The sequence below is a fragment of the Durio zibethinus genome, chromosome 15, assembly GCF_047325235.1.
Source record: "Durio zibethinus cultivar Kanyao isolate XHJ-2024 chromosome 15, ASM4732523v1, whole genome shotgun sequence".
NCBI lineage: Eukaryota > Viridiplantae > Streptophyta > Magnoliopsida > Malvales > Malvaceae > Durio > Durio zibethinus.
This window is the reverse complement of record NC_143176.1, coordinates 3,965,303-4,108,486: the sequence shown is the minus strand read 5'-3', so window position 1 is coordinate 4,108,486 and position 143,184 is coordinate 3,965,303. Positions and strand designations below refer to the sequence as shown.

The 143,184-nt window shown below is 31.4% G+C and overlaps 13 protein-coding genes and 4 pseudogenes across 27 annotated transcripts; 12 read left to right on the top strand and 5 right to left on the bottom strand.

Annotated features, from left to right (window-relative positions):
• Window positions 1–5,753: 5,753 nt before the first annotated feature.
• On the top strand, window positions 5,754–19,849 carry LOC111301632 (uncharacterized). 8 transcript variants are annotated; one of them, XM_089744423.1, is made up of 20 exons: window positions 5,754–6,037; window positions 6,114–6,202; window positions 6,734–6,829; window positions 6,951–7,005; window positions 11,742–11,830; window positions 12,662–12,728; window positions 12,815–12,877; window positions 13,081–13,251; window positions 13,408–13,501; window positions 13,600–13,679; window positions 13,783–13,858; window positions 14,257–14,300; window positions 14,847–14,914; window positions 15,466–15,551; window positions 15,672–15,829; window positions 15,919–17,239; window positions 17,380–17,663; window positions 18,253–18,459; window positions 18,545–18,701; window positions 19,330–19,849. In XM_089744423.1, the coding sequence occupies exons 4-20, from the start codon at window positions 6,952–6,954 to the stop codon at window positions 19,611–19,613; spliced, it is 3,303 nt and encodes a 1,100-aa protein (XP_089600549.1). In that variant the 5' UTR covers window positions 5,754–6,037; window positions 6,114–6,202; window positions 6,734–6,829; window position 6,951; the 3' UTR covers window positions 19,614–19,849. The 8 variants fall into 8 exon arrangements, with proteins under 8 accessions (XP_089600549.1, XP_089600548.1, XP_089600547.1 ...); XM_089744422.1 differs by having other exon boundaries at window positions 15,919–17,257; XM_089744421.1 differs by having other exon boundaries at window positions 6,951–7,021; window positions 15,919–17,257.
• An 878-nt stretch (window positions 19,850–20,727) lies between these two features.
• LOC111302281 (protein ACCELERATED CELL DEATH 6-like) lies at window positions 20,728–23,358 on the top strand. 3 transcript variants are annotated; one of them, XM_089744418.1, is made up of 4 exons: window positions 20,728–21,805; window positions 21,901–22,433; window positions 22,556–22,781; window positions 22,869–23,358. In XM_089744418.1, the coding sequence occupies exons 1-4, from the start codon at window positions 21,247–21,249 to the stop codon at window positions 23,207–23,209; spliced, it is 1,659 nt and encodes a 552-aa protein (XP_089600544.1). In that variant the 5' UTR covers window positions 20,728–21,246; the 3' UTR covers window positions 23,210–23,358. The 3 variants fall into 3 exon arrangements, with proteins under 3 accessions (XP_089600544.1, XP_089600543.1, XP_022753946.2); XM_089744417.1 differs by having other exon boundaries at window positions 20,747–21,805; window positions 21,910–22,433; window positions 22,556–23,358; XM_022898211.2 differs by having other exon boundaries at window positions 20,749–21,805; window positions 22,556–23,358.
• A 1,813-nt stretch (window positions 23,359–25,171) lies between these two features.
• Window positions 25,172–26,333, top strand: LOC111301918 (putative multidrug resistance protein pseudogene; annotated as a pseudogene). The gene is made up of 3 exons (XR_016327934.1): window positions 25,172–25,241; window positions 25,393–25,903; window positions 26,062–26,333. The product of XR_016327934.1 is annotated as a putative multidrug resistance protein pseudogene (transcript).
• Window positions 26,334–26,469: 136 nt separating this feature from the next.
• LOC111302280 (protein NDR1 pseudogene) lies at window positions 26,470–27,366 on the bottom strand (annotated as a pseudogene).
• A 26,436-nt stretch (window positions 27,367–53,802) lies between these two features.
• On the bottom strand, window positions 53,803–56,880 carry LOC111302279 (gibberellin 2-beta-dioxygenase 8-like). Of its 2 annotated transcripts, XM_089744268.1 has the most exons (4): window positions 56,534–56,880; window positions 55,949–56,433; window positions 54,477–54,798; window positions 53,803–54,250 (listed from the first exon to the last, which is right to left on the bottom strand). In XM_089744268.1, exons 2-4 carry the CDS (start codon window positions 56,389–56,391, stop codon window positions 54,020–54,022), a joined length of 996 nt encoding a protein of 331 aa, XP_089600394.1. In that variant the 5' UTR covers window positions 56,392–56,433; window positions 56,534–56,880; the 3' UTR covers window positions 53,803–54,019. The 2 variants fall into 2 exon arrangements, with proteins under 2 accessions (XP_089600394.1, XP_022753944.1); XM_022898209.2 differs by having other exon boundaries at window positions 55,949–56,880.
• A 14,584-nt stretch (window positions 56,881–71,464) lies between these two features.
• LOC149514544 (polyubiquitin-like) lies at window positions 71,465–73,470 on the top strand. The gene is made up of 2 exons (XM_089744416.1): window positions 71,465–71,504; window positions 72,161–73,470. Exon 2 carries the CDS (start codon window positions 72,161–72,163, stop codon window positions 73,304–73,306), a length of 1,146 nt encoding a protein of 381 aa, XP_089600542.1. The 5' UTR covers window positions 71,465–71,504; the 3' UTR covers window positions 73,307–73,470.
• A 2,156-nt stretch (window positions 73,471–75,626) lies between these two features.
• On the top strand, window positions 75,627–77,980 carry LOC149514543 (polyubiquitin-like). The gene is made up of 2 exons (XM_089744415.1): window positions 75,627–75,705; window positions 76,391–77,980. Exon 2 carries the CDS (start codon window positions 76,391–76,393, stop codon window positions 77,762–77,764), a length of 1,374 nt encoding a protein of 457 aa, XP_089600541.1. The 5' UTR covers window positions 75,627–75,705; the 3' UTR covers window positions 77,765–77,980.
• A 1,009-nt stretch (window positions 77,981–78,989) lies between these two features.
• Window positions 78,990–83,331, top strand: LOC149514542 (polyubiquitin-like; annotated as a pseudogene). The gene is made up of 5 exons (XR_016328070.1): window positions 78,990–80,031; window positions 80,465–80,548; window positions 80,646–80,758; window positions 80,853–81,182; window positions 81,973–83,331. The product of XR_016328070.1 is annotated as a polyubiquitin-like (transcript).
• A 1,002-nt stretch (window positions 83,332–84,333) lies between these two features.
• Window positions 84,334–86,025, top strand: LOC111301630 (protein translation factor SUI1 homolog 2-like). The gene is made up of 5 exons (XM_022897436.2): window positions 84,334–84,491; window positions 85,092–85,173; window positions 85,266–85,471; window positions 85,563–85,616; window positions 85,772–86,025. The coding sequence occupies exons 2-5, from the start codon at window positions 85,137–85,139 to the stop codon at window positions 85,814–85,816; spliced, it is 342 nt and encodes a 113-aa protein (XP_022753171.1). The 5' UTR covers window positions 84,334–84,491; window positions 85,092–85,136; the 3' UTR covers window positions 85,817–86,025.
• A 1,518-nt stretch (window positions 86,026–87,543) lies between these two features.
• LOC111301629 (protein translation factor SUI1 homolog 2) lies at window positions 87,544–89,449 on the top strand. Its single transcript, XM_022897435.2, has 5 exons — window positions 87,544–87,726; window positions 88,531–88,611; window positions 88,720–88,925; window positions 89,018–89,071; window positions 89,195–89,449. Exons 2-5 carry the CDS (start codon window positions 88,575–88,577, stop codon window positions 89,237–89,239), a joined length of 342 nt encoding a protein of 113 aa, XP_022753170.1. The 5' UTR covers window positions 87,544–87,726; window positions 88,531–88,574; the 3' UTR covers window positions 89,240–89,449.
• Window positions 89,450–90,527: 1,078 nt separating this feature from the next.
• LOC111301627 (thiamine thiazole synthase, chloroplastic-like) lies at window positions 90,528–92,492 on the top strand. Its single transcript, XM_022897434.2, has 3 exons — window positions 90,528–91,153; window positions 91,343–91,831; window positions 91,953–92,492. Exons 1-3 carry the CDS (start codon window positions 90,731–90,733, stop codon window positions 92,112–92,114), a joined length of 1,074 nt encoding a protein of 357 aa, XP_022753169.1. The 5' UTR covers window positions 90,528–90,730; the 3' UTR covers window positions 92,115–92,492.
• A 568-nt stretch (window positions 92,493–93,060) lies between these two features.
• On the top strand, window positions 93,061–95,584 carry LOC111301626 (COBRA-like protein 10). The gene is made up of 2 exons (XM_089744413.1): window positions 93,061–93,798; window positions 93,962–95,584. Exons 1-2 carry the CDS (start codon window positions 93,228–93,230, stop codon window positions 95,377–95,379), a joined length of 1,989 nt encoding a protein of 662 aa, XP_089600539.1. The 5' UTR covers window positions 93,061–93,227; the 3' UTR covers window positions 95,380–95,584.
• Window positions 95,585–96,333: 749 nt separating this feature from the next.
• On the bottom strand, window positions 96,334–102,940 carry LOC111301625 (rab GTPase-activating protein 22-like). The gene is made up of 12 exons (XM_089744414.1): window positions 102,341–102,940; window positions 101,768–101,863; window positions 100,977–101,080; window positions 100,708–100,847; window positions 100,522–100,620; window positions 100,300–100,422; window positions 99,445–99,533; window positions 98,443–98,548; window positions 98,238–98,335; window positions 97,305–97,559; window positions 96,942–97,025; window positions 96,334–96,701 (listed from the first exon to the last, which is right to left on the bottom strand). Exons 1-12 carry the CDS (start codon window positions 102,428–102,430, stop codon window positions 96,687–96,689), a joined length of 1,299 nt encoding a protein of 432 aa, XP_089600540.1. The 5' UTR covers window positions 102,431–102,940; the 3' UTR covers window positions 96,334–96,686.
• A 3,127-nt stretch (window positions 102,941–106,067) lies between these two features.
• On the top strand, window positions 106,068–107,271 carry LOC111302278 (early nodulin-like protein 9). Its single transcript, XM_089744412.1, has 2 exons — window positions 106,068–106,581; window positions 106,746–107,271. The coding sequence occupies exons 1-2, from the start codon at window positions 106,383–106,385 to the stop codon at window positions 107,195–107,197; spliced, it is 651 nt and encodes a 216-aa protein (XP_089600538.1). The 5' UTR covers window positions 106,068–106,382; the 3' UTR covers window positions 107,198–107,271.
• Window positions 107,272–107,408: 137 nt separating this feature from the next.
• LOC111302276 (protein disulfide-isomerase 5-3-like) lies at window positions 107,409–114,787 on the bottom strand. Its single transcript, XM_022898208.2, has 15 exons — window positions 114,605–114,787; window positions 113,025–113,115; window positions 112,681–112,775; window positions 111,780–111,837; window positions 111,180–111,364; window positions 110,999–111,056; window positions 109,955–109,995; window positions 109,789–109,863; window positions 109,411–109,467; window positions 109,041–109,107; window positions 108,793–108,927; window positions 108,353–108,574; window positions 107,985–108,146; window positions 107,805–107,882; window positions 107,409–107,695 (listed from the first exon to the last, which is right to left on the bottom strand). The coding sequence occupies exons 1-15, from the start codon at window positions 114,643–114,645 to the stop codon at window positions 107,618–107,620; spliced, it is 1,443 nt and encodes a 480-aa protein (XP_022753943.2). The 5' UTR covers window positions 114,646–114,787; the 3' UTR covers window positions 107,409–107,617.
• LOC111302275 (germin-like protein 9-3) lies at window positions 114,644–120,001 on the top strand (annotated as a pseudogene).
• Window positions 120,002–121,391: 1,390 nt separating this feature from the next.
• Window positions 121,392–123,513, bottom strand: LOC111302274 (germin-like protein 9-3). Of its 3 annotated transcripts, XM_089744265.1 has the most exons (3): window positions 122,966–123,513; window position 122,114; window positions 121,392–121,694 (listed from the first exon to the last, which is right to left on the bottom strand). In XM_089744265.1, exons 1-3 carry the CDS (start codon window positions 123,461–123,463, stop codon window positions 121,564–121,566), a joined length of 630 nt encoding a protein of 209 aa, XP_089600391.1. In that variant the 5' UTR covers window positions 123,464–123,513; the 3' UTR covers window positions 121,392–121,563. The 3 variants fall into 3 exon arrangements, with proteins under 3 accessions (XP_089600391.1, XP_022753941.2, XP_089600392.1); XM_022898206.2 differs by lacking the exon at window position 122,114 and having other exon boundaries at window positions 121,392–121,700; window positions 122,971–123,513; XM_089744266.1 differs by lacking the exon at window position 122,114 and having other exon boundaries at window positions 122,971–123,513.
• Window positions 123,514–143,184: the final 19,671 nt, after the last annotated feature.

Here is a 143,184-nt window from a genome sequence, read left to right as displayed (position 1 = left end):
TTAAATTTAATTAAAAAAATTATAGTTTAAAGTATGTAGGAAAGATGGTAAAAAATAGAATTATGACAAATATATATCATGGTGTTTAGGTTATGTTTGATAAACTGGAAAATTAAGTGTTGAAAAATTAAGCATTGAATTGTAATACTAAATTTGATAAGTATTGAATCTGAATTATAAAATTGTTTGATATTTTGTTGAAAATTAAATGTCATTCAACACTTTTTATTAAAAAAAAATTTTAAGTGAATTTTAAAATATATTATCAAACACATTGAAAAAATTAAAGTGTTGAAAATTTCATTTTCAATGCTATAAAAAAATTTCAATGATTATCAAATAAGGCCAAGCGGCCAATTAATAATTGCAATTTTGCAAATACTAATTTTTGTTTTAAAAGTGATTATTCATATTTGAATTTAATCATGTTAGTTTAAGCATTTAATTATTATCATTAAATTATAAAAATTGGTCACTAAACATACATGTGGTGTTAATTATAATTAGTGAACACTCTTAATTAATTTGCTTAGTAAAAAAAATAAGGTAATTAACCTACTATTCCAAACTCCATAATTAAGTTTTTTCTTTATAAAAAAAAAAATGATTCTCATTCATCTTGAGGGCTTCACTGTTATTATTTAGAAGTTGAGCTGATTACAAAGAGATTTTTTTTAATGAAAAAAAAAAAAAAACCGCTTTGATTTTGATTTTCGTTGTTCTTTAAAATATTAAAATATTATTTATTTTATAAAAAATAATACAAAATTAAAATTTTCAAAAAACGATCTTGATTGGAATTAAACAAAAATTTAAAATATTACACATAAAAAAAAAAAAAAGAAAACAAGAGAGAAATAGGAAAGATTTTAGAGAGAGCAAGTGATTGGATAATGAAAAAAATAATAATTTTTTTTAGTTTTTCTATATGTATGTATATAGATATATATATATATATTTTTATTTTTTTATTTATTTTTTTTTCGTCTCTCTAAAAAATTCTTACGTGTGTTTGTCCCTTACTTCTCCCGATCTTTGTCAAGGCTTGAGTGAAAAAAACATTTTGCGGCTCCCCAAGCCCATAAATTGAACAACATTTGGGCAGGCTTGAAAACTCTATTTTTTGGATAAGGTTTAGAATTACATTTTTTTTGCTGATCCAGTCCATTACCAGCCTTCAAATAGGTGTCCCCATTCGGAGCAAGCCCTCGTGTGTCACCCTTAGATTTTAAAAGAAATTTTTATAGTATAATATTTAATTTTATCGAGTATTTATAAGTGATTTTTATAATGTATCATTTATAAAGATTCATATATTAATTTATAAGATATTATTAATTTTAATTTTAAAATTTTAAAATTTATTTCATAAAAAATATTATATAAATATGTTTTTAGTTTTTTTAAAAAAATATATGTATTTAAAGTTTTATTTATATAACAAATAATCAAAACGTCCCGACATGAAATCAATATATCACAATAACTCTCCTTTCACCTTAGAAAAGTTTGGGATTTAAAATTCGAGGTTCCGACACAAGTTACAAAGTACAAGGAATAAGGTACAAAGTTCAAATTATGACATATCTCTCATTGTCGACTTAGCTTGCCCTACGCGGTTGGACATCAAGGTTTAAGAGTAAGGACGATAAATCAATTCATGTCTACAGGTTTTGATATAATTCAATTTTTTTTAAAATTAATTGTTTTTAAATTAAGTTTTGAATCAAATTAAATCAAATAATTATAAAATAAAATTAGAGTAAGGTCGAAATGAGTTTTAGATAAATCCATCTCAACCTGATTTGATTTAGTATGGATAAAAATTTATTTTTTAGTTATTTATTTAATTATATATATTTATATTTATGTTAAAAATAATATTTTATTAATTTTTAATTAAATCAAATCAGATATATTTTATATAATATCAGATCGAATCGAAATTTAATGTAAAATTTTTTTTAAAAAAATAATCATATCTAATTAAATTTAAATATTATAAATATAAAATTCAATTCAATTCAAAACGAATAAAAATTCTTCGTATTGTCATTTCTATTTAAGAGTGCTTCATTTATGATAAATAATGCTTAAGCGAGAGTTAGAAGTTGAGAATCGGTTATCATCATAAGAAAACTCCTCAAAAAAGTTCATTACCATTTTCTTTCAATTGATTCATTTACCATATCGAAACGAGAAAGCAATTAATAGAACCTATGCCACATGTGTTGGATTTGAACAAAATCTCATCAAATCATTAACATATTTTATAAACAAAATTAAAATTAATTTAGATGCCGACGAGAGCTTAATTTTGTTTAATTAAGTTTCACGAAAGTATTGTAGCTTTCACGAGCTTCTTGATATTTCCTTAAAAAATTCGAACAAAAACTCGTATAACCAAAAAAAAATAATAATAATTATTTTCTATCTAAAACTAAAGTAATGAAACATAAAGATAAGAGCATAGAATTCTCTTAACGTGTTATTTAAAATTGATTTATCTTATTATAAGTTTAAATATATAATTATAACGATATCGCATTTAATTAAAATTATATTACGTGGTCGGATATGTCATAATATAATATTATTATAAGTACTCATAATTTAACCTTAATTGATTTAAATCGAAATTAATTGGTTGTGTTAATCCATCGAATGTGACAAATGCAACATCCATGAAAGGAAAGGAGAAGGTTGATGCCAATCAATTGACGGCAAAGCATGATCTAGTGTCACGGATCGAGATTTAAACTCTGAATTCGTGCGATTTTGAGATTCGGATATTCATCCTTTCGGTTTTTCGGATCAACCTGACCGTCACGATTCACACCCTTGTGAGGTATTGTCCGTTTTGATCCTCCTGACCTCACCATTTTATCTTACAAAAGGCGCCTCACAAGGAAGAGATGGTGTAAACCCTTTTATACTCCAGTGACCCTCCTATTATGTTTGATGTGAGATTCAGGACTCTCCCTTAGGTCCGTGACATTCTCCCGCATCCAACCTCGTGACGTCCTCGTCATGGAGGCTGGCCACCCTGCCTACCTTCCTCGAGGCGCTCGATGTGGATTGAACGGTTTAGGGCTGGCTCTGATACCATTTGTCACAGATCGAGACTTAAGCTCCGAACTCGCGCGGCTTCGGGACTCGGGCATTCACCTTTCCAGATCAGCCTAACCGCCACAGTTCACACTCTTATGAGGTATTATCCGCTCTGATCTCATTGACCTCACGATTTTATCCTACAAAAGGTGTCTCACAAGAAAAAGATGATGTGAACATTTTTATACCCCAGTGACCCTTCTATTATATTCGATGTGAGATTCAAGACTCCTCTTTAGATCCGTCACACTGAGACCTTGTCTATTCTTCTACTCCAACCTCCCTTGGAACCATTAATCAATATTTAAGTGTGGCCAGCCTTATGCTATAAGGCTGGCTGAGCATTACCAAAAAGCAAACAATAGAAATTTAATCCCCAGCAGATATGTCCAGAGGTCAGCATGGTCCTGTTTGAATTGATTTTAAGAAAAAATAAAATCAAACCAAAATATTTTAATTTAAAATTTTTTTAATTCAATTTAAATTTCAATAAAAACCAAATCAAAATAATTTTTCTTTAATTCCATAGGCAAATTTATATGATTGTCATGTATTTATTCATGTGATAAATTAAATAATTTATTATTTTTAAATATATTTAAATGAATATGATTCAATATTTTAAGTATGTTTACGCATAATATATATATATATATATATATGAATTAAATAATAATTTTTAATTAATTTTTTAATTTTTAGATTGTAATTAAAGTTTGAATTCAAAATATTCGATTTTAAAGCCAACTTTGATACCATTGACCTAACAACACATTAAATCCTTAATTAAATTTGGAATAATGTTAGGAGTTTGTTTTCAACCATAAATTCCAAATTGAATAGAATTCCCACATGACGAGAGTTTGAAATTCTGGGTTCATGCCAAAATGAACCTACATATAAAGGGGGTTGAAACTTGAAACCAGCTGTACTGGTTCAAAGTAATTTTACACTAACAAAAAGGTTTGTACATTTCTCATGTGCAAAATAGAAGTATAAGCGATCGGTTTAAATTGATATATTAATAAATTTAAATTTAAATTTGATTCAAAATTTAAAATTTAAAATTTGACTCAAATTTAATCAAATTTTAATTTTTTTAACTCGTGTTTAATTTAAAATAAAAATCAAATTATTCACGATCATTTTATTAATTAAAATATATTAAAATATAAAAATTTAATTAGTTCACGAGTTATTAGATTCAAATATAAAAATATTCAAATTTAGCTCAATCGATAAATTAAATTATTCAAACTCAAATTTAAATTTGACTAAATAATAATTGAATCAAATTTTAATTTCATTTGAGTCTAACGTTAATAATTTACTAATGTACAAAGGCATCCAAAGGTATATATGTTATAATTGAACCAAATACTTCTTTCTTAAATCAAAGGTCTATTTTTTATAAATAAATCAAGCAATTTAATGTACAAAATTTAGGCATAAAGTATTAAAAATTTACTAAGCTATTTTCAAATATATAGTTAAGCCATCTCACTTTGTTTGGTTTAATTTAATCAAATCATTAATATTTTAAATTCTAGAGATTAGTTTAATTAATTTATACTATCATCATTAAAAGATAACATTTAATAAATAAAAAATTTAAGTTTTAGTACTTATAGTTTTTTTTTATCCTTGTATTACAATATTTTTTTATATAAAAAAAATCTTTTATGTTTTTAAATGAACATAATATCTAAGGAACGTTGATCACATTAACTAGAAGTACCATAACTCAAATATATATTTGCACAAAATTTCGTGCATTTTTATAATGTCTACCGTAAAAAGGAAAATCTAATAAAATAGTGAGATTTAGATACCTAATAGAGTCGAATTTAATTGATATAGTTTGAAATTTATTATTAAAAATTTAACTAAAATTTGATTGAATTTTAATTTTTAAATTCGAAGTCAACTAAAAATAAAAAAAAATTATTCAAATTCACTTGATTAATCTTGTTTAATAAAAATAAATTTGATTTTTATACTTAATTTTAAACTCGATTATATATTCGACTCAAGTTTAAGCTCAAATTCATATATATATATATATATATATATATATATATAAGAGTAAGATAATAATTTTTAATTAAAATAATAAAATATATTAAAATTTAAAAATTTAATTAAATTTATGAATTACATAAATTAGATATTAAAATACATAAATTTGACTTGTTTAAAAAATTAAATTGTTTGACTTTGAGTTTGATTTAATAATAATCAAATTAAATTTAAATTTTATTTAAATAAAAAATGAATAACTTACAAATATTTGCAAAAAAAACTGAAAATCGAAACACAGAGTAAAAAATTGAAAAGTTTTAACAATCAAAAATAGAAAAAAATGACAATAAAATTTATTTTATAAAATATCCAAAAAAAATATTTTTGAATATATTTTCCTTTTTTCCACTTTATTTTATTCCTTCCTTGCTTAATATTTTTTTTAGCCAATTCTTTCCTTGCTTTATACAAACCGACAAATCCCCCACTGGTACTGACACTGACACATCCCCGAGATCCAACGTACATTTCAGGAACCCATCTTTCGCACGTGCCATCCCTGAACTCACACGTGCCACCTCTCTTCTTCCCCCTTCCTTTCTCTGTTCTAAGATTCCCCCAGCCGAAAATAAATTATTAAATTAAAAAAATAAATTCCCATCATCAATCTTAAAACTCCTTCAAAATTAGGGTTTTGTCCCCCACATTTTTCGAAATTTCTTCCATTTTTTTTATGAAATCCTCAGTCTAGAACAAAATTTCTTGAAAGTTTTTTGTTTGTTCAATCTGAAAATGGAGTCGATTTTAGCTCGAGCATTGGAGTACACTTTGAAGTACTGGCTTAAATCTTTCTCAAGAGATCAGTTCAAATTACAAGGCCGTACTGTACAACTTTCCAATTTAGGTAATTCTTTTGATTTTTGGATCTAAAATTAGGCTCCCATTATTAGTTTCTTAATTTTTTTTTTGTTATTTGATAGATATAAATGGAGAAGCTTTGCATGCGAGTATGGGATTGCCGCCGGCTTTGAATGTGACGACAGCGAAAGTTGGGAAATTGGAGATAATTGTGAGTTTCTACCTTTTTTTTTTTGGATTTTGAATTGAGAAATTGATGATTATTTAGGTTAATTTATAGTTTTAATTTGGAATTTATAAAGACTGTGAGATGTAAAGTTAGGGAATTGATTAGATTTCAGCTTTGGTTAAGCTAAAAATGTTTATTTGATGATTTATGGAAACAATTGAAGTTACGAGGTTTTTAATAGTAATTTATTTGTGCATAGCTACTATGAATTGGAGAATTCGTTTCATTTTTGCTTTTTTTTGTTAGGATGAATTTTGTGATTAAATGTTATTAGTTTTGGATTTGCTTTTTACGTTTAATTTTCTCTGATCTCTTAAATGGAAAATTCATCTTCACTTGCTCAACTCAAACTAAATGCGGAAAGATAATTTTGGGAACTGAAACAATAGAATTGTAAGGTTGAAATTGTTCTCGACTTTTGTTTTTTGCCTCTGAGCTGGTTTTGATCCTATTTTCTTGAACTGATAATTTTATCTAAATTAATTCTATTTTGTGATAGCTCCCCTATGTCAGTAATGTACAGATCGAGCCAATTGTTGTGCAAATTGATAGGCTTGATTTGGTTCTGGAGGAAAATCTGGATGTTGATTCTCCTAGGAGCTCAAGCAGGTAATCTAGATTCACCTTCGCTCAACATTATGTTTCACAACTGCTATCACATTCGTAAAATTTTTAGTTTGGAATGTTGTACTGTTCTTAAAAGCGACTTTATCTGCTTCTGTACTGACAGCATGCAATCATCCACCACCTCAGGGAAGGGTAGCGGTTATGGGTTTGCTGACAAGGTTAGTCCTATCCTTGGTAAGGTTGTAGATAACTATTTGCCTTGGAATATCAAACCATGTATGGATTTAAATGCTACAAGATTAGCACATTTGTAGTGCCTACTTTATCTCAAATTTGCTATTGCGTTATTATAATTTTGGACTTATGGGAAAACACTTATTTACAGCTGATTGTAATATTGTAATTTGTATATTTATATTTGTATCCCTAGAATTAAGTATTTGTATCCCTAGAATTAAGGACAAAAAATTTAAGATGGACAATCCTTCAATTATAGGATCAGTATTTTAGGAAGATTTAGTTTATTAGTTTACCCACTAGTTAGCTGTTTATAAACCTAAGATGCTTGTATAATTCTTTTATGAGCAGTTTTTCAATAAACATTCAGTTTTACACTTAGTTTTTCACATAGTTTTACCTCTTAGTTTTTCCACATGGTATCAGAGCTTTAGGCTCTTCTTGGGAAGCAAAATTTTCAGCCTTCATTGCTGACTTTTATTTTAGGCTTTCATTGCCAAACCCTGTTAAGGCATTCATAGCCATTTTATTTTTCCCTTCTTTAGCCTTAATTGCTAAGAGTCATTTCTGGTTATATCTTAAGACTTCTTTCAGTTCAAAGAAAGATATCACTATCACCCAATTTGAGGAAGTGTCAATTGAAAAAATCATCGGAGTACTACAGATGTCTTGGAAACAAGGAGAGTTGGATAGAGAAGAGATTGAGAAGCTGAGAAGTCTATTGAAAACCCTTGAAAGGCCTACTGGGGTATGTTCCTTGGGTAAGGGCTCTAGTTCAGATAAAACTTTTGGTTCTCATGGATTAAATATCTTGGTTAAGCCTATTACGGGTTATTGGGTCATTGACTCAGGAGTCACAGGTCATATGACACATTCTTTACAGAAGTTTAGTACATATACCCTATGTCCTAGTAATAAAAAAATTGTTGTTGCAGATGGTTCACTTACTACAGTGGCAGGATTAAGAGATGTTCAAATTGATCCCTCGTTTGTTCTTAAATATGTTCTTCATGTTCTTGGATTGTCTACTAATAGGATATCCATACAAAAACTTACCAGAGATATGAATTGCAAAGTGACTTTTTATCCCTCTTATTGTGAATTTAAAGACCAGAGTTCGGAGAGGAGGATTGAACTTGCTAAAGAGAAGGATGGACTATACTATCTTGATACATCAAACAACGTAAATAATATCAAGAATAGTTTACCTTTGTCATTTCTTTTTGAAAAATCTCTCAATAAAGACAAAAGCTGGCTTTATCATTTTTGCTTTGGATGTCTTGCTTTTGGAACTTTGAAAAACATATTTTCTTCTTTGTTCAAAGGATTAAATGCTGAAAATTTTCATTGTGATGTTTGTGAATCTGCAAAGCATAGACATGTGTTTTTATTAGTCAGTAATAAAAGAAGTTCTACTCTTTTTTACTTGATTCATAGTGACATATGGGGTTTCTTTACAATTCCTAATATTTTGGGTGCAAGGTGGTTTGTTTGTTTCATAGATGATTGTGCCAAGGTCTTTTGGGTATTTTTACTTAAATCCAAATCAGATGTGAATAGTATGTTTTTAAGCTTTCAAAACATGATCCAGAATCAATTTGGAGTGAAAATCAAGAGATTTAGGTATGATAATGCAAGAGACTATTTCAACCAGAGTTTATCTATTTATTTCCAAAATGAGGGGATTATCCATGAGTCATCTCGTGTTAATACTCCACAGCAAAATAGAGTGGCAGAGAGGAAAAGCAGTCATTTACTATACACAACCCAAGCTTTACTTTTTCAAGCAAATGTACCTAATTCCTACCGGGAGGAAGCTCTTCTCATTGCCACACATATTATAAAAAGGTTACCTTCAAGGGTTTTGGGATTTAAAACTCTTATGGAACTAATCTTACAATTCTATCTCAATTTTAATACCACAAACAATCTCACACCTAGGATGTTTGGTTGTACATCATTTATTCATGTTCACAGTCACAATAGGGGAAAGTTGGATCCTAAAGCAATTAAGTGCATTTTTGTGGGATATTCATCAACTCAGAAAAGGCTACAAGTGTTATCATCCTCCTATCAAACAATTCTATGTGTTTGGAGATGTCACTTTTGAAGAAAGTAAACCATTTTTTACTCAACTTTATCTTCAAAGGGAAACTTCATTCATGGAGAATAAGGATAAAGACTTTTTTTTGCTTAATTTGTCCTTTTCTTCAATATTTTCATCCATTGATCTTTTTGAGTCGAAACCTATTTCATCTGAGTTCAAGTCAAACACTGAATTTGAGTCTGAACCCATTCTAAACAAAGAAGATGTGACAAAGGATAATATTGTTATTGATTCTATGAAGGAATTATAGGTGTACTCAAGAAGAAAAGTTTCAGATCTTGAACCAATGTCAGTCAAAGAAACTGATCCTAATTCTGGAAATGAGGTAACTACAGTCTTTGACTCTGTTTCTCAAAATGAGCATGAATCTCCTAAAACTATAATTAGTGATTATGATCTGCCTATTGCCATTAGGAAAGGAACCAAAGAATGTACTAAGTATCCACTATACCAATCTCTAATTTTGTGTCAATTGAAAATTTCTTCCCGTCCCACAAAAATTTTCTTGTGAGCCTAAACTTTATTTCTGTTCCAACGGCATTATCCGAGGCATTATCCAGTGAGAAATGGAGGCAAGCTATGAAAATAGAAATGGAGGCCTTAGAGAAAAATAAGACATGAAAACTGGTAGAGTTGCCTAAAAAAAAAAATTCAGTTGGGTGTAAATGGGCTTTCATTATAAAATACAAGGCGGATGGTACTGTTGAAAGGCATAAAGCTAGGTTAGTGGCTAAGGGCTACATTCAAACTTATGGAGTGGATTATCATGAAACTTTTGCTCCAGTTGCCAAGATGAATACAGTTAGGATTTTGTTATCATTGGCTGCAAATTACAATTGATAGCTTCAATAATTTGATGTAAAGAATGCTTTTCTACATAGTAATTTGGAAGAAGAAATATATATATGAAGGTTCCACCACAATTTGGAGGTCATCTAGAAGTAAATAAAGTATGCAAGCTGAAAAAAGCTTTATATGGCCTTAAACAGTCTCCTAGGGCTTGGTTCGGGAGATTTGCCAAAGCGATGCTAGCAATGGGATATAAGCAGAGTCAAGGAGATCACACATTGTTTATTAAGCACTTTGATTTAGGGAGAGTCACAGTTCTATTAGTGTATATTGATGATATAATTGTAATTGGAGATGATGAAAAAGAGAGGGAATCTCTAAAACAGTGTTTGGCTAGAGAATTTGAGATAAAAGAGCTATGGAGATGATGAAAAAGAGAGGGAATCTCTAAAACAGTGTTTGGCTAGAGAATTTGAGATAAAAGAGCTAGGGAGATTGAAGTACTTCCTGGGAGATTGAAGTACTTCCTGGGAATTGAAGTAGCTCACTCATGGCACAGTATTTTCATCTCACAACAAAAATATGTGACGGATCTTTTAAAAGAAACTGGGAAGCTCGCATGTAAACCTACAAATACCCTATAGATCCTAATCATAAACTTGAAAAAGCTAATGAAGATGCTATTGTAGATAGAGAGATGTACCAAAGATTAGTTGGAAGACTCATTTATTTCTCACATACTAAACCTGATATAGTATATGCTGTGAGTGTGATAAGTCAATTTATGCATAGTCCTAAAGAAGTGCGCTTACAGGTTGTCTATCGTATATTGCACTATTTGAAGGTCAATCTTGGGAGAGGTATCTTATTCAAAAGAAATTCGGGGTTGGTTTTAGAGGCATATACAGATACAGATTATGCAGGTTCAGTAATTGATAGAAGATTCACCTTAGTCTACTGTACTTTCCTAGGTGGCAATCTTGTGACTTGGAGGAGTAAAAAACAGAATGTGGTGGCAAGATTAAGTGCTGAAGCAGAGTTTAGAGCAATGGCTAAAGGAATTTGTGAACTATTATGGTTAAAGATTATCCTAGAAGACTTGAAGATCAAGTGGGATGGACCAATGAGACTTTACTATGAAAACAAGTCTGCAATAAGCAATGCACACAATCTTGTGCAACATGACAAAATAAAATACATTGAAGTAGACCGGCATCTCATAAAGGAGAAACTAGACAGTGGGTTGATTTGTACATTGTATGTATCAACCAAGGGTCAACTTGCAGATGTGTTGATTAAAGGTCTCAGCAGTGCAATATTTCTAGAAATTATTTTCAAGCTGGGAATGAAAAATACCTATTCACTAGCTTGAGGGGAGTGTGGGAAAATACTTATTTACAACTGATTGTAATATTGTAATCTGTATATTTATATTTGTATCCCTAGAATTAAGGACAAAAAATTAGGATAGACAATCCCTCAATTATAGGATCAATTTTTTAGGAAGATTTAGTTTCCTAGTTTACCCACTAGTTAGTTGTATATAAACCTAAGGTGCTTGTATAATTCTTTATGAGTAGTTTTTCAATATACATTCAGTTTTACTCTTAGTTTTCCACACAGTTTTACCTCTTAGGTTTTCCACAGGACTCCAATTAAATCTTGCACTTGTGTTAAATAAGTGAAAATAAAATTCCATCACATAAATCTACAAAATTACTTAATTGATTGGATTTCTAGTTTATGCATATCATTAGCAACATGGACAAGGGTTTAAGCACAAAATATTTACTTTACATATTATCCTTTTATTATTTTCAGATTGCAGATGGAATGACTTTACAAGTTCAGACAGTCAATCTTCTACTTGAGACTCATGGTGGTGCTCGTTGCAAAGGGGGTGCAGCTTGGTAAGTTCCTTTGTTTTCAGTTTTTATGCTAACACTTGGTAACAAACTGTCTGTTTGCTTGCATGGCAGTAGACATATGCATATAGTCTATGTATCTTACTTGTTTTGCTTGGTTGCTGTGAGACCCTTCTTCTCAAAGATATACTTGTCTCCTTTTGTGTCTGTCTCTTGTATTGATGGTTAGAATTTAATTTAACATACAAAAAATTTGTAAAAATATGCTTACTAAAAGAGGAAATTATTGTATGATAAGACTACCCCTTTTTCTTCAAAGTTTACTTATATATTATGTTTATGCATTTCTTTTAATTGTATATGATATTTCTTCAAGCAAATGAATCCCTCACTATCATTAAAAATGTATTGTTTGATACTAAAAAATTCTGATCAAAGATGCATATAGCTCTGTGTTGTCTCTAGATTTTTGGAAATTGCTGTCTCTGACATTCGGTCAATGTCTAAATGTCTGATCCTTGCAAGGCTTCAGTGTATTATTTCATTAAAAGTAAGTTACATCATCATTGAAGAAGAGGAAAATTTATGAACATCGTACATCTTTGCATGAGATCATTGTTTATCATATATCCATTTTGGGGGAAACCAGATAATTCTCTGCATTTGGTTGTTTATGGGTTTTGTAGACCTTGATGAAGGATTTCAGTATTTGCATTCTTTATATATAAATTACTAAAATATCTTTCGTAATCCTGCCGTTGTTGTGCACTGCAAGAGGTTAATTTGTTCAAGTGACAAATTTCTTTGACTGTCAATGGAACTGGCATAGATGTCATACCTTGTTGCTTTTCTTACTCTTGTTTTTCATTTTTTCAGGGCATCACCTATGGCATCTATCACCATGCGCAACATTTTATTATATACCACTAATGAAAATTGGCAGGTAATCAGTCGTGTATTATTGTGTCATAATCTTGTTAACTGTTTTATGAAGTACAAATGCATATTTGAACAAATTTGTTTTTTTAGGTTGTAAATCTTAAGGAAGCACGGGATTTCTCCTCAAAGAAAAATTTCATATATGTTTTCAAGGTAATGTATCATAGAGTTGTGATTCCTTCGATTCCTACATATATATGTGCACATATGGGCATGTGCACTCCTTACGTGCAGTTCTTTATGTTAAATTTTTTATCCTTTTGGTCAACTTTTTTGTGTCTTTAATTTCTGTCATCAGGAGTATATAAGTTGTATATGTCATCTCAGTGTCTAATGCTGAATTCTTTTCTTTCCAGAAACTTGAATGGGAATCTCTATCTATTGATCTCTTGCCTCATCCTGATATGTTCACTGATGCTAATTTAGCACGTTCTCAAGAGGGAGCAACTCAAAGAGATGATGATGGCGCAAAACGTATTTTCTTTGGTGGAGAACGTTTTCTTGAAGGCATATCAGGAGAGGCTTATGTAATCATATCATACAATTTTCAATTGATTTTGTTGAACTTTATGTTGTTTTAAACTGTTGTGTGGTGTAGAGTGTTTTCTGGTTTTCGGGATTCTTGTACTCTTGACATTCTAACTCTTTTATTCCCCACCCCGCCCCCGTGCGCACGCGCGTAGATCACAGTGCAGAGGACAGAATTAAACAGTCCACTAGGCCTTGAGGTTCAGTTACATGTTACAGAGGCTGTTTGTCCTGCATTAAGTGAACCAGGTAATAAGGTAGCCAGTTTTCTAACTGCTTGTTTCACCCTTTGAATTAAATACATGGTACTAACACAGTATGTTATTGTGGGAAAACCACGTGAGTAGGACTCCGAGCTCTTCTCCGCTTCTTGACTGGATTATATGTATGTCTAAATAGAGGAGATGTGGATCTAAAAGCTCAGCAGGTTTTAAGTTTTATCTGCTATCATTCAGTTGATATTTCTATTATCTTCTTATTAACTTGTTTATGGGCAAATTTTTCTGAGTTTTCTCTCTCTGACATGACAGCGATCTGTTGAATCAGCAGGACGCTCTCTAGTTTGTGTCATTGTGGACCACATATTTCTTTGCATCAAGGACGCTGGTTTGTTTCCTTTTTGGTTGTTTTGTTTTACACACATGGACACAGCCATATTTTAACAAGCAGTTCTTGTGTGTTCGTTTCGGAGTAGTGTATAACATTCTCTTAGACCTCAATTTTGGAAGTTTGAAGGTAAAACCAAGTAGAATAAATGGCTGGAAATATGGGGAGTCAGACTGTAGAGTAAACCACTATCTACTTGTTGGGAGCGCGGAGGAGAGTAAAGTTAGAAGTGTTTGCTGTATTACCATTGCATTTTTTTTTTATGTTAATAACTTGCAAACAGGGTAGCGCAAACTGTATATTCCCTTTCACTCTACACTTTTCTGCGCCACATCCACCCAAGCACACTTCGCATCATTTCATTAGAACATTTTCCAATGGTTTGACTTTACCTGCAGAGTTCCAGCTTGAACTTTTGATGCAGTCACTCCTCTTTTCTCGGGTATTTTTCTATGATACTTGATCTCTTAACTTAATATCAACTTATTTTCTTGATTAAATTCTGGTTTTATAGATCTATCTTATTTTATGTTTCTGCTGGAAAATTCTTGTATGATTATAACTTATCACATTTTTAGGACATGGAGAAAATAAACAATTACATAATTGTATTTTAAAAAGCCGTAATTAGCTCAGTCTTTTCACATGAAAAATTGAAATTGAAATTGAAATTATAAAATGTTGTCTTGTTTTGAGATAATATTTTCATAGTCATTGATGGCTTCTTACTTGATTTAAAAACAAACCAAGATCCTTGACACGATCTTATGAACTTCTATATTACTACTCATTGCTCCTTATTACTTCTAGCTCTAAGCATAATCCATCCTTTACTTTCCATTATCTGCTCTCCAAAGCTCTTTATTTTATTTGGAAATGGTATGAACATCATGATATTTGCTTCCATGCACTTCCAAGCCCGTTGGTATGGAGTCAAGTTATGCTGGGATATGGAGAATCTTTACATTAGGATGTTTTGTTCCTGCAGGCCAGTGTCTCTGATGGAGAAAATTCTCGTAATTTATCTAAGGTTATGATTGGTGGGCTGTTTTTAAGGTAAATTTTGTTATATTTAATTTTTCCAAGGATTTGGTTGTGGTGATTTCAGACTGGCTATGGCCAAGTTCAATTATTGCTTCTATATTTGAAGGTTTAAGCATCTGTGAATGTAGCTTTCCTTGCCTTTTTGGGTACAATGACCTGATAACTTGATTATTTTAATTTTAGAACAAGTTAGCTTTACTTTTAGGATTAGCAGATATAGCTTCTCAAATGCTAGTAATTTTAGTTGCAAATGCAATTCATCATCTTTATGGTACTTACCTCATTGTCATTTTTTTTTTTGGATGTTTTAGCCATAATATGTACTATCAAGTCAAGATTTCAACCTTTTTTCTGCAGAAACATTGATAGATTTTCCTAATTAGAATTTTCCAAAGCTTAGTTTAAAACTTTGAATTTGGGAAATGATATTCTCTGATATATGATACTGACATAAATGTATATGTGAGTTACTCAGATTCATCTTGCTTTTATTGCATGGTCATCTTCAATTTAGAAGTATTACTGTTTATATTGAATTTAACATGTCGGTGGGTATGATGCAGGGATACCTTTTCACACCCTCCCTGTACTTTAGTGCAACCATCCATGAAGGCTGTTGCTGATTCTTGTCTTCAAATTCCTGAATTTGGTATTAGTTAATTATTATTTTGTATTACATAGAAAATTTCATCATGTGGATGGATGAATAATCAGGTTATTGTATAGGTTACTAGAATATATGTTTCTATTTTTTGTATTGGTTTATCAGGTAAGAATTTTTGCCCTCCAATATATCCTCTGGATGAGCAACAATGGCAATTAACTGTTGGTGTTCCTCTAATATGCCTCCACTCTCTTCAAGTCAAGCCCTCTCCACTCCCTCCATCTTTTGCTTCACAAACTGTAATTGGTTGCCAGCCTCTTATGGTATAATTTCATAATTTCGATACACAATTACTTCCATCCAATTATATCAACTTTCTCTGCTCATTCTCATTTTACAATTCATTACTCAGATTCATCTTCAGGAAGACTCTTGTTTGAGGATATCTTCCTTCTTAGCTGATGGAATAGTTGTCAATCCTGGTTCTATTTTACCGGATTCGTCAGTGAATTCCCTTGTGTTCACTCTCAAGGAATTAGATATTAGTGTTCCTCTCGACACGTGCAAATTGGATAATCCTGGTGGTGGAGAGAACCATATCATGCAAAAGTCGTTTGCTGGGGCTAGGCTTCACATTGAAAGGTTGTTTTTCTGTGAGTCACCATCACTAAAACTCAAGCTGCTGAACCTGGAGAAGGATCCTTCTTGTTTCTCTCTCTGGGATGGTCAACCTATTGATGCTAGCCTGAAGAAATCGACTGCTGCAGCATCACAATTCACTTTGTCTTTGGAAACAACTGCTAGCTTAACGGGACTTCAAAGTTCTCTTGGCTGGTCTTCAGGCTTGTGGAGGTGCATTGAGCTGAAAGATGTTTCCATTGAGGTAGCTATGGCATCTGCTGATGGCTACCCATTAACAGTTGTGCCTCCTCCAGGTGGTGTTGTCAGAATAGGGGTTGCTTGTCAACAATTTATGTCCAATACATCGGTTGAGCAGTTATTTTTTGTCTTGGATCTCTATGGGTATATTGGTACAGTTAGTGAAAAGATTGCTGTGGTTGGAAAGAATAAAAGACCAAAGAGAAACAAGGATGATACTGTGGGTGGAAGACTAATGGAGAAAGTTCCAAGTGATACTGCTGTAAGTTTAGCAGTAAATGTTCTTCAGCTTAGATTTCTCGAATTATCCTCTGCAGATATCCAGGGCATGCCTTTAGTTCAGTTTATTGGAAATGATCTGTTCCTTAAAGTCACTCACAGAACTCTTGGTGGTGCTATGGCTGTTTCATCGACTTTGTGTTGGGAGAGTGTTCAGGTGGACTGTGTAGACACAGAGGGAAACATTGTACACAAGAATGGAATGCTTTTAGATTCAATTGAAAATGGTTCTCTGGTGACTGGGAATGGATTTTCTCCCTTAAGAGCCGTTTTTTGGGTACACAACAAGAAGAAGAGCCTATCAAATGGAAAAGCTTCACTAGTTCCATTTTTAGACATAAGCATCGTGCATGTCATTCCTTTCGATGAGCGGGACAAAGAGTGTCATAGTTTAAGTGTGTTAGCTTGTATATCAGGTGTGCGCTTAGGTGGAGGAATGAATTATACCGAAGCTCTGCTACATCGGTTTGGAATTATTGGGCCTGATGGTGGTCCCAGCATAGAGCTATCTAAGGGCATAGAGAACTTATCATCAGGGCCACTGTCAAAACTTCTAAAACCTTCAGCTTTCATTGGTAATGATCTTGAGGATGGTATGAGACATAATCTATTGTGATTTTTAGTTTAGTTTGTTGCTCTTCATAAGCTGTAGTAAAGTTTTCCTTTGGCATTTTACTCATGTAATTTAACTGTAATTGTCTTAAATTTTGTCCAGGTGGAACCTTTGGAGGGGTGAAAGATGATAGTTTTTTGCACCTGGGAATGCCAGATGATGTGGATATATCCATTGAATTACAAGACTGGTTATTTGCTCTTGAAGGTGTGCAAGAGATGGCTGAAAGGAGGTGGTTTGAGAAAGAAGTCTTGGGCAGAGAGCAGAGGTGTTGGCACACAACTTTCCGGAGTTTGCAAGTAAAAGCAAAAAGTAGTCCAAAGGATGTCCCTAATGGAAAAGGGATTTCACATGGAATTCGGGGATATCCTGTGGAGTTGGTCACAGTAAGAATCTTTTTACCTCTCTTGCTAGGCCCTACAAACATTATTTTATTAGTTTAGAAGTTATTAGAACCAACACTATCATATATGAGCAACACTGAACTGTTGATATTTCTCTGCATTTTGGTTTGGGTGTTAGAAGCATGTATTCTGGCCTAGCTAGTGTCCAAGGTGGGTTTTTTTCCTATGTTTGGGAGGTTATAGGAAGCTCCAGTCCTTGAACTTGTCCTATGATGACAAGATGGCTGAAAGATTGAACCTGTTGGGTTTTATCTTTTATTCGTTTCTTTATCTGCTTTGATTGTAGGAGGTTAATGAGCTAAGCAAAGCGTAGTTTGTATAAACTTTGCAGAATATGGTGACCATTCTCATTTCTCAGTACATGGGCATTAAAAATTCTGGTCCAAAATTGTTGGGTATGGCACAGCATAATTTTCAGCACAGGCATGTTGGGAATTAGAAATTTTCCTAATTTTTTGGGCTAACCTAGGACAGAAGCACCTTTGTCCACGTAACAGTTGACCTCATTTAATGTGAATGCCATCTTTCTGACTTGCTTTAAATAACTTTCTAAAGGTGAAAATGCTTGTAGGTCAGTGTGGAAGGCTTGCAGACCTTGAAGCCTCAGGCCCATAGGTGCATCCTTCAAGACGTATCTCCTGCAAATGGATTCAAAGAAAGTTTTGAAACATTAGGAGGGGTAAATCTTGAAGTTTGTATGGTGATATCAGAAGATAATTTTGATAATGAAATGGTCAACTGGGTGGTGGAAAACTTGAAATTTTCTGTCAAACAACCGGTAATGGGATCTATCTTTTAAGAAGCTGATTACAGCCAATGATCTTGGTCAATCTCTATTCATTAAGGTTTCTTTCACTCTGTAGATTGAGGCTGTTGTAACCAAGGATGAACTTCAGCACCTTGCTTCCGTGTGCAAGTCTGAAGTTGATTCAATGGGTCGTATAGCTGCTGGAGTCTTGCGGCTGCTCAAGCTGGAAAAGTCGCTTGGCAAGGAGGCCATAGATAAACTTAGCAACCTTGGTAAGTCTGATTTGGAAAAGTTATTTCATTCAGTTAAAGTCAGCATACTAATGAGCTTTCTTTATGAGTTGGTAGACTTAAGAATATGCAGGTTGGGGTTTGATGCGGAGGTCCTGGTGATGGAAACCTTTGCTTCCGGTCACAAGTTTTGTTTAGAATGTTAACGTACTTAGCCAAGCAAGTAGTCCACAAAGAAAGTTTCAAACATAAAAGTAGAATAGAACCGACTGACCTACTTCGTATCAAAATGGGTCTTAATAAAAAGTATTTTACAAGATTCTAAACTAATTCGATGCTAAGTAAAAACTGTAACCTCAGATCTTCTTGGAAGTTAATTTTTACTTTCTTTGCCCTTGTTGTCATTTGCATCAAATAACATTTAAATTATTGCTGTTGAGCAGAAGTACATTAGCAAATTGATAGGGCAATAAAAAATCCTAGGTTCTAAAATTCAGAATATAATATCATTTGAAATCTATAATACAGCTAAATGGCCGAAACATTTTAAACGTCATTTTAATATAAAATTTATATGGTTTCCTTTTCTTTGGCTGCCTGTCTCTCCACCCTTGCTGCTCACTATTTTCCTTGGTTTGTGGTTCATAATATATACGTTGATGACTTTTAGGAACTGATGGGTTCGACAAGATTTTCTCCTCGGATAAGCTCGGCCGAGGCAGCAGTGCTGGAAGTATTGGGCAATCTCCTCCAAAAGTGATTAATGAAGACCAGCGCTCGACTGTGGCTTTGCTTGAGGAGGCAGTTTCGGATTCGCAGGCCAAGTGTGCAGCTCTTGTTACTCAACTATCCAAATCAGAATCTTCCAAGGAGCATCTTACTAATATTAAAGAACTGAGACAGAAACTAGAAGGTATGCAGAGTTTACTGGTGCAATTACGGGGTCAAATGTGAGTTACCAGTTTTTTTCTCATTCTTTTTTGCAAATTTTGGGACAGAATGCATCCCAATCATATAGATTACTCATTCTTTCCTGTATATAACAAACACATAAATTTACTGTCTTGAGTGTGTCTATTAATTAGGCATAAAGGAAAAGCTGTTCCTTGGTGCAATCCGAAATTTTGTTTCTTAAAACAAACCATTCCCAAAACAATGTTTAAGGAAAGAATATTTTGTGGTTGGAGGCTGCTGTACTGTGCTTTAGATTTCTACTAATTAACGGTTATTTGACCATTTGTATATAAATTATTATATTATAATTTATATCATATATCAAATATAAAATAAAATATTTTTATTTTTATCAAATTTATATATATACGAGTCATCGACAAAGCATAACCTTTCTATCAAACACTTAACCCTTGCTTTTGTTTTGCTAAATCGTGTTCTTACAAGTTCAGGTGTCTAGGTGCCTTTGACAAAGCGTAACACAAAACAACCCAAAAGCCCACTTTTTTTTTTCTGGTTCAAACAAAAACCCAAATTTCAGTTCACAATATAATGCAAATTATGACAGTGCTGAACTTAAATGGAGTCAAAGTTTCCATACAAGCAAAAATGGGTGAAGTAACCTAAAGTTTGAGGAACAAGACAATCAAACCAAATGGACACCAATTTTCCGAACTGCCCTAACATTGCCCTTGTTATTTTCTATATACCTACTCTTTGTCAACTTTGACTACCAATTACCCATTTCTCATCTTTATAATTTTATTGCAACAATCTAATTATTAGCTCAAAAATCTAATAATGGACTTAATGACTATTCAAGTTATTGTATCATACTAAAAAAAATAATATTTAATAAATTTAAAGTTTAAATTATAAATATGTACTACTCTTTCTTCGATTTCCAATCTGCTATTTTGTTTATTAAAAAATTTTGATTTAAAATTTGTTGTCTTTCTTTTAGATGTTTAAGGTGTTAAACCCTTCCGCCCTCTACTTTGTACATTTGATTTGTATGAAACAAATTTAGGGACTTCAAATCGGTTTTTTTGGATGAAATAATACGTAAAAAGCTTATTTTATTTATTAGGATATTTATTTACTAGCGTATTTATTTTTTCTTAAAAAATTTTTATAATAAAGAAAGTCACACGTAATGGCATTTATAGTCATATTATTAAGAGCTTGTGATAAGAACGGGTCTCGTTCTAGTACTTCAAAATTATATTCTAAAATTTTTAATGTTCTTCATTACTTGTGTGGATAAAACCTATGTTATAGAGTATATGACTTCATCAGAGGATCAATTTCTTGTCGCATAGCTTTGTAATAATTTTGTACGGCTTCCGTGTAATTTTCTTCGGACGAGAAATCAATAAACAGTCAAACTAATTTATGCATTAAATCTCATGCGTCTTCATGGCCAAGTCAACTTTGCTCTCTTTGCACACTGATTCAACATTTCTACTTTTTTTTTTCTTTTACATTCTGTTGATTATTCAAAATTTGTTACTCTTTAATTGCGGTGTTTTCCTATCAAAGCCTCTATCACCGTCGCTGTCTGTATTGACCTTCTTTTGCTTTATGATCATGGTTTTATAATCTATTTTGGCGTAATCAATGAGTTTCCCCCATGGCCATGGATCAACAATTGCTTGTGGCAGCAAGAACAGGGAACTTAAAACTGATCAAGGAACTTGTAGATGCTGAAGCCAACATCCTGGATGCAACGACACCACAAGGCAACACAGCTCTTCACATGGCTGCACGATTCGGGCACAAGGATTTGGTGTACGAGATAATGAATTGGCGGCCTAGTCTTGTTCTGAGTACCAACCTCAAGGGTGAAACACCCGTGCATGTTGCCGCAAAGGCTGGACAGTTTGATATTGTTCAATTTTTCAAAGGCACTGTCGAAAATCTGGCAAGCATCAGAGACAATTATGGTAATACTCCTCTACATTGTGCTGTCAGAAACAATCATAAGTACGTGCTGTGGCTATTGGTGGATGGAGATCAGGAATCGTTGGGGTTGGTCAATAATGCTGGGGAGTCTCCATTGTTTATTGCTATTGATCTGAGGTTAACTGCTGTTGCTGACAGTATCATATTTGCAAATCCATCCACACTTGAGCATACAGGTGACAGCGACCAAACACCTTTACACCGTGCTGTCATAAGGCGTGATTTAGGTACAGTTCTTGTCTTTTTTTTTTTTTAAGTAAAAAAAAAAGAACAGTTAATGAAATTTTCTTGTAAATTTCTATCTTGGTGCTACTGAATTTAGCTATCATAGATAAAATGCTGGATGTGAAAAGAGAGCTGATCATCAAGCAAGATGTGAGAGGGAGAAATCCCCTTCACTATGCTGTAGCCTTGGGTGACTATGAAATGGTTAAGAAATTACTAGAATGGGATATTTCAGCTGCATATCAAGCAGATAATAATCAACAAATACCTCTCCACTTGGCTGCCAAGAATGGTCAAGCAAATTTGCTGAAGCTGCTGCTCAATCCTTGCCCTGACACGATTGAGGTGGTCGACAATGAACAACGGAATATTCTTCATCTTTCTGCTAAAAATGGATATATCAACGTAGTGTCATATGTCCTGGATTTACCTGAAGCTGAGGATTTGGTCAATGCATCAGATGTGGCTGGAAACACCCCTTTGCATCTTGCAGCAATGAACTTCCATAGCAATGTGGCCTATTTTTTGTCAAGGAATTCGAAGGTGGACATTAGGGTAATTAACCTGAATCATGAAACAGCTTTGGATGTTGTGTATTCAACTGACGACTGTGGGATGGAACTACAAAAGGTACAAAAGTTAAGGTGAAATTATATTTAAGAGTTCGTTTTTGATACATTGTTTGTGAAAGTTTGTACTCCACAAATGAGATTAAGAAACCGAAACGTATCCCACTTCTTTATCCATTGCAGCACTTGACCTTAAAAACGTTGAAAAGTTCATATACAACGAGAGCTGGAGATCTCCTTCAAGATGGAGGATTAATCGACATGGAAGTAGAAAGATCAAATAAAATTGGTCAAAGAAGCAGAGAAATGTCTACAACACTATTACTAATGGCAACACTAATTGCTACATTCACATTTACTGCAGCTTTTACCATCCCTGGAGGTTTTAGAAATAATGATCCAGATGAAGGTATGGCAGCACTGATTAGTAGATCAGCTTTTAAAGCATTCGTAATCTCAGATTCAGTTGCCTTCACCTCATCTATGACTGCAGCAGTTTTGGTTTTCTGGTCATCTTCTTGTCAAGTTAGTGAATCATTATTCATGGATACACTTCCTTTCTCCATTGGCTTGACATGGATTGCACTTGTGGCAATGGCGTTGGCATTTGTGACAGGATTGTTCGTAGTGTTGTCCAAGACATTGTGGCTGGCTATACTGGTTTGTGTCATTGGTTGTTCATCCCCTGCCATTCTTTACCTGTTTGCTCCACTGTTTCTTCTTGTGTTTGATCGCTTGTCCTCCTCTCCTACCTCTCTTGCTCGCAGACGTAACATACTTGAAGACAATCCATTTTTGTTTATATTTCGGTTATCAAAGATGATTTATAGAAATTAGAATCTCTTGAATTTGTACCTTCGAATGTCTCACTATATGCTTTCACTGTACCAATAGTTATCAATACCCTCGAATGTCTTACTATATGCTTTCACTATACCAATATCTATCAATCTCCAATAAAGATGTTTTGATACCAATTTGTGCAATTTGAACCTCATGCATACATAGAAGACAAAAATCAACGACTACTCATTTGGCAGCAGAGAATGACCAATTGTTAGAGCCAGGCAGATGGTGATAGGAGCTTAAGGGGCCTTATTGCACGAATATGTAGAACTGAGTGTATCTAGTTGCCTTCTATATGCCTGTTTCTTGCATGAAAACAATTTGGAAAAACTTTCTCTTCAACTATCACCATGATGATTGAGTTATTCACAAGCCCATACACCAGGGGGTGTTTCTTAGCATTCTGCATTAAGTCCAGCAAAGTTCCTCCAATTTCAAGGAGGAGCTCCTTCTCTACATTTTCCATGAAATGTTCATCTTCACAAAAAAAGGTGTTTTAAGCTAGAAACACTGAGGGTGAGAAATGTTATTTTCTTCACCGAAGTTTTTGGTATAGATTAATTAACTTTGATTCCTTATTATCCTGCTGTACATATGATTTCAGAGCATCCCAAATGGAAGGCTATGTTCTCACAAGAAAAAGAGAAAAAAAAAATTGTGAACGAACTATAGGCTTTGCACAGACTAATAAGGTATATTCCCATTGTTAACCTGGCTCTATGCAACCTTGCTTGTCAAATTGAAAGAATCATTCCAGGTGACAGATTCAATGTCATTGGCCAACATAGACTATTCAAGGGGTCCAAATTGAGAATTGCATGAAAGAAAAACAAGTTTTTCAGTCTCCAAAAGGGGACAGCTTCATGACTTCCCATGACATGTGCAGTACCCTCTTACCATGTTTGTACTTAGCAAAGAAATCAATGAATATGGAAATCCTAACAGTACATTGTCTAATGATATTGTAGATAAGGTATGTGCTACCGACAGTTATTACTTCAGTCAATAGCAATAGCATTATGGCTTTCAGACCTGGCTAGCAGAGCCAATCCGAGCTATTTACATGAATAAAATTGATTCCTATCCCTAGTTTGTGACACTTAATTACTTTGTTAACTCTGCCACTATAAATTCAATCTGTAGTATGCACCTGGGCTGTTGTATGTTGCAATTAGAGTTGGACTTTCGGCTTTTGTTGGTGAGTTGTAACTATGATAGCCCTTTCAAAAGTCATATGCCATTAGACTGATAAACACTGGACATTAACATCTGCATTGCTTCCATGGGATGCAATTTTATATTTACAGAAGGAATTTTTTTGACGTGAACTGCTGAGAGACAGACTTCCAGAATCAGGGAAGAATGCCTAAAATCTGTCTGTAGACAGGAAGTTGGTTTCTTTGACACAAAAGAAACTGGCTCATCCATGACCTTCCAAGTTGTGCCAACCATATCTGCTAGACACGGAAGATAGGAAAGGAAAGGCTTTGTCAAATGTAAAGGGAGAGATTGAATTTAAGGACATTTATTTTAGTTATCCATCAAGACCTGATACACCAGTCTTGCAAGGTTTGAATATTAGAATTCCGGTCGGTAAGTCTGTATGTCTTGTTGGAGGCAGTGGTTCTGGCAAGTCCACAACCATTGAGATCTCAAATGGGTCTAGTTGGTCAGGAATCTGTCCTTTTTGCGACTGAAGCCAACATGGTCCTTTCCCTTGTTGGAGATCGATTGTCATTGCTGGTTCAAGCAATTTTCGGGTCTATTTTTGCTTTTGCAGTAGCACTTAAACTTAGTTGGAGACTGTCACTTGTGATGATTGCAGACTCAATTCAAATAGCATCCTGATGAAGAGTATGGCTGGAAAGGCCCAAAAAGCACAAAAGGACGGAAGCCAAACTAGCAAGTGAAGCTGTGGTAAACCACAGAACTATTACTGCCTTTTAGAAAAGGATGTTGGGGCATTTCATGGATACCTTAAAAGGTCCCAAGGAGGAAAGTGTCAGGCACTCCTGTCTTTCAGGTTTAGCCCTTTTTAATGCTTAATTTTTTAACATTTCTTCTACAGCATTAGCTTTCTGGTATGGTGGGAGACTTTTAAAAGAAGGGTTAAGAACATCAGAACACCTTTTCCGAGCGTTTGGTATTGTTATTTACTGCTTATGTCATTGCAGAAGCTGGAAGTATGACTAATGATCTATGATCTATCCAAAGGAAGTAGTGCCATTCAATCAGTTCTTGCAATCCTCGACAGGAAGAGTGAGATTGATCCTGATAGAACAAGTGGGCTATTGGCTAAAAAGGCAATTAAGGGACAGATAGAGCTGAAAAATGTGTTCTTTGCATACCCAACTAGACCTGACCAGTTGATCTTTAAGGGTCTGAACCTTGGAATTGAAGCAGGGAGGACAGTGGCACTTTTGGTACAAAGTGCTTCTGGAAAATCTACCATTATCGGCCTCATTGAGAGATTTTACGATCCAATGAAGGGATCAGTGTCTATTGATGGACAGGATCTAAAGAACTATAATTTGAGAATGCTGAGGGCACATATTGCACTTGTCAGTCAGGAGCCAACTATATTTGCAGGAACTATCCGAGGAAACATTGCCTATGGCAAAGAGAATGCTAAAGATTCCGAGAAAGAAAGGCATCAAAGCGTGCCAATGCTCATGAATTTATAAGGTATGGGAACTGCATTAAGTTAAACATTAATTCTTTCATTCTAGTTCGATTTGAAATATTCAATCAAAAATTACCTAATTCATCGATCTCTCAGATGATGAAGTTCGTTGTATGCTACTTTTAGTAGTCAATGATCATTTTCATGTTGTAATTTGCAGTGGGATGCAAGGTGGATATGACACAAATTGTGGAGAAAGAGGAGTTCAACTATCAGGGGGTCAAAAAAAAAGCGTTGCAATGGCACGAGCAATACTGAAAAAGCCTTCAATTCTGCTTCTAGATGAGGCTACCAGCAGGGGGATACTAAGAAATTTCCTCTACTTGTGCATTTGCGTTTTCATTTTCCCACCTATTGCACAAAAGGATTCAGCTGACGAAAGATCGAATTAATCTTCAAATTTGCTAAATTTCCTAAGCAGCAATTGTTAATGACAGTGTTACAAATCAGACTAACATACAAAATGGAATGAAGAAGTGGGGTCAAATAAAGATTTTTAGAAACAGAAAACAATTGCTTTCCACTGCCCAAGAATTAGCTAAACAAGCAAAAGAAAACGCCCAGAAAATCAAAATTAACAGCAGAAAACTCTTAAATTCAAATCAAAATTTCATGTATCAATGATTCAAATGTTCAATGCAGCTTAATCAAACAAACAATTAATTCAAATGTTCCGGAAAATGAAAGAATCACCAAAAATTAAGCAAAGCAAAGACCAAGAAATTCACCAAAGCTCCCACCACCACACAAAAACTTCCCATCTTTGGTGCCATAGATTTAAGCCTGATCCCTTTAGGCTCAACCTTAAAACCACTGGAGTTGACCACCACATCTGCTCCTACGCTAATCTTATGCTTCTTTGTATACCAGAACATGATCTTAAACTTCACCGCCGTGGCCATATCTACCCGGAAAACCCCCATTCGGTTCTCATAAACCACCTGTAAAGCCACCGTCGTGTTAGCAGTCCCTTGAACAGGCTTTGTAGCCTTCTTTTTGTGACCCTGGTAAAACCCCGGCACCAAAATGTTACCTAGGACATGACTTTTGTTTGGAAAATCATAAACTGTGACATTCAAAGTATCATACTTGATCCCTTTGTCTTTATTAGGGTTGTCTAGCCTCAGCGTGAGGTTTAAGGTACGGTCAACTGTGAGGTTCAAGGTTTCATTAAGTGATGGCATTGATAAGTAAAAAGTTTGTATAGAACACTTGGGATTTGAAGTACGTAGATTCAGCCACATGAAAAGTGCTGTTAGACCCAGAGTGAAGATGAAGCTACAGCAACATCTACAACATCCTCCATCGGAATCTGTCATTTTTTCCGGTGACTGAAAAATGGTTTTTTTCCGGTGATGTGTTGCAAAGGGTACTTACCGGTCTACAGGAAAGAAAAGATAGGAAATGAAGTCCTAAGGACATAGTGCTCTGAAAGCATAGTATAAAGAATTATTTATTTGCTTTGTCCTTTCTTCTTCTTAATAATAATAATAATAACTTGTTCGTTGTCATGGTGGACTGGTCCAACTACGAAGATTTTGAGCTGTTCCTGTTGTTGGCTTATCCATGATTGTTTACTAAACGGCCAATTTAGGTAAAATTTTTTGGGCACGGGTGTTAGAAAATTTTTAAATTTATAAGTAAATTAATTTTAGCAAAAATTATCAAAATAATATGATATAAAATTTTAATAAATATTATAAATAAATTTAATTAAATTAAAAAAATATATTTTATATATTCGTATTGATATAAATTATGATATGTAATTTTCGTATAAAATATGATATAAATATACGAATTTTTAATATTTTACATAATATAAATATAAAAATTATTAAATCTAATAATAATATTTTTATTAATGTGCGTGAACATCTTTTCTTTATTATTATTGATAGTTTAAACCCTTTATATTCTCAATGTGCCATGTGAGGTAGGAATTTAAATAAATATTTTTCAGGCTTTAAATTATTTAGAAAAATAATAAAGAATCCAAAATATGTTACTAATAGTTGTTTTCTCAAAGAATTAAATGATGGTTGATAGTTTCATTTTCATGATCTATCTATTAATTAAAAGATATATTAATCAACATGATATATATTTTATGTTTTATATTTTAAACTTTCTTATCAGCATTAATAATACTATACATATTTTTTAAAATATAATTAAAAAAATTAAAAAAATTAAAAATAAGACATATAATAATATTTTAATTTCATTTATAAAATTAAAAAAAATTATACTGTAAATGTACTAAAAGCGAACTCATTAAATATTAACCAAAATTTCTTTTGTTGGACAACAAAATGGAGACAACTTAAAAAATAGAAAAATTGAAGAACTAGACATGTTTGTATTTCGGATTTCAAAGGCCATTCTATGGCCCAAAAGAATAAAAAAAGGCTCAAAAGATGAACCTTAGAAATGGGCTGGTCTCAATTTCTTACTAGGCTCTATCGATTTGCCCATAAATATTTCTTGGAAGTGGTTGATGGGCCTCTTTGATAGAGTTGGGTTTTAAATTCTCTTTGTTTTAAAATTATTATCTTTTATTGATTTTTTTTTGGTTAAATTAATTTAATTTTGATAATTATTTTTAATAAAATAATAAAAATTACAAAATACGATTTATAAATTTTGAGTTTCTAATTTTTTAAAATATATTTTTTAAAAATTTTAATTTAATATTATATTTAAAAAAATAAAGTCATACTAGAATTACCTTAACAAAAAAAGTTAATAGGTAATAGTTATTTTGTGATGGAGGGAGTATATTTTAATAATTAAGTATTTTCAAGTTTCTTTGTTTAGCTCATTATTTATTTATTTTTTTTGTGTGTTTTGATTATGATATTTATCTCTCTGATTTTAGAATAATGAAATGTCCTACACATCCCCATATTTTTTGTAATTTATTAAATTTTAAGTGATTTGTTCTATATAAAATTATTTACTACTTTAATATATGGTGTAAAATTTATTTCAAGAAAAATTAATAAGAGAAAAATTCTATATTTCTAATATCAGAAAGAGAACCTAAAGGAAAAAAAAATCAAGAGAAAAAGGGAAAACAAAAAAGCAAGATTGGTAGTTGATTTCTAATTTAGAGAGAACCCAAAGAAAATAATAAGAGGAAAAAAAGGGGAAAAAAGTAAAAAAAAACAGTCCACTTATTTTTATTTTTTCTTTTCACACACAAAGGAAAACAACCAAAAATTTTTTATCAACCCAAGAAAAAAATAACCAAATTTCCAAAATATTTCCATTAAATCTCGTTAAGGATTCAATTAACCTCAAAGCATAACTGATTTTCCAATTATCCAAATTCAATTAAGCAGATTTGGCACAAATTGTCTTTTAATTTTGTAAACATCTTGCTAAGAATGCTTGGTATAATTTTAATCCATACGTATTGAACTATTGATATTAATGATTTGGACAGGTGGATGTATATTTTTTTTTTCATGTCTTTTTTATTTTTATTTCTATTTTAACAAAATAAAGAATTATTTTGTTTTACAGAGTGATTACAGTCTAAAGATAAGAAAATAAGTTACAAATGTTATAAATTTTAAAGTTCAAACTTGTTAGCCTTGAGTTGATCCTTATTTTAAAATGATAAAATATTAAGCTAAATAAACTTGATCAAGATTTTGAAAAGATTTATTTAGTACATATTTTTAAGTTTTATATTTTAGTACTAAATAAATAATATATTTTTTAAAGTGTAAACAAACCTTTCTTTATTTTCATATTTCTCAAATCAAATCTATCTTTTAAAGATTATCTATTTGAGCTTAAATGAAATTCCAATTGTTGTTTTTAAAGTGAACTCATTCATTTTGAATTAATACAATTTTGATAATATTGGTTTTGAGAAATAGATTAACTTAAGAAAGTTGTTTTACAAGAATAAAGTTTTCCAATATTGAATTTATTTTATTTTTCTATATTAATTCACAAAGTTTTAATATTTGAATTTTATATAGTTGAAAAGCGCATTGAGTCTATTTTCTAAAGGATCAAACAAATAAAAATCTAAATTTTTTAAGAAAAGATTTTAAATTTTTACTAGATACTCTATAGTTGTCCAAAAACTACACATATAGTAGCTTTGAAAATTCACTATAATTCGTACACAATGAATTATATGATGAGTTTTATATGGATACAAATCTCTTTAAGTCTAGTTCCTAAATCTATAAACGGTTTGTGATTTGGACTTGTATAACTCAAGACATGATCAAATTAGTGAGCAAAGTGCAAAATGGGATACTACCACCCAGCATGGACATGATTGATCCCCTCTAGAAGGGATCGATTGATTTCTTATACAAAAAGCTCTTTGGGTCAAAAACATGAAAAAAGGATCGATCACCCTATGTAGAGGATCGATCACCCTTTTAACCAATTGATCCCCTACATAAAAGGATCGATCGGGTATGTTATTTTCAAGCATGAATTGGTTCAAAACATGAACCAATCGATCCCCTCATGGAAGGGATCGATTGGTTCTGGGCAAAGACATCTCTAACGACTATTTTATTAAGCATTCAACGACTACTTTATTTTTTCAAGCATCTTTAATGGCTAGCTCTTCATTTTTTCTATATATTGGCCATTCCAACTCATCAAGAAGATTAATGAAATAAGAGAGCAAGTGTTAACAAGTTATATATTCATTTTCTATTAGAATCAAGAGTTTTTAAAGCTTAAATTTAATATCTTTTGTATTTCTTGTATCTAAAATATTGTTGGATTTTCATTTATCATTTTTTTTGTACTTCATTAGGCAAACACTCAACCTTAAGAGGTATTTTAGTTTGCAAAAATTATTTGGGTTATTTTGTAAGCAAGAGGTGAGGTATCCTTTTATATTGTAAGGGTAGAGGTTGCTATTTAAGCATTGAGAAAAAGATAGAGATTTAGTACAAGATGATTTGTATCTTGTAAGAATTTTTTTTTCGATTAGTGGATTGAAACCTTGGTGTGAACAATCAAGAGAGAGGATATAGATGTCTTGTGAAAAAAGATCGAACCTCTATAAATCATTATGTTTGATTTCTCTATCCCTATCTCCTTACAATTTATTTATTTTTTTATATTTGATTTTAGGTTCATTAATTATTATTGTTTGCATTATATTTTCATCAAAAGTACTTATTGTTTTAATTTTCATTCAATTATATTGAAATAATTTATTTGGAAAGAATTTGGAGAAATCTAATTTATCCCCCCTTTTGGATCATCATCTCACCTAAAAAGCTAACAATTGGTATCAGAGCTTTGATTTCTTTTTGTAGGTTTAACCACCTTGAGTAAAGATCCTATATTCAATTTTGGTTTCAAGATGATGAGGAAGTCCTCAAAGCTGTTATAGTTGATAAATTTGAATTTTGTGAATGAAAAAAGAGGATGAAAAAGTTCATAATGGCCCAAGATTTTAGAGCTTGATATGTGGTTGAAAAAGGCTTAGAATTTCTTCAAATGATGCAAACTACATAAGGCAAATGATAGATGATGTCAAGGCTAAGTGCTTACTATATGGAGCTTTTGACTCTCACAAATTTAACTTGGTATCAAAGTATCCAACCTCAAATAAGATATGAGAGAAATTGGATAAAATACATGAAAGACAACAATCTAACTGAAATGCATGTCTTATGGCTCTTGAAGATTCGAAGGTAACCTCTAATTCTATTGATTTAAATTCATATGCTTTTGATGAATTACAAGATGCTTATAATGAGCTATATCTTGAATATGAATCAATGAAGAAGAAATATAAGAAAATGATTTCAAAGTTGAATATAGAGAATGAGTTTTTAATAAATGCAAAAAATGCTTTGAAAAAAGAAAATGAAAAATTGAAAATAGATTTTGAAACCTCTCAAAATAGGTAAAAATTTTAGAAAAAGAAAATTTTGATTTGAAAAATAAATTTGATGTTTTGATGAATGAAAAACGAGAGTTTTTATATAAGAGTTTAAGTGCTAAAATGATTAAATGTAATTTTTATAATTTTCATAGTCATACTATACATACTTGTCCTATTAAAAGAAAAAGTTTCATTTAGAATTAGACAAGTATGGGTTCTTAAAAGAACATGAGATTTGCTCACAACTCTCAAGGACCTAAAGCAATTTGGGTACAAAAAATCAAATGAGATTGTCACTTGTAGGTATGCTGAGCAATGAGCTAAAATATGAGATTAAAGATTGAATACTCTAGACACACAATGGAGATGGATAACCTTTAAACTTTTATTTGAAGAGAATTTGAATTTGGTTATCTATTCTTGATGAAATTTGAATACTTGATTGATTATGCAAAATTTGGTTGACATTGATTACAAGACATATGTTGCATAATCTTGAGAAAATGTGAGCTTGAGTTAAGTATGCATTTATTTATTTATTTATTTATTAAATGTATGATTTTAATATATTCATCATGCTTGTTGATATTGTATTTAAGGCTTGAGATATATTTTGTATATGCCTATATGACCATATTGATTAAAATTACTCAATTTGTTCTTAATGCTTGGATAGTGTGAAATATTTTTTAAAAACTTGATTGTTGTATTCTAAATTATTTTAACTCTTGATTTGTGATTTTAAAAATTGATGATAATCTTGTGCTTAAATCATATATATTGATGTTTGATTGTTTATCTTTTAATTTCTTATGAAATAGTCTTAAAATATGCTTTAATTCTTTATCCTTATTAATTTAAGATCTATTTCTTCTTTTGTGATTGATGAATTGATGAACTTTATGTGCTTAATGGAATATATTGATTCTTGGTTCATCTTTATGTTTTTGGTTAAGATATGTGCTCATATGATCATTAATTCAATTTGACCTTAATGCTTATGGTTTAAAATGCTTGAATTATTTATCTGTTGATTGTGAAAAATATTTTGTGAAATATGCTTATTTTTGTGCTTAAATGTTTTATTAATTTTGTGAAATATTTTAGATCTTTGTGCTCAATTGATATATCTCTTTATTTGTAATTTTGAATATGATGAACTACTTGCTTGTAAATGATATGTGTTATTGGTTCATCTATTATTCTTATCAAATGTGTTATTATATGAATATGATTGAGCTTTACTTGACATGATTTCAATATGACTTAAGTAAATGATTGTCTTTTGATGCTTATTTTTAGCTTAAGTTATTATTGATTATGGCATATAATTTGTGTAAACATATTTATGCTTTTGTGCTAAAATTTTCTTGAATATATTTTGATGATAAATATGTCTTCCTTGAGTTTTTAGTTTTTATATGACCTAAAATTTATTTTGACATATTCTTTGATGATTTCTTGAATATACATGAATATTGAATATGTTTATTTTATGTTCATGAATGATCTAAAAGGTTTGATTTTTGCACATTACATGAAAACTTTTGCTTTAGTGCCATTATTGTGTTATTTAATGTTTAAATTGATATATGACCTTTAGCTTTAGTATATATCTTCCTTGCAATTGACAACTTGTGCTTAGTGAATAAATTTTCTTTTGCTTATAATAACTTAGAATATGAAATTGTTTTCTAACAAATGGTATAATTTTTATCAATTGATTTTCTTAATGCTTTTAATGAAAATCCTCTATCAAGAATATTTTCTAAGTATATACTATGAGAACTTGAAATGAGCCTACAATTTTGAAATTTTAAATATAGCAAGCAAAGCATGTCATCATCATCAATCAAGCTCAAGTACATAAAAGACTAGCTCAAATGATGTGGAATAGAGGATTCAAAGTCTCACTCAACTACAATGAGCACAACAACATAATTTGATAAAGATGGAGGTAATTATATTGAATCTATGTTATGTGCCTATGATTTATAATGTTTAATACATGATTTGATAAATACTTGCTTTGATATGTGCAAAAATGAGATATTATGTTTGAATTTACGAACATTTTGCACAAATTAATCATCAAGCTACTTGATAGAATTTGTCTTAACTTTGTTAAAAGTTTGGATTGATTAATTCACTTTGATTAATATTTATGCCTAGTTCTTGATTACTTTGATTAATAGTTTTTATTGCATGAATATTCATTTGAATCTTTGAATGTGTTCATTGATTAAGAATATTGAAATAGCTTACACCACATTATGTCTAAATGTTTGTATCTTTATTGATATATTACTATATGTGATTTGAAATATTTTTGCATATGCTTTATGATTTTGATTGAAATATATGATTGAATACTTGCATATGTTTGAGTTAAGTACATTGCTATGGATTGAAATAATTTAAAATATATTTGAATAATTATGCTTTCATTATTTCTTTGTTATAGCATATGTGCTCATCATGTTTGAAAAATCATGCTTGTATAATCTTTGCTAGGACATGATGATTGAACTTTATTGCTCATTAGTATTCATTCATTATACATATGAGTTTTTGATTTTTGTTTGGATATGATAGCTTATGAAAGATTACTATTATCATTTATGCATGTATTGAATGAATCTTTCATATGCTTGCAGTATGCGTGTCCTATGAAAGTTGTTGAATAAAATTGATAACAATTGGTATCAAAATTACTAAAGAATTTTTTTTAACTTGCATAGACATTTGTTTATGTGCCTATCCTTGATATAGCTTATACCTTTCATGCAAAATTGTGTGTGCCTTAAATTGATTAATCTTTATTTTGAAAAGAAAGAGAAATCTTAGAATATAATTTTGCTTAATTTGTTTTATGATAATAATTGGTATGCTTTGTGATAATATATCTTTAACAATTGATATGAGCTTGTATGCATGCGCTTGAATTTATGCTTAATTGTTGTTGATGTTTTAGGTTCTAAGCACATCTTATCCTAACATGATTTATGAGTAGATTGTATATCATTCATTATCCTTTGCTCATAAATTTTATGTAGTAAATTTGATGACTTGTACTAAAACGCTAAAATTGGATACACTTATGCTTTTGTCTTATGCCTTGAATTGATCTCTCTTTCTTTTGAAATGACAAAAAATGGGAGAGAGTTTATAGATATTTCTTCTTGTATGCTTATTGCAATTGAAATAGGAGTTTAAACATTTAGTATAAAGAACATAAACAAAAAGAAGGAGAAATGTTTCATGAATATATTTGTTAATGATGTCTCTTTGTGTTTATTTGCTCATTAATATGCTAATGCATTTTTGCTATGACAAAAAGGGGGAGAAATATCATATGGGTAAATTTGATTATGACATGTACATGTTTGATTGTGCTTAGTTCATATATTTGACTAATATATATTTGTTGAGTTATATTGGATTAGGATGCATTAATTAATGGGGAGTTTTGCTATGCATTGTTAAAGAGGGAGTTTTTCAAAATATCTTTCAAAATCTTAAATGTTTCAAACAAAGTTTTTCATCAAGCAAATTTATCTTTAAGTTTTGTCATATCAAAAAGGGAGAGATTGTTAGCCTTGAATTTATCCTTATTTTGAAATGACAAAACATTAAGCTAAATAAGCTTGATCAAGATTTTGAAAAAGATTTATTTAGTACATAGTTTTAAGTTTTATATTTTGGTACTAAATAAATAAATGTTTTTCAAAGTGTAAATAAACCTTTCTTTGTTTTCATATTTCTCAAACCAAATTTATCTTTTAAAGATTATTTATTTGAGCTTAATGAAAGTCTAATTATTGTTTTTAAAGCGAACTCATTCATTTGGACTTAATATAATTTTGATAATATTGGTTTTGAGAAATAGATTAACTTAAGAAAGTTGTTTTACAAGAACAAAGTTTTTCAATATTGAATTTTTTTTATTTTTATGTATTAATTCACAAAGTTTTAATATTTGAATTTTATATGGTTGGAAAGCTCTTTGAGTCTACTTTCTAATGGATTAAACAAATCAAAATCTAAATTTTCTAAGAAAAGATTTTAAATTTTTACTAGGCACTCTGCAGTTGTCCAAAAACTACACATAGGATAGTTTTGAAAATTCATTATAATTCTTACACAATGAATTCGATGATGAATTTTATACAGATAGAAAGGCCTTTAAGTCTAGTTTCTAAATCTTCAAACGATTTGTGATTTGGATTTGTATAACTTAAGATATGATCAAATTAGTAGAGTACAAAATGAGATACTACCACCCAGCATGGATAGGATCGATCCCCTCTAGAAGCGATCGATTGATTTTTTATACAGAAAGCTCTTTGAGTCAAAAACATGAAAATGGGATTGGTCACCCTATGTAGAGGATCGATCAGCCCTTTAACCAATCAATCCTTTACATAAAAGGATTGATCAGGTAGGCTATTTTTAAGTGTGGATTGGTTCAAAACATGAACCAATCGATCCCCTCATGGAAGGGATCGATTGTGTCTGGGTAAAGACATCTCCAACGGCTATTTTATCAAGCATTCAGTGGCTACTTTCTTTTCTCAAGCATTTCCAATGGCTAGCTCTTCATTTTCTCTATATATTGACCATTCCAACACACCAAAAAGATTGATGAAGCAAGGGAGCAATTGTTAACAAGTTATATTTTCATTTTCTCTTAGAATCAAGAGTTTTTAGAGTTTAAATTCAATATCCTTTGCATTTATTGTATACAAAATATTGTTATGTTTTCATTCATCATTTTTTTTGTACTTTATTAGGCAAACACTAAACCTTGAGAGGTATTTTAGTTTGCAAAAATTATTTGGGTTATCTTGTAAGCAAAAGGTGAAGTATCTTTTTGATATTGTAAGGGTAAAGGTTGCTATCTAAACCTTGAAAAAAAGATAAAGATTTAATACAAGATAGATTTGTAGCTTGTAAGAATTTTTCTTCAATTAGTGGATTGAAGTCTTGGTGTGAACAATCAAGAGAGAAGACGTAAGTGCCTTATGAAGAATGACCAAATCTCTATAAATCATTATTTTTAATTTCTCTATCCCTATCTCCTTACAATATATTGTTGTTTATATTTGATTTTAGGTTCATTAATTGTTATTGTTTGTATTATATTTTCATCAGAAGTGTTTATTGTTTTAATTTTCATTCAATTATATTGAAATCATTTGTTTGGAAAGAATTTGGAGAAATCCAATTCACCCATTTCTTGGATCACCATCTCACCTAAAAAGCTAACAAAACTCAAATTTGTTGGAAATTATCTCATAAAAATAATAGTATAAATTATTCTAAATTTAAGTTTTATTGTGCGTGAGTTTGGTTCAATTTTATATTAAATTTGTTTAGTTATGTTTGAGTTTTTGATTGATTATTCACTAATTTCTTATATACGAATGTAATACTTTATTATAATTATAATTTTTGTTTTACTTCTGATTTTATAAAAAAAAAAAAAACTGTATGAATCAACTAAACTAAATCACATATATGTACAATAGTAAAATTTGAACATAAGATATGTTAGGATCATGACAGTTAATCAATACTCATAGCCATTCTCTTTTATATAAAATATTTTTAACTCAAACAAATATTCACACGTATCCATATAAATCTTTTCAATCTCCTATAATCTATCAAAATAAACATATATTCATGTGAACAATTTTAATCTTCTTTGATCCACTAAAAATGTACACTTATATAAATCATCTCAAGATATTCCAAAAATATCTCCTCAAAATTTCCACTAAAGTCAAAGGCAACCACCATAATGTCCTATAGGTGTATGGTAGTTACATGTGATTGAAAATTAAGGATGTGTAATCTTTTCTGAATAACCAAAGGTAAAAACACCAACCTAACAAGCATGTTGCATGTGTCTAGTAGACAAATAGCATTGGGGGAAAAGAAAAGGGTAAGGAAGGGAGGTGGGATGAGGGCTTGGCATAGCAATGTAAGTAGGAACTCTAGATAGACCTACCAACAAGAGGTTGGTTCAATTGACTGGATCTTTTTTTTTTTTGACATGAGTGGTCTTAGGTTCAAGTCTAGTTGATGGTCTCTTGTTTGAGTTATCTAGAATGCACAATCTATAACCACTATTCTAAATAAAGCTAGCTCCTCGCATATTATGTTAATTTTTTTTGGCATATAAGGCCATTTAACATGTAAATGAAAATCAAGATGTTTTCTATTTTAGATAACCTTTTGGCCAAACACAAACCTATCAGCAACATATTGTTATCTTTACTAAGATGTGGGGAGGAAATGCATGGGGCCTTTTGCCAATTTGGCCATATAACAGCTAGTTCTCACCTTAGCCAAAGTTGGCAGCTGTGATGACTAATATTTGCCTTTGCTAGTGTAGACACTCAATTTGGTCCAGGCCTGGATCAATTGGGCCTGGTCCAATTGGGTAAGCCCATTTGCATTGTTATTTTTATTTTTAATTTTTATTTATTTATCTATTATTACTATTATTATTTATTAATATATAAAATTTTAAATTATTTATCTATTAATATATTTTATTATTTATTAATATATATTTTTATTTATTTATTATTATTATTTATCTATTAACATATATTATTATTTATCTATTAATATATATAAATGTTTTTTTTATTATTATTTATCTATTAATATATTATTATTTATCTATTAATATATATATTTTATTTTTCTCTTTTCGGTTGGGATTAGAATGAAAAAATTAGAATCCTATAATGAATTTGGGATTTAATTAGAGTCTAGATTGGATTCAAAGATTGAATCCCAATCCAAGAAGGAATTAGGATTGATCAGAAACTTTTCTGATCAATCCCTATAAATAGATTCAGAAATCACAAAGAACAGAACACACACACAAAGAGAAAGAGATAGCAAAAAGAGAAGGAAAAATGGGTGTTCAGAAGGATCAGAAGCAATTTTAAGAGTTTTTTAAAGATTTTGAAGGATTTTAGGTGAATTTTTTCTGAAAATTTTTGGAAAATTTTTAGATTTCGATGAATTTTTTGATGAAGTTTAAATTTTTGGTGACTTTTTCGACACCGATTGAATTTCCTGGTCAGCTACCCAGTTTTGACGTACTATTTCTAGAAACAGACTAACTTTCCCATGAACTTCCGATGAAAAACTCAGATTTTGATGATATTTTTTAGAATCCAACGAGATTTAACCGAAGTTCTTGGTTTCTTTAGAGAGAAGGAGGAGAAAAACAGGGAGAGGAGAAAGAAAGAAAGAAGCAGTCTGCGAAAAAAATTGAGGTTAGAGCCTTTTATACTTGTTAAAAACGACGTCGTTTTGGTGTTACTATTCTTAAAGGATCCGCACGTTTTGCAATTGAGAGACCCGACCCGAGCACTAACCCGCATTTGACCTGCATTGACCCGAGTGCTAGTCGACCCCTGGAGCTGAGTTGAGCCGACGTCCCCGAGCCGCATCTTCGAGCTGCCCTTTCTATCTTGAGTCGAGCCATTTTCCAGTCGAGTCGTGCCGTTCAGAAGTTTTATTTATTTATATATTTATATATATTTATTATTATTATTATTATTATTATTTATTGATTAGACTAGAATTATTTAGTATTTCTTATTTTATTTTATTATTTTGATTTTCTTTAAATAAAATTCTAAAAAAATATTTTTAAGGAAAAGTTAAAAGTATCAATTTTCTTTGAAAATAAGTTTTTTAAAAAATATTTTTGAGAAAAAGTTAAAAGTATCAATTTTTCTTGAAAATAAGTTTTCTAAAAAATATTTTTGAGAAAAAGTTGAAATTATCAATTTTTCTTGAAAATAAGTTTTTTGTAAAAAATATTTTTGAGAAAAAGTTGAAAGTATCAATTTTTCTTATACAAAAGCAATGAGTTTTTGAAGAGAAAAGGATTTATATATAAAGCCGAATCATTTTTTTTATTTTTTGTTTCTTGAATTTTCTTTAATGTTAAATAATCCAACGATAGAGCCTTTGCAAGTGAAACAATATTTTTCTTGCATATTCTTGAGGTGAGAAAATTTTTTCAAATTTATGCTAAAAGTATTAGAGTCAATTCAGAATCATTTTCAATAATTAATTACTTGATAAATTTTTAAGGCTTATTGGATAACACAAAATTAAGCTGGTACCATCTTTCGATGGGTGTTGTGGGGGTGCCACAACCTTCCTCACATGTAACCGAACTCCCGAACCCTGTTCTGGTTAGTAGACCTGAACCTATTCTTTTAGAGATCTTAAGCTTAGGTGTTCCTTAAAAAGATAGATTCTTTAGGTGGTCAATCGCACCTAAATAAAAAAGATTGGTGGTGACTCCTAAAGCTAATGTCTAGCGATAGGTCATCGGATCTAACTGTTATGACAGTTTGATGACTCCACTGGGGACATCTAGGAGTCAGGCCAGCAAATAAATTTGTGTTATCTAAAAGCCTAATAAAATTAAACCTTTTTGTATATATATATATTTATTCATTCATGTTTATTTACTTTATTAATTATGTCATTCATATGCATATGCATAACATGAGCTTTATACCTGAGCTTCGTCCCTCTAGGAGGGAGTAAAGTACTTATTGCTTTCATGAGGTTTAATGCATCCGTAGTGGCTAACAAAATACTCTCACTCAAATTGAACCTTTTTCACTTGTAGTCTGTAATGGGTGAGGATTAGGGTGCCTTACTAGTCTGTGACAGATAATGATGTAAGGAGCAATTTGGGAACCTTTAGACTTTAACCTCAAACCACATATAGTGAACCTTAATAGTGCCTAACCTATAGATAGAGCCATCATTCTTTTCTTTTAGAATTGACTAAAAGCATATGGTTCATTTCTCTTATTTTGTTTGATGTTTTAATTTACTTAATTATTTATTTATTCTTTTTTTTGGGCATACTAACCTTTTCTCTCATTCTTTTGCATTGGTTCATGTTCATATCATAAAATTGTATAAAGAACATTTGCTTGAAAGATGGTCTTCAATAAAAATTTTTTATAGACTCCACAGAACGACTAGTTTGTTCTTCATCTGTATTAGCTCCTTGCGAGTCACCCAACGAAGTAAGGGTCTAGTCAGAAAAGATTCAACTGAATATGAGGGATTATTTACTAATCGACTATGATTTTACCCTATCTCAAAAAATATCTATCCTTCTCAAACAAAATAATCTAGAAGAATTGATTGATATATGGAAGAAGATGGGCCTAGCTAGAGAAGAGAAGTTTTGCCAGAGACACGGGCATATAGCACATATTCTCATAGTAGTTGTCGATGATCAACTAATCAGAGCTACAGCATAATTCTGGGATCCTGTATACAAGTGTTTCATCTTCAATGAAATTGATATGATATCAGCCATCGAAGAATATTCGACTTTGTTGGGTTTGCACCTTAAGGCTTCTGATAAGATATATGTCATAAAACAAAAGTCAGGATTTCGTAAGGGTTTGGCTCAACTCATGGAGATAGATAAAGAAGTTGTGGATTTTCATACAAAGAAGAAATAAAAATAGGTTTGCCTACCGTGGAAGTTCTTTCATGAGTTTCTATTGCAATATGCTAACGAAAAACGAGGGTTAGATGTATTTGCCTTAGCTATATACGGAATAGTGATCTTTCTAAAAGTTTTGGGTTACATTGAAATAGCGGTGGTTGACTTCTTCGAGAGTGTGATCAACAGTTGTAATCCTTCAGCAATAATATTAGCAGAGACTATCAAATCTTTGAGTTACTATTTTCGAAATGGAGGGCACTTTATAGGCTGCATACAGTTATTATACTTATGGATGAAAAACCACTTCGAATGGAGAAAATATACTTTCTTGAAGCTTTATATCCGCAATCAAGCTCCAATCAAGGAATTCTGTGAAAGTGGGTGGCCAAAACAAAAGTCTAACAAAGAGTGGATAGCTTTCCTACAAAAATTGACTAGTGTCGAAGTAAGATGGTTGGTCCCATAGATGAATCGTGAACTTATGTTGTATTAGTGTGGGGATAATATTGTGGTCCCACTTTTGGGTTTATGGAAAGCAACAAATTATGCATCATTTCTAGTGAGAAGGTAGTTTGGAGCAGAATAGTTCATTCTTATAACGCATGGGCTTTATCAGTTAGATTTATCTTACAGTGAGCCAAAAACATTTCAGAGGATAAATGAGATAATTAAAGCATGGAAAAACCTCCGAAGAGTGAGTCCTGGACAGTTCACTGATAAAGTCACTCTAGGTTATTTACTTTGAAAAGCAAGACGAAGACAAAAAATGGTATTCACTTATGAATGCTTTCAACCGCCAACAGGAGAAGAGCTTGAAGAGACACCATCAAAATTAGAGCTTGCGACAAAAGAATTTGAGTCTGAAAAGGATAAGTTAAAGCAAGAAATCTAGAAGCTTAAAAAAAAAAAGATCAGTGAAAAGATAGAGCTGAAAGACATGAAGCCAGAGTTTGCAAGATTGCTAGAGAACGTAATACAACTGTTGAAGACTTAGTAGAGCTACACCAAGAACATAAGAGGTTATGTGTGAGAGAAAGAGCCAAAGAGATAACAATTATTGAGCTGACTAAAGAGAATGCAAGATTGAACAAGAATATGTTGAATTGGAAGAAAAAAGTACCCAAGTACAGACAAATAATAACATGTTGATAGCTACCTAATTAGGTTGAGACAAAAGTTGAATAAACAAGAAGACCATATTACTGTATTGGTTAGAGAGCATAGAGAGTTATCATACCAAGTCTGGTGTGGTAAAAGAGAGAACTTAGAAGATAGAAGTACATTGAGCACCTAGCAACCTAAATTTGTAAAAGGGTATACAAGGTAAGAGATATGGTAGAAGAGACAGAGGCATTCAAAGAAGTGGTGGCCTCAGTAGGAGAACATGAGCAGCGTTTATTAAACTTCATTGAAGAAGCCAAGGCCTAATATGAGTAGATCAAATGATTTTATGGTTATAACTCTAGGATGATAAACTCAATGTAAATAAAAGTTCTTTGGAATAAATAAAATCTTTTAGTTAAATATTGTTTTAAAGCAAATGTTCTTTGCATATATGCATTTTCATTCATTGCATTCTCACTCATTACACTTAACAAAATAACCATGAGATAGTCATATAAATTTGTTAATTCTAAGATATAGTATTCAAGGTTCAAGGATAGGTCAATCTAGTGAAAACCCTGTCCATCGATATAACACAAGAGCCAGAGCCAGACAAATGGAGCAAAAAAATTCTCACAAGTTTGAAAAGTTAGAGAAAACACATGAAAAGATTAAGAAAGAGTTGAGCAAGATTTTAGATGCTCTCAATAAAATGAACAAGGGAAAATTAATAGAAAAAAAATACAAGCCAATAAGGCCTTTCATCACAAGAAGTGGTCGACCCTTTGTATCCTCTAGGTTTTGGTCCACAACAAGCCCAGCCCACACAGGATATTCCACCACAATAGTTATCATATCCTGTATACCTTGGAATACCATCAGCTTCGAATCCAAGGCATTACCATAGCTATATAAATCCTATCTTTGCTTAAAAGGTAGTAGATCAATTTTTGATCTAGGTGAATTAAAAAAGAAAGAGAAAGAAAAAGTAAATGTGGCAGAGTCTTAGGAAGATCTAAAGATTAGTATGCTTGAACAAAAGTTACGGGCTGTAGAAGGGATTGGATTTTATGGTTCTGTTGATGTTGCTGGGCTATGCTTAATCCCGGATGTAGTCATTCCATCAAAGTTTAAAGTACCAAAATTTAAGAAAAATGATGGTACGAAGTGTCCAAAAACTCATATCACTATATATTACCTGAAGATGGCAGCCCATGCCTATAATGAAAAACTATTAATGCATGTTTTTCAAGATAACCTTACAAGCTCTGCTGCCAGGCAGTATGTCCAGCTAGATAGAATCCGTATTCATTTTTGAAGCGATATGGCTCATGACTTCATAAGTCAATATTGACATATTATCGATCTGACTCCTGATTGTTTGTTTTCATAGAACCTGAAAAAAAAAAGGTAAATAAGTCTTTTAAAGAATACGCCCAGAGATGGAGAGATGTAACTTTTCAGGTACAATCTCCTCTGACTATGAAAGAGACTACAATATTGTTTGTCAGTACTTTAAAATCTCTCTATTATGAGAAGATGATAGGGAATGCAACCAAAAATTTTGTTAATATGATAATTTCAGGAGAAATTATTGAGAGTGCCATCAAGAATGGTAAGCTAAAAAGAAGTGAAGCATCCACCAAAAAAACCTCGAAGAAGAAAGAAACTGAAACTCAAGCTGTGAGCTTTGATAGGCAATAATTCAGGGGTTATCAACCTTACCTATCACAAAGATACCCCCATATTATTTTGCTATGAATAACACCTCTCCTTATCCATACTAACCCATCTCACAGCCATCATACCCCCAAACATATCAATATTTTTTTAGGCCCCAGAATGCTATATACAATCCTAACACTCAACCTACCTCAAGGCCTCAGACTCGTCCAACTAGCCCAATGAGAGGTTCTCAGGAACAACGAATTACTCATGAAAAATCTATATTTGATCCAATCCCAATGACCTATACAAAATTATATCATGAGCTTTACAACAGTCATCTAATTCTCTTCGTAAATTAGAACCCGTCAAGCCACTTTACCCTAAGTGGTATGATCTCACAGCTCATTATGACTATCACTATGGGATTACTGGTCACTCCACTAAAAATTACATCACCTTGAAACACAAAGTGTAATGGTTGATCAAGGATGGAATGATTAGCTTTGATACAGGAGGAGTGACTGCACCAAATGTTAGTGACAATCTTTTGCTTAATCATAATGTGAATGTTTTGAGTGCAGAACAGAAATGTCATTTGAAGAAAGAAGTGGCAGATATTAAGATACCTCTCAGTCAGCTGTTTAATATTTTATGAAAAGCTGACATAATATAACCAATGAGTTTGCACAGTTATCATGAAGTATATATAGCAAGCACTAATTATAAATATCATAGTGGGGCAATGGGTCACTCTATCAAAACTTGTGAGCAGTTTCACCAAGAGGTGCAAAAGCTCTTGAATTCATACTAGATAGAGGTCTACGAAAAGGGAGAAAACTTATAAAGTGTTGAAGTATCCATGACTGATAAGCCTGTAAAACTGTTTCTAAAATTGGTGACGATTCATTATGAGAATAAGCCAAAGTCAGTCCTAGATAAACTCATTTTCAGGCAGGTAACTTTTAAAGTTTCAACTCTATTCCTATATAAGGATGATAAAGTTGTATCCTATAAATATGGCTACGATACAGTAGTTTAGGGGCAAGAAGGAGATGTCTCTAAAGTTGATACATTTAATATAACTGGTGTATGAGGTATTACCTGAAGTGAAAGATGCTACACTTTAAAAATATTGAAAAAGGCTAGAAGAGAGAAAGCTAAGGTAAGAAAAAGATAAAATAACCTTGAAGTAGAACCTGAAGAAGATTGCTCGAAATCGATGTCAGAAAAAGAGGTTTGTGAATTTTTAAAGTTGATAAAATATAGTGAATATTCAGTTGTTGAATAGTTAAACAAGATGCCAGTACGAATCTCATTATTATCACTACTATTAAATTCAAAATCACATCAAAATGCCCTGCTAAAAGTATTGAACTAAGCATATGTGGTACATAATGTATCGGTTAAATAAGTGAACCACCTGATTGACAATCTAGTCATGCCGAATTACATTTCATTTAGTAATGATGAGATTTTTTCAGAGGGAAAGAGAAATGCCAAGGCTTTGTATATCACGGTCAAGTGCAAGAGACATATCATAGCCAAGGTCCTTATTGATAATGGCTCTGCTATCAACATCATGCCTATGTCAACTTTGACAAGGCTACCTATTAACTACTCTCATATGAAAGGTAGTCAAATGATCGTGAGAGCTTTTGATGAGACCAGAAGAGAAGTTCTGAGAGATATTGAGATACCCTTGCAAATTGGGTCGTGCACTTTTAATATGAAGTTTTAAGTGATAGATATCTCTCCATCCTACAGCTGTCTACTGGAAAGGTCATAGATTCACATAGCAAGTGCTGTACCTTCTATCTTGCACTAAAAGATCAAGTTTAATGTATAAGGTCAATTGGTAATGGTAGTTGAGGAAGAAGACATGCTAGTGACCTAACCGTTGAATGCTCCGTATGTAGAGGCTATCGAAAAAGTAATAAAATGATCTTATCGATCTTTTAAACTAGTTAATTATGTAGGTGAAAGACTTAAAAATTAACTTTTTTTAAGAATAGTGATGAGCCAAGTCATCTATAAAGGTTGATATCCAAGATTAAGGCTAGGCAAGAACTTACAAAGAATAAAGAAACCCCCAACAGTGGTAGACAATAGTGAAAGGCTAGACCTAAGCTATGAAGTAATAGAATGAGAGATCAAGAGAAGGTCAGTAGGTAAAATAGCAAGACTAATGGTTATCCCACATCTGTACAAGACTTTCAGACTTAGAGAATTAATGTACCCAAATACAAAAAAAAAGTATGGAAAGAACTTTTATCCAGTTAACCATTTATGCTATTGAAGATGAAGTGAGGCTTAATCAAGAAGGATGGGTCCATCTTTGTCCGCCAGATTATGAGCTAAACAATTGGAGTGCCATTGAAATGCCTTTGACCTTTGAAACTAATTCAATGTAATTGTACATCTCAATAGTTATTACCCAAGGCATTGGGGTGATCTTTTTTGTTTGGGTCATTTATCTTTTATTATTTGAATAAAGATTAAGAAGGATACATTTCATTCATTTCTTCTTGTATCTTCATTATTACCATTTTTTCAAACACACCTTATCAACATATCTCATTTTATTCAATTTCAGATCCTTAAATGAACATGAAGATAATTATGATAACAATCAAGAGGTTAGTTTTGAGAATTCAATTAACACTGATAAACTTGACAATGAAGAGAATTTTGAGGAATATGTTATGCCTCTGGACCTAATGAGATTGATTGAATAAGAAAATAAGCCAATTGAGCCTCATCAAGAGATAGTTGACTTATGAATCTGAGAGATGAAGAGAATAAGAAAGATGTCAGAATTGGCACTTCACTTTCATAAGGAGATAGGCAACGTTTGACAAATCTACTTCAAGAATTCATAGATGTGTTTGCTTGGTCTTACTAAGATATGTCAAGACTGAGCACGGAGATAGTAGAGCACAGATTACCCCTAAAGCTAGAATGTAAGCTAGTCCAGCAGAAACTGAGGTGAATGAAGCCTGAAATGCTACTAAAGATTAAAGAAGTGGTGAAAAAATAGTTTGATATAGGTTTTTTACAAGTGGTTAAGTATCCAGAATGGGTAGCCAATATAGTACCAGTTCTTAAGAAAGATAAAAATATACGAATGTGTGTAGACTATCATGATTTGAATAGGGCTAGTCGAAATGATAACTTTTTTTTTACCTCATATTGACACACTGGTAGATAACACAGTTAAACATTCAATGTTCTCTTTCATGGATGGGTTTTCAAGGTATAATCAGATAAAAATGGTTGCAGATGATATGAAAAAAACCATTTTCGTGACCATGTGAAGAACTTTTTGTTACAAAGTCATATCTTTTGGGTTAAAGAATACTGGGCCAACATATCAAAGAACCATGGTAACACTCTTCCATGATATGATGCATAAAGAGATTGAGGTGTATGTAGATGATATGATTAGAAAATCTTATGAAAATGAAGATCATGTCACCAACCTCAAAAAGTTATTTCAGAGATTAAGAAAGTTTCAGCTTAAGTTAAACCAAGTTAAGTGCACTTTTAGGGTAAAGTCAGAAAAGTTACTAGGCTTTGTGATCAGTGAAAAAGGGATTAAAGTCGATTCAGACAAGATACGGGCCATTCAAAATTTGTCACATCCGAGTACACCAAAAGAAGTTTAAGATTTTTTGAGAAGATTGAATTACATTTTTCGGTTCATCTCTCAACTTACCTACAAATGTGATCCTATATTTAAGCTTTTTCGTAAGAATAATCTTGAAAAATAGAATGAGAAATATCAAGTAGCTTTTGATAAAATTAAGCAATACTTGTCAAACCTTCCAGTGTTGGTGTTACTTGTTTTAGGGAAACTTTTAATTCTATACTTGACAGTGTGTGAAAATTCAATGGGATGTGTGCTGAGACAATAATATGAGTCTAAAAAAAAAGAGAGAGCTATTTACTATCTGAGTAAAAAATTTACAAAATATGAATTCAAATATTCATCATTAGAAAAAATGTGTTATGCATTAGCATGGACTGCCAAAAGACTCAGACAGTATATGCTCATCATACTACATGGCTCACAGTAAAACTGGATCCAATTAAATACATCTTTGAGAAGCTTTCTTTGTCTAAAAGAATTGCTAGATGGTAAGTAATGCTCTCGAAATATGATATTATATATGTAAGCCAAAAGGCAATAAAAGAGGGTGCTATAACAGAGTTTTTTACAGATCGTGCTACTGAAAAATATGAACCAATGAGGTTGGAATTCCCTGACGAAGATCTAATGACTATTTCTTAACTGGAGAAGGGGAAGCATGAAGAAAAATATTGGAGAATGTATTTTGATGGAGCTACCAATGCCTTGAGACATGGAATTGGGATGATTTTTATCTCTCCAAAAGAACAATATTATCCTGTAACAGCAAAGTTAAATTTTAATTGTACAAATAACATTGCTGAATATAAGGCATATGTCATGGGCTTACAAGCTGCTATAAATAAAAGAGTGAAAGCATTAAAAGTGTTTGGGGACTTAGCTCTAGTTATATATCAGTTGAAAAGAGAATGAAAAATGAGAGATTCAAAACTCGTTCCATATCATAAGTATATTTTAGAGTTGATAAAATAATTTAAAGATATTCAGTTTGACCATTTACCTTAAAAAAAAAAATCTGATTGTCGATGCCTTGGCTACTCTAGCTGCAATGATTCGAATTAATGACAATACTGACATTTAACCCATTAGGCTAGATGTTAAGGATATGCCAGCTTATTGCTCCAATGTAAAAAAAGAAGAGGATGGAAAACCCTGGTATTATGATATCTTACAGTATATTAAAGATCAACAATACCTAGTTTAAGTAACAGAGAACGATAAAAGGGTCATCCAAGGATTAACTATGAGTTTTTTTCTGGATAAGGATGTTTTGTACAAAAGAAGTCATGATCAAGTATTACTAAGATGTATAAGTAAGGTTGAAGCAAAGAAAATTATTGAAAAGGTACATGATGGAATATGTGAGGTACATACTAATGGACATATGATGGTGAGAAAAATCTTGAGAGCAGGATACTACTAGTTAACAATGGAGAATGATTGCATTGACTATGCTCGTAAATGTCATAAATATCATATATATGCTGATAAGATCTATGTTTCACCATTTGTTTTACATGTTTTGGCACCACCTTGGCCATTCCTAATATGAGGCATGGATGTCATTGGTCTTATCACCCCAAAAGCTTCTAATGGATATAGATTTATTTTTGTGATGATAGATTACTTTACAAAATGGGTAAAGGCAACATCATATGTAAATGTAACATGATCTGTGGTTTGCAAGTTCATAAAGAGAGAGATCATCTGTAGATATAAACTTTCAGAGAGAATTATTTCAGATAATGCCAAGAATCTAAATAGTAAGATGATGCAAGAAATATGTACTCAATACAAGATCAAGCATCATAACTCGACACCATACCGTTTAAAAATGAATGGGATAGTTGAGGTAGCCAACAAGAACATAAAAAGAATTCTTGAAAAGATGATCGAGACTTATAAAAATTGGCATGAGAAGTTACCATTTGCACTGCATGCATATCAAACGTCAGTGTGCACCTCTACTGGGGTAATCTTATTTTTTTTAGTTTATGAGATGAAAGCTATACTACCAGTAGAAATGGAGATCCCATCCTTGAGGGTTTTAAAAGAAGTTAGATTGGAAGAAGCTGAATGGATTAGAGAATGCTATGAACAGTTAAATTTCATAAAAGAAAATAGATTGACTGTATTATGCCATGGTTAGCTATATCAAAGAAAAATGATGAAGGCTCATGACAAAAAGATTTGACCTCGTTGCTTTCAAGAATGAGAGTTGATCTTGAAGAGAATCCTCTCAATCCAGCACGATAATAAATGAAAATGAACTCTAAATTGAGAAGGGCTATATGTGGTGAAATGGGCTTTCTCGGGTGGAACACTGATATTGATTGAGATGGATGTAAATGATTTACTTTATCCTATAAATTTTGATACTGTGAAGAAATACTATGCTTAAAAAAAGAGAAAAAAATGAAATGAAAACATGAAAAAAGAAAATGAAAAGAAAAAAAAATGAATGAAAAAGGATGACTCAAGGCGAAAACCCTAAAAGGGCGGTTTGAGTCATAAGAGGTTTATCTAAGTTGAAAACCTAAAAAGACAGCTTAGATAAAGAGAATACAGCATCAAATTTAAAAATTCGTTGGCATAGAGACTAGCAAATTCGAAGGAGCTCTAAGTTGTTGAATACATCAGATGATTGGGTTTTCAAAAAAACTTTGAGATGTGTTATCATGATTGTCCAATTGTTCATTTTTGAGCTTTGTCTCCCCATACTTATCCTTGTAATTCTTTTTTGGCCAAAGTTTACCAACATTTTGCTAATAAAAGACATTCTATTTCACTTTTTGTATGCTTCTTCTATTGACTGTTTCTCAACCATTCTTATTCTTTTCTTTTTAATACCCTACAATGGAAGAAATGTGCAAATGCATTCTTACTTTTTGAGTTTGAAATAATGATTGATAAATGAATAATGGCATGAAAGATTTCTACATTACATTGGAATGGTTATGAGTGATAAAAGCAAATTTGAGATGTTCAATTCCTAATAAGGACATTGAATTTGGAAAGAGATTGCCTGCAGAAAGGATACTAGAATTAAATAAAAGAGATGATTAAGAGTTATGCTGACTTGGTCTTTGAAGAACAAAGGGTTCAATGCTCAAGAAAAGAGCTTGAGAAACTTGAGTACCACAATTGAATAGGAATCAATTAGCCAACATTTGCATAGCATGCATTGAATTTCACACGCATTGCATAGCATATACTACATTCAAGAAAATATAGTGAATAAATTCAAGAAGCAAGGGTGTTCCAAAATCTCACATAGAAAAGACAGATGTGAAGACATTTTCAAATTTGAGAAAAAGCTTGTCAGGTAAGTTTTTAATCTTTGAAATATGATATCTATCAGCATCAGGATTAATTTGTAAGACCTTTGGGCATAATCTCTTAAAATTCCTTCAAACACGATTTTTAACTTCTTTGGACATGATCGTCAAGGAGCAATTTATTTTTCAAAGTCTTTGAGCCTCTAATTAGAGGAGCCATTTATTTTTCAAAGTCGTTGAGCCTCTATTTAGAGGAGCTTTGTTTATTGTTTAAGTCATTGAGCCTCTGATTAGAGAAGCAATTTACTTTCTGAGCCTCTGCTTAAAGGAGCTTTGATCAAAATTTTAACACAAAAAAAGAGAAAAAGTGAAAAAAAAAAGGTCGAGTGGAGTCTTGAATGAGTGTCTACGTCTTTGTGCAATTTTTGTTTCATAAAAAATATGCAAAGAGGGGCAGTTGTAGATACTCAATTTGATCCAGGCCAGGATCAATGGCCCTGGTCCAAATGGGTAAGCCCATTTGTATTGTTATTTTTATTTTTTTATTTATTTATCTATTATTACTATTATTATTTATTAATATATAAATTTTTTAATTATTTATCTATTAATATATTTTATTATTTATTAATATATATTTTTTATTTTTTTATTTTTTTATTATTATTTATCTATTAACATATATTATTATTTATCTATTTATATATATATGTTTTTTTATTATTATTTATCTATTCATATATTATTATTTATCTATTAATATATATTTTTTATTTTTATCTTTTCGGTTGGGATTAGGATGAAAAAATTAGAATCCTACCATGAATTTGAGATTCAATCAGAGTTCAGATTAGATTCAAGGATTGAATCCCAATCCAAGAAAGAATTGGGATTGATCAGAAACTCTTTTGATCAATCCTTATAAATAGATCCAAAAATTACAGAACAGAACACACACACAGAGAGAAAGAAAGAGTAAAAAGAAAAGGAAAAAATGGCATTCAGAAGGATTAGAAGCAATTTTAAGAGTTTTTTAGAGATTTTGAAGGATTTTAGGCAAATTTTTTCTGAAAATTTCCAGATTCTGATGAATTTTGTGGTGAAATTTGGATTTTTTTGGTGACTTTTTTGGTACCGATTGAATTTTTTGATTAGTTACCCAGTTTTCGATGTATTATTTTCAGAAATCGACCAACTTTTTTACAAATTTTTGATGAAAAACCCAAATTTTGATAATATTTTTTAGAATCCGACGAGTTTCAGCCGGAGTTTTTGGTTTTTTCAGAGAGAATGAAGAGAAAAACGAGAAGATGAGAGATAAGAAAAAAAGCAGTATGCGAAAAAAATTGAGGTTAAAACCTTTTATACTTGCTGAAAACGACGTCATTTTGGTATTACTATTATTAGAGGATCCGCGCGTTTTGAAATCAGGCGACCCGACCCAAGTGCTAACCCGCGTTTGACCTGCGTTGACCAGAGTGCTAGCCGACCTCTAGAGCCGAGCCGACGTCCCCGAGCCGCGTCTTCGAGCCGCTCTTTTTATCTCGAACCAAGCCGTTTTCCAGTCGAGCCAAGCCGTTCATAAGTTATTTATTTATTTATACATTTATATATATATTTATTATTATTATTATTATTTAGTATTTCTTATTTTATTTTATTTTTTTATTTTGATTTTCTTTAAATAAAATTCTAAAAAAATATTTTTAAGAAAAAGTTAAAAGTATCAATTTTCCTTGAAAATAAGTTTTCTAAAAAATATTTTTGAGGAAAAGTTAAAAGTATCAATTTTCCTTGGAAATAAGTTTTCGAAAAAATATTTCTAAAAGATATTTTCGAGGAAAAGTTGAAAATATTAATTTTCCTTGAAAATAAGTTTTTCTAAAAGATATTTTTGGGGAAAAGTTGAAAGTATCAATTTTTCTTAGAAATAAGTTTTCTAAAAAATATTTTTGGAGAAAAGTTAAAAGTATCAATTTTTCTTGTACAAAAGCAATGAGTTTCTGAAGAGAAAATGATTTATATCTAAAGCCGAATCATTTTTTTATTTTTTTTCTTTTTGTTTCTTGAATTTTCTTTAATGTTAAATAATCCGATGATAGAGCCTCTGCAAGTGAAACAATAGTTTGCTTGTATACTCTTAAGATGAGGAAATTTTTTCAATTTTCTGCTAAAAGTATTAGAGTCAATTGATAATAAGTTTCAATAATTAATTACTTGGTAAATTTTTAAGGCTTATTGGATAACACAAAATTAAGCTAGTACTATCTTTTAATGGGCGTTGTGAAAGTGCTACAACCTTCATCACATGTAACCGAACTCTCGAAGCCTATTCTGTTTAGTAGACCTGAACCTATTCTTTTAGGGACCCTTAGGCTTAGGTGTTATAGATTACTTAGGTGATCAATCGCACTTAAATAAAAAAGATTGATGACGACTCTTAAAGCTAATGTCTAACGATAGGCCCTCGGATCTAACTGTTATGACAGCCAGTATGCACAAAAGTGAAATTACCACGACAAGATAATAAGAAATTACGCATGGTAAAGGGTGACCACTTGTTTAGACAGGGTTTTCATTTTGGATAGTGTTAATAAAGAGTGACCAGTGCTCTATCTTAAAATCTCTTGTCGTAAAGAAGGAATATTTAACGGGTGTGAGATTTAAATTTCAGCATTTATAATTCTTTCTCTTGTCTCTAACTATGATCTCATCTGTAAAAAAAAAAACATTTGAAAAACAATCAAAAAATTAACCAAATTTATAGTTTGAAGCTTCAATTAACTGTACAAATGAGATTCTTGGTAATAATTAGTTAAAGCATTCAAATAATTTATTTCCATATATACTTTATTCTTGTTGCAGAAAAAGTCAAAACGACAACAGCCTGTTGAAATCCCACAAAATCTTTAAGTAAAATTACTTCAAATAAGCTTCATGTGCTATAAGACTGGACTGTGTGGCTAAGCAGTCATGGCAGCAGCAGCAGCCTAATGAATTTTCCCTTCACAAAAGAAACCGAGAAAGCCCTACTTTGTCTCCAGTAGCTTTTACATCCTTTTCGATTTGTTCTCTATACTCTTTGAAACTAAAGTTTCTGTATAAACCTGGCTTGCTGCAGCTTTCTATTACAGTTTCGTAGGTGGGGCAGTAGAAATATGCCGCAGAGTACCTTTCAACCTCTTTGTTGGCAACCACTCGGTGAGTTATGCTCTTGTAAATGCCATTGCTCAATGCCTGCATTACATGGAAATGGAAGAATTAATACACAAATTAATGCAAGAAAGAAGTACATAGAATTCGAGCTCAACTTTTTATTATAATTATACATGTACTTATCATTGAATGCTCAAATTCGTAATATTTAAAAGTTTAAAACATTAAATAAAAGAGTAAGAATGGGTTAATCTTTGATATATGATGTCATTGTCATTAGTAATTAGTAATTACTACTATATATTACCTGAAATAAGTCACCAATGTTGATAACTAGGGCTTGTGGATTGGGTTTAACACTAACCCATCTTCCATCTCTCTTCAATTGCAATCCTCCTACTTGGTCTTGGGATACAATGGTTAGGAAATCAGTATCAGTGTGAGGGATAAAGCCAGGCATCATGGAAGAGTGGGGACAAGGAGGATATCTGTTCATTCGAAGAAAACTAGAGCTTGATGAGCAGTTCTCCTGGAAATAATTTGGCTTAATACCCAAATTTTGTGCTAAACATTCAGCCAATTTTTGAGCCAGTAAATCAGCTTTTGCGGCACACTCTTCAATGGTTGACCTGCAAAAAAAAAATGAAGGGTCTTCAATAATTGTATCATTAATCTTGTCTATACAAAGAAAATCATAGTTTTCGATTATCAATCAATCACATGCCTAGGAAGGCAGTAACACTAATGTTTTCTCATGCATGCTGCCTTAAAAATTAACTAGCACATTGGAGTGGTGACAAGTGACAACAGTGACAGTGGTCTGGTGGCGAAGGCACAGCTGCAGGGCCATGGCCGGCTGCAAGATATCTCTCGACCAGTGGGCCTTCGAAATATTTGGCAGGTAGGTGGTAGCATGAGGCCAACTATATATGCCAAGCAACTACGTACAAGATATATAGGATAAGGTTTGAGACTGTAATGTAATAATGTACAACATTTGGCCATAGGAGTTTGAAAATGAAATTTTTGGCCTGTGTTCCATTCATGTAGTTAAACTACTATAAATTTATACCATGAAATTAATGATAATTTCACTGCAAATAAGAACTTTGAACTATAAATTAATAGCTCTACTTCTTCCAAAATGACGTTCATTGTTACTCTCCAATAAGAGCAGCTATACTCATTTTTAAGGGTTTTCATGTTTTTATTTTGGAAACCAAAGGTCCCACTTGAACCTTAATCTCTCTACTCAATACTCAAAAACTGTTTGACCAATAAATGACCAATTATGACTATATATAGATCAAATTAGGAGTAGCAAACAACAATTATGAATGGTATTTAGTCAAATTCAACTCTAATAAGTCCAAAACTGATCAATTCCTATGAATTTATATTGTTTATATTATTATTATTATAGTTTGAAGATTCTAATTATAAACAGTAATTGTTCCTCAAATACCATCTTCTTAATTAGCAAAAAAAAAAAAAAAAGGCCAAATGTAGAGCTTCAGCAATTGATGAATATAGTCGATAAATTTTGTAAATTCATTGCTTGTTCTTGCATAGAAATGTACATAAATTCCTACATAATAATTTTTTTTTCTAAAAAAAAGGGTAAACTCAAAGTTGAATGACTAATTCTATGTGTATATATAACCTTTTTTACCTTTTTGCTTCAATAGCCTAAAAGTTGTTCCTTGTTATATTGCATGTAAAGACAATGAAGTCTAACTATGGTGCCTAAAAAAGTAAAAGATAAAATAATTTAAGTACCTGAGATTATAGTATTCGTCCATTTTCGAAATATCTTTGACAGATATATGCAAAGCTTCTGACCAAGAAAGGTTACTCAAGCTAGTAGCAAGAGGGTTACCCCAACGATAGGTATGAGCTGATAAATTCAGAAAGTTTTTGTTAGCCTTCGTGTCGAAAGGCTGCTGAAAAACCTTCATTTGCTCATGCTTCAACCTGCCTAGAAGCTCTTCTGGAATCCCATGATTCACAATTTGAAAGAAACCCCATTCGCTAGCAGCTTCAGCTATCTGTTCTATGAATTTTTGTCTCTCAAATGGTCCAAGATTCAAATGGCTGAGATCAATCAGAGGTAGTTCAAATTCCTCAAAGACTTCAACCATGGGAAATTTCTCCTTTTCATCATCAGCAGAGCTCTGGAAGATGGCCTTGTATTTTTTGAAAAATGGAGGTTCAACAGCCATTGATGGAGAGGAAGTTGGAGAATATTGCCTATCTTCTCAATCCTGAGCAGAAAATGTACATGGAGTATTACTTTTTTTCTTAACGAACAGACTATTAATGTCAATTACCTGGTAGAGATTTTATGAATTTGTGTCTATTCACCTTATCTCCCTTGGGATAACAGACAAGCATAAACAATTACAAGGAGAACCAACAGCCACAGTACTCCATTTCTGCAATTCATATGCAAAAATGTTAAAGAAAGTTCTATTGGAGTGGAGGAAATGTCAACTAATTAAAGGTAATAGCATCCATGATCAAGCCAATATTCCTTTGACACTGGATGACCAACCTAGGGGATAAGTGGGAGTTCTTCAAAGAAATTGAGAAGTTAATAAAACAGATTATTGCATCCTTGGTTTTTTGTCAATATCTTCAGAGAAGTAAATTGTTTCCTAGACCCTTTGGTGTGGACAGGACTGATATTGTCACAGTTGGTAGGTGGTAGCTTTAATGTTTTTTTAGGCTAATTTGTTGTGTTTTTTTTTTTTTTTTTTGTTATTAATTCTTAGTCTTTCTTTTGCCTTTTGTTTTCCTCTTTGCCCTCTTTTTATGGTTTGTTTTTTCAATTGTTGGATTTATATGTATTTGCGTTGGTTCCCCTTCCTAGCAGAGAAAACTTCTTTCATTGATTGAGAAAAAAATGGGGATTTATGCATTGCTAATCATCATGTCTTCATGGCATATATATAATTAAGAAAGTATAAGTTTCGAAAACGGAAATCACTTAGAAGAGACCAATTAAGGACAATTGTGTAAGCAGTGCTATACTTTTCCATAAAAGGAAGTAGCATCCATGTTGCAATATAGCTAGCTAAAATAATATAGAAAAAGTGATGGTGAATTTCCTATTTCATGGCCTGCTCTCTTATTACTAACAGGAGCAAGAAAAAAAAAAGTTACATATGTGTTGCACAAACTCTTTATTTTTTTGAAGTACTCAAATTCGATACCTAAGTATAGGTCTGACCATCTAAATAAATATATATTTATATATAAAAACTTAAAAATAAATGAACGTACCCATATTGAATACATTTATATTCGTATCCAACATTCACCCTTGAGTCCAAATAATATACAAAAAAGCCTATTGCTCATGAGAATCACCTACTCAACTAAACATATAGGGCAATGCACCAGAATGAAAGTATACAAGAAGGGGGTAATTAAAGCTGTTTAATCAGGACCTTGCTAAAGGACTAAGTAATGCAATAATATTCTAGGGTTTTTTTAGCTTTGAAAGAAAGATTAATAGTCCATATAGCATACAATTATTTATAGAGACAGGTTTATAGTTAGGTTCAAGTTTGAACATATGCTATTGGCTGAGAGAATTAATGGGTAAAGCATAGAACACGCGTCTAAACAAGTTATCAGAGAAGAAAGAAATAGATTTTTAGCTATACATATAAAGGTTTTCATGGCTGACATAATTGCTGTTGACATTGTTGTGCTGCAGCAATGTTTTTCAAAGCCTTGAAAAAGAATCATAATTTGGTTGTGTTTCAAGTTTCAACCAATTAGTGTTTCATCAAAGTTTGGCCCTCTCCTCTCAATGGCCATTGGCCAATGCTTAAAAGCTAAAACTCTTATCACTTCAACATCTAGAGGCTGATCCCTATTGGTGTATGGACTGACTAAGATCATATCAAATAGCAATTATTTTTAAATTTGTGATGGTTAGAATTGAACTTTAATCATTGAAATCTAATCATCAAAGAGTTTAACATTTTATCACACACCACATACTTATTAGCAACATTAAATGATAATTAAATATAATAACAAGATCTGATTAGTTCCAAGGATTTTGTGCAATGTGATTCCTACACCATACAAACAAAGTGTGATCTAATTTTTGACACGGGACTACTTAATTGAAATGTGTGATTAATAATTGTCTTAAATAAAAATATTCAGCTTTAATTGTGAATGTGATAGTTAAGTCCTTGTCATAAGGTTTAATGGAGTTAGATTACTTCTAATAAATTGGAGTTACAATTTACATTTTAATAAGATAAATACTACTAGATTCCTTTTGAAATTAATTACGATGATATTTAAGCTACGACGACTATATATTTAATGTATCAATTTCATAAAATTAATACAACTCAAAATTCATCATATAAGAATGGGTTTTGTTAATGGGTTTATTTTATAAGTTTATATTTGATATATTGTTAGTATATAAATTTTATATATTATCAGTAAATCAGACGATATCACATCATTAATGAATAAATACAACTTTTAAAATAAATATACAAAAAATTAATATTTTTCAAAAAACTTATTCATTAATAAGATGGTATCATCTGATTCACTTCATTAATGAGATAATAGCATCATATTCACTGACAGTATATAAAATTTATACATTTATAATGCATCAAATATAAATATTTATTTTATTATTCAAAATTTTTTTGTAGGTGACGAGATTTTAACTTTTTTTAAAAAATAAAGACTATATCATTAAAGTAAATGCACATTTTTAAAAAAATTATTATATTTAATACTTATTTAATATCATAATCATGCATTTAATATTAAAATTTCATTCCAATTAAATCAACCCATTGGACTTATTGAACCAAAAAAACAATTAAACTAAACTAAACTAAACTATTTGACTATTTGTGGTTAAGATACCAATGAGAATCAAGAATATTCCAACAATTAATTGGTTTTATCATGGTAATTAATTCAGATATTTTAAATTACCAATTGTTCTAAGCCTTACAAGAAAAGCTTAAGATGGAACCATGCATGGGGTTAGCTGATCACTCATATATTTGTTTTCCACGGCAATAATGGAAAGCTGCATGCTGGAAAAAGAAAAAAAGCAAATGCATAAGTTAAAAATGATTTTTATTTAAAGAATTTTCATCCTTTTAACACGTGTGCAAGTGTGACTGCCCACCAATGAAGAAGAAGTGTGCGTGTAAGATATCAAACATTTCATATTCGTACAACCTTATCCACAACTCTTTTGATGTGGAAATGACTGGCAAATTCTGGACGTTGACGTTTAATGCTCTTTTAAATATATTATTTGATATATTGACATAATTTTTTTTTAATTTTATAAATAAAATTAAAATATTGATATATGTATTTTTTAAATTATATTAAAGAATGTGTGTCATTTTTTTATTATGAAAATAAAAAATTTATTATTAATGTATATGATAAATTTTTTTAATTAAATGATAGAACAAGCAATTAAGATAAGTAATTAAATAAGAAGCCTTAATGTATTTATCCCATTCACTTAATATTATATGTTCTTTTTTATATAATTAATATTGAATTATACATTGAGTGATGGACCCTTTCGTCCATTAATTTCACTCCATTATCCTATATAAACATTCCTCTGAGAAAATATCGTATGCACTTTTATACCCTAAATATAATGTAACATGTATTAAATATTTGTCTAAAAATGAGGTTTTAAATCTAAAGATTTGTTTATAAAATATGCATATTGTATATACAATGTCAGATGTTGACATTGAGCTATTTTGTTGACGGTAAAAATTTTAAATTATAAAAAAGGAAGGTCGGTTAATAATAAAGATTAAAAATTTTTTTGATGTTTATATTTCGATATTAATAATCAATATTCGAGATAAAAATAAGATATGAAAGTTGTTATAAAAAAAGATGAAAGTTGAATTAATTTAATAGTACCTACCAAAGATTAATTATATTATGATAAAAGTGTTGGACTTAGATAATTTGAGCTTCAAATAATAGGTTAAGGGTAATGTGTCAATTTAAACTAAGCTAACAATTAACGATCCAATTAGAAGATGATAAGTCAACATCTTTATATAATATCATATGTTCAATTGAGATGATCAAATTGACGTAAATTTAAAATTTCAAATCAATTCGATACGCCAACTCAACTCAAATTAATTAAATTATTTATGTTTTGTTAATAATTCATACTTTGAGACAAAATATCTATTTTATCTCTTGGACCACAAAATGTTGTAAAATGAATTGAAGATTAATAATAAAAAGGATTGGAGTATTTATTTATTTGTTGGCTTTTCTTTATTTTTTCCTCTTATTTAATTTCCTTCAAAAGTTTCATTTCTTTAAAATAGTCATAAAAGGTGACAAATATTTTAGAACTAAAGATATATATTTATTTATATTTATATTTATATTTATATTTATATTTATATATATACTTGTTTCCAACTCGTTTTGAAGTGGTTGAGCAGTCTTTCAAATGAAAAATCAAATAAGAGTTTAAAAGAAGTTCTGGGACTGATATTCATTGGTACTAGATTGATGATGAAGAATGGATGCTGGACCACATGATTGTAAAAGAATTGATAGAACAGAAATCCAATTCAATTGACAGATAGAATTTGAATTGGAGATAACATTATTGGTGTATGTCATTGCTTTTTTAGGTTAAAAGACTATCTTGACTTTGAAAAAGATAAAATAGCCAAGAGTTTATAAACAAAAATAAGTGGGAGACAAAGATATCTTATCTTATAATGCATCCATGATATCTAATGAATTTAGAGATTAAATTAATTAATTCATATAATTACTTTTAAAAAATGATATTTAACCTGCCTTAATAGCCGTTATTTTTTTTTTGTCTATTTTTATAATGCGACTTACGACATTTTTATAAAAAAGAAATTAAATATCTAATTAAGGAAACCCACAATATTGTTTTAATGGGCTAATAATTAGACCAACAACTATAATAAATTTTATCTCTAATTTGGCTAAAAATGTGTTGTTATTACAAAAAATAATGAAGCTAATGTCCAAGAAAGTTACAATTAGGTATGGTTCTAGATTAAAAAATGTTATACATATTAAACTTAAGGTATGGATTTACAAAAATATTTTGTAAGGAATAGATTGCATTTACCAACAAATTCCTAATTTTGCTTCTCCATTCTTATGCCAAACTTTCATATCACCAAAACTAATATCTCTGTCTCTATCTCTTAATTTTGTCTAGATAAGATGACTTTGTCCTTGAAATTATTTGATAATGACTAAGATATGGTTGATGCAGGTTTTTTTTTTTATTATTTTTTTTGGTTTATTCATGGAAGCTTGTGTTTATTTTTGAATTCAGTCAACTTTTTTTTTAAATCCAAAGCAAGAAAAAATTAATGGATAATGTTATTAGCATTATTCTAAAAAAAAAAAATTTTAAATCATGCGCATAAAAGAATTAGACAAGTTTTCCACATAAAAGAATTGCCCATGCATATATCTAATTTAAAGGTATAGTAGGTTTTAAGGGTGAACAGGAAAGATTTAGATGAAATCTTTTAAGTGAAATTCGTAAAATTTTTTATTAAAAATGATTAAATAAAAAATTAAAATTGGTAAATTGAAATTTTCATTACATAGATTAAGTGTGCAAAATTTAAAAATGATTAATAAATTTTGATATAAATTTTTAGATAAATATATTTAACAAAAATATTGATAAAATTTTTACCATTGAATAAATATGGATCAAATTTGAATTATAAACAACATTTTTAATAATTTTTTACATATTATTGATCTTCACATTGAACTCTATCAATTTATCTATTTAAATTTTTATTGAAGTTCTTATTAAATCATTTTTAAGAAAAAATTTTACAAATTTCACCAAATAAACTTCATATAAATTTTATCCAATGTGAACAATGCATAAAAAAAATAAGGTACTTACGTCTAATTATGCTAAAAACAGTCGAGTCCAACGAAAACTAGGTTAAAAGTATTAATTTCACTGCTTGCTTTTGCCTTTTGAATGCTTGGAATTTGCCCAAAATAACATGGGTAAGGAAGAGGCCTCGCCCTATAAACGTAAGGATGGATGGGGCGGTAGCCATGCATGCAAGGCTTGGCACTTGGCATCAGATAGCTTTTAATTTACAGAGCTCCATGGATCTATGGTTTCCAACTGACTGTATGTGATGAGTAAATTGTGAAATATGTGTTTGAATCATTTTGCTAAAGGCTGGACATGTCTTGTTTTTATAGCAATCAAAGCTGTGGTAGCGGGATTATATGTATATAGAAACTCCATCCATAATTGTTTCGTCTACCTTGCTTGCCTCCTTGGCAATGGATAAATAATTGAGCAAGTCAAAGTCGATATATATGTTTGAATGATACCCCCATGTTCTTGAAGAAAAAAGCGCTGCAAAACTCTTGACTTCTCGCTATGGATATATGCAAGAAACAAGGATCCTACATGGATTTGGAACCAAGACAGGATTGTAGACATCAAGATTTGAAAATAATTCTGAAATTCAAAATTTAATTCAGTTGATTCATATAATTATTATTAATTAACAAGTGACATATAATAATTCTAAAGTTCAAACTCTAATAATTATAACTCATTCCGTTATTAATTAAAAATTCAGAAGATATCATAAAAGATGATAAATTTATACTAAAAACCTTGAGAATCAATTCATATAATTATTATTAATTAACAAATGACATATAATTATTATCAATTCATATGAATCAATTCAGTTGATTCATATAATTATTATTAATTAACAAGTGACATATAATAATTCTAAAGTTCAAACTCTAATAATTATAACTCATTCCGTTATTAATTAAAAATTCAGAAGATATCATAAAAGATGATAAATTTATACTAAAAACCTTGAGAATCAATTCATATAATGAAGTTGTAAGAATCCATAAATAGTATAACAGCAACCAATTAGAGAGTTGATGCAATTGTATTGCAGGAACATGAAATTAGCTTTGAAAATTAAAGATGCCATGTTGCAAATAAACCAATTAATTAGAGAGGCATAGAGAGAAAGTGATAATCAAATAACAAAATGATGCCAAAATGTTTTATGAAGACTTTGCACACAAAAATGACTGCTGCAATAAGAAAATGCAGCGGTTCATGCCTCATGGGCTTTTTGGGCTTGAGTGGGGTTAGGCTTCGGCATTTTGGTTGTGTTCCTAATAACCACTATACTGGTTACTGCTGATCAATTAGTCTAATTTGGCTTAAAAATTTTACCCCCAAATTACAACTATTATTTCTTTGGATAAAAAGGTTGAAGATGTATTCAAGAATCTGATTCCAGCCGTAAAAAAGAATGTATTAGATAAAATCCAAAAATCTTTTTTTATTAAATAAAAAAAATTAAAAATATATTCAAGAATTTAATTCATTGATATAAAATCTTTCTACTTTCAAATAATAAAAAAGAAACATAAGAAAGATTGAGGATTTGCTTCAACTCTAAAAACAATTATGGATATGCGAATGAAATTGTGCTTAGGAATGCCTCTTTGTATACAAATATAGAATAAAAAATCAAACAATTAGGTTTGTCAAACAAAAAATCGAACAATTAGTAACAATTTTTATTTAATGGGTGCATTTAAACATACAAATCTATAAATTTGACAATATGTATATTTATTTTGTATTTATTTGTATCAAATATATGTAATATATAAAAATTATCGTATTATAATTTATATTAATGATAAGTTAAAAAATAAAAGATATTTTTAATTTTATAAAAAAAATATATAATTTTTATTAAATTCTAAACTATTTTTAAAATTTTTTTTCCATATTAGTATCGCATGTATCATTATATTGTGATTAAATTATCATTTTTACAAATCTATGATTTATTAAAAGGGAATTTTATATTAATAGGCAGAAAATTATATAGTACTATAGTGATAACATCTAGAATCAAAATTTAATTATATAAATGATAGAAAAATAAAGCACGAAATAAATTAGCTCAATTTAAATTTCTTTATTTTTTACAAATCTTGGAGTTCAATTATTAAAAAATAACATAGGTTTGGAGTTCAAATTTCGGTATTTATGACCCATTCTCTTATTAATTAAAAATTCAGAATATACTATTAAAGATGATGAATTTAAATTAAAAACCTCGAAAATTAGTTTATATAATTAAGTTATGAAAATCCATATAAACAGAATAAAAGCAACCAATTCTAGAGCTGGTGCAATTGTATTGTAAGAACATGAAATTAGCTTTGAAAATTAAAGATGCCATGTTGCAAATAAACCAATTAAATAGAGAGGCATGCAGAGAAAGTGACAATCAAGTAGGTTTTAAGTTAAAAGTTCATCTTAAAACAAAATGATGCCAAATGTTTTATGTAGACTTTGCATACAAAAATGACTGCTCCTATGAGAAAATGCAATGGCTCATGCCTCATGGGCTTTTTGGGCTTGAGTGGGCTTAGGCTTGGGCATTTTGTTTGTGTTCCTAACCACTATAGTGATTACTACTGGTTATTTAGTCCTCTTCGGCTTAAAAATTTTACGCTCAAATTACAACTATTATTTCTTTGGATAAAGAAAATTTTGAAGACAATAATGAATGTAGGCTCAAATGGTTAAAAATGTGTTTTTGGGTTGTTTTGCTAAATAAAAAAAAGCTGAAGATATATTCAAGTATTTGATTAAGTGATTAATACACAATTCAAAATCTATCTATTTTCAAATAATAAAAAAGAAACATAAAAAAATTTGAGGATTTGCTTCAACTTTTGAGAACAGTAACGGATGAACACATAAAGTTATGCATTACAAAAGGATTTATATTACAGTTAACATTACTAAGATATCATAATTAACACTCCAACTTAAGAATAATATTTACTAAAACCAAATTTTAACTATAATTTTTGAAGTTAAATAAAGTTTGAAAGTCTAACAAATCATTTTTTAATGACTAATATTTTTTTCAATTTAGCTTACTTATATTCTTATTTTGGCTCTATCACAAGTAATATTTAGATATTTTACAAACACATATAGAAATTAGAAAATCACATCAAACATTGAAATTTTAGAAGTGATTTTCATTGTATAGCACTTAACTCTTACATGATTCTAGAAGTGGCTCATATGGTATAGTACTTAGCTCATGTTCGACTGGTGATCACTTTGATACCATTTATAGAGACTCGCACTCAATCTACGAGGTGTTATTCATTTTAACTAGAAAGTTTTACAGTTTTATCTTACAAAAAGCAGTTTAAATATACAAATTTATAAACTTGATAATTTGTATGTTTGTATTATATTTATTCGTATAAAATATATATAATATATAAAAATTATCATATTATAATTCATATTGATAATAAGTTATGTTAGAAAAATGAAGTCTAGGTCCATGTAATTAGTTTTGGACCAATCAAAGGCCATGGTCTTGGTCTTTTTTTTTACACAAAGCCCTAACTACTTAATAAAAAGATGTGGGGTTGTTTTAAGGTGGTGTCACAAAACTAAGAAAAGAAAGAAGAAAAGCCAGGAAAAGTAGAGAAAAAAAAGAGAATGGAGAGTTGGTTGAACAAAAGTTGATCCGTGGTCCGATTGAGCTAAAATTTTATCAGCAGGTTTATAATTCAAAGTTCTACATTCTGAACGGTAAAAATCAGGGTTGAAGCTCTCTAAGAATAAATCTATGGTATATTTGTTGAGTCACCTATTTGGTGAGATTTTTTTAATTTTTTTTCAATTGTTGATTAGCTTTAGTTTTAGCTGAAAAAGAACTTTGTATATTCATTATTTGATAGTGGAGATTTTTATGGTGGTCCATGATTTTTTCCTCTACACTAAAGGATTTTTCAAGTAAATATTGGTGTGCTTTATTTTTTTGTATTTTTTATTATTGATTGTTGTCTATTGTTGTGGATTTATTGTGATATATTGCTTTTGCGTTGTTGTGTTTATTGCATCAGGCCTAACAAGTGATATCAAAATAAGAGTTATTTTGAGACATCGATACAAAAGTAACTAAGGACAAAAGTAAATTTTGTTTAAGATCATAGAGGGTGATACAGGTTTTATAATAAAATTGATAGCATCAAATTATTCAATTTAGAAGCCTATGATGAAAGATCATTTATAGTACAAAAATTTGTATAAATCGATATTGGGTGATTCGACTAAACCAATAAATATGAAGATGAAAGTTGAAGAAAGTTAGATAGAAAAACGTTGGCTACAATAAAAAAATTGATTGATATCAGCGTGTTCCATCATGTAGCGCAGAAAGTAGATGCCCACATTATTTGAGAAAAATTGATAGCATTGTATGAGAAAAAATAGGTATGAATAAAGTTATACTAATTAAAAAGCTTATAACTTTACAGTACAGGGATGAACGATCAATTACAGAGTACTTGAGTGATTTTTAATATACATTTAATCGGATGACTACTATAGAGCTTAAGATAGATGATAAAATGAAGGTGTTGTTTCTTTTAGGTTCATTGTTAGACAGTTGAAATACTTCAGTTGTAATTATTCTTAACTCAATTCCTGATTATAAGGTGATATTTAAGATGATAAAAGACAATATGCTTAATGGAGAAACAAGGTAAAAAGATGTAAATCTTGAAAATCAAGCTTTGGTCATAAAAAATAAGGAAACATTGACAGAGGTCAGAACTCAAAAAGCTATTATAAGTCTAAACATAGATCTAAGTCAAAAGATAAAGTGAAGTGTTTTCATTGTGATAAGGCAAGTCATATAAAATGACATTATAAAATCTTGAGCAAGAGTGAAAAGATAAGAAAGGCAAGAGTTCAAATGATGTAATATTACAGCAATGAATTTAGATAGTGATTCAGTTACTTTGATTTATACATATAATGATTGTAATCATATTGGTGAACCAACCATTGACTGGATAATTGACACAGAAGCGACATATCATTGTGTTCCTATGAGAAAATTGTTTACAACTTATAAAGTAAGAGACTTTGGTTACACCAAGATGAGAAACAAAAATGTCACAGATTATTGAGATTGATATATTGTTACACAAACTAGTATAGACTGCTTGTTAACTTTGAGAGATGTCAGACACATTTCGGATATGAGAATGAACTTGCTAGTAATTAATATCTTTGATAAGGAGGTATATGAAAGTTGACAAAAGAATGAATAGTAAAAACTTCTCAAAAGATCTATAATAGTTACAAAGAGAAAATTATGCTGCACAATGTATAAGATATGGATGTAATTAAATGGTAACCAGGTAAATGCCATTAAAGATGATGCTTTAGCAAACTTATGACACAAGAGGTTAGCACACATGAGCGAAAAAAGATTACAGGTTTTGGTAAGGTAGTCTCTCATTCCCTTGACCAAAGGTATGTTTCTTGATTTATGTGATCATTGTTTGTTTGGTAAGCATAGTAAAGTTTTTTTTCCTAAGAGTTTTAAAAAAAAAATTAAAATTAATTTATTCTGACATATGTGATTCCATTGAGATTGAGTCATTAGGTGGTAGCAGATATTTTATTACTTTTATTGATGATGCTTCATGTAAAACTTGGATGTATATGTTGAAAAATAAAAGTTAGGTATTATAATATTTTAAAAAATTTTATGTCATGATTGAAAGGATGACAGGGTTACCCTTAAAGTGTATTTAGACTGATAATGATAGGGAATACACATTCAAAAAATTTGAAGAGTACTGTTTAAAGCATAAGATCGGGCATAAGATGACAGAACCTAAAACATTACAGTATAATTGTGTAGCTGAAAGGATGAACTGCACTATTGTGAAAAAAAATTAGATATATATTGAGGATGGTAAAATTACTAAAGCCATTTTGAGGTGAAGTAGTCAACATAGCTTGTTATTTGCTTAATAGGTCACTATCAGTACCTTTGGACTTTGATATTTCAGAAAGAGTATGAACAAAAAAAGATGTTTTATACTCTCACTTGAAAGTTTTTAGGTGTAAAGTATTTATGCATGTGTCGAAAGAACATAAGTCAAAGTTTGACAGTAAAGCTACATAATGTGTGTTTGTAGGATATTGTAATGAAAAATTTGGCTACAAGGTATGTGATCTAGTGAAAAGAAATATAGTCAAAAATAGATATGTGATTTTCATGAAAGGAAACTGTAGCAGATCTTGAGAAAAATGAGAAGACTAAACATGTTACTATTGAGTGTGATGTTTCAACATCGATAGAAGTTTCATAGGAAAGAGCCACAGATGATAGAAATGAGCAAGAAACAAAACTTAGAGATATCAATGAGGCAAATGTAATCAATTTTAATAAGAGGAGCAATCATCTCCACCAGAGAGTGATGAGTAAGAGGAGCTACTTTCAACATCATGTGGTGTAGAGTTTCAACCTAAGAGATCTACTAGAGAGTACAGGTCATCTACCATGTATTTAAGTTTAAATTTTATTTTAGTTATCAGTAAGGGAGAGCTAGAGAGCTTTTAAGATGTGCAGGCCATTTCGGATAGAAAGTACTAGTTAAAAGTAATGAAAAAAGAGATGAAATTATTACAAAAAATGGTACCTATGATCTTGTTAAACTTTTAAAAAGGAAGAGGTCGTTGAAAAATAAATGAGTGTTCAAGTTAAAAAAAGATTGTGACAAGCTAGTGAGATATAAAGCTCGATTAGTGGTGAAAGATTTTTTTTCAGAAACTAGGCATCAATTTTGATAAGATCTTCTATTTAGTTTTGAAATGAGTTCCATTCGAGTAGTACTAAGATTAAAAGTTGGTTTAAATCTTGAGCTTGAGTAATTTGATGTTAAAAACTGTATTCTTGCATGATGACTTACAGAAGAACATGTATATGAATCACCCTAAGGGTTTTGAAGTGAAAGGAAAAGAACACTTAGTTTACAAATTAAAAAAAAACTTGTATGGCTTGAAACAAGCTCCGTAACAGTGATACAAGAAGTTTGATTCTTTTATGGTGAGTCACAGCTATAAAAAAATAGCAACGGATCCTTATATGTATATTAAAAAAAATTTTGATGATAACTTTATTATTCTTTTATTATAGTTGATGATATGTTGATTGTGAGACAAGATGCTAGTATGGTTTACAAGTTAAAAGAATAATTGTCTAAGTTTTTTGATATGAAAGATTTAGATTCAGCAAAATAAATTTTCAGTATGGATATTATCCGGGATAGGAGAGCTAAAAAACTGTGGTTGTTATAAGAAAAATATCGAATGGGTACTTAATAGATTCAATATGCAATATGTTAAATCAGTTGACAGTCAACTTGTCAACTATTTTTATCTGAGTAAAAAATTTTATCCGATGTCTAAAGAAGAGCAACTAGCTATATCTAGTATTTTTTTATTCTTTTGCAGTCAATTTTTTAATATATCTTATGGTTTGTATACGATTTGATATTGCTCATGTAGTTAGTGTAGTGAATAAAATTTTTTCTAATCCAAGAAAGGTTTATTGGGAAGCAGTAAAATAGATTTTCAGATATTTGAGAGGCATCTAAAAAATGTGCTTGAGTTATGGAGTTTCACAATTAATTCTAGAAGGATTTACTAATGTTGACATGGCAGGCAATCTTGATGGTAAAAAATTTACTTTAGGGTATTTATTCACTTTTGTAAAAAAAACTATGTCTTGGCAGTTTAAGTTATAAAAGTGTGTTGCTTTATCAACTATAGAGGCTGAGTATATTGCAGCAACAGAAGTAAGTAAAAAAATGCTTTGGATGAAATTTTTTTTCTTAAATTGAGGTTGAATCAGAAAGAATATATGTTGTTTTGTGATAGTCAAAGTGCTTTATATTTAAGCAAGAATGTCATGTACCATGCTAGGATAAAGCACATTGATGTTAGATATCACTGTTTACGTTCAGTAATTGAGAAACAATAGATACTGTTAAAAGAAGTCCATACTAATGAAAATGTAACGAATATGTTAACTAAGATACTTTCTAGGGAGAAGCTTGAGCTTTATAGTAACTTGACTAAGGTAAGTTTCAAATGAAACTGCTATGGTGATGAATCTCCTCCTAATAGGGTTGAAAGAAAAAATTATTAAGAAAATGAGGTCCAACCCCATGTAATTGGTTTTGGATCAATTAAAGGCCATGGGCGTTGGTCTTTCTTTTTACACAGAGTTTGGCTACTTAATAAAAAGAGGTGGAGTTGTTTTAAGATAGTGTCATAAACCAAAAAGAGAAAGAAAAAAAGCCAAAAAAAATAGAGAAAAAAAAGGGAAAGTTGGTTGAAGGAAAATTGATTCATGGGCTGATTGAACTGAAACTTTATCAGCAAGTTTATGATTTAGAGTTCTACATTCTAAATAGTGAAGACAAGTTTGAAGCTCTCTAGGAATAAATTCATGGTGTATTTGTTGAGTTATCTTTTTAGTGAGATTTCTCCAATTGTCTCTCTAGTTGTTGATTAGCTCTAGTTTTAGCTAGAGAAGAACTTTGTATATCCATTATTTGATAATAGAGATTTTTTTTATGGTCCGTAGTTTTTTTTTCTACACTGAAAGGTTTTTCACGTAAATTTTGGTGTGCTTTATTTTTTTATATTTTTTATTATTGATTGTTATCTATTACTGTATGTTTATTATGATATATTATTTTTGCGTTGTTATATTTATTATTTCAGGCCCAACAAGTTAAACATAAAATACGTTTTTAATTTTTACGAAAGCTATCAATAATTTTTATTAAAATTTAAACTATTTTTTATATTTTTTTCAAATTATTATTGTATTATATCATTTTATAATGATTAAATTATTATGTTTACAAATCTATGATATATTAAAAGGGAATTTTATTTTGATAAAAAAGGAGAAAATTAAATAGTAATATAGTGACATCGTCTAGAATCAAAATTTAATTAAATAAATGATAGAAAAAAAATAAAGCAACGGAAGAAGTTAGCTCAATCTAAATTTCTTCATTTTTTACGTCACCCAATCGTAAAAGCGCGTTTATTAAAAGTCGCGTTAAAGGGCCGTGAATGAACGCACTGAAAAAATCGCCTAAAATATCTAGCCATCCACGAGAAGAATCCAAGAATAATCCAGGCTTGCTGGCCAAGCCTAGAACAGCTAATATACACGTGGCCTCGTTCCATTGGCTCCACTCAAGCCCTTTTTCGTCATTTAATAAGTCAACTGGCCATATAAATCAAGGCGATCGAGCCTCGTTTTTTCCATCCCTAAATCAACTAAATCTTCAGAAATACGTTTTCAGGGTAACCGTATTCTCTATTTTTATTACTATTTTCAGTTTTTTATTTTGATTATTTTGAATTAATTGTGAATCTGTTATTCAACTGTTGAATTGTTACATGAATCTTATGAGTTAAGGTTAGGTTGTGTTTTCCTTGTTTCAATTTTAGGGTTTTCTTTTAATTCAATCGTAGATCATATATTTATTTTCTGTTTCAGTTTTTGATTTCTGTTCTATTAGATTTAGTTATGAATTCTGTTGAATTGTTACATGAATCTTATGAACTAAGGGATTTTTTCCCCTTTTCTGTTTAAGGGTTTTCTTTTAATTCAATCGCAGATTATATATTTACTTTCTTTTCCTTTAATCTGACATGTAGATATGTATATTTTTCATTTTAAATTTGGATCCTTTGATTTGCTTTGAATTTGTGCATACAATTTATGGTTTTAACAATATTATCTAAAAAATTGAGGTGAAATTGGGGTTTAATAGATCAAAACAATCTGAACCGTTTTTAGATAACCATGAACCACGATCGTCATATATTCTTATATAAAGGCTTCGTTTTTTTTCCTTTAAAACTTTATTTTAGATTTTGTGTTTGGTTGAGGAAATATTTTGTATTTGTTTTAGTTTATAGTAGTCTTATTTGGGTTTTGTTATAATTCTAAATAGATGCAAATATTTGTTAAGACCCTCACTGGCAAGACCATCACCCTTGAGGTGGAAAGCTCTGACACCATCGATAATGTCAAGGCCAAGATCCAAGACAAGGAAGGGATTCCACCAGACCAACAAAGGCTTATCTTTGCTGGTAAACAGCTGGAGGATGGCCGTACCCTGGCTGACTACAACATCCAAAAGGAGTCCACCCTCCATTTGGTGCTTCGGCTTCGTGGAGGAATGCAAATCTTTGTTAAGACCTTGACTGGAAAGACCATTACATTGGAGGTAGAGAGCTCAGACACCATCGATAATGTTAAGTCAAAGATCCAGGACAAGGAGGGTATTCCGCCAGACCAGCAGAGGTTGATATTTGCTGGTAAGCAACTTGAGGATGGCCGCACCCTGGCTGACTACAACATCCAGAAGGAGTCCACGCTCCACTTGGTGCTCCGCCTGCGCGGAGGAATGCAAATCTTTGTGAAGACCTTGACTGGAAAGACCATTACATTGGAGGTAGAGAGTTCTGACACCATCGACAATGTCAAGGCTAAAATTCAGGATAAGGAAGGTATTCCCCCAGACCAGCAAAGGTTAATCTTTGCTGGCAAGCAGCTCGAAGATGGCAGGACCCTTGCTGACTATAACATCCAGAAGGAGTCGACCTTGCACTTAGTGCTCCGACTTCGTGGTGGTATGCAGATTTTCGTGAAGACACTTACTGGGAAGACCATCACTTTGGAAGTTGAGAGCTCTGACACAATTGACAATGTCAAGGCCAAAATTCAAGACAAGGAAGGTATCCCTCCGGATCAGCAGAGGCTAATTTTTGCTGGTAAGCAGCTTGAGGATGGAAGGACCCTCGCTGACTACAACATTCAAAAAGAGTCAACCCTTCACTTGGTGCTTCGCCTTCGTGGTGGGATGCAAATTTTTGTGAAGACCTTGACTGGAAAGACCATCACTCTGGAAGTTGAAAGCTCAGATACTATTGATAATGTTAAGGCGAAGATCCAGGATAAGGAAGGAATCCCCCCAGATCAGCAGAGGCTGATATTTGCAGGGAAGCAACTTGAAGATGGGAGGACCCTGGCAGACTACAACATACAGAAAGAATCAACCTTGCATCTGGTCCTTCGCCTTCGGGGTGGTTTCTAAGTGATGGTTTTTTAAGTGTGAATTGTGATGGGGTCAAGTTGTAGACCCATTTATGTTTGAACTCGGAATGGTTATGTTATGTTTCTGGTTGTGTTGCGTGTGTGAACTTGCTGCTGTGCCGCGGCTTATAAGTAAATAATTTCTTAAAAACCTTTTTAGTTCAACCTTATGGTTAAGTTTGCAGGTTGCCGGTACTTTGTCATTGAAGCATGATATCTTGAATATTTCTCCTGGTTCATGATTTTAGTTATGGCTACCTAATTATGCTTTATATAGCTCTATATCATTCCGGGAAACTACATAACTGCTTTATGATGGAAGATGAAATAAGTTGGATCAATTCGCTATAAATTTGCTGGTTAGTAGGGAGTTATGATTATGATTTATGATATTGTGTTTTGAACAGTTAACAGGCACTTAAAATTTGCTTTTATGGTTTTACGATATTTAAATGAGGGTTGTATATTTGTCCACTATACTCCCTTATCCTGAGTTATGGTTTCTTCTTAATTTTTATTGCAAATCAGTCAAAACACATTAGAATAATATGTTGTATTGTTTTATTTTTGCCCTTAAATTTGATGATAGTGACATCCCCCAATGTGATTAGTATATTAAAAAAAGCAGCAGTCCATTTGTCATTATCAATGTAACGATACAAAGTGAATTTACAATGTACCTTGTAATATAGGTGGCCAATGTTCTCTTAAACTTATTCTAGGTTGGTTCTAACGTTATATATGTCCATAAGCCATTCTTGACATTGGATCCTTTAATAAACAATGTATCTTAAGAGTTGTTTCCTCTCTTTATTTTGAGCTATACAGAGTCTGTAGGTTTTGTATGATATATCTATCTTTGAATCGGTTTAAAGGTTTATTTAGATGAATAATAAGATTAATTTTGATGAGATTAAAAATAGGGAGAAACGAGATTAATTGTTATAATAATGATATTAAAATCAACGATGAGATATATATTTAAATATAAAAATAATAGTGAGATGAATTATAATGATAATATAAAATAATCATTAGGGATATTGATTAAAAATTATATGAAAAAATATTTAAATTATTTAATATTGTAAAATTAATAATAATTATTAAATTATTTTAAAATCAAATAATAGTTTTAATAATAAATAAATTTAAATTATTTATTTATTAACTAATTTATTATATAATAATAAAATTTATTTTTATATTAAAGTAACAAAATTATTTTATAATTTTTAAATAAAAAGCTCAAAATATGGGAAACAAAAGATGATAAAATCTTTTGCCACTTGAGCGAATATCCATTAAATTTTTTTTCTATAACATATAAATAGCGTAAACCCAACCAACAATTATTATAACATAAACCGATCAACATTAAATAGGATTCAATTTTTACCAATTTTAAATATAAAAAATATAAACCAAAGTTGACAAAAAATAAAATGTTAAATAAAGTAGATAAAGATGATACGAATATTTTAAAAACCCTAATATAAATATACTTATAAAAAAAGATAATTACAACTTGTTTTTTTTTTTTTTTAATATTCATCAATATATCATTATTTTATTATATTAATAGTAAATGAATAATTTTGTGAATGATTTTTAAATAATAGTAAAATATTTAATATAATATATTAATTTAAAATTTTTTTAATATAAATTTAAATTATAAATTTATTAATTAATATGATACTAAATTAATTATATTTGTTAATAAATTTATAGTTAAAATATTATATTAAAAAATTTTTAAATTTAAATATTATATTAAATATTTTATTAAAATTTAAAATTTATTCTTAATATTAACCTTATTTTTTATGGGTAAGCAAACTTTTTTTACCTATAAAAATAATCAAACTTCATCTCTTTAAAAAAATTATACTGGTAATTTCTTTTCAAATAATCATAAATAATTAATTAATTGGTGTCAAATAAAATTATGTCTAAATGTTTGAGGTGTAATTAATAATATAATTATTCTTTTGATTTATATCATTATTTTTAAAATTAATATTTAATAAATTTTGAATTCAATTTTTTTATATTTATCTATTCTATTATTAAAAATAATAATTACCAAAATTATTCCTCTCTTTTTTCAAAAGGAAAGGTCAAAAACGGCGGCTTCGTTTTAAACACGTAAGGTATCTACCTTGCCTAATCTCAGCGTCACTCTTGGCCTGTAATCCAGGTTATCCGAAACCCTACTAACACGTGGCTTCATGTTGTTCGTTCTTTTCTTCTGACTTTTCTTAATTAAGTCAGCAATCTCCCCTATAAATTCATCATTAGTTTACCCTAAATTTTCCATCAAGTTCCCAATCTCTCTCTCTTATTGTCCGTAATAGCATCGATCAAATCTCTCGATTCCAATTCTCTCTCTAAAAGGTGATTTCTTTCTTTCAATTTCTTTTCCTTTTGTTGGTTTTGATTTCTTTGTCGTTGAATTTGGTAGATTTTTATTGGATTTTTTTAGGGTCTTGATTTTTATCGATTTGTTCAATTCGATCGATCTCGATAAAACTATTGCTTATGTTTATAAAAGTCTTTATCTCTTTTGGATTCAAGATAAATTGATTGTAAAATTTAATTTTTTTTTAATTATACCTTGTTGATTTTAGGTTTCTAGGTTTATTGCTGATCCACTGTGTACAATTGATATCTTGCTTGTGATTGTAGTGTGCTTGTGTATTTTCTTATTATATCGGTTGATTTTAGGGTCTGATTTGTTGGTGCATCAAAGTTGGGCTATTTGATTGGCCTGTATTGCAGGTTATTGTTAATGTTATTTGATTGGTTGATATTATGGAACAATTATATTTGTTTTGATTATGATTGCTTGATGTATTATGAATTGGTATGAAATTTGTGTTATTGTTGATAAATATTCGTGACAAGATGTTTTAGTTTTGTTAACTGTTTGATATAGGTTAGGGTATCATCTATGCAAAAATAAATCTTTTGAGTAATTCTTCTAATGTTTTTTTTTTGAAAAAAAAAAAGTTATAATTTTGCTCATTCATTTGGATTTTGGGAAGTTATAAATTAATTCCGAGTTTCTTGTTGACAACAGATGCAGATCTTTGTCAAAACTCTTACCGGAAAAACTATCACCCTCGAGGTGGAAAGCTCAGACACGATTGATAATGTCAAGGCCAAGATCCAAGACAAGGAAGGGATCCCACCAGACCAACAGAGGCTTATCTTTGCTGGTAAGCAACTTGAGGATGGCCGCACCCTTGCTGACTACAACATTCAGAAGGAGTCCACCCTCCACCTTGTCCTTCGTCTCAGGGGTGGCATGCAGATCTTTGTGAAAACTCTTACTGGAAAGACCATAACCCTTGAGGTGGAAAGCTCTGACACCATCGATAATGTCAAGGCCAAGATCCAAGATAAGGAAGGGATCCCACCAGACCAACAGAGGCTCATCTTTGCTGGTAAACAGCTTGAGGATGGCCGCACCCTTGCTGACTACAACATCCAGAAGGAAAGTACCCTCCACCTTGTCCTTCGTCTTAGGGGTGGCATGCAGATCTTTGTAAAAACCCTCACTGGAAAAACCATCACTTTGGAGGTGGAGAGTTCGGACACGATTGATAATGTTAAGGCAAAGATTCAGGATAAGGAGGGTATCCCACCAGACCAGCAGAGGTTAATTTTTGCTGGGAAACAGCTTGAAGATGGCAGAACCCTTGCAGACTATAACATTCAGAAGGAGTCAACCCTCCATTTGGTGTTACGTCTCCGTGGTGGTATGCAAATTTTTGTGAAGACTCTCACAGGAAAGACTATTACGTTGGAAGTTGAGAGTTCTGATACCATTGATAATGTGAAGGCTAAGATCCAGGACAAGGAAGGGATTCCACCAGATCAACAGAGGCTGATTTTTGCTGGCAAGCAGCTTGAGGATGGGAGGACACTTGCAGATTACAATATCCAGAAAGAATCAACCCTCCACTTGGTGCTGCGTCTGCGAGGTGGAATGCAGATTTTTGTGAAAACTTTGACTGGTAAAACCATTACTTTGGAGGTGGAGAGCTCTGACACAATTGACAATGTGAAGACCAAGATCCAAGATAAGGAGGGTATCCCACCAGACCAACAAAGGTTGATTTTTGCCGGAAAGCAGCTTGAAGATGGGAGGACGCTTGCAGATTATAACATACAAAAGGAGTCAACCCTGCATTTGGTTTTGCGTCTTAGAGGAGGGATGCAAATATTTGTCAAGACCTTGACTGGGAAAACCATCACCCTGGAGGTTGAGAGCTCAGACACGATTGACAATGTGAAAGCAAAGATTCAGGACAAGGAGGGAATTCCTCCGGACCAGCAGAGGTTGATCTTTGCTGGGAAGCAGTTGGAGGATGGCCGCACTCTGGCTGACTACAATATCCAGAAGGAGTCCACTCTGCATCTCGTCCTTCGCCTTCGTGGTGGTTTCTGAGTTGGATTCTATTCTAAAACTGCTTTTAGTGTCTGGTTGTTTTCATATAATTTCCTTCCATGAACTTGTTTGTGTTTTGCCGTTGAATTGGCATAGCCTCTATTAGTTTTAAAACTCTATTAAGATGTTGTGATTTATTTTAATGATGTTGATGCTTTGTGGTGTTGAAATGGTTGGAACTCTTAATAGTGTTGAATAAATTTCCATCTTGTTCCATTTTTGTTTTCTTGCGCTTTTATAATTATTTGGCTTGCCGTCTTATGTCCTGCTAGCAGGTCCATTGTTGAGTGGCGGTGCGAGTTTGAACTTTGTGTTTATCATGAATAATCTGAATTTCTTTAAGAAAAATATACCAAAGCTGTTGTTTGAATTTCCTTGATTGTTAGACGAAATTAATGAAATCGGATATTGCATAAAATATTTTGTCATTGCAAAGGAATTTTTTTTTTCTATTTTTAATTTTGTTGGCTTTTGAATAAAAAATAATCAAATTAAAATTTTTTATGAAATACCTTGTTAATTCAATAATCAAATTTTCATTATTTTCATTATCTCATGTTCACATAACAAAATAAAAAGTTATAATCATAATTCATCGAAATTAAATCACAACCACAAAATTAAAATCGCCTTTTTTCCACTTTTATACTATTATTACCATTTTTAAAAGGATTTAAATTCATTTTCATGCAAAGGTTTTTATTAATTATGGTTTTTTTCATTTCGTTAAATAAATTTTAATTTTTAAAAAATAAATAATCAATAATTTCAAAGGCACTTCACAGCAAAAACAACAGACTAGCCATTTCGGGGAAAAACTGCAAACGATGCCGTATATGCTTGTAATCTAATCTACATCTGTACGGACATTTAAATTCTTCCACTTCCAAAATTACCCACTCTGTTCGTATAAAAAAAACAATCAAAGCTCACCTTAATCATCATGCACGTGTCCACAAATGAGCATCAGTTAAAACATTCGAGCGCCCTTGATATATATATCACTCGCTTTCTTCACCCAACCAAATCCAAAACACCAAAATTTAAAAATTTAAAACCATTTTCTATGTCTTTTCCTTTTTCAATCTTCCCAAACAAACCCTCAAAAACTAAGTGAGAAAGAGAGAGAATGCTCAGACTCAATTTTAGGGTTTGTTCTTTTCATAGTCAGATTCTTGATCACCCAAAACCCTAATCTCCAGTTCGGGTACGTTTTAACCGGTTATTTAATTTTTATTTTATTAAAAAATAGCCATTGATTATTTGATTATATAAATTTTCTTTGACTCTTGTTTTCTTTTATTGGGTTTTAGGCTTTTTATTGTGTTAAAGGTTCTCTTTTTGACGATTTCTTTCATTAAGTATACAATCTTTTAACACTTTTTTGGTCCTTTTCCCTCCTTAAGTTAAAATTATAATCTTTATTATTTCTTCGATAATTGGTACCCTTGAATTGCTTATAGGGTAAAACGGCATATACACTCTTTAGATTTGATCAATATAATGAGTGTCCCCTTTTGAGAAAATGCTGATATTGGTTCATGGGTTATGCTTAGAAGTGAAGAAATTTACGTATGGTTCTATGGAACTTTATCTTTGTTTACTTTTTGGATTGACCAAGGAATTTAAAATTTTTGTTTTCAGGAATGCTTGTTTATGCTTTGATTTTTCTTTTCTTTTCTTTTTTTGTTGATTTCTGTTTTCTTTTTAGCAGCAAATAATGTAGTAAAGTGTTTGTTTGAGACATGCGGAGAAATAAAATGCTTATTTGATCTAGTAAAATGAAATCATTTATGAATATTTGGCCTTGCAATGCAGGTCTGAGTGTTTTAGTTGTTCGACTCTTTCTATCAATTAAGTTTCTATTTACATTCTAAAAAATTGTTTTTCAATCGATCATGATTAGATCTTCTTATATTTTCATGCATGATAATTAGACTAATTATCCCTTTCTATATTTATTTGTATAAATTGGATGATATAATGGCTTCTGAAGAACACATGTCTACTTCAATTGAACATGAAGAAGAACATTTAACTAACACATCATGTTCAAAAAAAAAAGAAAAGCTGGGGGATGTTCTAAGTTGCTTCAAGTAACCGGAAAAAAAATGCATGTTGAGTTCAATGCTGATGGTCAACCTGTCTCAAGTGATGCGTCAAAAATGGCTAATTATATTGAATGTCTCGTTCGAGAGACAATATCCATTAACTACAACAGTTGGAGAAATGGTCCAATTAAAAGATCATATAGGGATTTGGTTGTGGTAAGTTATATTAATTAAATTGAAACTTGTTGTTTATTTATGTCTCTAGTTTATGAAATGCAATTACGTTGTGTTGTTCAAATGTTTTAATTTATTCTTTATAGGAATGCTTTGACGTCTCAGCTGAATATAAGAAGGTTGTGTTGCAATCTGCTAGGTTGAAATTCAGAGATTTTAAAAGTAGATTGACACAAAAATATATTTTAACTAATGCTGACAATGCTGAATTGTTGGCTCATCCCCCAGCCACATATTCAGATGTACTCAGTGATGTACAGTGGATGAAGTTTGTTTTCACTCGTCTATTAGATGAATTTAGTGTATGCATAGCGATCTTTTTTTGTTTTTGTAATAAATTATTGAAGTTGAGATGTTTGTTTCATGTGTTATTAAAATTGTTTATTCATGTGTTATTAAATTTGTTTTTTTGCAGAAAATAAAAAAAGCTCAACAGAAAATAAGGGCCCAAAAAAAGTATCATCATCGAAAGGGGTATGCAAATGTTAAACATGAACTTGTAAGTATTTTTGATTGTTTATTAATTGATATGGTTTTAGGAAATTTTAATTTAATTACTTTTTAGTTGCTAACTTATATTTTTATATGGTTTCAAGAAACATCCGGCTTAAGCAACGAAATATCAAGATGGGATGCTTGGAAAAAAGCACATACATCAAAAACTGGAAAGCATGAAGATAAAATAACTAAACAAATGGCTAAGAAAATTGTAAGTTCATATTGTATTTATATCTTGTTTGATACTTCGCCATTTATACATGTTAATATATCGTATTTAATTACATTTGCATGTTATGTTTTAGGATGACATAGCTATGAGTTTTACATCTGGTGAAATTGAAATTGGTGATTATGAAGATATGATGACTTTGGCTTTTAGTTCAAAAGAAAGACCTGGCTGTGTTAGGGGGGTTGAGAGCTTTGTAACTCCAACAAATTATTTCAAAACTCAACCTAAACCCCACACCTCCAAGAGTGCTGAGTATTTATCCATAATAGCTTAGCAGAATCAACAAATTGCTGAATTGGAAGCACAATTGGCAGCAATGCAAACTAAAACAATGGATCAATCATTTACCAATAGTGTTGGAAATGAATTCGTGGATGAAACTTTTGACCAATCTTCTTCTCTGGTAATACACGTTTTAAACTTTTTTCGTTCTATTATTTGATTTTTGTGATTTGATTTTATATTTAATAGTTGAATTTTGCATGTAATAGGTTTTGGAGCCAAAAAAAACATGGTCTTTGTTTTAACGACTACGTTTTAAAGACTACATTTCTAAATAAAAATGTAGTTAAAAGTTTCTAAAATATGTAGATTTTCAAGGGTAAAATGAATTGAAAAAATTTATTACTGAGGTCAAATGTGTGATAAAATTAACTTTTCTCATGTAATCTTAAAAAATCACGAGGAGAGATGGGTTTATGATTTCAGGATATTTGAATATTGTTGGGAATCTAAGATTACCCAAGAATTAGATACATGTGAATCAAACATAATAATCACATTTCCACAAGCAAGATTTCAGGAAAAAATCTCATATTCCCCAAACCAAATGTCCCATTAGGGTTAACTTTTGTCATCAGATTAGATATTTATTTCTTTTTCCTTTAATCTGACATTTAGATTTATATATTTTTTCATTTTGAATTTAGATCCTTTGATTTGCTTGAATTTGTGCATAAAATTTAGGGTTTTAACAATATTATTTAAAAAATTGAGGTGAAATTGGGGTTTAATAGATGAAAACAATCTGAACAGTTTTTAGATAACCAGGAACCACGATCTTCATAGATTCTTATCAAAAGGCTTTGTTTTTTTCAACTTTGTTTTTTATTTTTTTGTTCGGCTGTGGAAGTAGGTTGTGTTTGTTTTAGTTTGTAGTAGTCTTATTTGGGTTTTATTATGATTCAAAATAGATGCAAATCTTTGTTAAGACCGTCACTGGCAAGACCATCACTCTTGAGGTGGAAAGCCCTGACACCGTCTACAATGTCAAGGCCAAAATCCAGGACAAGGAAAAGATTCCATCATACGAACAAAGGCTTGTCTTTGCTTGTAAAGAGCTGCTGGATTGCCGTACCCTAGCTGACTACAACATCCAAAAGGAGTCCACCCTCACTTTGGTGCCTCGCCTTCGTGGATGAATGTAAATCTTTGTCAAGACCTTGACTGGAAAGACCATTACATTGGAGGCAGAGAGTTCAGATACCATCAATAATAAGTCAAAGATCCAGGATAAGGTGGATATTCCCCCAGAACAGCAGAGGTTGATCTTTGCTGGTAAGCGACTTGAGGATGGCCGCACCCTGGCTGACTACAACATCCAGAAGGAGTCCACGCTCCACTTGGTCCTCTGCCTTCGTGGAGGAATGCAAATCTTTGTGAAGACCTTGACTGCAAAGACCATTACATTGGAGGGAGAGAGTTCTGGCACCATCGACAATGTTAAGGCTAAAATTCAGGATTAGGAAGGTATTCCCCCAGACCAGCAAAGGTTGATCTTCGCTGGCAAGGAGCTTGAAGATGGCAGGACCCTTGCTGACTATAACATCCAGAAGAAGTCCACCTTGCACTTGGTGCTCCGACTTCGTGGTGGTATCCAGATTTTCGTGAAGACACTTACTGGGAAGACCATCACCTTGGAAGTTGAGAGCTCTGACACAATTGATAATTTCAAGGCGAAAATTCAAGACAAGTAAGGTATCCCTCCGGACCAGCAGAGGCTGAATTTTGCTGGTAAGCAGCTTGAGGATGGGAGGACCCTTGCAGACTACTACATTCAAAAGGAGTCAACCCTCCACTCAGTCCTTCGCCTACGTGGTGGGATGCAAATTTTTATGAAGACCTTAACAGGAATGACCATCACTCTGGAAGTTGAAAGCTCAGATACCATTGATAATGTTAAGGCCAAGATCCAGGATAAGGAAGGAAGCCCCCCAGACCAGCAGAGGCTGATATTTGCAGGAAAGCAACTTGAAGATGGGAGGACCCTGGCAGACTGCAACATCCAGAAGGAATCAACCTTGCATCTGGTCCTTCGCCTTCGTGGTGGTTAGTGATGGTTTTTTAGGTGTGATTTGTGATATAGTCAAGTAGTAGACCCATTTATGTTCGAATGGTTTTGTTATGTTTCTGGTTGTATTGCTTGTGAACTTGCTGCTTCGCTGTGGCTCCTAAGTAAATAATTTCTTAAAAACCTTTTTAGTTCTACCTTATGGTTAAGTTTGCAAGTTGCCGGTACTTTGCCATTGAAGCATGATATCCTGATTATTTCTGCTGGTTCATTATTTAAGTTATAGCTACTGGATTATACTTCGGATAGCATTATATTTATCATTCGATATTATGGAATTCTTATGGGAAACTACTTAAATTACGTTCTGATCAAAGATGAAATAAGTTATAAGGGGCTAAGCATCAAGCTCTATGAATCACTGTAGATTAAAATCTAGAAGTGATCAAGTTGATCATGATTCGTATCATTAGAAATAATGATAAAGATCTATAATTCTAACTAAGAATGTCTGTAACGCAAATCAAGCAGGAGAATTAATGCATAGTTCATACTATGGGATGTATTTGCATTATTATTGCATAAAATATTTTCTAACTGCAAGTGAATTTTTATTTTCTATTTTTAATTTTGTTGATATTTGAATAAAAAATTTAAAATATTTTATGGAATACTTTGTTAATAGGAGTGTCAAATTTCCATTGCATTCATGATCTCATGTTTACAAATCAAAATCAACAAAATTAAAAATATAATAGTAAAATTAAACGAAATTGAAAGTACAATCAAAATTCAATGAAATTAAAAGCACACAATCACAAAATTCAATATTGCCCCCTAATGCAATGATAAAATTCACCTTTTTTCCACTTTGATACTATTATTGCCATTTTCAAAAGAATTTAAATTCATTTTCTTGCAAGGGTTTTTATTAATTATGGGTTTTTTTTATTTCATCAAATAAATTTTAATTTTAAAAAATAAATAACCAATAATTTGAAAGGCAGGAAAAACAACACACATGTGCCATTTCAGGGAAAAACAGCAAATGATGCCGTATATGTTTGTAATCTAATCTATGTCTGTACGGACAAGTCTACTCTTCCACTTCCAAACTCACCCACTCCATTCGTAAACAAAAGCAACTAAACTCGCCTTAATCATCGTACACGTGTCCATAATTGGTCATCGGCTAAAACAGTCGAGCGCACTTGACATATCTCACACGCTTTCTGACCAAATCTAAAACTTCAAAATTAAAAAATTTAAAAAATAGTATATAATTAATCTATTTTTCTAGATCTTCTCCTTTTACTCGCTTCCAAAACAAACCCTCAAAACTTAGCCTTTGATCATAATTTTAGGGTTTATTTATTTCATTGTCAGATTCTTGATCATCCAAAACCCTAATTTTCAGATCGGGTACGTTTTAACCGCTTATTTAATTTTTGTTTTATAAAAAAATTGCAATTGATTATTTGATTGTATAAATTTTCATTGATTCTTGTTCTTTTTGGATTTGGTTTTAGGGTTTTTATTGTGTTAAAGATTGTATATTTCTTTTATGAAATATTCAATCTTTAATACTTTTTTGTGTCCTTGTCCCTCCTTAATTTAAATCTTATTATTACTGATAATGTTTAGCTTTGGTACCCTTGAATTGCTTATAGTGTAAAATGGCAGATACGCTCTTTAGATTTGATAAATATAATGAGTGTCCCCCTTTGTGACAAAGCTGATTTGGGTTCATGGTTTATGCTAGAAGTGAAGCAATTTATGTATGGTTCTATGGTACTTTATCTTTGTTTGGTTTTTGGATTGACCAAGGAATTCTAAATTTTTGCTTTCAGGGATGCTTGTTTGTGCTTTAATTTTTCTTTCCTTTTTTTTTTTTTTCTGTTGTTTTCTTTTTAGCAGCAAATGATGTGGTAAAATGTTTGTTTTGAGACATGTTGAGAAAGAACATGCTTATTTGATCTAGTAAAATGAAATCACTGGTGAATATTTGGCCTTGCAATGTAGGTCTGAGTGTTCTAGTTGTTCGGCTCTTTCTATCAGCTAAGGTTCATGTCTGTTCTTGACGTCCAAATACCTACTGCCTTTGGTAAGCATTTCTCCCTCATATTGATCTCTACCCCCTTATATGATTGCCTTGTTCATGGAAAATCTATCTTGCACGCGATGCTGTGTTGCTAGATCCGTTTGCTGATGCAAATGCTGAGGACTCTGGTGCTGGTGCCAAGGAGTATGTGCACATTCGAATTCAGCAACGGAATGGTAGGAAAAGCCTGACTACCGTCCAGGGGTTGAAGAAAGAATTCAGTTATAACAAAATTCTCAAGGACCTCAAGAAGGAGTTCTGTTGCAATGGCACTGTTGTCCAGGACCCTGAGTTAGGGCAGGTTTGTGTCTAACCTCCTAAGAAAGCAGCCTTGGCCATGTCTGTCTTTGTTCTCCATTGTTGAGTGTATTATTTACTTGGATCATTTGTAGGTTATTCAACTTCAAGGCGATCAGAGGAAGAATGTCTCTACTTTTCTTGTTCAGGTATCTGTCATTACCCTTTGGTTTAGATATTCTTAAAACTGACTAGAAGATTCAACATAGCAATTATCTTTATTTGCGTGGTTCATGAATGTACCGGGGAGATTCAGGTATGTTGTTCAAGTTCTTAATTACCATTCTCTTCTTTTTGTGAACAGGCTGGCATTGTGAAGAAGGATAACATCAAAATCCATGGTTTTTAAGTTGCCGTAGCAAAAATTTCTCCCAAGTTTAGCCTCCTGTTCCAAGCTGAAATCCTCCCTGATGAACCATTAGTTATATCTGTGCTGTTATATTATCTCAATGTTGGTATGATCCTAATATATGCTACGTCCTGTGTTTCTTGTTCTTTCAACTCTTGGCCTATTTGATGTTGAATGATAATGGAAACTATTATTGTTTCTCTTTCTCACATGGTTGTTGTTACCATCATCTGAAGCAAAAACAACTGTGAAAGTATTTTCCCTTTTTACATTTAGCGTGAGGAAGGGTTAGCATTTCGCAATTAGCGAACAAGTCCAACCAGTTGATTGATTTAGAGTCAAAATTTAAGTTTGTGGAGGAGATCAGCATTGTTGCTTGATTCACTTATATACACACTCCCTCCTTTTCTCAATAATATTTGGAGGACAAGTTTACCGAGGAAAGGTATAGCAATTGCATTATGAAAAAGGGTCAAGAGTGAGTTTCGTCATTGCTATTTTTATTTTCATCCGATAACAGCTGTAAATAATGAACCAAATATATTCTAAATGAATTGAATATAAACGGATGAATATTTATAATTTATTTGTTACTTTTAGAATTGTTCGAGTTTAGTAAAAAAATTGTTTTATTTATTTGAGATCAATTCGTTTAAATAATATGATGTTAGGACATTCGTGTCTAGTTTGATTAAATTAAACAAATTTATTCATAAATATTAAACGATTATATGCATAAACATGTATAAATAAACATACCAATATGAATATATTTATGAATAATAGATAAATTATAATAAAATAAATTTAAATAAATAAGTTTTAAATGAATAAATAAATATAAACAAAATCTAAAATAGAATTAATTCAAAAATAAAAATATACCTTTATTATTATTATTATTATAAATGAGAACGAATAATAAATTAATTTTAAATAAATTTATTTATAAATATAAATAAATTAAATAAAATTTTATTCGTATTCAATTTATATAATAAAAAAATACAAAAATATTATGCAAAATTTTTTGTTAAATTTAATAAATAAATATAAATAAATAAAAGTTTATTAAAAAATTTTTTGGCTTATATCCTTACATTCAAATCAATTTTATCATCTATCTATCTAAACAGAGTTTCAATCTATGATGAGAGATCCAACAAAATAAAATTGTTAAAAATTTATAAATCTATTTTGACATTCTAAAGTCCCCATCTTAGATTTGTAAACTTATGAATCTAATCTATAAAATAAAATAAAATAAAATAAAATAAACTTGGCTGGATTCATCTTATCTAGACCAAGAAAACATACGACATCCGCATGTGAACAATTTAGGATTGTCCCAGTTCCGAAACGTCGTCGGTTAAACCCTACCTCGAAACTTCTTATTTCTTACAATTTCCTCGTCCGTTGACTCAATTCTACCCCTCCAGCGGCGACTGCCTCCTTTCTCCTCATCTACACCACAACTCACGCTCACTCCTATCAATGGCCACGTGTCTATTGTCATCATCTCAAGCTTTTCCTAGCGAGTAAAGAATAGCCTCACGAGTATAATAATCCCATCACCTCAAGTTGCGTACAACCGCCGAAAATCCCCAAAAAAAGTCTTTTTCTTTTTTTTTTTTTCGAATAATTCACTGTCATATTTAATTTCATGAGAATCGATTGAATTTTACGGTCATTGTCATATTTAATTCTTTTTTATTTTAAATTAATAGATTATTTTCTTGGCCAAAAAAAATAATAAATTATTTTCCACATCTTTCCTTTTTAACTTCCTCTCCACCGCAGAGAAACGTCTCTAGAGACTCAGATTTTATCCGATTTTTAGGGCTTTCTTCATATTTTTCTGTTAATCGGAATTTCAATTCTCTAAAAAAGCCCTAAAATTCCCGGATCAGGTAACTTTTCAGCTGCAGCTTCTTCAATTTTTCCTTCAGATTTTTTTTTTTTGGGGTTAAAGATCAATTTTTTATTGGCCGTTGGTTGATCTAAAACTTTTCTGATCATGGGTTTTGTCTATATGATCAAGGTTTCTTTTTTTTTTTCTTTAATTTGTATGCGAATTGTTTATGTTTGCTTCAGATTAAGAATCTTTTTTGCCTGAAGAAAAGGATCAAAATTTAAGATTTAATGTTACTTTTTCATTCTTGTATGTAATTAGATTAGGTTGAAAATTTTTAATCTAAAATTGTTATTATTTAGTCTTTACATGTTTGGGTTTTTTGGTATACAAGTTTGTTCGTTTTATAATGTGATTTTTGGATTAAAGTTGTTGTTAATTCTTTAAGATTTGGTTCCATAGTGCATAAATTACAATTTTTTTGGATAAAATTCAGGAAGTCAAAGAGCAAATAGGGGTAACACATGTTAATTCGAGTCTGAGTTATTGGCTTATAGCGTACAAGTTTGAATCTTGTTATGGTTGTATGTTTCTTGTTTTCGATTTAGCCTATGCCTTTGGTTTTACAATGATCAGATGCTCTCTTTTTTTTTTTTTTTTTTTAATTTATTTACTTCCCATGAGGTTTGTGAGGCTTATGTTTGTTTTGTTTAACTTGTTGATGGAAGGGAATGAGATGTCCACTTTGGTTAATTTGGCAACCTGATTTTTGTTAATGTTTTACGGGAAAACTGTTCTTAATCTTTATGATGATATGTTATTTAAAGTTGAATCTGAAGTGTGTATTGCTTTACAACTTTAGGTCTCAGCTTGTGGTTGTTAGGCCTCTTTGATCAACTAAGTTTCATGTCTGATCTCGACGTCCAGATTCCTACTGCCTTTGGTATGCTTGGATCCTAACTTCTTGAGTTCCATTGTTTATCATTGTTTTTGATCTGTCTGTTGTCGTTAATATGGGTTTTGTATCGTGACTTTTATATTGTTGTGCTAGATCCCTTTGCTGATGCAAATGCTGAGGACTCAGGTGCCGGTGCAAAGGAGTACGTGCACATTCGTATTCAGCAGCGGAATGGTAGGAAAAGCTTGACAACTGTCCAGGGGTTGAAGAAAGAATTCAGCTACAACAAGATACTCAAAGACCTCAAGAAGGAGTTTTGCTGCAATGGCACTGTGGTCCAGGACCCTGAATTAGGGCAGGTATGTGTGTACCATTAAGAGGTTATTAACCTTGTAAATACTTCTTGTTGGTGCCTGATGGTTAAGTTTGTTATGTGGCTGTTTAAATTCAGGTTATTCAACTTCAAGGCGACCAGCGTAAGAATGTCTCCACCTTCCTCGTTCAAGTATGTACTTGTTATTGCTTCTTGGAACATTTAGATGTCATAGGTGACATCAAAGCCAAAGTGCATCTAATGCTGTTTGATGTTCAAGTTCCTAATCTTTGTTGTCTTTTTTCTTTTACCCAGGCTGGCATTGTGAAGAAGGAAAACATCAAAATCCATGGTTTCTAAGTTGCAGCTGTTTAAAGTTTTCTGCTGAGTCACCTGTCTTGTGTCAAAGCAGGAAATACTACCTGATTATGATATATCTATGCTGTTATATATAATCTCTATGTTGGTTTGATAACAACATATGCATCTCGTATTTCTTGTGCTTTCCAGTTCACTAGATTATGTACCGTTGGATGATTATAAAATCTATGGAAGCTTGTTTCTCTGTCATTTCAAGTGGCCTTTTTGTCATCGGATTATCTTTGTTCGGTTCATTTCATCACATCTGGATAAGCTTAAAATCACTTCAGTAATTGGTTGTATGGATCTTTAGAAAGTGATTGGTAGCCCTTAACTTCAGGGTTCAGGCAAGCCTGTCAAATGCCATGTCAAATTCGTATTTGACATACCCAAGAATTATGTCTTCGGGCAGGAAAAAACGAAGGCAAATGTATCATCTTTTCCATGATAAATATCCAGCCCAGCTGACCCAAAAAATGGCCAACCAGTCCAAGGAGGTCAAAAAAAATGTTGGAGCTTCTTTTCAATTTAAAATTTAATAAAGTCGGGTTAGATTAAAAGTAAGAGGAGGGTTCGGATAAAAAATAAGACAGGGTTTGGATTTCATTAGAAAAGGTGTAGTTGATTTTATTGCATCATTAATTAAATTTAAATGATAATTTTAATAAGATTTAGTTGACATAATTTTTTTTTAACACTTGTATTATAGTAATTTTTATTTTTATTTTTAATCTCATTAAAATCAATATTAAAATTTTTTTATAATTATATTATTATAATTTTTATTTTTATATTCAATTTCACTAAAATTAATTTTACCGTTCATTTAATAAATTTTTTTAAGTATACTAGCAAAATACCCTGTCCATTGTTAAGTATTATCTAGGATTATTTACTTGATTAGTTTTTATTGTAAAATTAATATTTTATTGTAAACTTTACCTGATCTAAAACAAAATAGATGGAAGGTAAAAAAAAAAAAAAGGGATAAAATGAAAAGTTATCTAATTTAAAGAAATAAAAAAGTGAGAAAAAATTAAAAGGAAAAAGCTAAGAAATAAAAAATAAAAGCTCTTCAAAGAGACATCTTCCAAGTGTGACAAAGTGCAAAAGATGACAAAAGACCACCAGAAAGTTCTTCAAAGATGAAACCTGCTTGACAGAGACAGTAAAGAAAAAGTGGGATCAGAGTGATTTGCCCACAGTTTGGCTGAAACTAAATGCGCCGTAGAGACCTGTTCTTTCTTGCCAATTTTGCATAAAACAGACAAACTGACCAGCAAAAAAGCGTCAAATCTTTCCAAAAGATATCCTACCAATTATAGTCCCTACAGATCCTCCACCTTTCCCACGTCTCCTCTCGGATTTTTTCTTCACTTCCTACTCCTATATTTTAACACCCTCTTCCCTTCTTTTGTGCTACATCTTCTCTCCAAGCTTCAAATTCAGGAACCCCAAAAACCAGAACCCTTTTCTTGTTTTTCTCAATCAATGGCGTCTTCCATTGCTACAACTCTCACACCCTATACTAAAGTGAACAGAAACAGTTCTCTCTTTGAGTCTGCCTCTTTTGGGGTTCCAATAACACCAGTTTCTTTTCATTTGAAACCAAAGTCTTCCTCTCCTTGCAATGCATCTGTTTCCATGTCTGCAGCACCTCCTCAGTATGATCTGAACGATTTCAGGTTTCTCCCTATCAAGGAGTCCATTGTGTCACGTGAGATGACACGTAGGTACATGATGGACATGATCACCTATGCTGACACTGATGTGGTGGTGGTCGGTGCTGGCTCTGCGGGGCTGTCTTGCGCCTATGAGCTTAGCAAGAATCCGTTCGTACAGGTTGCTATTGTTGAACAATCTGTTAGCCCTGGAGGTGGTGCGTGGCTTGGTGGACAGCTTTTCTCCGCCATGGTAATGTAAAATAATCAAATTGTGGGATCTCTTATGAAGTTTCTTTTGGTAACAACAATTCTGTATTTTTCTGATAATTAAGTGGATGTGAAACTACAGCATAGAATCTTAATACTGTTGCTGCATGACATACACTGCAAACCAGATCCATTCCATGTAGTATTAACAAAAGATTCTATGTTAATGAAGGTAGTGCGCAAACCAGCTCATCGATTCCTTGATGAACTTGGCATTGAATATGATGAAAAAGACGACTATGTAGTAATCAAGCATGCAGCCCTCTTCACATCCACCATCATGAGCAAGCTTCTAGCCCGCCCCAATGTGAAGCTGTTCAATGCTGTGGCGGCAGAGGACTTAATAGTGAAGGGAGGAAGAGTTGGTGGAGTTGTGACAAATTGGGCCTTGGTATCAATGAACCATGACACACAATCCTGCATGGACCCCAACGTGATGGAGGCCAAGGTGGTGGTTAGCTCTTGTGGTCATGATGGGCCACTTGGAGCCACCGGGGTCAAGAGGTTGAAGAGCATTGGGATGATTGATAGTGTGCCAGGAATGAAGGCACTGGATATGAATGCAGCTGAGGATGCTATCGTACGGCTGACTAGGGAAATTGTGCCTGGGATGATTGTTACTGGAATGGAAGTTGCAGAGATTGATGGATCTCCAAGAATGGTAATTTTCAATTAACATAATCATTATTATGTTGTTCTTGGACTTATGTTGAGTCAGGCAAAAGGCAGTGATATTACACTAAATTGTTATTAACATATTTACACTTTTTTTGCCAATGTAGGGACCAACATTTGGAGCAATGATGATATCAGGGCAAAAGGCAGCCCATCTTGCTCTGAAATCATTGGGATTGCCTAATGCATTTGATGGAACATCTGTGGGAAGCATTCACCCAGAGCTGATCTTGGCTGCTACAGATTCTGCTGAGAGTGCAGATGCTTAGTCTCTAGCAATAGCTGCAATGAGGACCCTAGCAATAACTGTAATGAGGAACCGGAAAAATAGTCATTGGTAGGAATGAAATGGCTCCTTTTTTTGATGGTTGATGTGATTATGTGGTGAGGTTTGTTAATAATGAGGGGTTTGCTGTCTAGACTCTCCTAGAACCTGATGGCATAAACTTCGCATTTAGTTTCTTGTTGTTCTTCTTGCCTTTAATGAGTACTGCTTTCTCTTCTTCTTTCTCTCCTCTCTACAACTTCCATAGATAAACCATTGCAAATCTCATCTCCTCCCCCATGAAAACCTGGGAATGTTCAGAAGTATTTGTAGAGTTTCACATACAAACATGTAAACTGTGCTGCAGGTCATTGTTTGCTCTCGAGTTTCTCTATAACTTTTGATCATGCCATCTGCACTTGTGAAATCAATGAAAGGGTTCTAAAACTCTTGAAACAACATACCTCAGGAAACATGAAATCATTAGCATCTAACTTGCTTAGGTTAATAGGCTACCAGGCTTTACTGCTTGAAAATATTGGGTTAAGATGAACTTCATTGTAACATTCATTGAAGGGAATGGAGTTGCAGATTTGAGAAACATGGAGTTTTTAATCAGATTTGTCACAAAACAATCAATTAAACATGGTACCACATTCATTATCTGTTTGAGAAAACCAGTTTTTGCCATCCCAAATCATTTGATTAGATAGTTGCAAAACTCATTTGACAAGTAAAATATTTAACTAGTCCAAACATTGGCCAACCGCAAAACGACATAGTTCATCAGCCACACGAAAAATAGAAACTTATTCCTTTCACTCTAAGAAATAAAACACCATTATTTAGCCATGTCCGAACCAGCCGCAAAAACTAGAGGAAGAGAATTTAGCTTGATTCTATGTCTCATTCCCTTCGCCATTATAATCCTTTCATCTCTAAACTTCATAGGGGTTCACTCAGAACTCCCTCCCCTCTCTCCCTTGCCGCGTCTTCCCCGCGCGGCAAACCCCTCTTTGTTTTCCTCTGCCTCTGATCATCAACCGACAAAAAGGAAAAGAAAAAATAAAAAAGAAAGCATCAAAAGTAAAAAAGGTTTAATAAAACAAAAGCAGGCATGAAAATGCCTTGGATGAAACTCTTATATCTTGCATTTCTCTTTATCCCTTTAAGAATTCAGCTATGTTATGGTGATCTTGCCGATGACTATAGCGATGATGAGCCAGCCCCGGGACCACCACCGGGCCAAGACAATTGTAATGGTGTATTCTTGAGCTACGCTTTCACGTCAAGGTCTAAAGAATATCCCCACGTCAAGAACGTTACAGCTCAATCATGGGCGTTTAACTCCATAGCCACCATAGTCAATTCTGGGACAGAAGAGGTAAAAGGATGGAAGATGTTTGTAGGGTTTCAACATAGAGAGATATTGGTGTCTGCAACCAACGCGATCGTTGTAGACGGTGCCGGAGATTTTCCGGTGGCAGTTGGGAATGGAACAACCATAGCAGGGTACCCCATGACGGACCTCAAGACCTCCATTGATACTGCTGGGGACTATAACCAGATTGCGGTGCAGGTTCACTTAACCGGCACGATGTTCGGGATGAAAGAGAACGCGATTCCAATGCCAAAGTCGATTAAGCTGGCTAACGATGGCTGGAACTGCCCTAAGCCTACTAAATATCGTAAGTTTTGTTTCAAGCATGGTATTGCATGATCAATTCATGGAAAGTTTTCAAAGTAAATTGTGTTTTATCTTGAACCAAATCAATGGAAGATTATATGGTTTTATGGGAAATTCCAGCCTTCGATTTTTAAACTTTTTTTTTTTTTTTTGGCTTTTTACAGCTACCTACATGCATGTATGTTGCAAAAAGAATCCCAAGTTCAAGGCCAAGTCTCCCAAGGGCAAGTACATGCCAAAGCAATATGGAGACCTCAACTTCATGTATGATGTTCTTAAAGCATATGAAGGTAGCTATGAGGCACAAGTAACCATGGACAACAACAATCTCTTAGGCCGCCTTGATCATTGGAACTTGACTTGGGAATGGATGAGGGGAGAGTTCATTTACTCCATGAGAGGAGCCTACACTCACAAAATCGATTACTCTGATTGCATTTTTGGCTTAGCTGGCCAATTCCTCAAGGACTTTGATTTTACTCCAGTCATGAATTGCCAAAAAAGGCCTGTGATTGCTGATTTGCCAGCTGATAGAGCAAATGATTCCAACGTTGGTAAGATTCCTTATTGTTGTAGAAATGGGACTCTCTTGCCACCATTGATGGATGAAAGCAAAGCAAGATCAATTTTCCAATTAAGGGTCTACAAATTGCCTCCTGATACACCCAAAACTGCTTTGTATCCACCTCAAAGATGGAATGTTACTGGGTTACTCAATCCTCAGTACAAGTGTGGGGCTCCAATTAGAGTAGATCCAACAGAATTTCCTGAACCAAGTGGGCTCCAGGCTACAGCAAGTGCTATTGCAAGTTGGCAAGTTGTCTGCAACATTACCAAGCCAGAGAAAAAGAAAACTAAGTGCTGTGTTTCCTTCTCGGCTTTCTACAATGATTCTGCCATTCCATGCAGTACCTGTGCTTGTGGCTGTGATGATATTGATACAGATACTTGCAATCCCAATGGGCGTTCAATGCTTCTTCCAGCAGAGGCTCTTCTTGTTCCTTTCGAAAACAGGACAGCGAAAGCTAAAGCCTTTGCCCATCTCAAGCACAGGACTGTTCCCAAAAAGTTGCCTTGCCCTGACAATTGCGGAGTTAGTATAAATTGGCATCTTAACTCTGATTACAAGACTGGATGGACGGCTCGGATCACCCTATTTAATTGGGGAGATACTCCATTTGAGGATTGGTTCACCGCTGTTGAAATGAAAAAGGCTTTCCCTGGCTACGAAAACGTCTATTCCTTCAATGGAACAAAGCTGAAATCCGTTAAGAATACAATTTTCTTCCAGGGTTTGCCAGGTTTGAATTACTTGGTGGCAGAGACAAATGGGACAAAACCACATGAGCCTAGAGTTCCTGGAAAGCAACAATCTATTGTTTCATTCAGAAAGAAACATACATCAGGAATAAACGTTCGACGTGGGGATGGGTTCCCTACAAAGGTGTTCTTCAATGGGGAAGAATGTGCACTTCCTGATGATTTTCCTAGGAGTGCAGGGCACAGCTCTCGAGTTTCCTTCATGGCTGTTATCTTCATATCTATCATGACTTTCTTGCTGATAACAGGCCGTTTCCATTGATGGTCATTGGAGATTTTTATTTTAGTTGTAGTGAATTAGCTTTGGTAAGATTTTTTTTTTATTCTTTTGATTTAAACTCAACATTTTGATCAACTCCATGGATCATGATGTAACTTTTATAACTAGAAATTTGATTTGATTTTTTTTTTTTTTTGTCTTCAATGCAAAAGACATGTTTATTAAATAAAATAGAGAAGTTTCAATGCATTAAAAGTGTGGATCCGTGATAAACGGTACCAAAATTTGTCAAACTCTTTATTAATATGAGCTCTCATAAGAGATATCATGCTCGAGATAAATCTGGACTTGGGTGAGTCTCTCTCCAAAAGGACGTAACAAAACGTTGCACAATTGGTGAGGAAGAATGTGATATTATGTCAGAAACGAAAATAGTCTTAGAATAAATCAAGCTTCTTTCTTCACTAAAAGAACATGAAAAGAACGTCTTTTGAGCTTAAATTAAAATTTTCCATTTTGCCAAGTATTATTTCCACTGCAATATATAAGCTTCAAATTTTGATCTTCTTTTTAAATCTGCACTTATACTCTTGTTAATATGAAGCAGATTCACATGGAAATTAGGAGTATGTTCTTGAATGATTTCGTCTTTATATAATTCTTTTCTCCTCATAACTTCATCAGAAAAAAAAAAAAAAAAAAAACCTCCATTAACTAAAGTTCCACTCAAGAAGGATTCTTCCCGAACAAGTATTATTTTTCTGTCTTGTTGACACCATTGTTAGGGGTTGAAGAATTTCAACCCTTCAATTTCTGTCATGTTCATCGTGAAGGAAATCTGCAACCCTTGTCCGTCATTCAACTTCTGTGACATGTTCATCGTGAAGGAACTCACAGTTTGCAGATTGAGTAGCAAAAAGGAGAAATGCAAGTAGAATATTTTTTGAAAAAATTTTCCCTTCTGAAAACTCATTGCCGTTTCTCTTGAAAATGATATGGAGAATTTATGCCTAAGCAGCTAATTTTCTTTCTATTTCATTGAAATTTGAATGATTATGAAACAAACACAAGATACATATTAATACAACTATGGATTCGTATGGAGATACCAGTAAACAATATTTTTGTACACAAATAAGGTGGAAGATTGTTATCATATACAACAATGGTTTCTATAGCAACATTTGATGGTTGGAGCAATTATAGAATTCATCTGGAAAACATCTCCGAGCCAGGATTATTCTGGAAGCATGTTATTATCTTCGGCCAAATCAAGTCATGGAATACGAGAAAAAAAAACACTCATTGTTTCTTGACTGGGTGGAAAACATCAGACGGTTTACCTTATGCTATGTCTTCTTGGCCTGTGGTCACAAAAATGAAAAGAGTTTGACTTCAAGGAGTTATCAGCAGAAGATTTCTCATGGAAGCAACCTCTGAAATGAAGCTAGGCACAAATGAATCATCTAGCAATGACATTGACATGTATGTGCACTCTAGGTACTACAGCTAACTATTCCACGGCTGCTATTTTTTGAGTTTTACATGATGAAGGAATTTAAAAGCTGTATCAAGATTTAGAAAGATGAAAGAAATAACATTACCTTTTTTAAATATTTCTTATGAAGTTTCATTGCTCCAGTGCAAGCTTTCTTAGCATCCAAATTTCCAGTCATGTCATTCAGAATCTGAAAAAGTTTAAAAACAAGAAAGGTAGAGCGTTAAGACAACATAAAACAGCTAGAAGTCCAGCAGTCCCAAGGGAAATACCAAAAGAAGAGTGTATATTAAGGTAAGGCTCCATCAGCACCGAAACCAATCAAAAATGTTTCACGGTTTTTGAAGGTGCTAATCGTGCATAGACACTTATTTCAGCAATGCATAATGGGCTGTGCCAGGTCAATTGTTGCTTAACATATATGTTTGTTTATAGACCGGTCTTATCATTATTCCCCATGTAAGCTCACCTTAACAACATCATCCAGGCCCCGAGCTTCTTGCAGTAGCTTTGAGCTCTTATCTTTTAAGACACTGGCAACAAGGAAAACAGAAATGGGGAGAGGGGCATCAGAGCTTTTAATTTTCATATTTTCTCTCTCATACTTCCCACACTGACGTGTTGATTTGGTTTTTCCTTTAGAACCCTCAGCCTTCTCAATATTTGATTCAGGTTCTTCATATAGAGAGAACAAGTCAGGATCATATTCCAGAGCCCACATCATCTGTAGAAAGTTTAGGTAACCAGACAAAGCAACTTTATGAGTACAATTCATGTGAAGCATGCCAAAACACAAAAGTACAGTTCCATAAACACAGGAATTGATTCATGCTGGTCGTCGTGAAATTGTACAGAGTGCTGAACATAACACAACCAAACATTTATACTTATCTTAGCCCACAAGTAATTACAAACTGTAAAACATCATCAAGGTGAAAATTATTTTCCTTCAATATCACTGGACAGATCACATCTGAATAGACACACTCCTACAAACAGCTTGATAACAATAAAAAGTTTTGATATCAAAGAACGGGTAGAAGCTTCTCAAGCGTATAAATGAGAAATTTCATAGGTCCTTCAGCTTTATTCCTCTGAAACCAGTCACATTAGAGATTAAAGAACTCGGTTTGGGTGAAGGATTTTTCTTCACTAGAATGTGCATCTAAATATTTCATAACAATCACTTGATAAGATTTATCATCAACTTATTTTTCTAAGATATGAAAAAGCCAAATCCATAAACAAACAGTTCTATAAAATCATAGGAATCAGAAATAATCACAAGCATTATGGAATTGTGTCTTGTTTCCAAGGAATGGTATCAGGTAATTCACAAAGCATTTTGCATACATTTTGAATTCAATAAGATCAGTCAAAGGATTAGAAGTGTTGAACATACCTCCCATAAATACAATGAATCACAAAATGAGAACTCTCGACGAAACAAAACCATTAGCATTCGAAAAGCAAAGAGATAGTCACCTCCACCCAGAGTCTCTGTAAACCAATATAAGAAAAAAAATTAATTATCTTTTAACAAGATCTGCAAAGAAAGCTCAATGCATAACATTAGAGAATGAAAAGATATAAATTTAATTTCATACCTAAGTGCTGATGAAGTTTTGGATCAATAACTTGAGTTACCGCAGCCAAATTACTAAGTTGTGTCTCTACCCCAACAGAACTCTCAGTGCATCTGAAATTTCCTCTCTTTAAGATTTAAAATAGGAACAAATATAATAAGAAACTGGTAACAAAGCTGAAAGCAAGAAAATCCTAGAAAAGAAGTTAAGAAATGAGAATGGTAAATCAAGAGTTATGTAACCGATCATACACTTTGTTCTATTTATTAGAAAAGCAGCAAGAACTTAGAGCAAAAGATGGAGAAACACTTCCTAAAAAGAGACAGTGCTTAGGAAAAAAGGACAAAACAAAACCCCTGTAACTTTCTCTTGGTATATTAACCAATTCTTTACCGTCAGACTTTCAGCATATGCAAATCTGCATTTTTTAGCTGTTCTGATATTACTCTTTAAATGAAGTAAATGAAGAGAAAACTGAACAGAATAAACAAGCTAGGTCTGACAAAATAAAGTAGAAGATCTATCCATGGAAATCACATGTGTCAACTAGCTATTAAGAAATGCATGCAATGGTATTTGGCAAATAAGAAAGATATAATAGTAAAATCTGCCATGGTGTACAGACAGGTATCAATATGTATATGTGCAAGCAAGTATAATGAATCGACGGGGAGGCAAAAAACATTCCCGTTACAAAGCGTGTAGAACAACTGAGTAGAAATTATTGGAGTAGGTAGTCTTGAAGACAACCAGTAGTTAAAGATAGAGTTGTCACATTCAATATATGTGAATCCTAAAAGGACCATAAGGATTAGGAGTTAGAATTCCACATAAAAAAGAAAAAGGAACTTAATTCTCAACTCCAGAAATACATAAACGCATATTTAATCCATTAGGAGCTCGAATTTAGGCCAATTCTGGAAAATAAACTTGGTGCATATGAAAAGATAAGCCATCATACCGCCATTTGCAATAAACAGAGTGGAAAAGAAAAGGAAAAAAAAAAGAAAAAAAGAAAGTTACCAATCTGCGCATCAAACGCTCAAAGCACCAAAATGCATCAGCTTCATCTTCAAGAAGAATAATCATGGGGGAGCAAAGATCACTCATTCCTGCTCAACATTATAATTGAATTTAGCTTTCAGAATTAGTATTTGATTACAAATTATATATAAAAAATTATTATTCCTTCTTTTACATAGAGAGGTAGAATGAATGGAGATTACAATAGACAGAGCTTTACAGCTATTATAATTTGTAACCCATTACCTATATAAAGACCACCTAACCATGCTGTTCTGGAAGTGAATGAAACTCTACAGTAGATCAACTTTCTTCCTTAATTTAGATTTATGTTGTTGACAAGGGAAAATTAATATAATACCAAAGAATGTGCAAGAAAGAGTAAGCACGTAGCATGTGTGTGGAGAGTTAGAGAGATATCAGAGAAGCATCTATAGTATGCCACGTCTTTGGGTATGATAAGGAGAGGGTTATTTACTGGGAGGCCTAAAAGGAAAATACCAGGAATAGGCAAGTTTTTTTTACCGCAGAATGGATTATGTGAAAAGTTAGTGGTAATAATAACAGTTGAATCTGATGAATAAAAGACCATGTTCAAAACACTAGCAAAATCTAGAAGTGATAACTAAATCTAAAGGCTTTTGTGATGGTTTTTAAACTTGTTAGACTATATTTTTATTCTGCCACCATAACGTTAAGCACATGCTACAGTCACATGCTAATGAAGTAAAATTAAGTGGCTTATTTTACAGTAAATAAATAAATAAATATATTCAAGGTTCAATTGATTGATGCAGTTAACAAATAAAAACTATAATCATCATTTAGAAAGAAAGATTTAAAGTAATTACTCACCTTGACAATAGCCAACATCTGTATCTATCCAGGCATAAACAGAGAGAATATCCCAAAGTTTTGACAAATTCTCTTGCTTCTCATAGAATACTAAAGTCCTGTCAGTGCGAATGACATCAAGACCTGACAGAAACATAAACACAAGGAATGTGGTCATGAGCAAGAGAAGAAAGCAACAAATAAAAGAGAGAAGTGCATTTGAAATAGAAAACATCAAACAACCTATTTGATGTAATGTCAGCATCCACTGGATTACTTTCTTGTCCAAAGGACCACGAATGGTTAGCTCCTTTACCATTTCAGTACTATTAGCATTTGCACCTGAATAATTCATCACATATTAATACCTGGTTTATTTCCCTTTTAGCAAACTATTATTTTTAAAAAGGTAAAGTGCCAGTTACTTGCCTGGATTTGTCTCTAAAAGCACTAAAGGGTCTTGAATAGGCTGACCATCTTCGGTGATGACAGGTGCTGTAACATATTTGCCACTTCCAATAACAGGAAAGATTTCACTACATTCATTCTTCCATCTAGCATATTGCACCCTGAGATAGAAATGAGAAAACAACGCTTAGAACATGACCTCCAGATGAGGAAAGAGATCCAGCAGAGAACTGATCTCTCAAAGATTCACTAGCCAAATAGTATCAAATTAAACAGGAAAAATGGACTACCTTTGATGCTGCCGTATCTGCTCCCTTTCATCAAATGTGCTCTTAGGATCATAACAGCCAAGTAGAAACTCCCAAACTTCTCCTCTAATTGAAGGATGGATCCCCTATGTTGGCCAAAAAAACATAATGCCAATAGAGAGAGGCTAAAACAAATAAGCAAAAATATGTACATGCATTTAAAAACCCATAAACATAGCCTCACACAACTTGATATATGCATATGCTCTTCCATGTATAAGATTTAATACATGTTAGAATATGCAGTCCAGCTGCGTTGCTGAATATAATATATATATCTTGGTGATGCTGCTTTCCAGCATGATTGATATAAAAGGTACATAGGACACAAATTGATGCATTAGTTTTTGTTATTTTGCATTGATAAACTATCCTTACTGTTTCATGGATACAATTAGCATGTTCTAGTCATTTATAAGCCCAATTATACGATATCAACATCAGGACCAATTCTCACCAATAGTCTAAATCAAAAGGGAAAAACAATTTACATTTGAATTCCAGTTTAGCTGTCTAATACATTTTTCTAAATTTACTGCAACTAAGATCTGCTAAAAAACTAAATTGTAGGTGGAAACAGTGCTATTTACAAAGGATATCAAGTAGGCAAACAACTGCATATAAAAGAGCAACCAAGTTGTCCATGTAGCTTTCAAGCCGGATTTATAAGGATGGCCATGATTTTGAATAATTACTCTGGAAACTTAAATATCCAATATATTTAGCAAAACTGCACTTTTATTTGAATCAATTGAACATGAATATGCACTTACCCCACGTTGGATTCGATGTAGAGTTTTGCCTATATCCAGATGCCCATCCGGAGAAAATGCAGCTTGCCATTTTCTTGCACTTAGAGTTTTACCAGGCTGCACAAGCAAATAAACAAGAAAGCATCTTTATTGAATCACAGCACTCTTTTTTTAACAATTACTGCAGAACTCAGCTTCATTTACCAAATCAACAAAGATAAAAAGGAACCACATTCTTTAAACTGGAAGCAGAAATCTTGGCCATGAAAAACATTGACTTGAAATTGAATTGATCATGATAAGAAACCATATTCTAATCCAAGTTCATTGCCTACAATTTTTAACTATACCATTTTAAATATGTATAAATTCAAGGTCAAATCCAAATGAACAGGGAATGCTAAAATTCAATCAAATTAAAACCAATAATAAAGCAAAAAAAAAAAAAAAAACTTTGATCCAAAAAATAAACATCAATTTGATCCAAATTTTCTAGTAAACCCCATGGCATAAAATATGCTTCCTTCCGATAACTACTTAAACATTGATCCAAATTTTCCTTTTTTTTTTTTTTTTCAATTAGTAAAAACAAACCTTGATCTTAAATCTGGTGATTGGAACATCAGTGCATTCAGGCCGAACCTCATAATAAGAATCAGCAGGTTCTGCAGGAACCCCCCACATTTTCCAAGAAAATATAACACAAAAGAAAAATAAAAAGTTTATTTTTTCCCTTTTTCCAGCTAAAAAAGGCTTTTCTTTTTCTTCTTTGCAGCAGCACAACCAAAAGCCGGAAGCTTTGAATAGAAGAAGAAAAACCCAGAAAGGAAAAACCAAAGGAAATGCAGAGGAAGGTTGAGAAAATGGAGGGTCCAGCCAAGTCAAGCTCTTCAAAGCACAAAAAACGAGAAAAAGAGTCTTGGACTTTTTATTTTTTTACAAAAATAAAACAAAAGAACACTTTTTTGGGGGTAATTATGGGTTTATTTGGTCGGTGGTGGACCTGGTGGTGGTGGTAGCCATGGTTGGTGGTAGAAAGTTGACATCTCACAAACAAAAGAACATCAAAAATAAAAAATAAAAAAAACAATTGGCCGTTTTATGCGTTGATATTAACCGTCTCCCTCTTGTTTCTCTGTCTTTATCTAAATTTAACTGCTACTTCTCATTTTTTTGTACTAAAAATTAAACCCCAAAAACAAAAACTTAATCCTGCTGAAATTTTAAAGCTTTTTACATGTTTATATTTTGACTTGATTTTTTTATTTTTTTATATTTTTAATGTTTTACATATACAAATAAAAAAATTAACAGATTTGCCGGACTCTCAATGAACTAAAAAAGACCAAAGTGAACGACAACAATGGATGATGAAGATTTGAAGGGACTACTTTTGCTTTCATCCTCTTACTGACGCAATGTAAATGCGATTATAGGAAGTCAATGCGTTCTGGTGGCGCGTGGTTGAAAAGCGCTGACCGATTCTGCCTTGTAAGGTGTGGTAAAGTGCCGCCCACGTTCATTACCAAGACCAAGACAAGAGTGATGGTAAAACTTACTAGAACTATAACATATTGACTTTGACTCCAAAAAAAATGGTGGTTTATCTGAGTCCTAAATTTGAGTGATATTGTCCTAAAATGAAATCTAAAAGCCTAAAATCCTGCAATTATCACATTTTGTTCAAGTAAATCTTTGGATTCATTTACATATAAGCTTAATATTAGAAACAAACAATAAAATTTTTTTGCTATTAATAAATTTTTTTTCCGGTTTTTTGATATGTTTAAATGAAATTTTTTTTTAAAAAAATTTAAAATTGATAAATATAAAAAATTTATAAATATTATTATTTAAATTTTAAATTTATTAAATATTATTTTTTATAATAATTATATGAATTAATTTTTTTATAAGAAAAATTTGAAGGTAAATAGGTTATGCAATCTTTCAAGTCAAAAAAAATATATTGTATTTGATAGTTTAAGACAGATGATTTTAAATTGTGCATTCGATATAATCTTAATAAGTGATCTTAGATAAGATTCAAACTTAAAATTTTTTCATTAAAAAAAAAAATTTTAATCGATTAAACTAACAACTTATTGATATTACATAAATTAATTAAATTTGAATAACAACTACTCTCTTAAACAATGAAATTTTGAGGGTAATGAAACTATTTGGTGGGAATAATTATTGCATTTTATTGTTCAATTAATTGATTGGTGGTAAGGAGAAAAATGGTTTGGTCATGGAAATAACTGCATAGGGTCCCTTAAAATTAATGTCGATTAGGCAAAAAATGGCTGTGGGTTCCAAAGAATATGCTTTAATCTGTTTCAAATGCTTTTCAACCTTTTCAGCCAAAAAATAAAGAAATAAAAAATGTTTATCCAACTTGATGAAGAGGATCATTTTCTGTCTAGATTTGTTTGGATCTAATTTTGCAAGGACAAAATCAATGGAGGAGTTGAAGGTTGATCCATCAAAAAAAAATTTTTTTCCCCTTGTATTGTTTTACCAAGTGTCCTTAGACTATAATTTGCTCAAATAAAATAAAATTTTGATAAATATTTTATTTTCGAGTCATAATTATGACATTTTAATTTTGGGATATTTTAAGAATTTATTATATTATATAAATTAAGTTTTAAATTTATAATTGTAAGATATCTTTTATGTAATAAAATTGTATAAAGTGAATAATATCTTTAAATTGAGTATAAATCTTTATAAATAATATTAGAGTGAGTATCAGTTGGACGAGAATTAAATATTTTATTGTGAGAGTGTGAAAGCTAAATATCACATGATAGAAGTTATTTTTAAAATCTTAATATTTTGTGTAATTTTAATTTTGTGATTCTATATAACTTTATAGTTCTATACGTACTAGATTTGATCGGACTTTAAATTTTAATGAGAAATTTAAAATCAAATTTATGAAATATTTTTTGTGAGATAAAATTATGAAAATTTTAAATCAAAACCAACTATACATTATAAATTAAATATCAATCTCTATAATAATAATTTATCTTATATAAAAATAAATATAAAATTTCGATAAAAATCTTAGTTTCAAGTTATAAAAATCGTGGAAAGTAGTCCACTAATCAAATTGCTTGTTGTCTTCATTTTTTGACTTGATCAAGCATGTAGTAACCTTTTGATCAATTGTTATGGACCCAAGTTTACCAACTGGGCAGTTTCCAGCAGCATATAATTTCTGTTACTCCCTTGTTTGTTCTTGCTTTTCCCTGGTTTCATTCAATTTGTCATGTCTCCCTGTTTTTATACATGTCCCCATTTCATCCTAGCAGTATTTGATATATAATTAAGGGCTGTTTGATTACCTATTTAGGGTGTTTGATGTCAGCAAACTGATGAAGTTGTTTAGACATCATGTCCTCAAGCAAATCTATAATTTTAGATACGACATGATGATCTAATATAAAAAAATATAGTAACAATACGGTATAAAATTTTGACAAACTTTATATGAAACAAACACTTTACAAATAAATAAATTACAAACTCTACAGTGAACTTCTGAAACTAATATATCTCGTTGGAAAAGTCATAGCAAGGCAGAGATTTTCTATTCATAAAAGTTAAGGAGATGAAAGTTTCTATTTCTTGTCTGATTCTGACTAGAACCAGTCCTTCAGGACCAGGTCATGAGACTAGGCCAGATGTGTCTATCCAGGTAATGACAAAGTAAACCTTTGGACATAGAACTGCATGATGAAACCATAAAAACTAACCTTAATTAGGTAGGAAACGATGGCATGAACTAATTAATCACTTGACTATTATTTCTGCAACAAATTTAGATGTATGCAAAAAAGGGGAATGGAATTCAACAAAAACATTGGTCTTGATGAAAATGATGATGAACTATTTGCTACACCTTGCAAGATATCAGCAATGGTTGAGTTTGAACAGATTTAAGATGTCCATACCTGTCTCTATCTCAAGCATTCTTTTTTTCTTTTCTGATTCTAATGCTTCAGGATGGTTAAAAATCATGAATGACTTGAAGAAGAGGGAAGTTCAATTCAAACCCCAAACCTTAAGTACATTTTTCAAGCAAATTCCTAGGATGAACAATTCCAGGAAAACATTTTCTGTAATATGAATGCAAACTCACATTGATGTATACAAGATGTCAATGGTTTAACCCAAAGTACAAGACATGAATATTCTTGTTTATGGTCAAGCAAAGTATAAACCCTCAGTAAAGCAAGTAATAGAAAATATTCAAAACAGATCAGTAGATTTTTTTTTAAATGCTTAGATTGCCAGGGTTTAAACTTTTGGTTACTGAAACAAAGGGTCTAGCATTCTATCAATAAATCAGGCTGTTAGCCAAAAGAAAATTTTTATCTCTTCTTATAAACTATTGTAAGATGACCATTTATGCTTTGTACCAGAAGCCAAGAAATCCAAAGAAAAAGAGAATATGGAAAAGAAGCAACATCTTCTCTGCCACAGTTTGTGAAGTTTTCATGCAACTTGGCTTACAAAAACCCTGGTCTTGGCACCCATTGTTGCCACTGAACGAGTTTGAGTTCAGCTTTCAGTTTTTGGTTGAAAACATTAGTCTTTAGTTTGTCCTTTTTCAGTTGTAATGGCTAACTCCATTTTCAGATCGGAAATTCAAAGCAAAGCTTTTCATGTATTGGGGCTGTTTTGTTTCATGCTGCTGATGATTCAGAAGGGTTATGCAAGAGAATTCCAAGTGAACTGGGGTCTTCACAATGGCACCAATGCTGAAAATTACAATCCATGGGCAGAAAATAACAGATTTCAGATTGGAGACTCCATTGGTAAGTTGTTGGTTTTATCCTATATCACTTTTAACTCTGAAAACAAATCACAGCTCCTGCATGTTCATAGAAAGTAATCAAATATATATGAAGCTAGCTAGAAATCATCTTCGTCGTGTACTATATCTTTGTTTTCATTTCATGCATGTGGTGACATACCACAGTGTTCAACTACACACCAAACGATGATTCAGTGCTTCATGTGACGGCGGAGGCCTACAAGAACTGCAGTGTAGAATCACCGATCTCCAACTACGCATATGGCCGCACTGTTTTCCCATTCAGTCGTTCCGGGGCTTACTACTTCATCAGTGGAAACCAAGAGCACTGTCAAAAAAATGAGAAGTTGATAGTGGTTGTCTTGGCTGACAGAAGCAACCACTCTTCAAGCTCAAATGAAACCAACCGTCCTTCTCCTCCGCCTTCGGGTTCAATCGACATGATGCCATCTCTGGCCCCCTTGGGTGCGTCTCCACCAGCCGGAACAGAAGAGAATAACCCAACACCGGCACCAACCCAAGAGTCTACTCCAACAAATGCAGCCTTTTCAGTCTTCATCAGTGTTTGTGCTTCCATTGGAGCATTTGTTGCTTCAACTATTGTTTTAGCATTCTAAGAGGAAGATTTCCCTGATTAATTGGAATCTTGAATTTTTTGTTTTCATTTTTTTTTATTTTCCTCAGCTTGTGTTTAAAGGTTCAACTGGGTTTTTCTTGATAATTGATTGTTAAAATTAAGAAATAAGCTGATAGTTGTATAGTATTAGGTATGCTTGTTTGTAAACAGATGAATAAACAAGCTTTGAATACGGAATTTAACTTAACTAGTTCAGGCAGTCAAAAAATAATATTTAATAAATCTAAATTCAAATCTCAACATTTATACTCTCTTCTCCTATCTAGTACCGAATGCGACCCCCTTTGTATAAAAAAATTGGGCTTCATTTTACGTGTAAAAGGGCTACATGACTGTGGTTCCTTAGAATTATCCTCACAAATTAGAATTCTTTACAGTAACAAAATTTTCTCTGCCGGTATCAAAAATTTTTGCCTAACTCTACCTTTTTCATCAGCCTAATTGTATTGTGAAAAATTGAATCCAAAATCCCAGCAACCTGAAATCCGCAGAGAAGATTTATCAATAACGTAGTTACAGTTTACTAAAGGTAAATTGAAGAAAAGAAAAAGAAATGGCTGTTGTGAACAGGATAGATACATACTAACCGTGAAAACACCTCCGATTATAGCGCAGACATTGGTGAGAAAGTGTGAAAATGATTTCTGGTTTTCCGTTATTAAAACCTGAGTACAAAAAGAAAAAAAAAATTCTGTTGAATTATTGAAAAATAAGAAAAATTGAAGGTAAAACCTTGTCAAATGTAATTAAGCAGTTTGAAGAATAACCTGCATTGGAGATAACTCGAAATGAAATTTCACAACAGGTATGTATACACTCTGTGCAAGACTGCTGTGTGCTGTGTACTCGTATTCCTCAATTAATGTTTGTTCACGTGAAGATCTTCTCGTGACCACCTCTGTTTTGACCACTTGAAGGTAATGCTCTATCTGAAAATGGAATGCAATTAAGAGATTTTATACATTTCAAAAAACTATAACAGCATTTTAGCAGATATAATATTTTATTACAAGGGCAGTCCCTTCTTTCTCCGGACACAATTATTTATGGTTTTGCAGCCAGAAAGTAGACTGAAATCTCTAACAGGTAAAAGGAGCAAATGAATAGAAAGGAACATATGAAAGAACAAACTTACAGTAACATTTGCATCTAAATTCCGGTGATTAATGAATGATCGACCATTCAACCTGTCATGGCTTCTACCAAGATAAGGTATTAATCGCTTCACATCACTCAATACCCGAGGTGAAATTGTTTTACCAAATGAAAGATGGCTTATGACATGAGACATGTTCATTTGAGAAGCATCGAAAGAATGGGCTCCTGAACGAGCAGATATGATTAGGTTGCCAGGAACCTGTAAAGTGCAAGACAAACTTGATACTTTCAGTTTAAGGTATAAAAGAAAAAACAATTCTGAATTGGCATTTTGGCAGAGTTAGAGATCAAAAGGATGATAAAACCAACATTTCTACTCCTCATTTATCTCAAGGGTAAACATAAATGATTGAACAAACAAATTACAAGTAAAATAAGTACAATGGTCAGAGTCTAATCTAGGATTGTAATTATTACCTTCTTTACACGCACATATCCTTCAATTCTACATCCTCCTGTCAATGGTGCTGGTCTTTTTGTTGCATTGGACTTATCCTCTAAAGCCAGCCTCTGGTTCTCCAGTGGAATAGGAGCAACCAAATCTTCCATTGTCTGGAAGAAACAGACAATTGCATTAGGTCATGCATGCAACTTAATCTTATACGATTTCTATAACTTATCCATAAATGCAAATGGCCAATTTAAAACTAATTTTAGTTGTGTACCTTAACCAGTGTTTCCGTATCACGATCTCCATAATAAGATTCATGTTCATGGTGTCCATGGTTCTCCCTGAAACATATACAAGTCAGACAACAAGGTGAATCTGCATAAAGAAGGTTCAGTAGCACTAAATAGCCTAGAAGAAAGTAATAATCCTCTAGTTGGTGGTCAAAGGAAAGTGGAAGGTCAAACACATTCATGAAAACATAGTACATATATGAGCTTAACATGTAGAAATATAATATTAATTTCTTGAGTAGCAAACAACATAAAGAAAAGACAGAGTGAGGAAGAAGGGGGGAAGATGGGAAGGGGACATTAAGTCATTAACATAAGGGCAGCAAAGATATGTACAATGATAATTTCTTTTACCTCACATCACTACCTTTACGAAAAATGCGAATGGATGGATACCCTTGAATGTGATGCCTGTAAGGAAAAGAATACAGAACAACGAAGCACAATAGTAATTAATAAACTAGAAAAGGAAGAAAGAGAGAAAGAGAAAAGATTAAACTTGTGGCAAAGCTATGAAAAAGATGCAACGTTTGAAATAATTCCATATTAGAAGCAAGAAAGCATTGTTTAAATATATGAAGTCATAAATTTTGATATGTATCTGCAATATCAAAGAGAAATGAAACGTTACCATATGGTTAGTGGTCAAATAATGACATATAATCATATTCTCAAACAAGAAAGCAAGAAAGCATCAATTTACTTGTGATAAAACATCAAACAAAGAAATACCTCCTACACAAGTCAACTTCTTCAGTGCAAGCAACCTTTGCCAAAAGAATACGCCCATCCGATTCTGGATCATATCTGTAAAATACAGGGGTTCAAAATTCATTGCTAAATCAAAAAACCTATTTGCAAATTTATTCCATGGAAGAGAAATGATGTGTGCTCAGACCTCTCTTTTATTATCTTGGCAGCTTTCTCCCATGATGGTCTCTGAAACCAAAAAGAAACATTGTGAGGCTACTGATAAGTGAAGAAGCCACCCCAAGCTTTTGGTGTTAAAAATGAACAGTTTCAAGCTCCGATATAACCTTTAAACAGTTCAAAAAGGAACAAGAACAAAACGATACATAACAAAAACCCCAGGATGGAGGCAATTGTTATTTTTTCAAGAAACCTTTGGACTAAGAAGGGTGTTCTTAAGGATCCTCACAAGCCTTCTCAGTTAAGGAAGTTTACTTATTCAGACCACCAAGTTCTTTTCCTCATTAAGTCCATTTAAAAAAAAGGAAGTATATATAAAATATTTTGAATTGAAAAGAAAATTCATCCAATTACTATTGTTTTCGATTTTGGAGGAAAACTAGCTGGCAGGAAGCGCCTTTTAAGCATGTTTGAGTGCTAGCATTAGAATTAGATCTAAAGGATTCTGTATATGGAATCTATTAGTTTTATTTCTGTTTCCTAATTCGCAATACAGGTAGCTTAAACCTATTCCACTCATCTTGCTAACTAATCCCTCTAAAGTACTATCAGCAAAATTTCCTTTAAAAAGAGAAAAATAAAACTAAATCAGCAAATGTAGTATTCATCATTGCTGAAAGCATGCCTCTACTATCAGCTCCACCTAAGATTTCATACTCCTTAGCAGCAAGGGTTTAATTCATTTCTAAGTGCTACTGTTTACAATAAGGAGACAAAAATGGATGCACAGAAAGGCACACACAGATCCACACAAACTAAGGTCATAAAACAGAAAATATCACATCACATAACATATTAGACAGTTATTAAAAAGCTCACTTATCCAAAAAAAACAAGATAGATGGTTATTAAAATATAAATGTGATTAGTTAGTTAAAACAGAAGATTTGGCAATTGTATCAGTATAACATAAGTTATGCATGATGACACTTTACAAAGCTCAAGAGCAAGACAATAATGCTTTCAGCAAGTATCCTCAAGACAAAGATTGTGCGTGCTAATAGTAGATTACCAGGCGAGTACTCCAGTAGCACCAAGGGGCATAAAAATTAACAACCAAAATTGGATACCTTCAAAAAACCATTCAAATCAAGTAAATAGAGGTATAACCAAAATTGGCATTTAAGAAAAGCACCATAGTGGGAACATAATACATACAAAACTAAATGCTTGTAAGTTTGAATTCCACTTACTGATGTGAAAGTTTGTCAAAGCTAACACCATTCAATGGTACGGAACCCTCAACAGCTTCTTCATCAACTTCATCTCCATGCTTAATGAAATGTGGAACAGGCCCGGAATGAAACTCAGCACCAGTTGGTCTTAAATGTGGATCTATAGAAAACTTTCTAATTGTTTTTGTTATATTCAACCTGTTCTGAAAACAGAAGGCACAAATTTAATCATATGGACCAAAATTTACAAGATAAAATGCTATTGAGGAAAAACATTCAGGCATCTTGACGAATGGACCATGGAGTATCAAAAAAATAGACAGGCAAATAGTAACAAAATATCCAGGCATAAACATGTGTAGTGTATTTCATTTTCTTTAGCTAAAAAATATTACAAGATAAGTTTAAAAAAAAGATAGGGAACAAGGATATAGTTCATCCAAGTGTTCAGACATACTGTATGCCAGGCATTTGAAGTGCATTATTAATTGCAGCTAGCAAAACATTTTAGAGCAAGGGAAGGACCATTTTTTCCAAGATTTAGTGCTAAACAGAACTATAAGTTTTCTTTTTCAATAAAATTAAGCAGATGAAATGCGTACGATGATAGAAACTTACAGTTCCCAAGACATCACTCACGTCAATGGATGCAAATTCACATGAGAGTGCTGGAAAACTGGAGGTCAATTGGAATTGTTAGCCAACCTAATTATTTATCATTAAAAATAAAGCTCTAACAACGTTCAAGGTTATTGCAGAAGGGGAAAAGACACAAGCATATTAAGATCACTGACAGAGTAGCAACCTATGACAGTTTTGAAGAAAACCAATATATGCATGTCCAGATAAATGCATAGGTTAATGCTTAACTGGATGTTGACCGACATGTAGCTACAAAAAGCCAACATTTAAAAAAAAATCAGTATAGAAATCTCAAAATTGGCTTAAATTACCATAAGAACCACAATGCATTGTAATCTTATTGTTTATTTGCTAGTCAAGCAAGAATATTGCAGCAGAGTTTGGAGCCTTAATGCATGTAGGATTTCTTTTCATGCTAACATATAAACCACATGCTCAATCTACAAAGTAAAAAGCCCCCCGCTTCTAATTTGACATGAAGTTCACTTGGACCTTCAATCATATTAGCAACAAACAGCTAATATCACAATGCATGCAAAGACCCATCCATGTAAATGCACATTCACATACAGTATAAACAAACTAATAACCATACTCAACCTATCCTTTTTTTTTTTTTTTTTCGTTTTGATACATGATTAGACAAAAACTATAACAGGCAACAAGAGAACAAAGATTAACTCAACCGATTTGTCTTTAATAAATGACATAAGGATGATACAACCATATAGGAAAATGACAGAAACAGCTCATATTTCAAGATCCAACAACAAGATGCTAAGGCACTGCCACATAAAGCTTAAGACTTAATTACGAAGAGGCTTTGAAACCAACTGAGAAAATCAAATGATAACATTGATGAAGAAAATTAATGCACCTGATGTTAAAATCAATGCGTAAAAAGTCCCCATCAGAACTATTGTCAACAATAATAGATGTCGAGGTGCTGACTGTTAAATAATTACTCAATTCCTGCAAAATAGATGTCACATATTACAATGGGTGAAGGGGAACACCGCTTTCATTGCAAGGCACCAGCTTCGTTCCTAAACTAAAATGAATTGCATAAGTATCATCAATGAAAAGAAAGGGAAATGGCAATAACTAATAAGATAAAAATGCATCGGATAAATGCTGTTTGGTATGAAAATCAACCTATACGCCAAGCGTGCCAAATCAAATCAAAATCAGACACTGGGGACTAATAGAAAGATTGCCTACCATTCCAAATAAAAACATCATAGCCAAAGCTGCTATTATGGATAATCCTGCACCCGATAATGATGCCTCTGTCAAATCTCTAGGGATTTTCCTGTAGAGAAAGGAAACAATAATTGATAAAAATCAGATTATCATTATAGTAACAGTTACTTAACCATACAACAGAAACTCTTAACAAAAAAAAAAAAAAAGAATTTTAACCAAGAATTTCAGTAGGCGACTTAGTCTTAAACCTTAATGTCCTTAAACAAGAATCTTTTGTTACAATAGAAGCAAAAGTGATGTGGATTATTCAAGAATTGAAGTCGATTTACTTCATAAAAGAAGATATCAATGAACTTCTATAAAATGGTTTCACGGGATTTAACCAATGGTCTTGATCGTGGGATATCATTGAGAAATAGGAATCCGTGTTATCAAAAGATTTCTTGCAATTATTTCTATTATGGAATGAGTCAATCATCCACTTTGGTATCTTATTGAACAAAAATGGTGATATTGTTCCTCCACTGATCAATAATTTTGGTTTTTGAGAAGTATTATGACTTAATCTTAAACCTCAATATCCTTAAACAAGAATTTAGGTTATGTTTGATGCATAGGATGATGGATAGGATAGAATGATAAGCATCCTATATTATGTTTGGTTTGTATTTAAAGAAAGGGATAGAATTACAAGGAGGATTATCATCCTATTCATATAAGATGATTCAATCCTCCCAAAGTGGAGAGGATTATTTTTAATCCAAGGGATTGAACTTACATTTCTTATTGTACCCTTAAAAATTCCATCAATAATTTAAATTGTATAAACTTTGAAGAAGGATAATTTTGACCAATAAATAAATTATCCTATCATAATCCTTGCACACATCAAACACAAGATAAGATGATATTATTTAATTTAATCCTATTCATAATATCATCTTATCTTATCATATAATAATCTTATATACCAAACACATCCTTAAGGATGATGGATAGGATAGGATGATAATTATCCTATATTACGTTTGGTTTGTATAAAAAAAAAGGGATAGGATTGTAAGGAGGATTATTTAATCCTCCCAAAGTGGAGAGGATTATTGTTAAACCATGGGATTGAACTTACATGTCCTATTATGCCCTTAAAAATTACATTAATAATTTAAATTGAATAAACTTTGAGAAATGATAATTTTGACTAATAAATAAATTATCCTATCCTAATTCTTGCATACATCAAACACAAGATAGTATAACATTATTAACTCTAATGCTAATCATAATATCATCTTATCTTATCCTATCACAATCTTATGCAGCAAACACACCATAAGCTCATTCACCAGATTACTATAAAAATTTCACCAAGTAAACAAGAATTTCACCAAATTTATTAAAACGGATAATAGTCCTAAGCTAGCAGGTAATGGTTTTCATTTTCCAGTACACAAATAAATAAAAATTTCAATCTAAATATAGCAAATAGAGATTAGCTCTTTCTTATCAAATGCTTAGATCCATAAAAATTTCGAACTTAAATTACTTGAGTCAATCATAAGAAAATTGAAAAATGCATAGAAATGAGAGATCTGAACCTGTAGAAATCGACCGATTTGATCTTGCTTGAAGAAATCATGGCTGATATTAATCAATCGAAATCAGATTGCAAAGAGAAATATTTGAAAGAAATGTTAAAAAAAGAGAGAAATTTGAATTCTAAGAGATTTGGCAATGGAGCAGGAGCCTTTTCACAGGGTGTGAAGAGTGAGAGCGGGGCAAAGCCGTTTGCTGACTTATCTCGTGCGTTTTATACAGGGTTTTTCATTTTTCAATTTTTTTTCTTTATCATAATTTTTTGTACTCCAGTATAGAAGTGTTATTTTAACCGAATTAAATAATTGAAACGAATTACTTTGATTAATTGGTTAATTATTGAATTAATTTAAAAAATTTAGTAAAATTAATTTTAAAAAATTTTAATTTTTGATTAATTTGATCTGAAAATCAAATTAATTAATTAATTAATTAAGATTTTAATTAAAATATAAAAAATATAAATATAAAATATAAAATATATGAAATGAATTATTTTATTTTATAAATTATTAAAATTTTCACATAATATTTAAATATTTAATTAGATAATTTTATTTAATTTATTTAAAATATAATTTAATTTAAATATATTTATTATTAAATTAATTAAATAGATATAACTAAAAGATGAATTTTTAAAATTAATAAATTTGATTTGATTAATAAAAATAAAATAATTTAATTTTAAATTATCTAAATCGACCGAATTACTCTGGAACATTTTTAAAGTTGTTCTTAATCGGCTATGGGTGAGAGCAGATACAGAATGTGGATTAAATTCGAGAGTTGTCCTCTTAAAATCTGCTGCGTAGGATATGGGGGGAGGGGGGATTAGGGTTATGGATGGTAATGGATTAGACCGAGTTAGGATTTTATTTGTCTCAAATCTGATTCGATTATGTATATAAAATACTTAAATTTAACTTTAATTAGAGTAAATTTTTATTTGTTTCAAATTTGATTTGATTATATATATAAAATATTTAAATTCAACTTGATTTGATTTTTTTTAATTTTTTATATTTAAATTCGATCCGATATAATATTATATAAAATTAAATATGATTTAATTCGATCAAAAATTAATAAAATATTATTTTTTAATATAAATATAAAATTAAATATATATAAATATAAAATTAATTAATTAATTAAATCTTTTTTTTATATATCAAGTTAAGTAAAGTTAAATTTGTCTAAAATTTAACTCAAAAAATTTTTTTATCACCTGATCCAACCCAATTCTAAACTCAATTTAAAAAAAAATTAATTTTAAAAATTAGATTGAATTAAATTCTATCATATACAAGTTAAAATATCTTCCCTAATTGAGGTGAGCAATGCAGGGAAAAAAATTTTGCCCTAAAATATTTCATAACACTTTTTTAATTTTTAATTACAGATTGCTTGATAAATAAAAATATAGAAAAAAAAAATGCCGTTGACTTGTTGCTCAACTTGCCATTGTTATTGCTTTGCTGTATTAATAAATTTTACTTTCCATAATAATAAAATTATCTTTTAAACATTAAAAGAACAGAGATCGATTGTACAATTGAGTATTATTCAATAGTCACCGTGTATTTCTTTTTAACCAAAAATTTCTAATTAATAACAAATTCTAAGTAAAAAAAATTATAAATGACATAACGAGCCAAAAATAAAAAAAAAAATTACAAATACTGAAAATTTAAATATCAAAACACAATAAATTTAAGTGATTTGATGTAATAGTTTATATCCATGAGTGAAAGAGGATAAAAATTGATTAAAATTTGCACAAATCAATACAAATTAATATAAATCCAAACAAATGACAAAATGGAATAATAATATAAGATGTACCATCTTTTTCAAGACCAGTACTTATGAGCCTCTAGATCGATGTGGAACCATGGATTTCAATATAAGGAAATATGCTTTGAATTGTAAATAATTATATAATTTATCGATAAAATATTAAAATTTAAATTTTAGTATTTTTTATTATAAATAAAATTAAACGAATCTTTGAATTAAGTTTATCTTATAGGAATTTAGATTAATTAAGTAATAGCCTAAAGATTAGAATTAAAGTCACAATGCTCAAAAAGCTTTAATTAAATTTAGTGATCATATTTTTGTATTATATAAAATATTAAAATTTATGTATTTATATCGTATTTTATACGAAAATTACGTGTTATAATTTATATTTATATAAAAATATGAAAATTTTTTTAATTTTATTAAACATATATATGATTATTCATTGATTATGAAAGAAGCCAAGTGGTTCTCCAATTAACTCACTCAGCTCCACAAATATCTCCCAACCATCTCTTAGCCACTTCATATATATATATATATATACTTGTTTTATTTTCCAACTTGATAAATGTAAACTGTTGCACTTTTTTCCCAATTGATCCAATTGCAAATTACTTTCTTGTTCTATTTTCTTTTGTAGATGAATATACAATGCAGATGTTGGCAATCAAAGATTTCTAATACCCTCAGCAGTCAAATCCCAAAAGAGTAAGAGACTCGAGAGATATGTGGAAGATGATCTAACCATGCCAGATGTTGGCAATTGCTATAATTAATTACTTATATGAATTTTAAGTAAATTCGTGATGGAAGATAAGCCAACTCGAAATCCTTGTTCCCTTGTATCCTTCTATCTTCAACTCTTTCAAGTTTTGGTGTTGCTTAATATTGTTGAACATTAGCTTTTTTTTTTTCTTTTTTTTTTTTTTTTCATATGAGGCTACAACTTAGGATAGAAAAAATAGTAGTTGTGGATGTCAGCGGATCTAGTGATGACAACGGGTCCGAGCGGAGCGGGTTTTTGCTCGCCCCGAACCTGACCCGATTTTAAATATATAATATCCGAATTCATATCCGACCCGATAATTTTTTTTATTTTTAATACCCGAACCTGATCTGACTCGACATTATATAAAATTAAATTCGATCCGATCCGACCCGAAATTAATAAAATATTATTTTAAATATAAATATAAAATTATATATATATAAAAATACATATAATTAAATATAAAATTAAAAAAATAAATTTTTTATATATATCGGATCGGGTTTGCCTAAAACCCGACCTCGACCCGAACCCGAAAATTTTTTTACCGTACCGACCCGACTCGATACCCGATTTTCAAAAAAAAAAAAACCTACCCTAAGTTATCGGGTCGGGTCAAAACCCGACGGGTTCGGGTGTTTTTGCCTTCCCTAAGTGGATCCAATTGGATGGGTTTTTATTTGATTCGACTTTAATCTCTTAATATTTATAATTAATTTTAACTCGATATTAAAATATTATTTTTTATATTTGACCCAATTTATATATTTATAAACCATAATCAATCTAATTTGAAATTAATTGAATAATTTTAATTTAATATAATATTTATAAAATATTATTTTTTAATATAAATTATATCTTAATTATATATAAATATATTATTTATTAAGTTTATATCTTAAATTAAAGTATTAAATAATAATTTTATTAATATAATATATATAAATATATATTAAATAAATAATAAAAAAATATATTTGATATATATTCGAGTTAATTTAAAGTGATACCACCTAAAACCTAACTCCGATTCAAACCCGACTTTTAAGAAAAAATCTAACTCGACTCTTAATTTTTTAAAAAATATCCAGACAGATTAGAATCTGTAGAGTAAAGATTATTTTGTCATCTCTAATTATAATACAGTCTGAAGATAAGAAAAAAAATTATAAGTACTAAGATTTAAACTTTAAATTTATTAAATGTTACCTCTTAAATAGATTCATGAACCAACTTTCGGATTTAGCAACTCGTCCATTTCACCAACTCTATCTTTGATAAATCCCCAATACAATTCCAATGACTATAGTCCTCTCCTTTCCTTTCCATAGGTTCTAATTCCACATTCTGCACCATCCCTAAGTTTATAACTTTTAAATGGCCTCCATGGCTATTCGGGTCCCTCAATTCATTCAATGTGGCATAGATGCAAATGTCTTTATTCAATGTGGAAATTCCCTGCTACAAAGAAGAACAAACCTGCAGATAAAGCAGGAAAAATAGCAATCGCAAAAGGGAAAACTACAGCAACAATGCTAAACAAAAATTGCAGAACTGAACTCCCAATTCGGATTTTTCATTTATTATTTGTTACTGTAGTTAGGTTTTTAGGGCCGGCCAAAAGGGTGTATGTGTGTGTGTGTGTATATATATTTGTATTTGAGGTTGTCCAGGATTGAACCTAATCACTATAACTAGAATCCAACACTTATTACTCCATTGGTTCTTTTAGTGCAAGTTAATATTGACAGGTCTGGCCAATGGAGAGTGCAATGTTCTTGTTGGGGATGCAAAATTATTTTGAAGTACATTCTCAATTTGATAATTTTGATATAGAATGTAAAAAGTCATACAAGAACAAACCTTGAATATCTCAACTTTATATTTCAATTCCCCTTGTTGTATGTAATAACACCGAAATAAATGGAAACAAGATATGTTTTGCTTTCTTTTCGAGTTAAAAAAGTAGTGAATTTCAGCTGTTGCTGGCCCTGAAAGCTTAGTTCAGCCAAATTCAAGAACAAAGTTCAACAATCTAACTCTACCATAAATGACATCAACTTTCTTGAATCTGATTTGGTTCTTTCTATTAGAAGTAATGGTTTCGGAAGTGATCCTGATATCTTATCAGACTTCTTAACCCCTGCAAACTCAACAGCCCCTGATGGAAATTTCTTCACTTTTCACAGGACTTCGAGGGATATTTCATAGAGATTATCCAACAAACTTCAAGGTTACAAAAGCTAGCATGGCAGAATTCCTTGCCCTTAATGGCCACGGCGTCTCGTTTGCCACTTTGGAGTTCCCCACAGGCACCCTCAATCCACCTGATATTCATCCTCGTTCCGCTGAGCTCCTTATCGTTGTCGATGGAAGCCTTGAGGTTGGTTTCGTTAACACGACCGGCAAACTTTACACCCAAACCCTTCAGGTTGCTGATATCTTTCTGTTTCCGAAAGGACTAGTGCATTACCAATACAATCCTAGCTCTTATCAACCCGCCATGGCTGTTTTGGCCTTTGGCAGTGCAAATGCTGGGTATCGATGATGATGTCCTAGCCAAAGGCTTTAAAACTGATGTTGCTACTATTCAGAAGATCAAGGCTGGTCTTGGAGCCAAGGCCAAAAATTGAAGCCCCATCTCATTCTTCAAGTAATAAATGGCTAGCCAGCTACGATTGCAGTAAAATAATTCATGATCTTTATTTGATTCTTTCTCCATGTTGTCTGTAAATGGCACTATATTTGAGTTTCATTAATTGTTTTATATATATTGTTACATTTGGTCTTTGGTCTGATTACACCTTGTGGAAAGGAAATCCTTGGCTTAATTTTTTTTTTTTGTTGCTTTTTTATTCTTAGATTTTCTTCTGGTTTCATAACTGAATCATTCAAAGGAAACCATAGAAATTTTACGTTTAGAAACTTTAGTTGCATATTCTCTTCTTTTAAGGTAAAGCCTAATTTCAAAATGTTCCATTTGGCTGCAAGGAAATTGAAGATAAGGATAACATTTTTGCCCGCCATATGAATAGTGGACAATCAAGCACTAATTAAAGGTTCATTTAAATAAATGACGAGATTGATTATGATAAAATTAAAAGTAATAGTAACAGTGAAATTAATTATCGTAATAATTAGATAATATATTGTGTAATAAAATTAAAATCAATGATAAAAATATGTATTTAAATACAACAACAAAGATAATAAAATTAAATATAACCATTGTCCCATAAAAAACATTCGACTATCATAATTGAAAAATATCTATTATTTCAATTTAATACTAAGATAATTAACTAACTAATTTAATACTAAGATAATTAACTAACTAAGGGTTCAATATTTTATTAGACCATTCTCTCTCTACTGAAAACTAGAGGAGCAATACAGTTGGGGGCTCCGGTGCAATAGAATTCAAATAAACAGCTTAATTGGTTCATATTCCTTTGGTAGTACTTTTTTTTCTAATCATTAATTGAATATCGCTCAAGAAACATACGGACAAGCCTACATCAATCGTGATTTTCTAAAGGGTCCAAAAAAAAAAAAATTGGCTTGTAAACTTAGTCCCTCCTTTTTGTACTAGGATCCGAGTTTTTCTTCACCATTATGATTCAGTTGCTTGTTTTTATAGTTAACTCTTTTCCAATAACATCATGCTGTACTTTATTGACCACCAAGGAGATCTTTCTGCTAGAAATAAAATCAAACAATTTGAATTTAATTTCTTTGATGTTATTAATTTTCAGCCATAGGCTTCTGGCAATCTAGACCATAGAAGACATGAAATGAAACTGTGCAGGTTCTATTGTAGGCTCAGCCTTCCTAATATACACCAGGGACCTCAAGGCAAGGGTGGTTTAAGTTTGAAAGTTTTGAACTCTAATCTAAATGTGGAGGCGTTTTTCTTTTTTTTTTTTTTTTTTTTCATAATCTTCATCCATGGCACTTTTGCACTGTCTTTTTTGGCCACAGACAGGATTTATTCTATAACATGTTTCCAAACCTTGAGTTGATCTTGGAATAGGATTCACACTATAACATGCTAATTAACAAATTAAACTATACCAAGGTGGATTCAAATGAGACATCTCAAAGAGTGAAAAATAAGAAAATTTTTTCTAGGCACCTCAAAAATTTTTTATTGGACATCTTTTTCGTTGATCAAATTGATAAAGCCATTTATATAGCTGCAGAAATCAGGAATGGGTTCATTACATCTTGATGGCTGATTTTATGAGGTAATTAAGTCACTTTAACAGAAGAAAACAAAATGATGACTTCCCATTTTGCAACAGAACAAGACAAACATACATGTCTGACTCTTAAAACCCAAAAGTGGAAATGGTTATTGTAGTTCGGAACCCCATCTCATGCCTTAGGTGCAATCCCAGCTTTGAGTTTTCGAATGGTGGCAACATTGGTTTTGAAAGAGTTGGCTAAGATCTGATCATCGATGCCTGTCGCAAACAGTGTAGAAGGAACCGAGACAGTGCCGGCAGCTGCACCAAGGATTCAAATAGCGGTCGGATAACGGTGTCGCGGCCGCTATTTCGCGGTCGCGCCACTATCCGCCACCGCTATTGGAGAAAAAACGGAGGAGAATTTGAATCTCGTCTGTAGCGGATGAATCGCGACCGTGAATTGCGGTATAACGGTGAATAGCGGCAATAGCAGTCCGCTATTGCCCCGCTATTGCCGCTATTCCTATTTTCATTCAAAAATTCAAAAAAAAAAATCATTTGATTTTGTTTAAAAATTTAAAATAAAAACAACAAGAAAAAAAATAAACATCAATTTACAAATTTAGAAAAAAAAAAAAAAACCCACAAAACTTAAACTTTCAAAAAAATCAATTCTCTCAAGTTCAACTTCAATCAAAATCAAATATATGCAATTTAAAGTAAACAATTAATTCAACACTCAAATTATCTTTTTTTTTTAATTTTCAAATTTACCATGATTTTGTGTGTTTGGGATTAGATTGGGCTATGTTATATTAATAGAATGAGGCAAGAGTTGTTGGGACTTAAAATAAGAGATAAGAGATGAGAGTGAAACTTGAGGTTTACAGAAGCAAGCAGATAACACATACCCAATAAAAAGAGAACTAAGAGATGGGGATGAGGATGAAGGTTTGGAGAAAAAAAAATTACTGAATGCAAGGTGAAGGGATAAGAAGTTGTGTGAGTCTGTGCAATTTAGTCAAAAGACAAGAAAAGTAGACTTGCGATTATTATTGTTGAAAATCGACCATAACATAGAGGTTGTCAAATTTGATTTACTGTAAGTTCATAAAAAGTAATTCTTTTGACTCATAAATAATAATGCTCTTACTTAATTTATGAATACCTAATAACTTATTATTTGATTTATGCATAATATAGTTCGGTAATAATTTGATGAGTACGGTAATTAAATAATTAAATATATTATTTGTTATGATTATTTATTTTTCACATATTTATTTATCTCTTTTTATTTTTTAATTATCATATAAATAATTTTTTAAATATGAATATTTTACTATAAATATTTTTTCTTAAATAAATAAAACATATGATATGATATAAATTACTTTAAAAATCATAAAATAAGAGGTTTTATGATTAATAATTAAAATTATTATATTTTATAGCAAGTTGAGCAAAATTTAAAAAAATTCACGATCGCAATAGCCGCAATGACCGTGAATGTCTCCATTATATCCGCAATCATGATAAACGCGATGCGACCGAAAACGTGACCGTTACCGCAATTTAAATCCCTGAGCTGCACTACCAAAGGCGGAAATCGCAATGGCAAAGTCTTTCTCATCACAGTTAAACTGATAGTGAACCAATCCCTTAGGAAACAAAAACATGTCACCAGCTTCAAGTCTTTGTGTAAACAGCTTGTTCGTAGTGTCAACAAATCCAACTTCAAGGGTCCCGTATGCGAGAAACAAGAGCTCGGCGGCACGGGGATGAGTGTGAGGAGGGTTAACTGAACCAGCTGAATACTGTAAAACAGCATAAGAAACACTTTGTCCATTAAGGGCAGGGAATTCGGCCATGGTTGCTTTTGTTACTGAGAAATTTGTTGGTGGACCAGAGGCCACAAGTGGCCTCATGCCAGTATAGGTGAAAAACGTTCCATCCAATTGAGTAGCATTGATTCCAACTGGGACAACAAAATCAGAGATAATATCTGGATCTCCACTTATTGCTAATAAAGGGAAGGCAAGAACTAGTGCTGCTATGAAGAATTGTTGCTTGACATTCCAGGCCATGGCTGAAAAGTGAAAAACCAGGAAGAAAGAGTAATCAATGAATACTTGACAGTGCATTCATCGAGGTTCTAAATATATACTTGACGGTTCCTTGGTATTGTCGAATAGATTTTGTTTTACAGCTAATCCTTCAAGTTAATGGCAAAGACACAACAGTTGTTACCATGCTAACTATAGGCTCAGTTTTTCTTGTCTATGCTTCCAGGATTTCTTTATATGGAATCTTGGATGTTCTTTTAGCAGATCCATTTGTAAGCATATGATTTAGCTTGGACATATCCATGCATTTCCTGTCTTCATTTAATTGGAAGGAAATCAATTTTATCCTGTAACTCTTGTTTGTTCCATTTGGAAGGCCAATTTAAAATTTTAAAAATAAGTTTTTATGTTCATGGCATGGGAGAATCATTTTGGTATTGAACTGTGAATCAAATCCATAGAAAAAAGAAATCAACTACCTAAATTTGTATTGTCAAATAGATTTTTATTGTAAAATAATGGAAATTTTTATTTTTGTCCAAAAATTTCCACCGATTAATATTAAGAATATTGTTTCTCATTCACATAAGATTCATCATGATAAAATTTAATAAATTTGTTGACAAGAGTTCGCCTAAAAGACTATGGTTATAATGATGAAGCATGGGAGATTAAAAGAAAATTCAATGATATCTAAAAGAATTATATAATAACACTAAAATTAAATTCTGACCTGTCTTTGCTTGAAATGTGTCCTCTTGGTTTGGGTGATCTGGGATGTTTGTTAGCTAGGCTTTTTCTTGGGCTTTTATTGGAATGGTCAGATAATTGAAATTGGGCCGCTAGACATCGGTTGGGCGGTCTTATTCTGAAAATGCAAAACGGCAGCGTTTTATTACTCCCAAAGAGAAAACAAAGGCCCAAAGCTCTGGGAAATATGAAGTTAAGCTTATCTGACAACTATTTTTTTAGAATTATTTTTTCGTTGACAGGACGCATAATTAACTCAAAATCAGTTGATTATGAGTTAACGTGGAGCTTTATATAAATTACATTCACACATCCAAATTTTTTAACGCAGGAAGTTTACTATTTGTGAGGCATGGACCCCTTTTATTTGAGACACTCAAACACTATCTTTGATACATTCAGCATTGATGGTTTGTGAAAACACTTGAATTGTTTTATTTTTTTAGAGATAAAATATGCAAGTGACTCAAAATCGATTGATATAAATTAACACGAAACTCATATAAATTACACTTGCGCACAATAAAATGACTTTTGACTTTGATTATATTGGTTTTTGTAGCCAACTGAAGCATGCTGTCAAAAAATGCAAGTTGGGCAGACAAACTTTTCATTACCAATAAGGTCAAGGATAATATGAATTGTTGCGTGCTTCATTTACATTTTGTTATTATTATTATTTTATCGTGTGCTTCTTGTCCCAATTAACAGTTTCAAATTCAACCAAAGAAACTGCCTTTTAGAGTCTGATCAATATGCTTGGATCCATCTGTCCGTTGCATCAATGAAAACCATAAAAGTTGCATTTTGGGCATTGATTTGATCTTTGGCACATCTTGTAAACTTTTCATTTCATCATATTGAATGTAATAAAATGTCTTAAATAGAAGATAGTCCAAAAAAAAAAAAAAACTTAAATTCAAGTAAAATTTGAAGATTTTGTGATCATATTATTAGCGTATGCTGGTTTTTTTTAGTAATGATTCCGTGGACTCGAATCCGTAAAAATAAAGGATTTAAAAGAATACCCTAGAGGATGATTAAAACAAAGTGTTTTGCAATTTTCGGATTTAATATTTCTTGAATTTCAATATATATTAATAAATGCCTTCAGTTAATGCTAACCCTTAATATCAGCAATTCAGCATGCTCTGTCATGCTTAAGAATTTCTATTTTGCATCTCTCATCAAAGATGATGTATTACATTAAATTAATAACTCATTTAAGGATGTTTTAGGTTTGAACTTAACATGTGATGATTAAGAATTTCTTATCAAAGTGGTTCATCATGTCACAAACCTGTTAAAAATAGGGGTGCAATTTTTGTAAGAAATTAAAATACGAAGTTGACATTCAATTGTTTTCTGCTTTTAAATCCCACTATATGAAAAACTGATTAATAATGTTTAAAAGAAACAGAAGCTGACCTTGGTGCTATTAGCAGGAGAACTAGCAGTATCTTCCTACTCGGCATCAATAAAACCAGCTGTTATAGTTCTTATGATCTAAAAAGCTCGAAAAACAAGTTTTGTAGCAGCAGAACAGGCAGCATCAGAAACTAGAGAAGAGGTTTGATAATTGATATCGGAAAGAAAAGAGCTGTTTTGATCATTGATATCAATATTGTTTTGAGTTGAGAAATCTTTAAACTACATATAGTCCAACTACTCTCCTCAGGAGATTCATTAGCTGCTCCTCCTAGTCCTGGTGATGATATGCTCAAAGAATTTATGGAACTCTCCATATTCTAGCTATTAAAACAAGATATATGGGAGAGATCAGAAAAGATACTAGTTCTGATGAACCCTTATATTTGAGTTTGGAATCTTGGTGGGTTGTGGACCAAATGGAGAGAAGTTAAATTTGGCAGCAAAAGAGGATTGGAGTTTGGCATTTGTGGAAGTAGATTTAGATATGTATGCACCATCAGAGATTTGTTATGCCAAAATTTTCTTAGGCCACTAAATGCGTTGAATCAGTCACTCAATTCGCAATATTGTCTAGCCAATTTTTCCTTTTCATCCCAAGAGATATTCTCCATTGCTTGTTTTGATCTTACCAACTTGGTTTCTTAAAAAATCTTATTTTAGTAGAAATTTTATGATTATAACAAAGTCACCACAAGATTTTGTGATAATTTTTATGAAATCAAGCCCACGTATAAAAACTCTCTCTTTCTCTCTCTATATATATTTATATATATTATTAAGGAAATGATAATTTGAAATAAAAATAAAAAAATTTTACAAACGTTGAAATTTGAATACAAACTGAGTCATGACTAAATATCATTTCATAAAATCAATGATGGCGTGAATCAAATAAGTTACATATTTGAACTTCATATATTTCGACAAAGCATGTGCTAAATTTGGCAATCTAATTATGACCTTTCATTAATTATTACATATCAGATTTTCAGGTTTTTTATGAACTTGGTTCCATGAAATCTACTTAATTATTATGAGTTAAGATTTTGTAAATATGATTAAAGCATGTCATGATTTTGTAATAACTCCCTCAAACCAAATTTATGAAATCAAAATTTAGACAAGATAGTGTGATACCCCAATTTTATATTGGAAGATTTTAAAAATCTACTATAATATATATGTAGAGGTTTAAATTTAAATTTATAAAGTGCTTTTTGTTGGATAAAACTGTGTGACTTTCGAGTAACAGCAAATTATATCTCATAGATTAAGTGCAGGTCTCTACAAATAATATTAGAGTGGTCACCAGTTAGACGAGAGTTAAGTGCTATACCGTGATAACCACTTCTAGAATTTTGCTATGAAGACCCACACTCAACCTATTATTGTTCGCTTTGATTCGAAGGTCTTACGATTTTGTACCACAAAAAGGGCCTCACAAGTTTTAGATTTAGACCTCTATATATATATATCATAGCAGAACTTTAGATTATCCTAATATATGATTGAGGCCTCACAAACTCTCTTTGTTAAAGCTTAACGTCCCAGTCAAGTCTAACACAGAGTACAAGATTACACCAAATGTTGGGATTTTAGAGGTGACTCCCATTGTATAGCACTTAGCTCTCACATGATTCTAGAGGTGGCTTTTACGATGTAGCACTTAGCTTCTGTCCGATTGGTGACTACTCTGATATTATTTATGGAGATTCGCACCCAACTTGAGTGTATTGTCCGCTTTAACTTAAAAGTCTAACAGTTTTATCCCATAAAGGGCATCTCATAAGTTTTGGGTTTAAATTTTTTCATATATATTATAGCAGAATTTCAAATTATTCCAATGTGGGATTGGATTTTATTGTAGCATTAATAAAATCAGCTGTTATAGCTTTTATGATCTAAAAAGCTCCAAAATGGAGTATTGTATAACAATATATAGGCACCATTAAAAACTAAAGAAGAGGTTTGATAATTGATATCAGAAAGAAAAAAGCTATTTTGATCATTCATATCAAAATACATGGTCCAACTACACTTCTCATGAGATTCATCAGCTGCTCTTCCTTGTCCTGGTGATGATCTGCTAATAGAATTCATGGAACTCTCCATGTTCTAGCTATTAAAACAAGATATATAAGAGAGATTAGAAAAGAGACTAGTTCTGATAAACCTTTATATTTATAGGAGAGACTAGAGAGAAAAATAGTAAAAAATTAAGTTGAGAATAATGGAAGTTTATTTGAGTTTGGAATCTTTGTGGGTTATGGGCCAAATGGATTGGAGAAAGAAGTTAAATTTGGATGTAAAAGAGGATTGGGGTTTGACATTTGTGGGAGTAGATTTAGATATGTATGCACCAACAAAGATTTGTTATGCCAAAATTTTCTTAGGCAACTAAATGCATTGAATCAGTCACTCAATTCATATAGTCTAGCCATTTTTCCTTTTCATCCCAAGATTTCTCCATTGTTCATTTTGACCTTACCAACTTGGTTGGTTTCTTAAAAAATCTTACTTTAGTTAAAATTTTATGATTATAACAAAGTCATAACAAGATTTTGTGATAATTTTTACAAAATCAAGTCCACTTATAAGAACTTTTTCTCTCTCTCTCTCTCTCTCTCTCTCTTTATATCATCTATCTATATATAAAAGTATGAACTCCAAAAGTATTAATAGTGATCGACCTAAATATCTCTATAAATTTTTAAATTAACAAACTTATCCTTAAATATATAACTTTTATTAATTTATTTAAGTTTAATTTAAATAAATTAAAATTAAAAATAGAGTTTAAGTGAAATTAAACTATTTAAAATTTTAGAACTTTATTTTCTTTTCTTTTGGACATCCCGCCCTTCTATGTACTGGAGGTCTTTTCTTATTCAAGCTTGTCACTCTTAATAGTATTTTCTATCATTTTTCCAAAGATCACCATATTGGCAAAATTTTTGGAGGCATTTTCGATCATTTTCTCATAGCATGGAGCCTTCAATGTAATCACAAATAAAAATATTATTTCTTTTTCTGTGAGAGGTGGTTGAACTTGAATAGCAATATCATTCCACCTTTGTGCATACTTTTTGAAGCTTTCAGAAGGTTTCTTTTTTATGCTTTGTAAAGATAGACGATTTAGAGCTAAGTCCATAATGTATCGGTATTGAAAAATGAATGCCTTTGCCAACTTATTCTAAGAGTGTATATGGGCTTTGTCTAACTGGATGTACTATATCATGATTGAGCTAGTAAGGTTGTTTTAAAATACATGCATTAACATTTTCTCATTTTAAGCATGGGTAGCCATTTTGCGATAGTACATGGTAACATGAGTTATTGGGCATTTTGTCCCATCATATTTTTCAAACTCACGAACTTTAAATTTTGATGGAATGACCACATCTAGGACTAAACAAAGTTCAGCTGTATCCATAGAGTTAAAATAATCCATTCCTTCAATAGCTTGAACTTTTTTTTCGAAAGGGTTCATTTATTATATGCTTGAATCCTCCATCACCTTAGAAGTTTTCATATTCAATCTTTCATTCTCTTTAAGATCATTATAATCAGAAAGTTTGAATGAATCATATACCTATGCCCCACAGGTAGGGTTAGTGTAGTTACGGAATAGCATTTTAGGATATGTGTAAGCATATGCCCTAAAAAATAGCATTTATTGGGCTTGTGCATCTTTAAAGGGTTGGCCTTGGTTTAGGCCAAACTTAGGAAGGTGAAAAAGATCCACAATATCTTTTTTCTCATTTGAATTTTGTGGTTTCTTTTACTGCCTCACCTTTGTCTAACCTCTTTAACATCTTTATCATCTTTGCCAAATCCCCTTTTAACTTTTCTTAAGCTTTCTCAATCTTATCCATATGGTTATTTTGCTTATATTCCATTTGCCTTATCTTTGATCGAGTATTGTATGGATGATGGGTAGGTTGGTTAGGTGTCTTCAACGGTCGAGCTATCCTTGAACCTTTAATTTTCACAAATTAAGATGCTTGCATTACTACTTGCTTTATGCCATGAAGGAAAGATTATAAAAATCATTTTAATATGCAACCACCAAGATTTCAAGTCAACACATGTGAAATGAATGCAAAAATATATGCAACCTAAAGTTATCTTTCTTTAAATAAAGAAAAATAGATAAAGGAAAAAAATTCATACACTTTATCATACACCCCAAAATGATGATTCATGCAACATGATATGTATAAAAAAAGTTAATTCCCATGCAAAAAAAAGTAATCATTACAAAAAATGTAACCTAATTGTTGGATTTTTTCTACAAAAAAGAAGTTAAAGCTCTAACTGTAGGTTAGGTTCCTTATTGTCACTATATGTGGTTTAAGATTGATGATTTAAAAGTTTTTAAATTGTTTCACATATTATTATCCATCACAGACTAGTAAAGTACCTCGATCTTTGCCCATTACAGGCTATAAATAGAAAGAGTTTAATTTGAGTGAGAGTATTTTGCTAGCCATTACGGAGGCATTAAAACTTTATGAAAGCATAAGTATTTTACTCTCTCTTAGAGGGATGGAACTTGGGTATAGAGTTCATATTATGCAAATGCATATGAATGACATAATAAGAAAAATAAATAAATAAAATAAATAAAAAATAAAAATATTTTAAAAAAACACCAATTTTATTAGGCTTTTGAATAACATAAATTTATTTGCTTGCCTGACTCTTAGCTTGTCCCCAGTGAAGTTACCAAACTATCATTATAAATTAGTGACCTATCGCTAGACATAAACTTAAGGAGTCACCACCAATTATTTTATTTATGTGCGATTGGTCACCTAATTGAATCTGTCATATTTTAAGAAGAAGTCCTAAGCTTAACTTAGGTATCTTTAAAAGGTAAATTCAATATTTACGAAACCAGAACTAGGTCTAGGAGCATGGTTACATGTGAGGAAGGTTATAGCACCCTCACAACACCTATTAAATGATGTTTCCAACTTAATTTCATGTTATCCATTGAGCTTTTAAAAATATTTTACTAGGTAGTTAATTATTGAAAATTGCTCTTAATTGATTCCAATATTTTTGATAAAAAATTAAGAAAATTCTCTCATTTCAATAATATATAAGAAAACTACTGTTTCTTTTATAAAGGCTCAATTGTCAGATTATTTAACTTTATAAAAATTTTCAAGGAAAAATTAATACTTCAACTTTTTCTTAAGATTTCTTTTTTTATTTTATTTTTTTAAAAAAATGAATGCTTTTATTTAAGAAAAATTGATACTTTCAACTTTTTCTTAAAAACATTTCTTGTGAAATATATTTTTTAAAAAAATTTTTATTTTTTAAGAAAAATTGATACTTTTAACTTTTTCTTAAAATCTTTTTTTTATTAGTGAATTTTTTTTGTTTTTAATATTTTAACTTTTCTTTATTTTTGAAATTATTTTTATTTTTAAAGAAAATTCATTAAAAAATATATAGATATTAAATAAATGAGCAAAATAATAAAAAAAATAACCTAAAAGAATGAATCGGTTCAGCTTAATTAGAAATTCGGCTCAACTTGTAGCAAAGCTGAAACAACTTGTAGCTCAGCTCATCTACAGCTCGGCCCAGCTTAAAGACCATTATTCACGCTGGTCAGATGGTTACTGGGTCGGGTTAGATATTGGAGTAGCACACAGATCCCTTGAAGGATCCGTTTTTTTAATTCTTAAAAAATGGTGTTGTTTTACTACTATAAAAGCTAAATTTTTTCATTTCTTCTTCCATTTTTAGACTTTCACACTTTTTTTAACTCTATATTCTCCTTCTTTTCTCTATAAAAATTTTACCCAAAAATTTTAAAAAAATGTAAGAACACCAGCCAGTTTTTCAACAATTCCAAGTTTTGGTGTCGGTACGCCATTTACCACTGTCGGTCAATTGCTGTTGAGGCCTAAATTTCACCTAGGAGCTTGTATCAATCTTCTTGCCTTGAACTTAGGCTCTGATTCCTTAAAAATTCATTGGATTTGTGTGGATTTAAAATCAACATCACGATATTCTCTTTCCAAAATCTACCTCATCACTATTTCGACGATTGTGGCTTTAAGATATGGTCTTCTCCTAGTTCTTAACTCTTTCTCCATGGATTTTGAAGATTTAAAAACCTTTTAGAAGAAGGCCAAGCTGAAAACCAGAAAAAGTTTATTCTTCTATTTCTAGTGTTCTTTCGATTTCTGATTTTGCTTTATTATTATTTTTTTTGCTTGGTGTTATTGATGATGAATGATCAATGGAGAGTAGTCTCAGTCTAGGAATTAAATAGCAATTTAATAATGGAATAGCGACTGTAAAATTGTAATAGTGCCATTACCCACCACCATTATTAGAGGAAATGCGATGAGAAATTCATTGACACTCAAAATGGTGCGTAATAGCCGTAAAAAAATGGCGTAAGGGAGAATAGCATTAATAATGGACTGTTATTACCGCTATTTCCATTTTTCACCAGTTCAAGTTATAAGAAAAAAAATAAATTTCAACACTGCCAAGAATTAGAATAAAGCAACAAGCTCGCAAAAGTAAAAAAAAAAAAAACTTAGAACCTCAGTTTCAAAATCAATCTAAAAAAAGTTAGAAAATAGTATCAAATCATTTATCGACAATTTAATCGGCAGCAACCCTAGCTCAATTCGTAAATTACCAAAATTTAAATCAATCTCAAGTTCTCAATCAACAATCAAGATCAAAGAAGGTAAAAAGAGAAAGTTAAATTACCTTTTTTTTTGTAAAATTTTTATAAAATGATGTCTTTGTGAGAATTTGAGAGAGACAAGTGAGGTACTTTGTAGGCACTAGGCAGGTGATAGTGATGAAGGAATGCGAGAGAGAGTGAGAGATGAAAAAAAAAGGGAGAAAAAGAAGATTCTCAAAGGCCATTGGCATAAAAAAGAAGAATAGAAAAAAAAAAGAATAGAAGAGAGGGTGAGCTGGGTCTGTTGGGATTAGGTAGCCAAAATTGGGGGATATTTGGAGCCATGTAAGTGGAGTGGGATGGATGGGGTGGGGTAGGTAGGGGTGAAGGGTGAATGAGTTTTTTATTTAATTTGGTAATTAATTTTTGAAATTTTTTCAAATAGAATTTAATTAGAGGTATTGAAAATTTATAATTAAAAAAATTAAGGGATTAATAATTTAATATAATATATATAGAGATTTTAGGTAAAAAATAATTAAAATTAAATATTATATTTTGATTTTGTTATATATTAATTTATGATTTTATATTTGAAATTTAATAATTTTTTTTATTGTTTTGGTATTTATATTACTGTAAATTTTTTTGATATTAGATTAATTCTTATTATTTTTATGTGATTATTGAAGATTCTATTTATTATCTAATTATTAAAAGTAATTTATAATAAAAATTTATATTAATTAGTGTATAAAAAAGATTAAGTTACTTAATAAATTTAGTATTTTATGATCTATTACTCTTAAGATTAAAAACTAAAAATTAAAAAATATAAGTTTAAAAATTTTATTAAAATATAAGTTTGAAAATTTTTAATTTTTGAAATTTTTTAGATAAAATCTAATCAGAGGGATTGAAGATTTATAGTTGAAAAAAATTAAGAGATTAATAATTTAATATGATATATATAGAGATTTTAGATGAAAAATTTTGATAAATATTTTTGTATAAGTAAGGTGAAAAATAATTAAAAATTAAAAATTATATTTTAATTGTGTTATATATTAATTTATAATTTTGTATTTAAAAGTTAATAATTTTTTATTGTTTGGTATTTATATTGTTATCAATTCTTTTGATATTAGATTAATTCTTATTATTTTGCGTAATTATTGAAGATAATATTTATTAGATAATTATTGAAAGCAATTTGTGATAAAAAAAATTATATCAATTAGTGTATCAAAAAAATTAAGTTACTTAATAAATTTAGCATTTTATGATATATTACTCTTAAAATTAAAAACTAAAAATTAAAAAATTTAGTGTAAACTCAATTTTAATGATGCAATAAGTAACATTAGTATTTCTAAATATAAGTTTATTTTGTTTTTATACAAAATAGCAAGTATACCACCACTTGAAAAGTTCTCGAGCAAAAGAGTAGATGGCGCATCAAGTGATGATATAAGTTGGTATTTTGGAACACCTGTGCCAAATACAAAAGTGTTTCATGTGAACTTTTTGATAAAGTTGCAAAAAGATGAATAATATGTTTCAAGGAACACATTGCTCATAAAACTGACAATGTTGCACCATGCCCCAACGTTACTGGTATGTTACGTTTTTATAATTCCTTTGAAAATATTATTGTTAATTTCTCAATAAAAATTATAAAATTACATAAACATGTGCAACTAATTTTCTTCTTTTTTCTTAACTATATTATTAATAGGTATAGTAAGAGAAAGTATGATGAAACTCTTCCAAGAAAGAAAAAAAAAAAAAGCAAACAACAAAAGGAGAAAAATGAATTTTTATCATAGTTAAGAGGGGAAGATGATTATGAAAGATTTATTGCTGAAAACACTGCTATTAGACAAGTCATGTAAGATAGTATCCACTCACAACATGAGTGGCACAGAAGACAAGAATTCAGATAAAGAACTAGTGGTTGGAGTAACATATATGAAAAGGGATGAAGCTTTCATGGCTCAATTGTTGAATATTTTGAAGAAAGAATAAGAAAATCAACTCCAAATGAGTTTGAATTTTCATTAAGGGGAGCTATACCTAAATTGGTTAGAAGTAAGAGTTCAAGGCAACTAAAAATAAGTGATTCATCATTAAAGACATTAAGAAGAAAGATGGGTGAATTAGTATCAAAATTTTTGATTTATGATCGACTTCCTTTTCAGTTAGCAAATTCTCCATGGTTGCATAATTTGATTTCTGTGGCAGTTGAAGTTGGCCAACATGTAAAACTTTTAACACTTTATAAAGTCTTAGATGTGTATTTAGAGTCTGAGTATCAACAAATTCATGAACAGGTTAGTAGATTAAAGCTCATTGGAATAAATTGGGTGTCACTTTGATGTGTGATGGTTAGATCAACAGTTTGAATCAAATGCATATCATTAATTTTCTTGTTTATTGTAGTAAAGAGACAATTTTTTAAAAATCTATAGATGTTTCAAGTGTTTGTAGTAGAGATGCAAACTTTTACTATAGATTATTGAATGAAGCTATGGAAGAAATTGGAGAAAAATACATTGTTCAAATAGTCACTGATAATAAGGCATCATTTAAGGCCATAGGAAAAAGACTAATGAAGAAGAGAAAACATTTGTATTGAGTAATATGTTTAGCTAATTGTTTGGACTTACGCCTCAAAGATATTGACAAGAAAAAAATGTGGCAAAGGTTTTGGATGATGCAAAAAAAGTGACTCGTTTTATATACATTCACATTTAAACTGTTAATTTGATAAAAAAAAATACGTAAAGGAAGCAAATACTTCATCTACTCTTACCTAATTTGCCACTCATTTCATACAGTTAAAAGAAAAAATTTGCCAAAAGTAAAGTTTGAGAGAGATGTTCAATTCAAAGATTAGTACTTAGTAATTAGTATAACTATTTAAATCCAGCATCTTTTTATGATATCATTGTTTAACATATTAATTTAAAATATATTACTTTAAAAATTTATTGATGAATATATAGGAATTTAAAGAATCAAAATGGGGACAACAAAAATAAAAACATGCTTATGAAGCAAAAAAAAATCATTTTGGGAAAAAAATTTTGGAAAAAAGGAAGTGATATAATAAAAATTTATGAGCCTTTGGTAAAAGTGTTACACATTGTGGATGGTGATGAAAAACCAACAATGGGCTTCATTTACAAGATTGTGAATAAAGCTAAATAAGCAATTAGGCAAAATTATTGTTATTCTACTGAATATGAAAAGATTATTGATAATAGATGGAGTTTCATATACTCTGACTCGCATTCAGCTAGTAAGTAAACAAAAAATATAGACGGTCTTTAAAAAATGTGTTTATTTTTTATACTTAAATTGCTTATATATTTAATTTTTTTTATTACTTTAATATAATATTATTATGAATTATGTTTAGGTTACTATCTAAATCTACAATTTTAATTTGAAGTGGAACATTCTACAAATGTATTTAAAGAAACATTAGAGGTATAAAAGCAGTTATTGAAAGATTTGAACCTTTGATAGATACTCAAATTAGAATGATTAATCAGGTTAGTATTTAATACTATTTTATAACTTTAACATTTATTTTATGTATTAAAAATTAAAATATTTTTTATTTATTCATTTATTATTGCATTTTCAATCGATGTAGTTATTATTATTTTGAGACAAGCATGAAATATTTGGCATTCCACAAGCACAAAGAGCTTAGAAACAAATGAATCCAAGTAAATACTAAATTAAATAATTATAATTTATTTATATTATTTAACTGTATAGCACATTCAAATTTGATTGATATAATTTTATACAGTTGAGTAGTGAATGATATATGGCACTTGTGTTCCTAAATTACAAAAACTAGCAATGAAAGTGCTTAGTCAAACAACTTTTGCATCAAATTATGAATGTAATTGGAGCACATTTAGCTATATTCACACCAAAACAAGATGTCATAATGTTTAGATCTGAAAATCCATCGCTAGACATTGACTTAAAGGAGTCGCCACCAATCTTTTTTATTTAAGTGCGATTGGCCACCTAAAGAATCTATCCTTTCAGGGAACACCTAAGTTTAAGGGTCCCTAAAAGAATAGGTTCGGGTCTACTAATTAGAACAAGGTTTGGGAGTTCGGTTATGTGTAAGGAAGGTTATAGCACCCTCACAACGCCCATCAAAAGATGGTTCCAGCTTAATTTTGTGTTATCCAATAAGCCTTAAAAATTTATCAAGTAATTAATTATTGAAAATTATTCTCAATTGACTCAATACTTTTAGCAAAAAATTGAAAAAATTCTCTCACCTCAAGAGTATGCAAAGAAACTACTGTTTCACTTACAGAGACTCCATCGTCGGATTATTTAACATTAAAAAAAATTCAAGAAAATAAAAAGAAAAAAATGATTGCTTTTGTACAGGAAAAATTGATACTTTCAACTTTTTCCTAAAATGTTTTTTAGAAAGCTTATTTTCAAGAAAAATTGATACTTTCAACTTTTCCTCAAAAATATTTTTTTAGAGAGCTTTTTTTCGAGAAAAATTGATACTTTTAACTTTTCCTCAAAAAATATTTTTTAGAAAGTTTATTTTCAAGGAAAATTGATACTTTCAACTTTTTCTCAAAAACATTTTTTTTGAATTTTATTTAAAGAAAATAAAATAAAATAAAATAAAAATAAAAAAAAATAAAGAAAAATAAAAAAATAATAAATAATAAACAATTCTAATCTAATTAATAATAATAATAATAAATAAGTAAATAAATAAATAAAAAATAAAAAAAACTGGGAACGGTTCGGCTTAGTGGCTCGGCTTGAGGAAGAAAAACGGCTCAGAAACGCCGCTCAAGGGGCACTGGCTCGACTCGAGAAACGGCTTGAAGACGCGGGTGGAAAGCGGGTTGGCGCTCGGATCGGGTTAGATCTTGGTAAAATGCGCAGATCTTCTGAGAATAGTAGCACCAAAATGACGTCATTTTTAACGAATATAAAAGGCTATCCTTTCTATTTTTTCAACAGAACTCTCCTTCCTTCTCTCTCTCTTCCCTTCTTCTTCTATCCCTTCTCTCTAAACCACGAAGAACTCCGGTTGAATCTCGTCGGATTTTAGAAATTTTCGTCGAAATCTGAGTTTTTCGTCAGAATTTCGTCAAAAAATTGACTGATTTTTGGAAATAGTCATCGAAAATTGAGAAGCTGACCGAAAAATTCAAACTTGGTCGAAAAAATCATCAAAAAATTCAAACTTCACCAGAAAATTCAACCAAATTTTGAAAATTTTTCAGAAATTTCCAAAAAAACAATTTGCCAAAAAATCCTAAAAAATTTCCATCGATTCCTATAGCAATTCTAACGCCCAAAAAACTTTTTTTAGCTTCTGTTTCTTCTCTATATCTCTCTTTTTGCCAGTGTCTGCCTTCTTCTATGTTTTAGTCCTTTGATCCATGGATCTATTTGTAGGGATTGATCAGAAGAGTTTTTGATCAATCCCAACTCTTCATTGGATTGAGATTCAATCATTGAATCCAATATGGACTCTGATTGAATCCCAAATTCACGGTAAGATTTCCTATAATATTCCAATCTCAGTCGAAAAAAGAAAATAAAATCAAAATAAAAATGTTAATAGATAATAATAATAAAAAAATAATAATAATCAGATAAATAAAAATATTAACAGATAAATAAATAAAAATAATAGATAAATTATAATAATAATAGATAAATTATAATAATAATATATAAATTATAATAATAATAATATATAAATAGATAAATAATAATAAATATATATATTAACATATAAATAGATAAATAAATATATAAATATATTAACAAATAAAAATATACATTAATAAATAGTAATCATAAATAAATAATAAATAATAAATAAGTTATAAAAAATGAAAATATAAAATACAAGATAAAAAAAATAAATAAAAATAAAATAGGCTTACCCATTTGGACCAGGCCCAATTGATCCGGTCATGGACTAAATTGGGTGTCTACAGCTGTCACTCTTTGTACATTTTCTGTAGAACAGAAATTGCACAATGACATAGACACCTATTCAAGACTTCACTCGACCTTTTTTTGTTCTTTTTTTGTGTTAAAATCTTGATCAAATCTCCTCTAAGCAGAGGCTCAACGACTTTGAAAATAAACAAAGCTCCTCTAATCAGAAGCTCAACAACTTTGAAATAAATAAAGTTCCTTAACAATCATGTCCAAAGGAGTTGAAAATCATATTTGAAGGAATTTCAGGAGATTATGCCTAAAGGTCTTACAAATCAACCCTGATACCAAGAAACATCCTATTTCAAGGATTAGAAACTTACCTGACAAGCTTTTTCTCAAATTTGAAAATGTCTTCACATCTGTCTTCTCTATGTGGGATGTTGGAATACCCCTGCTTCTTGAATTTATGCACTATATTTTCTTGAATGTAGTATATGCTATGCAATGCATATAAAATTCAATGTATGCTATGTAAATGTTGGCTAATCAACTCCTATTCAATTGTGGTACTCAAGTTTCTCAAGCTCATTTCTTGAGCCCCGAACCCTCGATTCTTCAAAAATCAAATCACGCTGTTCTTCTTAGATCGAGCCAATGTAGTTCTCAATCATCTCTTCCACTCACATTCTAAATTCAGTGTCCCTATCAAGAATTGAACATTTCGATTCTGCCTTTATCACTCTTGACTTATTCAATGTAATGTAAAAATCTTTCATGCCATTATTCATTTATCAATCATTATTTCAAACTCAAAAAGTAAGAATGCATTTGTACATTTTTTCGATTGTAAAGTATTAAGAAGAAAAGAATAGGGATGGTTGAGAAACAGTCACTAGAAAAAGCACACAAAGAGTGAAATAGAATGTCTTTTATTTGCAAAATGTTGACAAACTTTGGCTAAGGAAGAATTACAAGGATAAGTATAGGGGACAAAGCCTAAAAATGAACAATCGGACAATCATGATAGCACATCACAAGGTTTTTCTGAAAACCCAACCATCTGATGTATTTAACAATTTAGAGCTTCTCCGAATTTGCTAGTCTCCATGGCAATGGATCTTCAGATTTAATGCTGTATTCTCCTTATCTAAGCTGTATTTTCAGGTTTTCAACTTAGATAAACCCCTTATGACTTAAACCGCCCTTTTAGGGTTTTCGCCTTGAGTCCTCTTTTTTTATTCACTTTTTTTTTCTTTTTTTTTTCATTTTCATTTTTTTTTATTTTTTATTTTTTTTAAGCTTAGTATTTCTTCACAACATCAGAATTTATAGGATGGGGTAAATCATTTCCATCCATCTTAGTCAGTATCAGTGTTCCATTCGAAAAAACTCGTTTCACTACATACGACCATTTTCAATTCGGAGTACATTTTTTCTACTATCGTGTTGGATTGGGAGAATTCTTTTCAAAACCAACTCTTCTTCTCGAAAGCAACGGGGTCGAATCTTTTTATCATGAGCCTTCATCATTCTTTTTTGATATAGCTGACCATGGCACAGTACAATCAATCTCTTTTCTTCTATAAAACTTAACTGTTCATAGCATTCTTGAATCGATTCGGCTTTTTCCAACTCAACTTCTTTTAGGACCTTCAAGGATGAGATTTTCACTTTCACTCCATAAACTAAAGAAAATAGGGTTGCCCCGATAGAGGTGTGCACTGACGTTCGATATGCATGCAGTGTAATGGTAACTTCTCATGCCAATCTTTATAAGTCTCTGTCATTTTTTCTAGAATTCTTTTTATGTTCTTGTTGGCTACCTCAACTGCCCCATTCATTTTCGGACGGTATGGTGTCGAATTATGATGCTTGATCTTATATTAAGCACATATTTCTTGCATTATCTTACTATTTAGATTCTTGGTATTATCTGAAATAATTTTTTATGGAAGTCTATATCTATAGATAATCTATCTTTTTTTAAATTTACAAATCACAGACCGTGTTACACTTGCATATGATGCTGCCTTCACCCACTTTGTGAAATAATCTATCATCATAAAAATAAATCTATGCCTATTAGAAGCCTTTGGGGTGATAGGACCAATGACATCCATGCCCCACATTGAGAATGGCCAAGGTGATGCCATAACATGTAAAGTAGATGACGAAACATAGATCTTATCAGCATATATCTGGCATTTATGGCACTTACGAGCATAATCAATGTAATTACTCTCCATTGTCAACCAGTAATACCCTGCTCTCATTATCTGTCTCGCCATCATATGTCCACTGGTATGTGCCTCATAAATTCCATCATGCACCTCTTCAATGATTTTTCTCGCTTTAACCTTACCTACGCATTTTAGTAATACTTGATCCTGACTTTTTTTGTACAGAATATCCCTATCCAGGAAAAAGCTCATAGCCAATCTTTGGATGACCCTTTTATCATTTTTTGTTGCTTGAACTGGGTATTATTGATCCTTAATATACTATAGGATATCATAATACCAGGGCTTTCCATCTTTTTCCTCCTCTATATTGGAGCAATGAGCTGGCATATCTTTAACATCTAGCCTGATGGGTTGAATGTCAGTATTGTCATTAATTCGAATCATCACAACCAGAGTAGCCAAGGCATTGACAATCAGATTCTCTTCTCGAGGTAGATGATCAAACTGGATATCTTCAAATTATTTTATCAACTCTAGAATATACTTATGATATGAAACGAGTTTTGAATCTCTCGTCTCCTATTCTCCTTTCAACTGATATATAACTAGAGCTGAGTCTCCAAACACTTTTAATACTTTCACTTTTTTATCTATAGCAGCTTGTAAGCCCAAACATATGCCTCATATTCAGTAATGTTATTTGTGCAATTAAAATTTAACTTTACTGTTACAAGGCAGTATTATTCTTCTGGAGAGATTAGAATTACCCTAATTTCATGTCCCAAGGTATTGACAGCTCTATCAAAATACATTCTCTAACATTTTTCTTCATGCTCCTCTTTTTTCAGTTGGAAAATAGTTATTAGATCTTCATCAGGGAATTTTAACCTCATTGGTTCATACTTTTCAGTAGCACGATCTGCGAGGAACTCTGCTATAACACCCTATTTTATTGCCTTTTGGCTCACATACATAATATCATATTCTAAGAGCATTATTTACCATATAGTAATTTTTTCAGACAAAGAAGGCTTCTCGAAGATATATACTGTCTGAGTCTTTTGACAGTTCTCACTAATGCACAACATATTTTCTTCAATGAGAAATACTTGGATTTGTATTCTGTGAACTTTTTACTCAAATAATAAATAGCACTCTCCTTTCGACTAGACTCATCTTACTACCCCAGCACACATCTCATTGAATTTTCACATACTGTTAAGTATAGAATTAAAGGTTTCCTTGAAACAAGGGACACCAACACTTGAGGGTTTGACAAGTATTGCTTAATTTTATCAAAAGCCACTTGACATTCTTCATTTCATTTTTCAGGATTATTCTTGCGAAAAAGCTTAAATATGAGATCACATTTGTAGGCAAGCTGAGAGACAAACTGAGAAATGTAATTCAATCTTTCTAGAAAACCTTGAACTTCCTTTGGTGTACTCAAAGGTGACAAATTCTAATGGCTCGTATCTTGTTCGAATCGACTTCAATCCCTTTTTTACTGACCACAAAACCTAGTAATTTCCCTGACTTCACCCTAAAAGTACACTTGACTGGGTTTAACTTGAGCTGGAAGCTTCTTAATCTCTAAAATAACTTTCTGAGGCTGGTGACATGATCTTCATCCTCACAAGATTTTGTAATCATATCGTCTACATACATCTCGATCTCTTTGTGCATCATATCATGAAAGAGTGTTATGATGATCCTTTGATATGTTACCCCAGCATTCTTTAACCCAAAAGGCATGACGTTGTAACAAAAAGTTTCCTATATGGTCATAAAAGTAGTTTTTTCCATATCATTTGTAGTCATTTTTATCTGATTATACCTTGAGAAACCATCCATAAAGGAGAAAATTGAATGCCTAGCTGTGTTATATATCAGTGTATCGATATGAGGCAAAGAAAAGTTATCCTTTGGACTAGCTTTATTCAAATTACGATAGTCTACATATATTTGTACCTTTTCATCTTTCTTAAGAATGGGTACTATATTGGTTACCCACTCTGGATACTTAGCCACTTGTACAAAACCTGCATCAAACTATTTTTTCATCTTTTTTTTAATCTTTAGTAGCATTTCAGGCTTCATTTATCTCAGTTTCTACTGGATCGCTTTACATTCTGGCTTTAGGGATAATCTATGCTCTACTATCTCCGTGCTCAGCCCTGGCATATTTTGGTAAGATCAAGCAAATACATTTATGAATTCTTGAAGTAAATCTGCCAAACGTTGTCTATCTCCTGATGAAAGTGAAGTACCAATTTTGACATCTTTCTTATTCTCTTCATCTCCTAGATTCACTAAGTCAACTATCTCCTGATGAGGCTCAATTGGCTTATTTTGTTGTTCAATCAATCTCATTAGGTCTGAAGGCATAACATATTCCTCAGAATTCTTTTCATTGTCAAGTTCATCAGTGTTAATTGAATTCTTAAAACTAACCTCTTGATTGTTATCATAATTATCTTCATGTTCATTTAAGGACCTAAAATTGAATAAAATGGGATATGTTGACAAGATGTGTTTGAAAAGATGGAAATAATGAAGACACAAGAAGAAATGAATGAAAATGCATCATTCTTAATTTTTGTTAAAATAATAAATGATAAATGGTCCAAACAAAAAAAGATCACCCAATGTATTAGTTTCAAAAGTCACAGGCACTTCAATGGCACTTCAATTGCTCAGCTCATAATCTGGTGGACAAAGGTGAACCTACCCCTCTTGAT

Coding starts and splice junctions, on each gene's coding strand:
- LOC111301632 (XM_022897439.2), top strand. CDS start 5,926: ATGGAGTCGATTTTAGCTCGAGCATTGGAGTACACTTTGAAGTACTGG. Junction 12,729..12,814: donor CCACTAATGAAAATTGGCAG/GTAATCAGTCGT, acceptor TTGTTTTTTTAG/GTTGTAAATCTTAAGGAAGC. Junction 14,301..14,846: donor AGTCACTCCTCTTTTCTCGG/GTATTTTTCTAT, acceptor TTGTTCCTGCAG/GCCAGTGTCTCTGATGGAGA.
- LOC111302281 (XM_022898211.2), top strand. CDS start 21,247: ATGGCCATGGATCAACAATTGCTTGTGGCAGCAAGAACAGGGAACTTA. Junction 21,806..21,900: donor TGTCATAAGGCGTGATTTAG/GTACAGTTCTTG, acceptor TACTGAATTTAG/CTATCATAGATAAAATGCTG. Junction 22,434..22,555: donor GTGGGATGGAACTACAAAAG/GTACAAAAGTTA, acceptor TATCCATTGCAG/CACTTGACCTTAAAAACGTT.
- LOC111302279 (XM_022898209.2), bottom strand. CDS start 56,391: ATGGCTGTTGAACCTCCATTTTTCAAAAAATACAAGGCCATCTTCCAG. Junction 54,799..55,948: donor GACGAATACTATAATCTCAG/GTACTTAAATTA, acceptor TTTTTTTTGCAG/GTCAACCATTGAAGAGTGTG. Junction 54,251..54,476: donor ACATTGGTGACTTATTTCAG/GTAATATATAGT, acceptor CATGTAATGCAG/GCATTGAGCAATGGCATTTA.
- LOC149514544 (XM_089744416.1), top strand. CDS start 72,161: ATGCAAATATTTGTTAAGACCCTCACTGGCAAGACCATCACCCTTGAG.
- LOC149514543 (XM_089744415.1), top strand. CDS start 76,391: ATGCAGATCTTTGTCAAAACTCTTACCGGAAAAACTATCACCCTCGAG.
- LOC111301630 (XM_022897436.2), top strand. CDS start 85,137: ATGTCTGTTCTTGACGTCCAAATACCTACTGCCTTTG. Junction 85,174..85,265: donor CCAAATACCTACTGCCTTTG/GTAAGCATTTCT, acceptor CTGTGTTGCTAG/ATCCGTTTGCTGATGCAAAT. Junction 85,617..85,771: donor TCTCTACTTTTCTTGTTCAG/GTATCTGTCATT, acceptor TTTTGTGAACAG/GCTGGCATTGTGAAGAAGGA.
- LOC111301629 (XM_022897435.2), top strand. CDS start 88,575: ATGTCTGATCTCGACGTCCAGATTCCTACTGCCTTTG. Junction 88,612..88,719: donor CCAGATTCCTACTGCCTTTG/GTATGCTTGGAT, acceptor TTGTTGTGCTAG/ATCCCTTTGCTGATGCAAAT. Junction 89,072..89,194: donor TCTCCACCTTCCTCGTTCAA/GTATGTACTTGT, acceptor TCTTTTACCCAG/GCTGGCATTGTGAAGAAGGA.
- LOC111301627 (XM_022897434.2), top strand. CDS start 90,731: ATGGCGTCTTCCATTGCTACAACTCTCACACCCTATACTAAAGTGAAC. Junction 91,154..91,342: donor GACAGCTTTTCTCCGCCATG/GTAATGTAAAAT, acceptor ATGTTAATGAAG/GTAGTGCGCAAACCAGCTCA. Junction 91,832..91,952: donor TTGATGGATCTCCAAGAATG/GTAATTTTCAAT, acceptor TTGCCAATGTAG/GGACCAACATTTGGAGCAAT.
- LOC111301626 (XM_089744413.1), top strand. CDS start 93,228: ATGAAAATGCCTTGGATGAAACTCTTATATCTTGCATTTCTCTTTATC. Junction 93,799..93,961: donor CCCTAAGCCTACTAAATATC/GTAAGTTTTGTT, acceptor GGCTTTTTACAG/CTACCTACATGCATGTATGT.
- LOC111301625 (XM_089744414.1), bottom strand. CDS start 102,430: ATGTGGGGGGTTCCTGCAGAACCTGCTGATTCTTATTATGAGGTTCGG. Junction 100,423..100,521: donor GCTGACATTACATCAAATAG/GTTGTTTGATGT, acceptor TGTTTCTGTCAG/GTCTTGATGTCATTCGCACT. Junction 97,560..98,237: donor ATTCATTGTATTTATGGGAG/GTATGTTCAACA, acceptor AACTTTCTACAG/ATGATGTGGGCTCTGGAATA.
- LOC111302278 (XM_089744412.1), top strand. CDS start 106,383: ATGGCTAACTCCATTTTCAGATCGGAAATTCAAAGCAAAGCTTTTCAT. Junction 106,582..106,745: donor TCAGATTGGAGACTCCATTG/GTAAGTTGTTGG, acceptor GACATACCACAG/TGTTCAACTACACACCAAAC.
- LOC111302276 (XM_022898208.2), bottom strand. CDS start 114,645: ATGATTTCTTCAAGCAAGATCAAATCGGTCGATTTCTACAG. Junction 109,996..110,998: donor GCTACTGGAGTACTCGCCTG/GTAATCTACTAT, acceptor TTTTGGTTTCAG/AGACCATCATGGGAGAAAGC. Junction 109,468..109,788: donor GAAGTTGACTTGTGTAGGAG/GTATTTCTTTGT, acceptor TTTTCCTTACAG/GCATCACATTCAAGGGTATC.
- LOC111302274 (XM_089744265.1), bottom strand. CDS start 123,463: ATGGCCTGGAATGTCAAGCAACAATTCTTCATAGCAGCACTAGTTCTT.